We start from the raw sequence: 115,451 nt of genomic DNA on the forward strand, positions 1-115,451 counted from the left end.
CCAGACCTCTGAGTATTTCCAGCACTTTCTGTGTTATCCCAAGTAGGAATCCCTCCTCTCTCTCTCTCTCTCTCTCATTCTAGTTTGCAAGCTTCAAACCCTGCCTGTTGACTGACCACCTGTATACTCCGATTACAATCAAAACCCCTTTGGAGTGTTACGAACAGGTAGCTAATCTTTTTTTTTCTCTAAACAAATTTCTCTGTTTTTCCAACCACCTGTCTGTAAACAGATTAGTGATTGAATTTTTCCCTCCCTTAAACCCTGATAAATAAATGACCGCAACAACAACATTGTTGTTAGAGTTAAGACAAAGAAGTAGGGTTTATTAACACACTCTTAAACTCGGGAAGGGGGATTAACTTCTCAGCGCATGCTTACAGACATACAAGGGGAAAGGTTAAAAACATAAAAAGGCAAGGACATTCACTAAATTGAACAATAAACTAACATGAATTTCAGTTAAACCTCAAGTCCACCTTTAATTTCAAAAATTCCAAACAAACTGGATTGGAATGTCAAACGGGGGAGGAACTGTTGGGAAACCCTCTTCTCTTGCAAATTTCTTCTTCTTTGCACTCTCAAAGATAAATGAAGGTAGCTTAATTTGCTGAAGTCACCTTTTTCTTAGGCAGAGAGGAAAGCTGGCAGAAAACAAGTTTTCTTCTTGCTTCTTGCAGACTGTGTCTTTTTAATTTTCTTGCTTCTTGTAGGAAATGTCTCAGAGAAGAATATAGAGAGAGATGTGCAGCTTCAGGCAGCTATGCTAATCTGACCAAGGCAGTTGTGCTCTCTGAACAAGTTGTACCTTCAACTGCTACAGTTTCAAATCCAGGCAGGCTGGATAGGGTGACTCCTGGACAAGCTGTCCATTTTAACAATTAGAACAAAGAAGTAAAACTTAAACATGCTGTATAAAATGACGGTTGACATTAATACTCAAAAACACAATTTACTGTGGGTTCTCATTGATTTATGACAGGAGGAAATTATCTGCATTGCTGTCTCCAAGAGACTCACTGAACCAGTCATCTATCTCTTGAAACTAAAAGCCTCAGGACCACCGAATTCAGCTAGAAGCCAGCCGAATCACCAAACCCCACAAACTGTATACCCCTTTTTTCTATGGACTCTAACTCAACCAATCTACCCTTCCCCACTCTGTAACCTATTTGTGTGTGAGTGTGAACCTCAAGTGTATGTGTGTGCGAAAGTTGGTGCGTAGTTTATTATTTTACTTAGTTTGGTTTAATTACAATAAAGTTAACCTTTTTCTTTGTTAAACTTAAGAAAACTTGTTTTGTTTGGTTCTTGTTATGATCATAGTAAGTAAGTAATCAAACACCTACTGAATTGGCCAGTATATCCACTTTAAAAAAAAGAATTAAACCTGTTGTGGTCAAACAAGGAGAGGGAAAAGAGAGAAGCCCTTTGACCCATCCTCACCTAACCGTAACAAACCATTAAACCTGCCTGATGTTCTAAGCTTTATAAATAGAGGCATTGAGTACAAAAGTCAGGAGGTTACAGTGAACCTTAACTGGAATATTGTGTCCAATTCTGGGCACCATGCTTTAGAAAGGATGCAAAGGCATTCAAGCGGATGTAGAAAGGATTTACAAGAATAGTTCCAGGGATAGGGACTTCAGTTATGAGGATAGATTGGAGAAGCTGAGGTTGTTCTCCTCGCAGAAGAGAAGGTTGAGAGGAAATTTGATAGAGGTATTCAAAATCATGAGAGCTGGACAGATTAGATAGGGAGAAACTATTTCCATTGGCTTAAGGGTCGAGAACCAGAGGACACCAATTAATGCTGTTTGGCAAGAGAACAAAAGGAGACTTTGAAGAAAATCTATTTTACTCAACAAGTGGTCAGGATCTGGAATGCACTGCCTGAGAGTGTGGTGGAGGCAGATTCAATCATGGCTTTCAAAAAGGTATTGGATAATTATCTGAAGAGAAAATATTTGCAGGGCTGCAGGGAAAAGGCAGGGGAGTGGGACTAGCTGAGATGTTCTTACAGAGAGCCAGCATAGACACAATGGGCTGAATGCCCCCCTTCTGTGCTGTAACCATTCTATGATTCTATGTCAATATATAAGGATTGTTACGATCAGGTGAGGAGGGGTCGAAAGGCTCCCCTCTTGTCCCTCTCCTTGTTTGACAGCAACAGGATTTATTTCTTTTAAAAAGTGGATATGCTTACCAATTCAGTGAGTGTTTAAATATTTATGTGCTATGATCATAAAAGAACCAATTGGACAGGTTTTTGAGTTTAAACAAGGAAGAGGTTAGCTTTATTGTATTTAAAACCAAACTAAGTAAAATAATAAACTACGCTCCAACTTACACACACACAGACAAATAGGTTACAGAGTGGGGAAGAATAGATTGGTTGGATTAGAGTCCATAACAATACAAAAGAGTATACAGTTTGTGGAGTTTGGTAATTCAGTTGTCCTCTGGCTGAACTCGGTGGTCCTGAGGTTTCTGGCTTGCAGATGTGGCCAACTAATTTAGGGTTTTCTTGGAGACAATGATGCAGATGGTTTTCTTCAGAGGGTCTCTGTCTGCAGCAATGCTAGGCTTGGATGGTTACAGCCAGCAGGCAGGGTTCAAACATGCAAGGTGGTCTGGAGAGAGAGAGGGAGAGGGAGAGGGAGAGGGAGAGGGACAGGGAGAGGGAGAGGGAGAGGGAGAGAGAAAGGGAGAGGGAGAGGGAGAGGGAGAGGGAGAGAGGGAGAGAGAGAGAGAGAGAGAGAGAGAGGGAGAGAGAGAGAGAGAGAGAGAGAGAGAGAGACCCCATTTGGGTGCTTACTGGTCAGTCTCGGCTGCTTGACTGCCTGCAGAGAGTGAGAGCAACTAGCTTAAAGCACACAGATGGTGGGTCTGTCACACGACAGCCCAATGTGTATTCTCTCTCTCACAACTTAATTAGTTCATGTCTAAGAATTCCAATCTCTCTCAGGGTCCCATTGTTCTTGTGATTACCTTTTAAGTGGTCCTTCTCCACCAGTGTTAATGTTCCAAAATTGCTTTAAATGTCTTGTTAATGAGGACAGAACAGGTAGTACATTCAAAATTCCCAGGCCATTGTTCTGGATGGGGACTGACCAGACCTTACATCTCCACTTCGATACATTGGAATCAGGGATAGGCACCAACATGTTGTACCATGGACAACTGACAAAATTATTGACTCAGCCACAGACATGGGGCAATTAATCTGTGTATAAAGTGTATAGCCAACCTAATGCCATCAAAACTTAGTCCAAGTTAAAATGCATTTCTATTATTTAGTGAGATATCTGGCATTGTTTTTGCTTGCACAAGTAGCCAATGTCTGTCCGCACTCTTAATGTAGCAATGCGGAGAATCTGGATAGATGTCCATCTGTCAGGAGTGATCTTGATCTCTTTCTCTCCCCTCTCGCTCTCTTTCTCCCCCCTCTCGCTCTCTTTCTCCCTCTCTGTGTCAATCCCTATCCCCTCTCTGTGTCCATCTCTCTCCCCTGTATCCATCTCTCTCCCTTCTCTCTCTCCGTCTTCTCTCTCTCTCTCTCCCCCCTTCTCTCTTTCCTCGCTCACTTCCCTTCCCCCACCCACCCTGCCGACTGTGGCTGAGAGCGGGAATAGCAGTTTCTGAACTTCGGACAGATTCTGGGTTTTCCAGCAGCCTTTTAAAAAAAATCAGATTCCGCGGAAAACACAGAATCTATCTGAAGTAGGGAATCATGGGCTAATTAGCAAGAAGAATGCTAAAAAATACTAACACTGCCATGTAGGCCACTGAAGTAGAAAACTGCTAACACTGCAAATAATGTATAACCTCAAATGTGAAGATATAATTAAATGAAGATGTGACTGGGGGAAGGGACAAGAATAAAGAAGGGGACTGAGTGATCGAACCACAAACTGATGGCCCTGGAATGGCTAGATGTATAGGAACCAAGGAAGGCGTATGTTGGAATAAGCAACTGGCCAAGTGAATAGCTGATGCAGAGAATGTCACCCAAAGATAACGTATAAGTATGTGGATTGAACAAAGGAGTTTTGAGTTGCCTCTTGGCTCTCACTGAGAGACGTACTCCCCTGTATGCATACTTGTATCTCTGATTAAATTTTGTTTGCTTCACCTACAGCCATTTCGTGTGAAGAGTTCTCAAAAGTATTTCACAACACTATCTGAAGTTCAGAAACTGCTGTTCCCACTCCCAGCACCTGCTGGCTGTGAAACTGGGTTGCAATTTTTTTTACAGCCGCTCTGGTCAGAAAGAAGAAGCCAATGGAAAATTTCTCGTCCCTGAAATGACCGACAGGTTGCCGGCCTCTGATTGGAATATAGGGTATTTTGATGCAAATTGCAGTCGCCATTTTAGCTGCTAGCAGTCACCTTTTATCAATTCTTTTTTTCCTGTTTTTATAGTTTAATTCAGGTTTCCACTCTACGGATAAAAAAAATCATCATTCGGCATAGCCCGTGTTCATGACAGGATTGTCAAATCTGAAGTGGTTGTAACTGGCCTGAGAGTGGATCATATCTGTCCTTCAGGTCATCCGCTAATATAAATTAAAAAGTGACTCCTGACAACGCAAAACATGCGCAAAGAGATTGCAGACGTCATTACTGTGCGAACATTTTCCAGCCTGCCAGTATGAATGCGCGCATGTCGTCACCGTGCAATGACGTCCTCACCCCTCAATAGCTGTTTCCATTCACTCGAACAGTACCCCACTCCCTCCCACTATCCCTGCTTCAATTGCCACTTCACTCCGCTCGATCCCCGCCACGCTACTGCCTTCCCTCAGCCACTTGCTCCCCCGGCCGCTTCCCCCCACTCAGTTACTCGCTCCTGCCCCACTGGCCGCTCTCCACCCTCGACCACTCACTGCAGGCCTCGGTGCTTCCCCCCCCCCCTCAGCCGCTCGCTCCAAACGATGCCACTGCTCCCCCCCCTCCCCTCAGCCGATTGTTCCCCACTCCTCACTTCCTGCCCCCCCACCCCCTGCTCTCTGGCAGCTCGTTCCCCACTTTCCCCCGCGCCCCCTGCAGCCGCTAGCTCCAGGCTTTTCCACTTTTGTACTCTCGGCCACTTGCCCCCATGTCGCTCTGTCCCCCCTCGCGGCCTGCCTTGCTTCTTCAAGCAGCGGAGAATGATCGAACGTGGGAGCGAGTGGCCGACAGGACGGAAGCGGGGTGGCCTGGAGCTAGCGGTAGGTGGGCGGGTAAGTGGGTAGCGAGTGGCCGGAGAGCGGGTGGGTGGAGTGGTGGGGGAAGTGGGGGGCGGGGTGGGGAGGGAAGTGAGAAGCGGGGAACAATTGGCTCAGGGGAGTGGGGGAGCAGTGGCGAGGTCTGGAGCAAGCGGCTGTGGTGGGGGGGAGCGGAGAGGCTAGAGCGAATGCTTAAGGGAAGGCAACAGGGAGCCAGCGTCAAGAAGGTGGGCACTGGAGGGACTGGCAAAGAGAAGCGCATTGGCAGGAGGGTGCTGTTGGAGGTGGGATGGAGGCGGCGATGGCAGCCATTGAGGGGATTTTCAGGTTGAATTTGTTTTTTGTGATAAATTTGCAGCGCCATCTTTAATCCTCGCAGCTGCCTTAAACGTTGCAGACAGTGATGTGTCAGTGGCAGAGGCTGCATTTGTGCATGTGTTAGTACTGCACCACCTAGTGGTTGCATTGTCAACTGAGTTGCAACTCAGTCTATAAATTATTATATACCATGAACATCTATGGCAAACCATTGATTTGTCTAACATATAAGGGACAGCTACACAACTCAACCAAGCCTGTTGGGGATTTTGAAAATGCTGGTAGCCAAGAGTGCTGAGGAAGTGGCTAGAAGCAGTCCACCAGCTCTAGCCTCTTGAATGAAGGTCATATGTAGACCACTGAGGGCCAACAATGGGAAAAATATAAGAAATAGCTGCATCGCCTAAAATAAAAGCAAACTACTGAGGATGCTGGAAATCTGAAATAAAAATTGAAGGTGCTGGAAATACTCAGCAGGTCTGACAGCATTTGTGGAGAAAGAAACAGAGTTGATGTTTCTGATGGTATATGACTTCTTCAGAACCCAATTCCAGCACTTTCTGTTTTTATTACAGCTGTATCCCCTCATTGAAGGGTTCCCCCTTCCGCCCCCAAAGGAATCCGTTTTGCTTTGGATTCGTATGAAGAAGATATTCTGTTATGGTTTCAACGTGCACAGAATCCTATTTTCTAAACGGTCACACGGCATGAAAGTCTACAATAAAACTTTAATTATGATGACGGCGATAAGAATAAATTGCAGGGAGCAATATAAACCGATTGACTGTTTTATACCGTTGAAGCACACCTTTGGTGGGCTGTAAAACATAAAACTGGCATCTTTGAGCCTGGCAAAATATTTCAGGTTCCTATTATACTGTTCGTGTATATACTTGTTTTACGTATGGTAGCGAGGCAAATAGAATGCATTTCCAAAAACACATCTGTTTTCCCAACGATGCTGGTTTCACATTTTTATTTCTTTCGACTAGAGTTCTGCCTTTTAACTATTTGGCATGTTCGTGAATTTCCTGATTATTAAATAAACTCGAAGAAAATTATTTTTTTCCTCTTCGGAAATTGTAAAGGATAGTTTAACCACCAAACTTTACATGTGTAAGGCATTAGTTCAGTTCGGGTTGTCTGAACACATATTGAACATTAATGTTTGCCACATTTGCAGGGTATTTTTAAAAGCAGTTACCATATATGTCTAAGGCATGTTCATCTGAAGGTAATCCGACCGCTGGCAGTGCCTCGTAACCCGTGACAAACCTTTACATAACCTTCCAGTGGAAACATCGTGACGTCACTGGATTGACGTCTCCGTTGCCCAGCAACCTGCCAACGCCCCACACAGCGGATCGCGGTCCAGCGAATCAGTCGGCAGAATGTGGCGGGGAGGGGCGGTGCCAGAGAGTCGCCCTCGCGCGTCAGGTGGGCGGAGCTGGCAGCCCGAGAGATCGGTTGACGTCAGCGGGCGGGCGGCCGGCCTTCACAAAGGGTGAAATGGCGAGGAGCGGTAGGCCTCTAAGGAAGGTGCTCTGTGATGTCTTCGAATTTCCTGTTTACTTTGCCCGGGAGAGACAGGCCAAGTACGCCGTAAGGTAGCCTTTCTGACATCTTTAGTTTGGTTTCGGCTTTGTTAAAATGCCGCCCACCCCCTGTTTCCGAGCCGCCGACCTTGGAAAGTTTGGGGATCGCTTTCAGTTTTCGGTCCGAAAGGTCGAATCGCTGATTTTGTTCAGGGCCGCTGTTGCGAGCGGATGTAGTTTCAAGCCGGCTGGGTGGGAAGTAAGTCATAGGCAGCCATGAAACTAACCGCTGCAGGTGAAGATCAGGGCCATAATTTTATTTTTGGGGGATGGTGGCGGGCGGTAGACAGAGCGCGACATTTAAACTGCAAAACTGATCAGATTCGCAAAATCGTTTGGTTACATCCTGGCACATAGGGTCACTTATTGTTTTAAGACCCTATCAGATCTGTTTGAAATTATAAATATTCATCATTCCAGTTTTTTAAATAGTATAATGGGCGTTTCTGCAGCTATAAATTAAATCATTTAAAAAGTGATTTTAAAAAAGGGGATGCGAAAAGTAATTAAACACTTTTTTTCACATCAGCGAGTGACTAAATTGTTACGGGTAAAATAAGTGACAGTTGTGTGCTGGAGGATGTTTTAAAATTTGTCTTGTATCATAAGCTTGCAGTGGGAATAGAAAGCTCACCAACAATATAAAGGGCATATATTAAAACTGCCACTTCGAGTAGTTGCTTTAAAAGTTTTTATGACATAAGCATCTTATGGAAGTGTTTTCACTCTGGACCATTCTTCCTTGTTATCTTAAAATATTTTTCCTAAATGCAAGTTTTTTCCCTCTTTTTTTGAAGTATATTTGTCCCTTTTGTGAATTTATGGTTTAAATAAAAATATATATGACTGAGGCTTGCTGCCAATTGCAAAACCTGGATGTTCAGGCTGAAGAATGGAGGGTGACAACAGAAATAGATCAATTATACTCTCCTGAAATGCTGTCTCCAGGGGGGAAAAAATCGCAACGAGATGCAATTGTATGAATTCAGCAATAAGTACTAAGTTCTGTGGCAATTAAGAACAAGCACTGATGTGAAAAAAAATCAAGAATGCAGGTAGAATTGTTAAACTATTGTCCTCAGTTACACATTATGAAGATTTAAGTCTGGTAAAGATGCAATATTACTTCAGTGAAATTACCAACATTGTTTTACATCAATTTTGCTCAACTTGTATTAAGCAGCATGCTGATGATATTACTGGTAGCCCCATCTTGAAAGAACTGAAATTACAATATAAAATTTCTGTAACTTCTGACATTCAAGGAGACATTTCAGCACACTTGATGGGCATTGAACAGAAAAGGGTTAAAGGGGTAAATGGAAGAAGGCTGAAGAGGGAGTGAAAGTACAGTTGGGGGGGAAAAAGAATATTTGAAGCTATTAAAATCAAGATGTAAAATGATAGTTGTGGGGGTGTGATGTTGAGGTAGGGAGTTAGAGAGCAGGTGTGTAGTATCTTGGAGGTGGAGTTTTACTGTGCATCTGGCTGTGCTATACCCGATCTGGAGTGCTAGGTGAAAAATGTTCCATTTTCCAGCACTCACATCCCTCGCCTTGATGAGCAAACAAAGGGGGGGGGGGGGGGGAAGACGCTGTGTATAAGTCAGCATTAACTTGTATACATTCAGCTTCCTCCATACATATGAACATACAAATTAGGAGTAGGCCACTTGGTCCCTTGAGCCTGCTCTGCCATTCAACAAGATCATGGCTGATCTGATTGTGACATCAACTCTACATTCCCGCATACCTCTGATAACTTTTCACCCCCTTGCTTATCAAGAACCTATCTACCTCTGCCTTTAAAAATAAAAAATTCAGACTCTGCTTCCACTGCCTTTTGAGGAAGAGAGTTCCAAAGACTTGTGATCCTCAGAGAAAAAAATTCTCCTCATCTCTTTCTTCAATATCCATTAGGTCATCAGTATGAACAATTATAATTAAATCTCCTTTGGGTTACATCCATATTACAGACTATTTTGATACCGGGAGACAGGTTGGCAACCAAGGTGCTGTGCTCTTGAGCTGGCTGCTTTGAGTGCCAGATAGCTGCCTGTAGTGAGATTTCCCATTTATAATTTTCTATTCTTGTTGCCTTTGGCCAGATGGTTTATGTGAGATAGAAATTTACTGCATGGGAATTCAATAACAGGAAGCTATATCTTCAGCAAAACAGTTTACAGCATTTTTCTGCTATCTTCACTTGTGGGGGGGGGGGGAAAACTGAATATTTTGTAACCTTTTGCTTCTCTTTGGGAGCAATTAGATTGGGATCATCAACACTACATCTAGTAATTCTTCTGAAACCTTGATTCATTGGTATTTAACTTTAGAATTGGTCAGCATTACGAAACTCAGCATTTCACATTGCAACCTTGAAGTCTGTAATCAACAAGTATGTGAATGTCTTCAATTGATTGTGAATGAATTTATGGATATACAGCATTTTTGACTAAGACAGGCTGCAAAAATGGTGGAGTAGAATTGAAAGTCACAGTAAAACCTGGTCTTAAATAGAATCCTGCCTATGTTAATGATCCCCCACCCTCTAATAATGTGTACGCAAGCACTATTCGTGTGTTTCAAGCGCAACAACTTGCATTTACATAATGTAATAAATTGTCCCAATATGCTTCACCAGACAAAAATTTCACGAGCCAAAAAAGGAGACATTAGGACTTGTGATTAAAAGTTTGGTCAATGAGGTTAATTTTCCAGGAACATTTTAAAGGAGGAGAGAGGGGTAGGGCAGTTTAGGGAGGGAATTCCAGAGTTTAGGCTGAAGGTATGGTCACCAGTGGTGGAATGAAGGAAGTCGGGGATGCACAAGGGGCCAGAGTTGGAGGAATACAGCATTCTAGGAATGTTGTAGGTCTGGAGGCGATAACAAAGATAGAGGGAGAAGGCCGTGGAGGGAATCGAACACAAGAATGTAAATTTTAAATTAAGACATTGGTGGATTTCGAGTCAATGTAGGTCAGCAAGCATAGGGATGATGGGTAAACAGGACTTGGTGCAAGTTAGGATACAGGCAGCAAGTTTTCGATGTGCTTAAATTCACGGAGGGTGAAAGTCAGGGATGCTGGCTGGAAAGGTATTGGTGAACCCTGGAGGTAGCAAAAGCATGAATGAGGGTTTCAGCAGCAGATGAACTGAGGCCGGAGCAGAGAGCATATGGGCTCGGTAGCTCTGCATCACATAAAACACTGAGGTTGCTAGCCTGAGACAGTGGCTAGGGAGGGGCTGGAATCGTTGGCTAGGGAATGAAGCTTGTGGCAGGGTCTGAAGGTCTCCCCATTGTTCAATAGGAGGAAATTTCTGCATCTCTGGGCCCTGGATGTCAGACAAGCAGTCTGATAACAGAGGCAATGGAGGGGTCAAGAGAGTACATGCAGAACTGGATGTGTTTTCAATGAGGTTGTTTCTTATGATGCTGTAGTAGTAAATATTTTCCCCAATGCATCTTCATTTTTGAATGACGTCTGCATTGGAGATAATGCTACTACTGCTGACAAGCTATAGTCCCTCTTAATTAGAGAAGGAAAATATACATTCACTTATATGTAATGTCTTAAAAAATTATCTCCATGCCATTTAAAAAAAAAAAGGCTCATGGGAACTTCAGACTAATTTTAACTTTTTTTTTTACGTTGTACGGTACTATAGTAATTTCCATTGCTTTACTAATAATAGCACCCTTCTGTTTTATTAAAGAATTAGCTCCTTTTGTTTGTCCTGGATTGTATTCATGTATTACAAAGTACCATAGACGTCAGAGAGAGATGGGAATGTTATGCAATGTGACTGGTTGGTGACTCAATAGCGATACAAATGATCGCTTTAACCTTGATGCATGTTTTACTTGGCAAGCAAATGTAAAAGTGAAATAAAAGCAGAAATGCTGGAAATATTCAGCAGGTCAGGCAGCAACTGTGGAGAGAGAAACAAAGTTAAACTAGAAAAAGCTAGAACTGTAATGGTTTTTACGCAAGTACAGAGGCAGCCAAAAAGAGTTGGGGGAGGAAAGAACAAAAGGGAAGGTCTGTGATGGGGTGAAAGGCAGGAGAGATGAAATAACAAAAGGGATGATGGTACAAGGCAAAAGGACATGGTAAGGGGATAATTAAAGAAACACAAGATGGATGTAGAGGTGGTGTAAATGGAACTGGCAGAATAATCACCAGCTGCTGTCTGGAAAAAAAAAAAATGGGACAGAGGTTATGATCTCAAATAGTTCAACTGAGAGCCTGGAAAGCTGTAAAGTGCCAAATCGAAAGCTGAGGTGCTGTTCCTTTGGCTCATGTTGAGCTTCATTGGAAAAGAGTAGGACGCTAAGGACAGAGAGGTTCGTTTGGGAGAACAAAGAACAGTACAGCACAAGAACAGGCTATTTGGCCCTCCAAGCCTGCGCCGATCTTGATACCTGCCGAAATTAAAGCCTTCTGCACTTCTGGGGTCCGTATCCCTCTATTCCCATCCTATTCATGTATTTGTCAAGATGCCTCTTAAACGTCTCATGGTACCTGCTTCCACCACCTCCCCCGGCAACATGTTCCAGGCATTCACCACCCTCTGTGTAAAGAACTTGCCTCGCACATCCCCTCTAAACTTTGCCCCTCGCACCTTAAACCTATGTCCCCTAGTAACTGACTCTTCCACCCTGGGAAAAAGCTTCTGACTACCCACTCTGTCCATGCTGCTTATAACTTTGTAAACCTCTATCATGTCGCCCCTCCACCTCCGTCGTTCCAGTGAAAATAATCCGAGTTTGTCCAACCTCTCCTCATAGCTAATGCCCTCCAGACCAGGCAACATCCTGGTAAACCTCTTCTGTACCCTCTCCAAAGCCTCCACGTCCTTCTAGTAGTGTGGCGACCAGAATTGCACGCAATATTCTAAGTGTGGCCTAACTAAAGTTCTGTACAGCTGCAGCATGACTTGCCTATTTTTATACTCTATGCCCCGATCGATGAAGGCAAGCATGCCGTATGCCTTCTTGACTACCTTATCCACCTGCGTTGCCACTTTCAGGGACCTGTACGCCCAGATCTCTCTGCCTGTCAATACTCCTAAGGGTTCTGCCATTTACTGTATACTTCCCACCTGCATCAGACCTTCCAAAATGCATTACCTCACATTTGTCCGAATTAAGCTCCATCTGCCATTTCTCCGCCCAAGTCTCTAACCGATCTATATCCTGCTGTACCCTCTGACAATCCTCATCACTATCCGCAACTCCACCAACCTTTGTGTCGTCCGCAAACTTACTAATCAGACCAGCTACATTTTCCTCCAAATCATTTATCTATACTACAAACAGCAAAGGTCCCAGCACTGATCCCTGCGGAACACCACTAGTCAGAGCCCTCCATTCTGAAAAGCACCCTTCCACTGCTACCCTCTGTCTTCTGTGACTGAGCCAGTTCTGTATCCATCTTGCCAGCTCCCCTCTGATCCCGTGTGACTTCACCTTTTGTACCAGTCTGCCATGAGGGACCTTGTCAAAGGCTTTACTGAAGTCCATATAGATAACATCCACTGCTCTTCCTTCATCAATCATCTTCGTCACTTCCTCAAAAAACTCAATCAAGTTAGTGAGACACGACCTCCCCTTCACAAAACCGTACCAAATGGGAGTAAATCCTGTCCCGAAGAATCCTCTCTAATAATTTCCCTACCACTGACGTAAGGCTCACCGGCCTATAATTTCCTGGATTATCCTTTCTACCCTTCTTAAACAAAGGAACAACATTGGCTATTCTCCAGTCCACTGGGACCTCACCTGTAGCCAATGAGGATGCAAAGATTTCTGTCAAGTCCCCAGCAATTTCTTCCCTTGCCTCCCTCAGTATTCTGGGGTAGATCCCATCAGGCCCTGGGGACCTATCTACCTTAATGCTTTGCAAGACACCCAACACCACCTCCTTTTTGAGAATGAGATGACTGAGACTATCTACACTCCCTTCCCTAGGCTCATCATCCACCAAGTCCTTCTCCTTGGTGAATACTGATGCAAAGTACTCATTTAGTACTTCGCCCATTTCCTCTGGCTCCACACATAGATTCCCTTCTCTGTCCTTGAGTGGGCCAACCCTTTCCCTTGTTACCCTCTTGCTCTTTATATACGTATTAAAAGCCTTGGGATTTTCCTTACTCCTGTTTGCCAATGACTTCTCATAACCCCTCCTGACTCCTTGCTTAAGTTCCTTCCTACTGTCTTTATATTCCTCAAGGGATTCGTCTGTTCCTAGCCTTCTAGCCCTTTTGAATGCTTCCTTTTTCTTTTTGACGAGGCTCGCAATATCCCGCGTTATCCAAGGTTCCCGAAACTTGCCAAACTTATCCTCCTTCCTCACAGGAACACGCTGGTCCTGGATTCTAATCAACTGAAAGACTCCCACATGTCAGATGTTGATTTACGCTCAAACAGTCGCCCCCAATCTAAATTCTTTAGTTCCTGCCTAATATTGTTATAATTAGCCTTCCCCCAATTTAGCACCTTCACCCGAGGACTACTCTTATCCTTATCCACAAGTACCTTAAAACTTATGGAATTATGGTCACTGTTCCCGAAATGCTCCCCTACTGAAACTTCGACCACCTGGCCGGGCGCATTCCCCAATACCAGGTCCAGTACGGCCCCATCCCTAGTTGGACTATCTACATATTGTTTCAAGAAGCCCTCCTGGATGCTCCTTACAAATTCTGCCCCATCCAAGCCCCTAGCACTGTGAGTCCCAGTCAATATCTTTTCTTTTCTTTTTTCTTTTGGGCCTCCTTATCTCGAGAGACAATGGATACGCGCCTGGAGGTGGTCAGTGGTTTGTGAAGCAGTGCCTGGAGTGGCTATAAAGGCCAATTCTGGAGTGACAGGCTCTTCCACAGGTGCTGCAGAGAAATTTGTTTGTTGGGGCTGTTGCACAGTTGGCTCTCCCCTTGCGCCTCTGTCTTTTTTCCTGCCAACTACTAAGTCTCTTCGACTCGCCACAATTTAGCCCTGTCTTTATGGCTGCCCGCCATAAAGGGGAAGTTAAAATCACCCACCACTACAACCCTGTTACTTTTACATCTTTCCAAAATCTGTCTACATATTTTGATTTTGATTTAGAGATACAGCACTGAAACAGGCCCTTCGGCCCCCCCAAGTCTGTGCCGACCATTAACCACCCATTTATACTAATCCTACACTAATCCCATATTCCTACCACATCCTCACCTGTCCCTATATTCCCCTACCACCTACCTATACTAGGGGCAATTTATAATGGCCAATTTACCTATCAACCTGCAAGTCTTTTGGCTGTGGGAGGAAACCGGAGCACCCGGAGGAAACCCACGCAGACACGGGGAGAACTTGCAAACTCCACACAGGCAGTACCCAGAATTGAACCCGGGTCGCTGGAGCTGTGAGGCTGCGGTGCTAACCACTGCTCCTCTACCTCCCGCTGGCTGTTGGGAGGCCTGTAGTAAATCCCCAACATCGTGACTGCACCCTTCCTATTCCTGAACTCCACCCGTATTGCCTCGCTGCATGACCCCTCCGAGGTGTCCTCCCGCAGTACAGCTGTGATATTCTCCTTAACCAGGAATGCAACTCACCCACCCCTTTTACATCCCCCTCTATCCTGCCTGAAGCCTGTCCTTCCCTCAACCAAGTCTCTCTAATAGCAACATCATAGTTCCAAGTACTAATCCAAGCTCTAAGTTCATCTGCCTTAGCTGTTATACTTCTTGCATTGAAACAAATGCACTTCAGACCACCAGTCCCGCTGTGCTCCGCAACATCTCCCTGCCTGCTCTTACTCTTAGTCTTACTGAACTTATTTGCCAGTTCCCCTTCATTTATTTCACTTGCTGTCCTACTGCTCTGGTTCCCACCCCCCCGCCACACTAGTTTAAACCCTTCCGAGTGATGCTAGCAAACCTCGCAGCCAGGATATTTGTGCCCCTCCAGTTTAGATGCAACCCGTCCTTCTTGTACAGGTCCCATCTGTCCCTGAAGAGATCCCAATGGTTCAGATATCTGAAACCCTCCCTTCTACACCAGCTGTTCAGCCACGTGTTTAGCTGCACTATCTTTCTATTTAGCCTCACTGGCATGTGGCACAGGGAGTAATCCCGAGATTACAACCCTAGAGGTCCTGTTTTTTAAACTTTCTGTCCAAGTGAGGTACCTGAGTGGGGTGGAGAATTAAAAAGACAGTGACCGGAAGCTCGGGATCACGCTTGCAGAGTGCACGCAGAGGTGTTCCGCAAAGTTGTCTCCCAATCTGCATTTAGTCTCTCCAATGTCGATGAGACTGCATGATGAGAGCAGCGAATACAGTATACTCAATTGAAAGTACAAGTAACTTGCTGCTTCACCTAGAAAGAGTGTTTGGTGCCCAGCACGTTGGGAAGGGAGGAGGTTAAAAAGGCAGGTGTTGCATCTCTGCATGAGAACATGCTGTAGGAAAGGAGGACATGTTGGTGATTGAGGAGTGGACCAGGGTGTCGCAAAAGGAACTGTCCATTTGGAATGCTGAAAGGGGAGGGGAAGATGTGTTTGGCGGTGGCAAAAATGGTGGAGGATAATCCTTTTGAATGTGGTGACTGGTGGGGTGGAAGGTGAGGGCAAGGGTAATCCTGTCATCATTGTAGGAGGGAGGGGAAGGGCTGAGAGCAGTGGTTTGGGAAATGGAATGGACTGAGTTGAGGCTGTGCCAAACAGGGTGGAGGGGAATCCAGGTTGAGGAAAAAGGGAAGACATATTAGAAGTACTGGTATGGAAGGCAGCATCTTCAGAACAGGTGAGTCAACAAAACTGATATCGGAAGAAAGTCCTTACAGAAAGCATGATGAGAGGAAGTGTAGTCAAGGTAGCTGTGTGAGTCGGTGGGCTGTCAGTGAACATTTGTCGATAGCTTATCCTCAGAGATGGCGAGAGAAGCTGAGGAAGGGAAGAATTTGAGATGAACCATGTGATGACGAGGGAAGGGTGGAAATAGGAAGCAAAGTTGATAAAAGTTTCCGTTTTGAGGCAAGAGCAGAAAACAGCCCCAGTACGCAGATGGGTGACTGCTTTGTTGAATACTTCCATTCAGTCTGCAAATGTGGCCCTTAACTTCTGGTTGCCTGTCATGTTTATTCTCTGGCCCACTCTTACTCTGACCTCTCTGTCCTTGACCTCCTTCACTCTTCCAATGAAGCTCAATGTAAACTCAAGGAACAGCATCTCATCTTTTGATTAGGCACATTACAGCCTTCCGGACTCAACACTGAGTTCAACAATTTCAGGTTGTAACCACGGCCCCCATTTCCCCCCCCCCCAGCTGTTGATTCTGCTAATTCCAATTACACCTTCTCTTGACCCATCTTTTGTTTCTTTAATTGTCCTATTACCATCTCTTTTTGCCTTTGCACCATCATCCTTTTTGTCATTTAATTTCTCATCTTCCACCGTTGCACATACCTATCCTTTTGTTCTTTCCACTCCCCACTGCCGTGTCTTGGCGCTTGCTTAAAACCTGTTATATCGCTAACATTTTCTCGTTCTGACCAGAGATCATTGACCTGAAAAGTTAACACTTTTTCCACAGACGCTGTCTGACTGACCTGCCGAGTATTTCCAGCATTTTCTATTTTGTTCTTTCAGATTTCCAGCACTGGCAGTATTTTGCTTTTGTATAAATGTAAAATTGACATTGCTTCAGTTTAACACTTTCCTTTTCTATCATCCCGTTCTGTATGATTTAGTTGCAATTCTCATTGCAATTGTGGCTTCTGACAAATTTGTAGATTAGTTTTGTCCAGATATCTTCTCCTTTTATTAAACATTTAATATACTTAGGGTATTAAATAGTTTTTTTGTCTTTTTTCGCTAAGTTTCTGCTTGGGAAAATATATTCCCATATTTTGGTAATAGCAACTAACTTTTTTTTTCATTCATTCGTGGGATGTGGGCATTGCTGGCTAGGACAGCATTTATTGCCCATTCCACAGTCCACGTGGGGTAGGGCCACCCACAGTGCTGTTAGGAAGGAAGTTCCAGGATTTTGATCCTGTGACAGTGAATGAACAGCGATTTATAGTTCCAAATCAGGATGGTGTGTGACTTGGAGGGGAATATGCAGGTGGTGATCTTCCCATGCAACTGCTACCCTTGTCCTTCTAGGTGGTAGAGGTCCTGGGTTTGGAAGGTGCTGTCTAAGGAGTTTTGATGCATTGCTGCAGTGCACCTTGTAGATGGTACACACTTCTGCCAATGTACATCGGTGGTGAAGGGAATGAATGTTTGTGGATGGGGTGCCAATCAAGCAGGCTGCTTTGTCCTGGATGGTGTCGAGCTTCTTGAGTGTTGTTGGAGCTGCACCCATCCAGACAAGTGGAGAGTATTCCATCACAGTCCTGAGTAGTGCCTTGTAGATGATGGATAGGCTTCGGGGAGTCAGGGGATGAGTTACTTGCCGCAGGATTCCTAACCTCTGACCTGCTCTTTGTAGCCATGGTATTTATATGGCTATTCCAGTTCAATTTCTGGTCAATGGTTACCCTTAGGATCTTGATAATGGGGGATTCAGCGATTTGTAATGCCATTGAATGTCAAGAGGAGATGGTTAGATTCTCTCTTGTTTGTTTGAGGTAGTCATTGCCTGGTGCTTTTGTGGTGCGAATGTTACTTCCTACTTATCAGCCTAAGCCTGGATATTGTCTGGGTCTTGCTGCATTTCTACACAGACTGATTCAGTTTCCGAGGAGTCATGAATGGTGCTGAACATTGTGCAATCATCAGTGAATATCCTCACTTCTGACCTTACGATTGAAGGAAGGTCATTGATGAAGCAGCTGAAGATGGTTGGGCCTAGGACCCTACCCTGAGGAACTCCTGCATTGATGGCCTGGAGCTGAGATGATTGACCTCCAACAACCACAACCATCTATCTACCTTTGTGTTAGGTATGACTCCAACCAGTGGAGAATTTCCCCCGATTCCCATTAACTCCAGTTTTGTTAGGGTTCCTTGATGCCATACTCAGTCAAATGCTGCCTTGATGTCAAGGGCAGTCACTTTCACCTCACTTCTTGAGTTCAGCTCTTTTGTCCATGTTTGAACCAAGGCTGTAATGAGGTCAAGTGCTGAATGGCCCTGGCAGAACCCAAGCTGAGCGTCACTGAGCAGGTTATTGCTGCGTAAGTGCCACTTGACAGCGATGACCCCTTCCATCACTTTGCTGATTGAGAGTAGACTGATGGGGTGGTAATTGGCTGGGTTGGATTTGTCCTGCTTTTTGTATACAGGACATACCTGGGCAATTTTCCACATTACCAGGTAAATGCCATGTTTGAAGAGGAAACCCCTCCTAGGGCTGGGGAGGGGTTGGAGGGTGAGACCACAACAGATGATTAAGCACATGTTTTGCAATTTCAAGATCTACCTGGAAATTTTAAAAGAATAGTTGTATTTGAAATTTCTTCTTCTCCCTTTGCAATGAATGATGTAAAGTTCAAAGGGTACTTGTACCATATCAATGTATGAGCCTAGTCATTGTGATTTGGCAAGCTATTTTCAAGTGGAAGCCATCAGAGGATCCTAATCCTGTTGAAATTGGATAATGTGTTTTCACAGGCATAAGTCAGGAATGGGAATGCTTGTTTTTTTTTTTCCTTCCTGCATAACTCCAAGAACTAAGGCCAACTTTAGCAGCCCAATTGTTGTCTTCCTAAGATTTGCTAGCAGACTGGGGATTGAACTTTGGACCTTCCAAAGTGATAATGGCTTAATGCTACACTATTTGCTATGATGGTTTGACATTTTATTCACCCCTTAGTAATACTATTACTTTCCTCTGTCTATCCTTCAATAGATTTTGTACATGTCAATTCAACTCTTAGTGAAGAGATCCATTTTTAGCTGGCTGGATGAACTATTGATTATTGAAAGCAAAATACTGCAGATGCTGGAAATCTGAAACAAATACAAGAAATGCTGGAATCACTCAGCAGGTCTGGCAGCATCTGTGGAAAGAGAAGCAGAGTTAACGTTTTGGGTCGACCCGAAACGTTAACTCTGCTTCTCTTTCCACAGATGCTGCCAGACCTGCTGAGTGATTCCAGCATTTCTTGTATTGATTATTGAAGACAACTGGCAACCTTTTCATGCCTCAGTACTGTCAGCATGCTACTGTCAGCTGAATCATGTCAGATGCTTTGGGATTGGAAAAGGGGTTGAACAAGAGTCCACAATTTACCCGTCTAAGAAGCCTCCTTATGAAATGGCCATACAGAATCAAGTTGAGTTTCTGTTCATATTAAGGGAAATGGTAAAGGATAGAATTTTGAGATTTTGTTCAATTTCTAGCTGTACTGAGCCTTAATGGACCTAAAATGAAATGGGATAAAATGGTTAAGTATGGAGGGAGGAATTTGAACCAAGTCAAACTAACATTTTGTTTTGTCCCATTTACGGTGTAACAAACTGTATGCCAAAGCTCGCTCTTTTGTACAAAAGAATACAGCCTTATTGTCATGTTTAATAACCATAATATATATTTCCAGGTATCTGTCATCTTGTGGCATTTTAATGAACAGAACTCCAGTACTCAAGACACAAAGACATTGCTTTACACAACAAAGAAGTTTTTTCAACCTTGCTGGGCCGCTAATAAATAAGAAGAAAGAGTATTCTGAGAGACGCGTAATGGGGTTCGTATTTTAAATGTTCTTAATGAAGACTTTGCGTTTGTTTTTACAAAGAGAGGGACAATACAGACATTGCAATCGTGGAGGTGGAGTGTGAAATGTTAGATCAAATTAACTTAGTGAGAGAGGATGTATTAAGGGGTTTAATATTATTGAAAGTGACAAATTGCCAGGCCTGGATGCAATTTACCCTAGGCTGTTAAGGGAAGCAAAAGAAGAAATAGCAGAGTGTCTGACTGTCATTTTCCAATCCCCTCTGGCTACAGGTATGGCGCCAGAGGTCTGGAGGACAGCTGATGTCCCATTGTTTAAAAAGTGAGATAGGGATAGACTGAGCAATTATAGGCCAGTCAGCCTAACCTCAGTGGTGGAAAGATTATTGGAAAAAATTCTGAGGGACAGGATAAATTTCCATTTAGAAAGTCATGCATTCATCAAAGATAACACGGATTTATTAAGGGAAGGTCGTGTCTGACTGGCATTAAATTCTTTTGAGGAGGGTCAGAGAGGGTAGTGCATTTGATGTAGTTTATATGGATTTTAGCAAGGCTTTTTACAAGGTCCCAAATGGCTATGGTCATGAAAATAAAAGAGCATGTGATCCAAGGCAAAATGGCAAGTTGCATATATATTGGCTCAGAGGCAGGAAGCAAAGGGTGTTTTGTTGACTGGAAGGCTGTGTCTAGTGGGGTTCTACAGGTTTCAGTACTAGGTCCCTTGCTTTTTGTGGTATATATATCAATGATCTGGACTTTAATATAGGGGGGAGGATTATAAGTTTTAAGATGATACAAAAATTGACACTGTGGTTGGTAATCAAGAAGATAGCTATAGACTGCAGGAAGATATCATGGACCAGTCAAGTGGGCAGAACAGTGGCATAGAAACAGAGAAAATAGGAGCAGGAGTAGGCCATTTGGCCCTTAGAGCCTGCTCTGCCATTCATTATGATCATGGCTGATCATCCAACTCAGTAGCCTGTTCCCGCTTTCGCCCCATACCCTTTGATCCCTTTAGACCCAAGAGCTATATCTAACTCCTTTTTGAAAACATTCAATGTTTTGGCCTGGACTGCTTTCTGTGGTAGCGAATTCCACATGTTCGCCACTCTCTGGGTGAGGAAATTTCTCCTCATCTCAGACCTGAAAGGTTTACCCTGTATCCCTAGACTATGATCCCTGGTTCTGGACTCCCCCACCATCGGGAACCTCCTTCCTGCATCTACCCTGTCAAGTCCTGTTAGAATTTTATAGGTTTCTATGAGATCCCCCCCCCCTCAGTCTTCTGAACTCCAGTGAATATAATCCTAATCGACTCAATCTCCTCCTACGTCAGTCCTGCCATCCCAGGAATCAGTCTGGTAAACCGTCGCTGCACTCCCTCTATAGCAAGAACATCCTTCCTCAGATAAGGAGACCAAAACTGCGCGCACTATTCCAGGTGTGGCCTCACCAAGGCCCTGTATAATTGCAGCAAGACATCCCTGCTCCTTTACTCAAATCCTCTCTCTATGAATGCCAACATACCATTTGCCTTTTTTACAGCCTGTTGCACCTGCATGCTTACCTTCAGCAACTGGTGTACGAGAACACCCAGGTCTCACTGCATATTCCCCTCTCTTAGTTTATAGCCATTTAGATAATCTGCCTTCCTGTTTTTGCTACCAAAGTGGATAACCTCACATTTATCCACATTATACTGCATTTGCCATGTATCAGCCCACTCAATAAACTTGTCCAAATCACCCTGAAGCCCCTCTGCATCTTCCTCACAACTCAGCCTCCCACCCAGTTTTGTGTCATCTGCAAATTTGGAGATATTACATTTAGTTCCCTCATCTAAATCATTAATGTATATTGTGAATAGCTGGGGTCCTAGCACCGATCATTGTGGTACTCCACTAGTCACTGCCTGCCATTCGGAAAAAGACCCATTTATCCCTACTCTTTGTTTCCTGTCCGCCAACCAATTTTCTATTCATCGCAATACACTACCCCCAATCCCATGCGCTTTAATTTTACATGCTAATCTCTTGTGTGGGACTTTGTCAAAAGCCTTCTGAAAGTCCAAATAAACCACATTCACTGGCTCCCCCTCATCAACTCTACTAGTTACATCCTTGAAGAATTCTAGTAGATTTGTCAAGCATGATTTCCCTTTCGTAAATCCATGCTGACTCTGCCCGATTCTACCACTGTTCTCTAAGTGCTCTGCTATAAGATCTTTGATAATGCATTCTAGAATTTTCCCCACTACTGACGTCAGGCTGACTGGTCTATAATTCCCTGCTTTCTCTCTACCTCCATTTTTAAATAGTGGTGTTACATTAGCTACCCTCCAATCTGTAGGAACTGTTCCAGAGTCTATAGAATCTTGCAAGATGATCACCATTGCATCCACTATTTCTTGGGCCACTTCCTTAAGTACTCTGGGATGTAGATTATCAGACCCTGGGGATTTATTGGCCTTCAATCCCACCAATTTCCCCAACACCATTTCTCTACTAATACTGATTTCTTTCCGTTCCTATCTCTCACTAAGCCCCGTGTTCCCCAACATTTCTGGTGTGATATTTGTGTCCTCCTTTGTGAAGACAGAACCAAAGTATGCATTTAGTTGGTCAGCCATTTCTTTATTCCCCATAATAAATTCCCCTGTTTCTGACTGTAAGGGACCTACATTTGTCTTCACCAATCTTTTTCTCTTCACATACCTATAGAAACTTTTACAGTTAGCTTTTATGTTCCCCACAAGCTTGCTCTCGTACTCTATTTTCCCCTTCTTAATCAATCCCTTGGTCCTCCTTTGCTGAATTCTAAACTGCTCCCAATCCTCGGGTCTGTTGTTTTTCCTGGCAAATTTGTATGCCTCTTCCTTGGATCTAATACTATCTCTAATTTCCCTTGTTAGCCATGGTTTGGCTACCTTTCCCATTTTACTTTTGCGCCAGACAGGGATAAACAATTGTTGCAGCTCATCCAAGCGCTCTTTAAATGTTTGCCATTGCCAATCCACCGTCATCCCTTTAAGTAAAGTTTCCCAATCTGTCATGGCCAACTCGCGCCTCATACCTTCGTAGTTTCCTTTACTAAGATTCAGGACCCTTGTCTCAGAATCAACGATGTCACTCTCCATCTTGATGAAGAATTCTATCATATTATGGTCGCTCGTCCCCAAGGGGTCTTGCACCACGAGATTGTCAATTCTTCCTCTCATTACACAATACCTAGTCTAGGATGGACTGTTCTCTAGTTGATTCCTCAACATATTGCTCCAGAAAACCATTCCGTATACACTCCAAGAATTCCTCCTCTACGGTATTGTGACTAATTTGATTTGTCCAATCAATATGCAGATTAAAGTCACCCATAATTACAGATGTTCCTTTATCGCATGCATCTCTAATTTCCTGTTTAATGCCATTCCCAACATCACCAGTACAGTTTGGGGGTCTATATACAACCCCCACTAACGTTTTTTGCCCCTTAGTGTTTCTCCGCTCTACCCATACAGATTCCCCATCGTCAGAGCTAATATCTTTCCTCACTATTGCGTTAATTTCCTCTTTAACCAGCAATGCTACTCCACTGCCTTTTGCTTTTTGTTTGTCCTTCCTAAATACTGAATATCCCTGGATGTTCATTTCCCATCCCTGGTCACCTTGCAGCCATGTCTCTGTAATCCTGACCTTATCATACCCATTTACATCTATTTGTGTGAATAATTCATCCACTTTATTGCGAATGCTCCGCGCTTTAAGACACAAAGCCTTAAGGCTTGTCTTTTTAACATTACATGTCCTCTTCCCAATATTTTTCACTGTGTCCCTGTTTGATTCTGGCCCTTGATTTCTTTGCCTATCACTTTTCTCATTCCCCTTACTGTCTTTTGTTCTTGTCTTTGAACCCCCCCCCCCCCCTCCTCTGACTCCTTGCGAAGGTTCCCATCCCCCTAATGGAGTTCAATCTGGAGAAGTGGTGGGTGCGTGGAATGCACTGCCAGCGGTGGTGGTAGAAGCAGATACATTAGGGACATTTAAGAGACTCTTGGATAGGTACACGGATGATAGTAGTATGAAGGGTATGTAGGTAGTTTGATCCTAGAGTAGGTTAAAGGTTCGGCGCAACATCGTGGGCTGAAGGGCCTGTACTGTGCTGCACTGTTCTATGTTCTAAGTGTGAGGTACGGCATTTGGGGAAGACTAACAAGGAAAGGGAATATACAATAAATGGTTGTTTACTGAGAAGTGTAGAGGAACAGAGGGACCTTGGAGTGCATGTCCACAGTTCCCTGAAGGTGGCTGGATACGTAGATAAGATGGTCAAGAAGGCATACAGGATAATTGCCTTTATTAGCTGAGGCATAGAATACAAGAGCTGGGAAGTTATGCTGGAACTGTATCAAACACGAGTTAGGCCACAGCTTGAATACTGCTTGCAATTTTGGTCACCACACTATAGGAAAGATGTGATTGCACTAGAGAGAGTATGGAGGAGATTTATGAGGATGTTGCCTGAATTTTAGTTCTAAGGAATGGTTGTATAGGCAAAGGTTGTTTTCTTTGGAATAATGGGGGCAGAGGGGCGACTTAATTCAAATGTAGAAAATTGAGGGGTCTCGATGGAGTGGATAGGAAGGCCCTATTCTCCTTGGTTGAAGGGCCCATAACCGGGGGGCATAGATTTAGGGTAAGAGGTAGGATGTTTAGTGGGGATTTGAAGGAAATTTTTTCATGAGGGTGGTGGGATCTGGAACTCACTGCCTGAAAGGCTGGTACAGGCAGAAATGTTTATAATGTTTTAAAAAGTACTTGGTTATGCATTTGAAGTGCTGTAATCTACAAGACCAAGAGCTGGAAAGGGGTTTAGGCTGGATCGTTGCTTGCTGGCCGGTGTGGACACGATGGGTCAAATGGCTTCCTCCTTTGCTGTAAATTTCTATGATTGTAAATTTCTTTCTCCACTTGTACATTAGTTTTGATGGGAAATTTAATTTTAATTCCTTTTTTAGGTTTTCTATGCTGGAAATGTACAATGTAGTGTCTGGTGTTGCTGACTACAAGCATTTTGTACCATGGTGCAAGAAATCAGAAGTCATATCTAAACGCTCAGGGTATGCTAAAGCTCAACTCGAAATAGGATTTCCACCAATAGTTGAACGGTACACATCGGTTGTGACCCTGGTACGACCACATTTAGTTAAGGTAATGTTTCAATATTAGTGTTTTTTTTGTATATTTAAAATGAAACTTATTCACTTGAGACTTATGGTTCCTTGTTGAGAGAGGTATTGGTCAGCCTCGCAAGACCTCTCCCAAATGGGCATTATTCATGTCAGCCTTGACAGTGCAATAATTTGCCAAGTCTTAATCGTTCGCAACTCTTTTCAATTGCCTACTTCATCAGGAACAAGAACTATGGTTGAGTTCTCCCCCGCCACCACCCCTCTTCCTGACCCGGGGCACTGAGGTCAATTGTAGTATTTCTGTCACCCCAGCTGGCTCAGCACAGATGGCTGATCAAATCCAGAACATTCCTGGTTTTCATCATTCAGCTACCCACTGGATAAACCACAGCCATCAAAGAGGATTATAATTACCAATTCTGTTATGTATAAAACAAAGACAGTGAAGTATGATCCAAGTGTTTTCAGCCAAGAAAATCTTAACATGGGCAGTGATCCGAAGTTCATTTTCTGCATCAAAATTACCTAAATTCCCCCAATTTGTCTTTTTAAAATCGATGATTTTTATTTAATTTCAATAAGTTGAAGTATATAAGGTACAGCTAATGAAACGTAAGCTAATGCAGTGATCAGTCATCTTAGATTTGAGTTACAGATTGAAATGCACTTCCACACTTTTTTTAAAATTTAGACCATCCCCATCTCTGTGTTCTCTGTATACTTCTGGAAGTTCCAACTTTTGCCCAGACATATTTTGATGCACCATTCACTCCAGCACCAGACCAAATGCCATTCTTTGTGTGACAGTAAGTGTTGGCTGACTGTTCAAGAACAGAGTGCATTACAATGTAACCTGATGCTCTCTACACCCTATTCCCAGAAAAATGCACTTTATAACAGAAGTCATTGGATAGTTATCAGGAATAGGAAACCTAAATGATTCTTTCCCCTCTCTAACCCAAGAACACAAGGGCCAATTATACTACTCCAACTCCTAGTCCTGGCTAAGATCAACTAAGTCAGAAATGCAACCTTAGCAGACGCACGGGAACACCACCACCTGCAAGTTCCCCTCCGCGCCTCACACCATTCTGACTTGGAACTATATTGCCCTTCATTCAGTGTCGCTGGGTCAAAAACCTGGAACTCCCTTCCTAACAGCACTGTTGGTGTACCTACACCCCAATGACTGTAGCAGTTTAAGAAGGCAGCTCACCACCACCTTCTCAAGGGCAATTAGGAAAGGGCAATAAATACTGGCGATGCCCACATCCTATGAATGAATTTTTTTTTTTTTAAACCTGAAACCACCTGATCTCTATGGCTCAGCTACTCCCTTTATCAATTGACCCATTGCAGGTGGTTCTTATTTTTTGTTTTGTTTTGGGGAGTTGTTTTTCTTCTGCCCCTGCCCCCTCTAAATTGGTAAATTTTTGATTTAAAAATTTTATGCTGTAGCTGAATTGTTGCATTTAGTGACATGTACCAGAAAGAAGAATCTAGGTTTCCACCCTCATTTATTTTACAATTTCCCCTTCCTTCATTTGCACCATGCAAGTCTTCGACAGCAGTGTTGACTTGGGACCTGCTCCCACATTTCTGTCAACCCCACTTGGAAAACAGCTGCCAGAAGGAGCACAAGAGATGTATGAGGTGATTTTCCTAGTGTTTATTTTCCTCCTTATCTCCGTATGAGGAAGAACCCTGCTCAGATCTGTTCCACTTTGGTGATGTAGTTGCAACTTCCTTTATGGAGAAATCACAACTGTGAACGGTATCCTACCATTCTGGTGTGCAGCATATTGAAGCACTGCACATTTTGCTTTCCTGCACCCCATTCTGACCACCGCCTACTACCCCAATTCCTTTTATGTCCATGTAGTTTAATCATTAGGCAGGAATTGAGGATTGTGTTTTTGCAGGACGTTCTATATCCCACATACATATTTGTAAAATAGCTTTGGCAGAAAGACCAGCAATGTGGGCTGATGTACTTTAGACCTCTAAGTTGGGAAGATCACTGATTTGACCTGCAAATGTGACCAGAATGAGCAGGAAGGAAAATGGAAATGACTGCCAATGCGGGATACAGTAGTGTAGTGGTTGCGCTACTGCACAAGCAACCCAGGAACCTCAAATTCATATCCAACAGTGGCAAATTGTGAAATTAAATTTTGGTATTTTGTAGGCTGGCACTCCTACCTGGTTTACTTGCAACTCCAGTCTGCACTACTTGGTTGATTTATTCCCCTGCACACGCACTGACGCTTGACTCTTAATGTGTAATAAAAACAGTTTCTCATGGCAGCAAAGGAAGGGTAATAAGTGCAGCCTTGTCTACATCTTGAACAATTTTCTTTTTAATTAGTACAATGTGCAGGCTTTTTAAATGAAATGTATCGATTTAAAGTGAAAAATCTACTGAATTATGGTGCTTATGTTTTCACACAGCTGACATTCTTACTGTTACATTCATTGCAGGCCTCTTGTACAGATGGGAGACTATTTAATCATTTGGAGACAAATTGGCGATTCAGCCCTGGAGTTCCTGGATATCCAAGGACCTGCACTGTTGACTTTTCGGTAGGCCACGTGAGACTTGCTTCATATACAGTTTTAATTTTCGATTAACACTAATCTTTCATAAATGAAATAGCTGTCAATTCTTGAACGACTGATTTAGTTCAGCTCATGTACAATACTTTCTAATATGTCCTGTGCTATCCAGATTTAATCAGGGGAATATTTGTTCTTCCTCATTTGTCCTTTTACATTAATTTTTTTGGGCCTATTAAAAGGATGGCTAAATGTATGAATTTGAGAAGAACAAGAAAAGACCATCAGACCTGTCAAGCCAACGTGCAACTTCGCACTCTATTCACTCATCCCTGAACCATCTTATCATTTTAAAGAGGAAGAAACATTGGAAAATTCCTTCTGCCTTTTAAAACAATCAAATTCAGCAGCTTATGACACTTCACAATCAACTAAACCACACCCCCCGCCACCACAACTGGAGATGTACTGTTCTCTTGGGAACATAGCCAGTTCCCTTTTTAAAGAACTAATGTGACTCCATACTCAGTGTATTCCTTGACCGTCTGTTCCAGAGGACAATTATTCTGTGAAAAGAAATACTTTTTGGCATCAAAATCTTTGCCTATGGATTTTATATACATGGCAATTGACCTATCAGCCATACCCATTTCAAATAACCAGACTGTATCAAAACTTCAGTCATATCCCCTGTAAGCATCTTCCTCCAAAGTAAGTAACATTAATAATAGAGCTTACCCTCATAACAAAGCTCTAAGATACAATATCATTCTGATTACCTTTCTCTGCACCCTCTCAGGTTCGCTGAAATCTTTTGGTATTTAAGCATATACCAGACATAGTTTTTCACACAATGGCCTTAGCGATACAACCAAAAACCCTATTTGGTACATCATGCTGTTTTCACATCTTTAACAAGTGATCAGTGCTTACTTTCAGGTTCCTCTTACTTAATCTGTTAATGTTAACAAGTACCCTGTAAGAATAAACATGTCTGGCATGCCAATGCACTTGCCCATGTTAAATGACATCTGCCACACGATGTCCCATTGATCTAATTTGACCTTTATTCTACTGATTTAGTTTGAATTACTGTATTCTCAAATTTAAGGAGATGGGGAGGGACAAGGTCATGACAGGATTTAAACACAAAGATGAGTATTTGAAATCTGAGGCATTGGGGCCAGGCTGCAATGTAGGTCAGTAAGGACTTTGGTAACAGGGGAGTGGGACTGAATGTGAATAGGATAGTTTTAGATGAGCTGAGATTTACAGAGCATGGGAAGCTGGCCAGAAAAGCATTGGAATGGAGTCTGGAGGTGGCACAATCATTGAGGATTTCAGGGGCAGATGGGCTAAAGCGGTTGAGGTTATGGATGTGGAAGTAGGCAGCCTTCTTCTCCTTTCTTTTTTGGCCTCCTTGTCTCTGGAGACAATGGATAAGCGCCTGGAGGTGGTCAGTGGTTTGTGGAGCAGCGCCTGGAGTGGCTATAAAGGCCAATACTAGAGTGACAGACTCTTCCACAGGTGCTGTAGAAAAAATTGGTTGTCGGGGCTGTTACACAGTTGGCTCTCTCCTTGCGCTTCTGTCTTTTTTCCTGCCAACTAAGTCTCTTGGACTCGCCGCACTTTAGCCCCGCCTTTATGGCTGCCCGCCAGCTCTGGCGATCACTGGCACCTGACTCCCACGACTTGTGATCAATGTGACAGGACTTCATGTCGCGTTTTGCAGACGTCTTTAAAGCGGAGACATGGACGGCCGGTAGGTCTGATACCAGTGGCGAGCTCGCTGTACAATGTGTCCTTGGGGATCCTGCCATCTTCCACGTGGCTCATATGGCCACGCCATCTCAAGCGCCGCTGACTCAGTAGTTGTATAAGCTGGGGATGTTGGCCGCCTTGAGGACTACTGTAATAAAAGCAAAATACTGCGGATGCTGGAAATCTGAAACAAAAACAAGAAATGCTGGAGTCACTCAGCAGGTCTGGCAGCATCTGTGGAAAGAGAAGCAGAGTTAACGTTTCGGGTCAGTGACCCTTCATCGGAAGAAGGGTCACTGACCCGAAATGTTAACTCTGCTTCTCTTTCCACAGATGCTGCCAGACCTGCTGAGTGAATCCAGCATTTCTTGTTTTTGTTGTTGAGGACTACTGTGTTGGAGATGCGGTCCTGCCACTTGATGCCAAAAATTCTCCGGAGGCAGCGAAGATGGAATGAATTGAGACGTCGCTCTTGGCTGACATACGTTGTCCAGGCCTATGATTGAGATTATTTGGTCTATGGTTCAATTGTGGTCAGATAGAAGAAAGATGGTGGACAGCCTGGTTCAGCTCAAGAGTAGTTCAAGTGGAAGGTTGCAATTGGTGGTCAGGTGCTAAAGATGATGGTTTAAGCTTTCCCACAGTTTAACTGAAAGAAAATTATACCTCATTCACAAATCTGGATATCTGACAAATTGTGTGACAACACAGAGGCAATGGAGAGATTGAAGGGAGTGATGGGGATGTAGAACTGTGTATTGTCAGCACACATATGGATGTGTGCCGATGTCATTTGGATGGGGGAGTGGAGGTGGCAAAGAGATTTGTTTTGGAGTTTCCAGAGGTAACTGTTGGGAAGAGAGCTTTAGCTCTGGCTCATTTTGAATAAGCAAGTGTCACCAAGTGAAGATCATCCCATTTGAGCTGGACAATAGAGAATAGGCATTGAAGGAGGATGAGAGATAATGCTCTACAGTTACAGTCAAGGAGGATGTTTTAGTTTGGTTCAGTGCTGTAACAGGGACAGAGATTTAAACATGGAGTTGCAAGAAAGGGGTATAGATTTGGGAGGCAACGTTCAAGATCAGTGAAGAGGGAAGAGAGATTTGAGATTGGGTGATAGTTTGAAAGGATATGTGGATCGAAGGATACATTTCGAAAGTGGAAAAATCTGTAGAATGCCCTTGGTGTTGATGGAAATGAAATTGATTTTAAAAAAAAACGTTCTTTTAAAGTCCAGTAACTGGATTTAAGAATCAAGATCAGACACAAGAACCCAGTGGCACTGATTATTGTGTTCTCACATTTCAAAGTCCTAGTGTGGCACAGTTGACAATGCTACCAGTATTCTAAGTAAATAAATGTAGATAAGTAGATATCTTATGTTCTTATGTGGTTTGAACTATATAGAATAAAGGGCCCAGTGGGACTTAACTAGGCAGACGTGGGAACTACAAATGCCCTCCGTTACCAAGGTAGAGAGGGGAAAAAGTCGTCAAGAGTTTGTATCCTAAAACTTAGCCAGTCATCCCTTCCCCTTTTTAACTGGAATATATGCAGATACGATGGCCTTATGATTGAATAGCCTCTCAATACTCATTCCTGGACTTGCACATGAGAAATGGCCAAAATGCTGGATGATTGCCAGTGCCCATAGAAACACATCCTAGTGTGAATAACTGGATTCAGTAGGGGAGGGAAAAGAATTTGAGGGGGAATGTTGTGTCTCCCAATATACTCAAATCTGGATTTTCTGTGATCTAAAGAGAAATCATGTATTCCATGAACTTGTGAACTACCCCCAAAAGAACACAGCAGATGCATCAATTAGTATTTCCAACCTCATCTTAAAAGGAACTGAAAGTAACCATTCTTTTCAAAATGTTCTTTTATGGGATGAGCTGAAGAGGGGCATTACATGTAATCTTTGTAGGTTGTTTCCATCTGTTAGAAGCAGCATCCGCATTCACATCAATGTTTGGTGCCCTGGAGGCATGAGATTTTTCCATATGAGAAATTCCAAAAAAAGCTTCTATAATGCACCCATTCCCATTTTTGTTTCAGGAATCTTCTGTGCTCAAGACTGTTAAGTTTCAATGGCATCAGGTCCCTCTTGCACAACCCAAAAGGCTCTGTAAGCTCCTTTGAATATTAATTGCTTAGGAGCATTGAAATACTTTGAAAATACTAAAGGAAGGCAATATCTAATTCAAGTACTTCCTCAGTTTACAATATCTGAAGCACTTTCACTCACTGGCTATGATTTATTTAGAAGAGTTTAGAGCTGCAAAGTCTGGTGGTATTTCTTTGCATGTGATAGACCAAACCTGTTCGCATACATTCATCATACAGACTACAGTAAATCAAGATAATGCCCTTTCTGATGAAGGGCCACTGACCTGAAACGCTAACTCTGTTCTCTCCACAGATGCTGCCAGACCTGCTGAGTATTTCCAGCATTTCTTGTTTTTATTTCAGATTTCCAGCATCTGCAGTATTTTGCTTTTATAATACCCTTTCTAGCTTGTTAGCCAACATTTTAGCTCTTACAATCTGCATTGAAAATATAGGTCTTCACTACTTACATAGTGAAGGGTCTTTTACAAAAGAAATATTATATACAGTAGACAGTTTTTTCTGTAACTTGCGTTACAATCTGATTAAATTCTCACAATGGGAACTTCTATAAATTCAGAAGATCTCACTGATTTTTAACAGGGATTTCCTCTCAAAAATTAACAGTCAAAGTGATGGAAGAACTACCCCATAAAACACCTTCCAGCTTTTTAAAAAAAAAAGCTTTAGTCCTTTTTATATTTTCCGACTTTATACTTATTACCTTTAATTTATTATTGCAAACACTAGAATGAATTGGTTAGTCATCTTATTACTGTTTGTGAAAGGTTGCAGTACAGATTTACAGCATAACAGGAGTCACTGCAATCCAAAAATTAATTAATTGTGAAGCACTTTGAGATATTTCAGCACGATGAGGAATTTGCAGAATAGAATCATTAGTTAAAGCATAGGAGGAGGCCAGTCAGCCCATCAAGCCTATGCCGGCTCTCCAAGAGCAATTCAGCTAGTCCCTGACTGCCACCCTTTCCCTGTCGCCCTGCAATTTTTTCCCCTTCAGGTTCTTGTTCAGTTCCCTCAGCTTCTTCCCCACCGCCAGAACAGCTTACTTGTATGTAAGGTATACTATTTTGATTGTCATAGTTTTAAAAATTCTTGTACTTCACCCAGGAAACATACACACAACTTTCTATGTTTTAAATTTTCTGCATGAATTTAAGCATGATAAATGTCTAAATATTAATGGTGAGTAATGCTGAACTAGTCACTTTTCATAAATTTCGGTCGGCAGGTTTACTTTGGGTTCAGATTTCTCCAGCTCCTTCTTCCAGCACTATTGTTCTCTTTTGGGATATAATACCACATTCTTTAAGGGTCTAGATTCACCAAACTGTAGGAATCTTAGTTATTTATGGCACGGAAGGAGGCCATTGGGCCCATCGAGTCCATGACTGCTCCCCACAGAGCAATCCAGTCAGTCCCTCTCCCCTGCTCGATCTCCATAGCCCTACAAGTTTATTTCCTTCAAGTGGACATCCAATTTCCTTTTGAAATCATTGTCTTTGCTTCCACCACCCTCGTGGGCAGCAAGTTCCAGGTCATTGCCAGCCACTGCGTTTAAAAAAAAAAAAGTTCTCCCTCATAAAGACCCCTACATCTCTTGCCCAAAACCTTCAATCTGTGTCCCATAGTCTTTGTACCATTAGTTAATGGTGTTACAGCCACGTGGCGAGGGGTGTGGGTGATTCCCACTGTTCAACTCCCACCTGACCGCAGCAAGTGTTTTTTGTTATTCGGGTTTAACAACTTTGTGTTTTATTTGTCAAGTAAATAGACAGCAACAAGTTTTCTTGTAGTTTTAAAACAGAAGATTAATTATTTGAGCAATATACCTTATCCTGAAATTGTCGCAGTTGCATCCAGTCACGCATTCCCTTGCGTGTATGTGTGCGCGCGCACACATGAGACAGAGAGGAAAAGGGGTAAGTGGTTTTAAGTGGGGTAGGTTTCAGGGGTCACTGTGAATCTATTGAATTCTCTTGGAAGTCAAGTCCAGTCCTATCAAATATGGAGCTACTCCTGTTTCTAGTACTGTCTAACATCACATTATGTACCTTATTCCTCTGTTCTACTTCTATATGCTGATGCCCATCCCCCTGCCAATTCAGTTTAAACTAGGAGAGTGAATCTTCTCTCAATTCAGGATGTAAACATATAAGAAGCTAAGTATTCTTTTGAAATGAGGGACCTCAAATGACATGCTTATGCAACTGTTGAAAATCTCTCCGTGCACAAGTAATCAGGAACTCACAAATAGCTGTTAGCTTCTGCAAACAGCACATCACTCACAGTTGCTTGTTCATCAAGGATTGTTTTCGTATTTTATATTGTGGAACTCTAGTACCATCCAGTAGTTAATCTTTCTCAAGAGATTATAGTGCTTAAGTTTTTTTTTTTCCTGCTGCTTTATCCCAGAGGTTGAACTTGGGCTTTGGTTTTTTTTTAACACCTTTCAGATATTCTACCCAATAGAACTACATATTTGCATAAATCCAATTTGACATCTTGTGAAATGGGTTGTGACATGTCTCTCTTTGTCATGAAAGCTCATTCCATATGAGTTGGTCCGTTTTTATTATTACTGGAAAAAGATGAAGAATAACAATAATACAGAATCAACAGCAGCATCAAATACAGGTATGAGCTCTGGCTCACTGGTAGCACTCTTGCTTCTGAGCCAGAAGGTTGTGGGCTCAAGTCCCACTCTAGAGACTTGAGCACAAAATGTAGGCTGACACTGGCAGTACTGAGGGAATGTTGGAGGTGCTGTCTTTTAGTCATTAAACTGAGGTCCTCTCAAGGGAAAATTGCCCTATCTCGAAGAGGAGCTGTGGAATTTTCCAGTGTCCTGGCCAAAATTTATCTCTCAATCAACATCACTTAAATAGATTATCTGATTGTGTAACTCATTGCTGTTTGTGAAACAGCAATTACTTGCATTTATATAAATGTGGAATTAAAAGCTAGTCTAATGGTGACCATTGTCAATTGTTGCAAAAACCCATCTGGTTCAGTAATGTTCTTTTAGGGAAGAAAATCTGCCATCCTTACCTGGTCTGGCCTACATATGACTCCAGACCCACAGCAATGTTTCTGACTCTTAACTGCCCTGTGAAATGGCCAACAATTGCTGACCTTGCCAGTGACGGCCACATCCCATGAATGAATTTTTTTTTAAAAAGTGCCTGTAATGTAGTAAAACGTATCGGGTTGTTGAAACATTAACTCCGTTTTTTCCTTCGGATGCTGACCTGCATATTTTCAGCATTTTTGGTTTTTGCTTCAGATTTCCAGCATCATCAGTAGTTTGCTCTTAAGATATTAGGGTAGGTGACCTAAGAGCATTTTCAAGGTAGAAAGGTTGGGAATTCAAGAGTCCAGAGCCCAGGCAGCTGAAGGCACGACTACCGAAGGTGGAGTGATTAAAATCAGGGATGGAGAAGCAGAGAACTCAGAGGAGCACAAAGATCTTGGAGGATTGTAGTGCTGGAGAAGGTTAGAGGTGAGGAGTGGGGCCAGGCCTTGGAGAGATTTGTAAACGAGGATGGGAATGTTAAAATTGAGACATTGGTGGACTGGGTACCAGTATAGGTCAGCGAGCTCTGGCGTGATGGATGAATGTGATTTGGGGCAAATCAAGATATGGGCAGCAGAGTCATAGAGTTACACAGCACAGAAACAGGCCCTTCGTGTCCGTGCTGGCCATCAAGCACCTATCTATTCTCGTCCCATTTTCCAGCACCTGGCCCGTAGCCTTGTATGGTGTGGTGTTTCAAGTGTTAATCTAAATACTTCGTAAATGTTGTCAGGGTTCCTGCCTCTGCTGCCCCTTTAGGCAGTGTGTTCCAGATTCCAACCACCATCTGGGTGAAAAAGATTTTCCTCAAATACCCTCTAAACCTATGCCCCCTGGTTATTGACATCTCCGCTAAGGGAAAAAGTTATTCCTATCTATGCCCCTCATAATTTTGTATACCTCAATTAGGTCCCCCTTCAGCCTTCTCTGCTCTAAGGAAGACAACCCTAGCCTATCCAGTCTCTCTTCATAGCTGAAATGCTCCAGCCCAGGCAACATCCTGGTTAATCTCCTCTGCACCCTCTCCCGTGCAATCACATCCTTCCTATAGTGTGGTGCCCAGAACTGTAGAGGGTACTCCAGTTGTGGCCTAGCTAGCATTTTATACAGCTCCATCATAACCTCCCTGCTCTTATATTCTATGCCTCAGCTAATAAAGGCAAGTATCCCATATACCTTCCTAACCACCTTATCTACCTGTGCTGCTGCCTTCAGTGATCTATGGACAAGTACACCAAGGTCCCTCTGTACTTCCTAGGGTCCTATCATTCATTGTATATTCCCTTGCCTTGTTGGTCCTCCCAAAATGCATCCCCTCACACTTCTCAGGATTAAATTCCATTTGCCACTGCTCTGCCCATCTATATTGTGCTGTAATCTAAGGCTTTCCTTCTCACTACTTACACACCACTAATTTTCGTATCCTCTACGAACTTACTGATCATACCTCCTATATTCACGTCTAAATCATTAATGTACACTAAAACAGCAACTGCAGTACACCACTGGTCGCAGGTTTCCAAGTGCAAAAAAGCTTTTTAAAGCTCTGCTCCCACTGTGTTCTCTCTCTCTGGTCTCCGGATCTGTTCATCGACTCTGTTCCTTTTTTGATGTGCTTTTTAAAGCTCTGTTTCCGCTGTGTTTTCTCTCTCTCTGGTCTCCGGATCTGTTCATCGACTCTGTTCCTTTTTGACGTGCTTTTTAGAGCTCTGCTTCCACTGTGTTTTCTCTCTCTGGTCTCCGGATCTGTTCATCGACTCTGTTCCTTTTTGACGCGCTTTTTAAAGCTCTACTTCCGCGCGCTCTCTCTCTCTGGTCTCCAACTCTGTTCCTTTTGGCGTGCTTTTTAAAGCTCTGCTCCTGCTGTGTTTTCTCTCTGGTTTTGGATGACCTTGAGTTTAGAGGCTGCAGGGTCAGAGGTTTGCCAGGAGATGACTGAGTCAAGTCGAGGTAAGAAATGCCTGAATGAGGGTTCGAGCAGATGAGCTTGGCTGTTTGCTATGTTACTTTCTGATGTGTAGTCACTATTGTATCATTAGCTGGAAAGTGCTTTGGATTGTCCAAAGGTCATGAATGGGATTACGTAAATGCAAGTCATTCATTCTTTCAAAGTTGAGACTGTTTTGCAATTTATTTAATGATGACAATGTCTGCCTTTTCTGTTCTACATTTGTATTAAGTTAAACATTAGTATTTCATTTTGTACTTGCTCCTGGTATAAAAGGGAACTAAATTTAATCATTTTTTAATCTGCAGATTTCTTTTGAATTCCGTTCTTTGCTTCACTCTCAGCTTGCCACTGTTTTTTTTGATGAAGTTGTTAAGCAGATGGTAGCAGCATTTGAAAGAAGAGCAAAAAAAATGTATGGTCCGGAAACAAACATCCCACGAGAACTTATGCTTCACGAGGTGCATCACACGTAAATAAAGGTTGGAAGGAACCGTTGTAGGTCCCCTTAAATTTGTATAATTTATTTATTAGTGTGGCCCATTTCCACTTCTGCAATTGTGGGAGTGACTTTCTTTACCTACATGTATCACTTGATTTTATAATACAACACTGTAAATTTTTTGGAAAAGCTTTCTGGAAAAGTGTTACTACAGAAAATGCATTATATAGATGCAAGTATACATGTATATAAAGTGCAAATATTTCAGCTGTAACTAAATGTAATTTTTCCACATGTTGTGGTGCATTATTAAGCTGCACTGGCTACAATAACTTGTTTTAACCAGTGTAGATGGAGAAGGCAGCAAAGTTTCTAATTACATAGCTGTATTTTGGGCTGTTCAAGTAACATGAGCAGTGAGATTTTAGTGTCAAACACTAATTCCATATTGTTAAATAAAACATTTTAAAGGCTGACATTCTTTTTTAAAAAAACTATGCCTTAAATTATTTTTAGTCCCATCCCCCAGCTGAGAGTTGGGGGCCATCTGCAATTACAATAGCAACAATTTATGGAAATGGTTAGTCTCAATTACTGCTACTGTAAAGCAACAGCAGAGTAACCTAGTAACCATTTGTTTTTGAGATTAAAAATGATACCCAAATAAGCTTTCAGCCTTTCTCCTCTTTACCAGTTGCACAAAAAAAAGCAGCTTAACATTCTCCACTGTTTGCCAATGAGAGATAAGTGCACCAAGGGTTTTTTGTTGTCCCTGTAACTTAACAGTTGTTTTAGTTCCCCTCTCTGACAGAGAGGAATAAGTAGTCTATTGTGGTACAATGGTATTTTTCTGCACTCAGGCCTCCTGTACCACTAAGATCTCTTATTGAGCAAGTTGTCATGCCTTTATAAATAGTCTACAAGATAGCATAATTCTGTATTGCATAAGTTAAACCTTTGTACTGGTTACACTAATGCATGATGGTGTTGAGTCAGACCAGGAAAACTCATTCAATCATGGATGAAAAGTGTGTACACCTCTAAGAACAACTGTGATGAAGTTGAAGTATTAAGTCCTCCTCAGGCACTGATAAAGTAAAAAATTCCTGCCTATTATATTTAGCTCCAGTTTGTATAACTGGACAGTAAAATTATGCATATTCATAATTTAAAAAGTATCTACTTTTGATGTGCCTTGTGATTTCCCCCCAAACTTCCTATAAATTGTGAACGGTAGAAATATTGTGAACTACCTCCAAGCAGATTAAAGCATACTTCTGTAATAGAATATTTCCATCTTAGTGAAAAAATTAACACAAAGGAAATAACTTAAGTACTTCAAAAATCAGGATTCTCAAATTTTGGGGGGGAGGAAGGGGGGAAGCTATGCATTGTATTGCAAACAGAAAATTTACATTTTGCATTGCTTGAAATGAAAAAGTAGTTTGGCAGTCAAGTTGATTGTCACTTATTTTTATTTAAATACCTACATACCTGTGATTTCAAAGGGCACAAATTAATGTTTCAATCTGTAAGATCTTTGTAAAATGTATATACAGTTTTGGGGTATGTATGTGTAGTTAAATCTTGCCTCTGCTCAATAAACACAATTCCACTGTGACTGTCTCCACTTTTATCAGCTGTCAGAATTGCATGTAATTCTTTACTGAGCAACTTGGAAAATTGGGTTAGTGCAGCACTTTACAGAACTGTTTCCTAAAACACAAACTACCCCACAGAAGTCACAAAACAGGTATGATAACCATCTGCTTTTATTTATGGTAATGTTACATGATATCTTGTACTGCACTGGCTAGTATACAGATCGGAGTCTTGTTTTTCACAGAAAACCTGCCTTGATCATTTAGCCTGTTACTTAAAACTCATTGGTTTTATTGTATGTGGTTCACACATCCAGTACTTCAAGGAATGTACAAATGTTGATTTTTATTCAGAATATAAAATAAATTACAATTCTGAGCACTGACACTGAGGGGCAGTAAACAAGTTACTTATGAGATCCAGCACAGTCCAACTCGGCTCCACTAACTTAATTACAAGTTTTCAATAATAGAGCCTTTTTCCATAAAGCCTGGTTCATACTCATTCATCCTGTAGTCTTCACTATGGAAGCAGCCATTCAACTGAGACCATATTTAACATATCAGTCACCTTAGTTCATTGGAAAAGATCTGCAGCAGGGGAATTAAAACATATCACCACCCATACCTGCACCACCCATGCCACCCATACCCCCCATTCCTTGTGCCTTGTCATCCTTTGGGATTTCTGTAACTACAGCTTCTGCTGTTGCTAGGAGAGAGGCAACTCCAGCTGCATCCAGCAAAGCAGTCCTCACCACCTGCAAGTGGAAAATATAACATTTTCAATTGTTGTACCATAGATCATATTTGAACTTGCAAGCAAACTGAAGACATTGCCCTGGGGAACTTGTGCAGAATCATTTATTTTAAGGGTTTCTTTGGAGGGGGGAAATGGAGGGAGGTGACTTTACTCCCAACAGAATTAAAGTTGATGAGTTCATTGTATTAAGTGACCAGAGCCAATTATGCATAGTCTGTACCTAAAAATAACTAATGCAATAAGCAATCATAACTGGATGGATTAGAAAAAAAAATCTGGCAATCATAGGAAAACATTTACAATGCTATGAACTGGGTGTGTACCTTTGTGGGATCAATAATTCCTTTTTCTACCATCTTCACAAACGCCCCAGCCATTGCATCATAGCCAATCTCCGGTGGACTCTGCAAGATCTTCTCCACAATTAGGCTTCCCTCAACGCCAGCATTTTTGACAATTGTAATAGCAGGTATTTTCAGAGCTTTACTAACAATTTCAATTCCTGTTGAAATTCAGAAGGTCAGCATGTAAAAATGTCCATTACTTTATCATGAACCCTCCACATAAATGTCTGAAAGTCATGGTTTACTACTCCATTCCAGCGTATAAAAGGCTTTGTTTAAACTTGAGCAATGTTCCCTTTAAGTTGCACATAAATGAGGAATATGCCAGACAGGGAACAAACAGGCTGTGCATAATTAATGCTCCCTTTAAGATGCACACATGTGTATCAATCTTAAAGGGACCATGCAGTGCAAAAAGCCAGCTGTGCACAGCAGACAGAAGCTGGAAGGAACATTGCTTGAGTATTACCAAATGTAGGCAAGTGGTTTTACAAGTGTCTATCCAAAAGCAAAATGCTCCCACAGAAGTAAAAGCTCATGAAAATGTGCTTCCTTTTGGTGACAGTTATGTCAACATCTCCACTTACTGACTAGGCCACACACACACAAGTTGAAGCAGAACAGAAAAACTGAAAGGATGTTTCACATTAAGGTAAAGCTACAACCTACAGTTCTCAAGTTCAAGTGTATGATAGAATGTTCCAGACAAGTCGTGCACAGGTATTTTGTTTTTATAAAAAGCAATTTGCAGCTACAAAAAACAAAAGGAAAAATAACTTCTGACTCACTTACCAATTTTTTGGTCTTCATTGACTGGTTGGAGATTATCCAATGCTGGGATGCAGCGTAGTAGAGCACACCCACCACCAAGAACAATACCTTCCTCCACAGCAGCTCGAGTAGCATTAAGTGCATCAGTTACTCTGTCTTTCTTCTCATTCACTTCTACGTCACTAGTGCCACCAATCTATATCCACAATTGAATAGTTAGTTCAATGTAATTGGAAGTATAAAATTAATATTTGCAATGCCACTTCTGTCACATATGTAAATAAGACACAAAACCAACTGCAGACTCTGCAGGTCCACAAATGGCACTGAAAGAAAAGCAGCTTCTTTATTAAGATGTGTCTTTGACACTTTGTTATCAACTGAAAGCAGAATCATGAATTTGCCCACCCCCCTGCCCCTTAAAGGAAGCTGAAATGTAGCCAGGGTTAAGAAAAGGAATACTCCAGCAGAAGTTAGTTAACTGCTAAGTGTCATTTGAATTCAGGGAGTGGAAACAATATTACTGTTGCAGGAACATGCCATTATTAGAAGATTTAAGTAGACAGCGCTTTTTAGGGTTAGCCATTCTCCAGCCACATTTTGTAACCATGTTGGACTGCCCATTCCCAATAACTAATCTTGGGTTAAAGACAGTTGAAATTCCCATTCTTTTTGGTATTAGTTCGACTGTGATGAGCACTAAGCCAACTTAAAGTCAATCCAAATCCAATTTTCATATCAATATACACACACTGTTTGTGCCCACAAATTGCATAAGTCTACAACTTATTTACCTTCAACACTGCCACACCATCTGATAGTTTGGCCAGCCTTTCATTTAGCTTTTCCTTCTCATATTCACTCGTCGTAACTTCTGACATTTCCACAATTTCCTGAACGCGCTTTTCAATCGCAGTCTTGTCACCCTTGCCTTTCAACAGCATAGTGTCATCTTTGGTGACTACAACTTCGCCGACTTTACCAAAGTCATGGGCCTGGATATCATCCACATTCAGCCCAAGTGCTTCATCCCCAAATACCTACAAAAGTTTGCACAGTTAGACATATGAAATTTTTGTTATGATCTATTTGCACAAAAACCTTTGTAATTCAAGGTAAATCTATTACTCAAATCTTACAGCTGACAAGTCTCATTGAAAACCAGTCTTCAAAAATACCAAATTTAAATGACTTTCCTCAATTTGTAGACAGTTCAGTTGGTTGTGATGAGTTGAAGTGAATGTATCAAGCAGATACAAGTACAAACAACAAATATGGAAAAAAAAGGATTTAAAAGTTTAAATTATACTCCCAGTGCCACACGTTAGTGAGTAGAAATAGGAAGATAGGGAGGATCAATGAATGGCTTGAGGCACAGTGCAGGAGGGAGGGCTTCTGATTCTTGGGTCATTGGGATCAGTGCTGGGGCAGGAGGCACCTATTAAAGGGATTGGTTGCACCTCAACAGGACTGGGACCAAGGTCCTCGTGGGGAGTTTCACTTGCGTGGTTGAAGAGAATTTAAACTAAATTGGCAGGGCGGTGGGCACCAACATACAGAAGTAGAAAAGAGGACTAAGCTGCAGAAAGGAGCGAGTGTTATATAGTACTCGAGAAGGAAGTAGCACCATAGTAGATAAAAACAGACTAAGAACAACTATGAGGAATACAAAGACACACATTGTGGTGAAGACTGGTGAACTACAAGCACAAACAGCCATTTCAGAATATGATGTAGTGGCAATAACAGAAACATGACTTAAAAATGGTAAGGACACAAAGTGTTCAGAAAAGATAGGGAAGGAAAAAAAGGGAAATCGGCTGGCAGTACTGAATAGGTAAGACATTGTACTGTTGGAAAAGAGATGTCCTTGAGGGGACAAAGAGAAGCAAAAAAGGGGATGAACACACTGCTGGGGGTATTCTACAGGCCTCCAAATAGTGAGAGATTAGTCAGGAGCAAATCTGCAGGGAAATGACAGATGTAAGAATTAGAGAGTGGTGCTATTGAGGGACTTCAATAACCCAAATATTGTTTGGGATAATGTTAAAGTAAAGGGAAAGGAGGGGACGGAATTTCTGGAACGCGTTCAGAATAACTTCCTTGACCAATATGTTCTTGGTCCAACTAGGAAGGAGGCATTGCTGGATCTGGTGCTGGGGAATGAGGTGGGCCAAGTGTCTGTGGGGGAACACTTCAGTAAGAATGATTATTGTATAAGGTTTAGATAAGCAATGAAGACAAGGAACAACCGAAGGTAAATCTTTTAAATTGGAAGAGGACTTACTTCAAGGGGGATGAGAGGAGATCGAGCCAATATAAAATGGAACTAAAGATTGACAGGAAAAATTAAGGGAGCAACGGGTGATCTTTAAGGTGCAGGCTAGGTACATTCCAACAAAGGCGAAAGACAAGGGGATAAATTTTACACCGTCCCAGCAGGTCGGATGGTGGCGGCGTAAAATTGAGCGGGAGGCCTACCTGCCCCGCTCCCGCCTCTGGTCAACTTTACAACAGTGTGGGGGGGGGGGGGGGGAACGGCCCGCCCACCCGAGGCCAATCAAGGCCCGTAAGTAGTCACTTAAGGGCCCCCACCCACATCCACAGGTATTTTACCCATGGCAAGTGGGCGTGCTGAGGACGTGAAAGGCCACCCAGTGATAGCTGCCAGTCTTTCCACATCCCTGGGGGGGGGGGGGGCCATGGCAGTCGGGCACAGGGTGCCTGATTGAGGGCTGCCACTGCCTCCCAACCCACCCACAGGACCTAAGACGCCTCCCTCACCCCCAACGACCACTCCAACCTCACTAGGGAAGGACCGATCCCCCTGGTGAGGCAAGTCCAACTTGCCTCGTCTCCAGACTCCATGCGTCGGATGGGCTGCAGTCCCATTAGTGGCCACCACTCTCGGTGGCGCTGCTATAACTAAGAGCTGCCAGCCCGCTGATTGGCTGGCAGCTCACTGAGGCGGAACCTCCTCCCTCAAATGGGTGGAAGTCCTGCCTCGGGACAGTTAAAGACCGGGGACCTGTAAAATATGGGACGGATCCCCGGGCCAGGTGGAAGCGAGTTCGCCACCGACTTTTACGTTGGTGCAAATTCCCATCCGCCTAAGGTAAAATCCAGCCAAAGGTAACCAAAGCCAGGGCTCCTTGGACGACGAGGCAATACGGAATTATAATGAAACAAAAGAAAGATGGTGCATGATGCATGTTAGGTGAATTCTTCAAAGAAGAATCAGGCCAAATACAATAAGAGGGGAAGTGAAGAGGAAAATACAACTGGCAAAAAGAATGAGAACAGAATGGCGGTTAATCTAAAAGGGAATCCAAAAATCTACTGGTATGTAAATAGTAAGTGGATAGCAAGAGGTAAGGTGGGGCCAATTGGGGGAAAAAAAGAGGGTGATAAATACTTAAGAGACACAGGGCAAGGCTTTGAATCAGTGCTTACTAAGAAAGAGGAGGCTGACAAAATATCAGTAGAAGCGGAGATGGTGGAGGTAATAGAGGAGGTGAAAATTGATAGGCAGGATGTACTGGAAAGGATGGCTATATTTAGAGTGGATAAATTGCCTTGTGTGGATGGCTAGTATCCCAGGTTGCTGAAAGAAGTGGGAGTAGAGATAGCAATAGGGCTTGATATAATCTTCCAATCTTCCCTAGATACAGGGAAGGTGCCAGAGGACTAGAGTGGCTTATTCAAGAAAGGATGCAAGGACATTTCTAGTAACTATAGGCCAGTCAGATTAATATCTGTGGTGGGTAAGGTTTTAGAAATAATAATCAGTGAAAAAGATACTCGGAGAGGTATGAGTTAATTGGGGAGAGCTAGAACAGATTTATAAAAGGCAGATTGTGCTCGACTAATCTAATTGATTTTTTTTTGATGAAGTAACAGAAGGGTGACAAAACCAAAGCAATGGATGTGGTCTATATGGATTTTAAGAAAGCCTTTGACAATCCACCATTAAAAAAGGCTGGTCAACAAAATTGAGGCTCATGGATAAGAGGGTCAGTAACAGCTTGGATTAAAAAAATTGACTTAAGGACAGAAAACAGCAAGTCGAGATAAATAGTTGTTTTCTAGACTGGAGGATGGTAGACAGTGGTGTTCCAAGTGTCACTGCTAGGACCTCTGCTTTTTCGATATACATAAATGACTTAAATATTGGAAGAGAGAGTAAAATATCAAAATTTACTGATGATACCAAACTTGGAGGTGTAGCAGAGAGTGAGGATGATACCAATCAACTGCAACAGGACATAGATAGGCTAGCAGAATGGGCAGACAAGTGGCAGTTGGAATTCTTTAGTCCCCAATGATACGAGTTAAGAATTTCCGCTGATATTTAAAACAAGTTATGAAGCTACCTTCTGGAACCAACCTCAAGTTCATAGCATCTCTGATGCATTTATTCAACAGCCTGAGATGAGCAGTGAATTCCAAACCACATCAAGTCCAGTCAGAGTACTCAAGGTTGAATATTTAATTGCTGTCTTGGTCTGTATTCAGATTTAGCCACTGTACTTTGGACAATGACACAGCATAAGTAAAATAGTCAACCTACAACTGGAGCTAAGTGAACCAGGGGCTATAATGCAGCCAACAGATGTTAAAATCATTGTATTTATACTTTTAATATTTTCCAGTAAAATTTGTCTATAAAGTTTTACACGTGCATATGATAATCTCCTTCAACTTTAAACTTACCAACCCCCCACCCAAGTTTCATCTCTCAGTATCTATGGTAGTATTTCAGTTTGTACATGCAAATTTAATTCTCACTAAAAATAAGAGGACAATTTAAGTTCTACCATATTAAACTTCAATTGTGAAAAGTAGCCAAAAGCAGCAGCTACTCAAGTAATGTATTGAGCATCAGACGTTGGGGGTCGTGGAAGGGGGGGGGGCCCAGAAAATTCTTTCGGGAGAGGCCCGTCATGACCCCCGCCGCTGAGAAAGCCCCGCTGCATTTTACCGCCAGTGGCGAAGCCTCGGTGTGGCACCCGTCACCAAGCAGCGGAGCCTTCATTTGCCTACTCAGACTTATGCAAAAAAATGTTCATCAACTTACCTGGACCGGGCGCCGAGACGATGGTTTGGGGGGGGGGGGGGGGGGAAAGAGAGAGGAGTGAAATTATCAGACTGGGAGGAAGGAGTGGGAAAAATACATTGGCTGTGGGGATAGTGGGAAGGGGCTGAAGGGCAAATGTGATTAGGTTGGGGGTGGGGGTGAGGGGGGGAATGTTCAGGTTGGGAAAATAAATTTGAGATATAGGCCAATAAAAAATAACATTGGGTGGCGGGGGGGTGGGGGCGGTGCTGGGAAAGGGCTTCCAGCATTAAAAATTCACTTTATTCCTAAGGCTTGAAGCAGATTTCCTTTTAAAATGGCGCCGATGCCTGCGTGGTGGTGCCAGACACCGCTGCTCAGGACGGAGCAGCCACCCCCTTACGTCAACCAGGGCAGCCATTCAACCCCCTCCATTTAAATGAGCCCCGTGCAAAACATCGCGGGGGCGCAGTGGTGGTGAATCCACACCTGAAGGCCGCTGACTTCAAAGCGCGCCGCTGCAATTTGTGGCGTTTTAAATAAAATTCAGCCCCTGGAGTCCAGACATACACAGTTAAATGCAGAAATCCAGAAGCTGTTGGCAGGGATTCTATGCTTCTCCACAGGGTGCTTTGACGTTCCCACAGATTGCAATCTGAACTGATGAGAACGTGCCTTTTCATGCTATTAGTTTTGCTGTAAAAACCACTGAAAAAGTTATACCCTGTTAAATGAAATAACTGGGTTTTTAAACAGCATACCAATTTAGCCATTGAATTCACCCATTCTAATTTATACTTCCATCTCAGGCCCTGTGCTAATGACCAATCATATCGAAGGATTGTGAAATTAAGGAGGTACACAGTTGCTTGCCCCATCACTCAGGTCCCAAATGCCTCGATATCCTTTTTCAAATAAGGAGACCAAAACTGTACACAGTACTCCAGATGTGGTCTCACCAAGGTCCTGTACAGCTGCAGTAAAACTTCCCTACTTTACAATAAACACCAACATTCCATGTGCCTCTTGCTGTACCTGCATACTAACTTTTCGTGATTCATGTACCAGGAAACCCAGATCCCTCTGTACCACTGAGTTCTGCAACCTCTCTCCATTTAAATAGTATACAAATTTTCTGTTCTTCCTGTCAAAGTGGACAAGTTCACATTTTCCACATTATACTCCATCTGCCAAACTTTTGCCCACTCACTTAACCCTTTTGTAGACACTTAACCTCTTCTTGACAACTTACTTTCCTTCCCATCTTAGTGTTATTGGCAAATTTAGTCCCTTCATCCAAGTCATTAATATAAATTGTAAATAGTTGAGGACCCAGCAATGATCCTTGTGGCACTCCACTAGTTACAGCTTACCAACCCATGACAAATGTACGGCTAACTGGCCTATAGATTCCTGCTTTCTGTTTCCTACTTTTTTGAAAAAAAGTGTTATATTTGTTTTTTTCCAATCTGCTGGGACTCTTCCAGAATCTAAGGAATTTTGGAAGATTATAACCATATATCTCTGCAGCCACTTCTTTTAAGACCCTAGGATGCAAGCTATCTGGTCACAACCCTTTGAAGAAATTTCTCCTCATCTCAGCCCTAAATGATCAGCCCCTTATCCTGAAACTGTGCCTGTGTTCTAGATTCCCCAGCCAGGGGAAACAACCTCAGTGTCTGCCCCGTCAAGCCCCTTCAGAATATTATCTGTTGCAATGAGGTCACCTCTCATTCTTCTAAACTCCAGAGTATAGGCCCAATTTACTCAGCCTCTCGTACTAGGGCAACCCTCCCACCCCAGGAAAGAGTCTAGTGAACTTTTGTTGTTCTGCCTCCAATGCAAGTATATCGTTCCTTAGAAAAGGAGACCAAAACTGCGTAGAGTACTCCAAGGTGTGGGCTCACCAAAGCTCCGTATAATTATAGCAAGACTTCTTTATTCTTGGCCTTTATTGCAAGGGGATTGAACTACATCACGCCATTTGCCTTCCTAATTGCTTGATGTACTTACATGCTAACTTTGTGTTCCTTGTATGAGTGCATCCAAATCTTTATGAACAATATTTACAAGTTTCACAGCTTTTAAAAAAAATTCTGCTTTTCTATTCTTGCAACAAAAGAGAATAACCACAAATTTCCCTACATCATACTCTATCTGCCACCTTGTTGTCCACTCACTTAACCTGTCTATACCTCTTTGTAGCCTCTTTGTGTCCTCCTCACAGCCTGCATTCCCACCTAGCTTTGTATCATCAGCAAACTTAGATACATAACTGTCTCTTTGTCTAGGTCAGTAATATCGATTGTAAATAGTTGAGACCCCAGTACTGATACTTGGGCCACTCCACTAGTCACAGTCTGCAAACTTAAATATACACCATTTATCCCTACTCTCTGCTTCCTGTCCATTAACCAATCCTCTATCCATGCTACTATATCACTCCCAACTCCATGAGCCCTTATCTTGTGTAATAACTATCGGAGTGACTCCTGACAACACAGAGCGTGCACAGAGCAATTGCGGATGTTATCAGTGTATGCGAACATTTGCCAGCATGAATAAGTGTATGCGTGCACTGACGTCACCACCCCTCAATAGCCACAATCGCCGCCTCCATTCCCTCTAACAGTACCCTGCTCCTTCCCACCATCCATGATTCAGACGCTGCTTCAATTTCCCATTCCCGGCTACTCGCCGCTCCATCCCACCTCGCCTCTTGCTCCCTGTCTCACCACTACCTTCCCTCAGCCAAATTGATCCCACCCTTGCCACTTGCTTTCCTCCCCCCACTGCTGCTTTCCCTCAGCCACTCACTCCTGTTCTTGCTGCTTCCCCCCTCGGCCAATCTCTGCCCGCCACGCCGCCCAAAGAAGCGACAGAGGTGGGGGGGGGGGGGGGGAGCAGGGTATGAGCCGTAGCTTCAAGGCAGGAAGCGAGCAGTCGAGGGGTGACGGGACGACATGGGAATGAGTGACCGAGGAGGGGCGGGGGGAAGCGGCGAGGGTAGGAGCAAGAGGCTGTGGCGAGGCAGGGAGCAAGCAGTGAGCAGACGGGCGCCGAAGAGAGCCACGAAGAGAAGCACGTTGGCAGGAGAGAGCAGGGTACTGCTGGGATAAAAACAAGAAATGCTGGAACCACTCAGCAGGTCTGGCTGCATCTGTGGAAAGAGAAGGAGAGTTAACGTTTCGGGTCAGTGACCCTTCTTCAGAACTGCTGGGGGTGGGATGGAGGCGGCGATCGGAGCCATTGAGGGGGTTTGGGTTTAATTTGTTTTTTGTGACAAATTGAGCAGTGCAATCTTTATTACTGACAGCTGAACGAATTGTCGCAGACAGTGACGTTTCAGTGGATGAGGCTGCATTTGCACATGTGTCAGTATTGTGCCACCTAGTAGTTGCGTTGTGTGGCACCTTATTGAATGCCTTTTGGATATCCAAGTACACATCTACTGGTTCCCTTCTTTCTACCCTACTAGTTACATAATCAAAAAATTCTGATGAATTTGACAAACAGATTTCCCTTTTCTAAAACCATGTTGACTTGTTCTAATCATACTATGTTTTTCTAAGTGCATTGTTAAGACTTCCTTAATAATAGATTCCAGCACTTTCTTGATGACTGGTGTCAGGCTAACTGGCTTGTAGTTCCCCGTTTTCTCTCTCTCTCCTTTCTTGAATAGCAGTATTACATTTGCTAACTTCCAATCTGCTGGGATCATTCTAGAATATTTAGCTGCAGAGATAGTGAATGTGCTGGCTATCTCTTTCAGAACCGGCCAATGCAATGATACTCCTATTAGGGCGGCACAGTGGTTAGCACCCCAGCCTCACAGCTCCAGGGACCCGGGTTCGATTCTGGGTACTGCCTGTGCGGAGTTTGCAAGTTCTCCCTGTGACCGCGTGGGTTTTCGCCGGGTGCTCCAGTTTCCTACCACAGCCAAAGACTTGCAGGTGATAGGTAAAATTGGCCGTTGTAAATTGCCCCTAGTGTAGGTAGGTGGTAGGGAATATGGGATTACTGTAGGGTTAGTATAAATATGTGGTTGTTGGTCGGCACAGACTCGGTGGGCCGAAGGGCCTGTTTCAGTGCTGTATCTCCAAAAAAAAATAAAAACCCTTGGATGTAGACCATCAGGTCCTGAGGATTTGTCAGATTTTAGTCCCTTGAATTTCTCCAGTATTTTTCTGCTGATATTAATTTCCTCACTCTTATTAGCCTCTAGGTTACCCTCTATTTCTGGTATGTAACTTGTGTCTTCTACTATGAAGACAAACACAAAATATTTGTTTAATGTCTGCCATTTGCTCATTCCCGATGATAATTTCTCCTGTCTCTGCTTCTAAGGAACCAACATTTACTTTAGCTACTCTCTTGCTTTTTTATACACTCGTAAAAGCTCTTACAATCTGTATATTTCTGGCTAGTTTTCTCATATTCTATTTTTTCTATCATCAACTTTTGCCTGTGCTGGCTTCTAAAACACTCCCAATCCTCAGACTTACTACTATTCTTTGCAACATTACAAGCCTTTTCTTTTAATTTAATACTATCCTTAACCTCCTTAGTATGCCACGGATGGATCTTTCTCGCTGACTTTTTGTTTTTCAATGGGAAGTATTTCTGTTGAACATTTCAAATTGTTTCTTTAAATGTTTCCCAGTTTATTTATTGCCAAACCTTTTAGTCTATTTACCCAACCAACCTTAGCCAGCTCTCCCCTCATACCTTGTTTAAGATTCTTGTTTGTGATTGGAGTATGTCATTTTCAAACTTAATATGGAACGTAATTATATTATGATCACTATTGCCAGTGGTTCTTTTACTATGACATTGCTAATTAACCCTGCCTCATTGCACAATACCATATCAAAAATAACTTTATCCCTAGTTGGTTCTGCAACATATTGCTCCAGGAAACTTTCACAAAAGCATTCTACAAATTCATCTTCCAGCAGTCTACAGCTTTCCTCTTCATTATCAACCACATAGCCAATTTTTGTAGTGTCTGCAAACTTCTTAACCATACCCACTACATTCAATTCCAGGTCACTGAAAAGCAAGGGACCTAGTATTGAGCCCACAGGAACCCCACTGGTAACAGCCTTCCAGCCAAAAATAAAACACCCATCGCGTGATGCCAGTGAGGACTGGAAAATGATTGTCAGAGCCTCCCCTATTTCGTCTCTTGCTTCCCTTAATAGCCTAGGATATATTTCATCAGGGCGTGGGGAATAATCCACTTTCAAAGATGTCAAATCCCTTAATACTTCTCTCTCTGTTAATTCCATATTATATTTCACACAACTCTCCCCGATTACAACATCTACTTCATCGCTCTTTTGTGAAAACAGACACGAAGTATTCATTAAGAACCATACCAACTTCCTCTGCCTCCACACACTGGTTACCCTTATGGACCCTAATAAGCCCTACTCTTTAGTTATCCTCTTGCTCTTTATAAATTTATTTTAAAAAAAAAATCTTTGTTTTCCTTGATTTTACTTGCTAATATTTTCTCATGCCCTCTCTTTGCTTTCCTAGTTTTCTTTTTAATTCCACCCCTGCACTTTTTATACTCCTCTAGGCTTTCTGCAGTATTGAGCCCTTGGTATCTGTCATAAGCTTCCCTTTTTTCTTTATTTTCTCCTTTAAGCCCCTTGACATCCAGTGGGGTCTGGATTTGTCAGTCCTACCCTTTTTCTTTAAAGGAACATATTTGCTCTGAACCATTACCATCTCTTCCTTGAATGTCTCCCACTGATCTGGCACTGATTTACCTTCAAGTAGCGGTTTCCTACCCACTTTAGCCAAATCACCTCTCAGCTCAGTAAAATTAGCTTTTCTCCAATTGAGAGCTTTTATTCTTGATCTTTGTCCTTTTCCATAATTAACAAATATGATCACTTGTACCAAAGTGCTCCTTTTCCATAACTACCCTAAATCTAAGTGAATTAGGATACTTTTAGGGACTAATGCTGGGCAGTAGAAGTTAAGGCCAGAACCACCCCCTCTCTTATTGGGCTTGCTACCTACTACTAAAAAAGTTCACCTGAATGCATGTTAAGAATTCTGCTCCCTCTGTCACTAATCTATCCCTCTTAGTTGAAATCCCCGACTATTACCGCCCTATTGTTTTAGCACTTCAGTGATTTGCCTACATATTTGTTCTTCTTTCTCCCTCACACTGTTTTTTTTTGGGGGGGAGGAGGGGGTGTATATGACACTCCCAGTAGTGTGATTTCCCCTTTTTTGTTCAAGCCATATGGCCTCATTTGATGAGCCTTCTACCAAAATCATCCCTCCTCACAGCTACAATTGTTGCTTTAATCAATATTGCAACCCACCCCAATCCTTTTTGATCCCCATCTTGATCTCGCCTGAACTCTCTAACCAGGAATGTTGAGGTCAGGAATTCCTGACTGCCTTACAGCCATGTTGCAGTAATAGCTGTAAAATCATATTCCATGTCAATCTCAGCTCATCTGTCTTATTCCCTAGACTTCTTGCACTGAAGTATGTACCATTTAGCACCGCCGAACTCCCTTGTCTATTATGCCTTTATGGATTGTCAAATTTCTCCATAAAATTCTACATTTAATTTTTAAAAAAGCTTCTGTCTTAATCCCACGTGTACGTCCCAATTTTTATTTTGCTCTCTGTAAAATGTTATCACAAACTGAAGGATAATCAGTGTTTTAACTTCTTGGTTTGCTATATGTGAGAATCCCTCAATATGATTGGCTACTTACCCTCCTCGACGACATTGCTGTTGTGCCTGGAGATCTACTTGATATGGTACCAGATGCAAATTAACGTCTGGAAAAGTGAAATCCACACCACAGAGGTTGCTAGATTTTTTTGGGGCAGCTTCCTTCGAGGTCAACAGCGAGCACCATCACTTCACCAATGACCAAATAAATCTGGGCCACTGCACTCTCTCTATACAAGTCTAATTATGTTTACTTAAGAATTATTCAACTTTACTTACCGTACCACCAGTAGCAATGGCCATGTCCTTTAGTTGGTTCTTCCTGTTGTCACCAAATCCAGGTGCTTTAACAGCCACAACTTGCAAGCCAACCTTCAGCCTGAAGATTTGAGTTGAGGAAATTATATATACACAATTTTTTTAAAAAAACTGATTAGTATTAATTTATTTCAATTAATACAGATGGGGTAAAACAGTAATGTAATGCAAGCTATTTCAGGAACAGAAATACCTAATGCTTTTGAAAACATTTAGCAAACTGTTAATGGTGTTTAGCTTGAAAGCATATGGAGGAGATGGGAGTTCCCCATGACAATAGCACATACCTAAGTCATCTCACACTGTTAATCATTCTAACAAATTTTAGTTTTGACCTTTAACCCAAACATAATGTGAACACATATTTACAGAAGTAAAGTTTAGTTTTAATTTCTAGGTCTCTCTAGTTGAATGAAGGCTGTAAACTAACCTATTCAAAACCAGGGTGCTGAGTGCTTCTCCATCAATATCTTCAGCAACAATAACTAGAGGTTTACGGTGTGCATTGGCAATCTCTAAGGCTGGCACAATGGACTGCACATTTGAGATTTTCTTTTCACTAAGTAGAAGGTACGCATCTTGGAATTCACATTTTTGCCCTGTTAAAAATAAACCACAATTTAAGTAACTTTTAAAATTATAAACACATTATCATTCCAGCAGCTGGAATACTTGAGTACTTAAATTTCAATCCAAAGGGTTGAGAGTTCAAATACCAGCTAGAATGCATCTGATCTACCCCTTGGTGGAGAGTAGCAAAGAGGGAAAAGTACAACCAAGAATAACCTGCCAAACCAATCCAAAAGTTAGCATGAATGGTTGCTCCGAATAAGTACATTAGACTATTTTCTTGACATTATGAATGAACCACATATTCCCAAGACTGAGCTAAGTCAACAGTATCCAGTTTAAAGGCAAAGACAAATGCACCAAGGCAAGGATGAATTCTGGTTACCCATCATGGTGGAACAATTCATCAAGATTCACTTTCTAAGCTGACAAAGAAAGTACACTCTGGCAAGATACCAGAAGACCACCTTTAAAAAAAAAATCCTTCTTGAGATATGGGTGCCACTGGCAAGGACAGCATTTATTATCCATTTCTAAAGATGGTGGTGAGCCTTCTTGAGCTTCTGCAGTCCTCTCACAATGCTGTTAGGTAAGGAGTTCCAGGATTTTGACTCAGCAATGATAAAGGAATGGCGATATACATGTCCAAATTAAGATGTTGAGAGACTTGCAGGTAATGCTATTCAGCACCTGCAGATTCATATTCTGACACCAATTAACATCTTTTGGGGGAAGGAGAAAGCAAAAAGGATGCTAATAATATTACTCAAGCCTTCTTATATATTATTTTCCTAGGAACTTTTTAAACACACCTAAAAAATTTAAGTAGGCACCAGTTGTAAGTTGTATCAGAGGCAGCTTGGAGGAATTACATACCTTTCGCTGTGTTGATGAAGTACGGTGAGATGTAACCTCGATCAAATTTCATTCCTTCAATGAGTTCAAGCTCATCATGGAGTGTTTTGCCATCCTGTTTACACAATATGTAACAAGGAAACCATTCGAATACAATACATTTTTTAAAAAAATCAATAGTATGGCAGCACATAAATTCAACTTTTCTGCCTATTGTACTTACTTACCTTGACAGTGATGACACCCTTGCGCCCAACTTTTTTCATTGCATCAGAGATGAGGTCACCAATTTCCTGATCTCCATTGGCTGAAATAGTTGCTACCTGCAACAAAAAAGGAACAGAAAATCAGTTTTCCTGGGAACACTGTTACAGAATGGTTAAGGAGACTGTTAAGCTGTACTGCAGCCATCAATGGCTACAATTATATACAAGTGTTACTTTGACAGGTTAAAAAGTTGCTATGCTAAAAAGTAATTAGGAGATAGCTACGGTCCACATTTTGTTAAGTTCATTGCCCAGAAATTCCTTACAGCTTCTCCTGCGCTCCTGCCATAAATTCGCACAGGCGTTCAAAGTTATGGCAGTGGAGCAGGAGCTACTCCAAGGAGATTCCAGGCCAATGTTCAGTCTTCAAAGCTTACGATGAGCTCGGATAGAAAAGTACAGAATGCCAAAGATGGAAAGCTCGGAGCAGAGCAGCAGGAACTACCGATAGGCCTTGGGGAAATTAGGGTCACATTTGTGAACAGATTTTCAGAAAATAAGTTACCTAATTTGTATTTTGCTTCTCCAATGTAATGCAATGCAGAAAGGAAAGAAGAATGATCTCACGTGAATGCTGGGTTTTGGGCTCTGGACAATGGGTATGGGTTAAACAAATACATGTCACAACCCATGTAGTTTCACCCATGGGAAGGGCAGCTGGAAGTAGAGTCACGGACCCATTATGGCACAAGAGGAGGTCATTTGGCCCATCAAGTCCATGCTGGCTCTCCATGCAGCTATCCAGTCAGTCCTACTCCCCCACTTGATCCTCATAGCCCTACATGTTTATTTCCTTCAAGTGGCCATCCAATTTCCTCAAAGTCATTAATTTTCTCTGCTTCCACCACCCTTGTGGGCAGCGAGTTCTGGTCATTACCATCCAATGCATAAAAAAGCGTTTCCTCATATTCCCCCTGCATCACTTGTACAAAACCTTCAATCTGTGGCCCCTAGTCCTTGTGTTAATGGGAAGTTTTTCCTTGTCTAACTTATCAAAACTTGTCATAATCCTGTACACCTCTTATTAAATCTCCCCTCAATCTCTTTTGCTCTAAGGAGAACAATCCCAGCTTTTCCAACCTAACCTTGTCACTAAAATCCCCCATCCCTGGAACCATTCTGATAAATCTCCTTTGCACCCTCTCAAGGGCCCTCACATCCTTCTTAAAGTATAGTGACCAGAAATGGACGCAGTACTCTAGTTGGGGCTAACCAGGGCTTTATAAAAGGTTCAGCATAAATTCCCTGCTTTTGTACTCAATGCCTTAAGTTTGTGAAGCCCAAGATCCCATATACTTTCCTAACCACTCTCTCAACATGTCCTGCCACCTTCAAAGGTCGATGCACATGCACCCCCGGGTCCCTCTGTTCCTGTACATGCTTAACTGTGCCATTAAGTACATATTGCCTCTCCCTATTCCTTCTGCCAAAATGCATCACCTCACTTGTCAGTATTAAATTCCATCTGCCTGCCCATTCTGCTAGCCTATCTATGCCCTGTTGCAGGCGATTCATATCATCCTCATTGTTTGCCGCACCTCCAAGTTTGGCGTCAACAGCAAATTTTGAAATTCAACTCTGTATTCCAAGATCCAAGTCGTTTATATATAGCAAAAAAAAAGCAGTGACCCCAGAACTGACCCTTGCGGAATACCACTGTCTACAATCCTCCAGTCTGAAAAACAACCATTTACTACGACTTGCTGTTTTCTGTCCTTAAGCCAGTTTAAAAAAAAAATTGAATTAGACACCGACCCTCAATAATTGTTAATCAGCCTCTTATGTGATACCTTATCAACACTTACTTAAAATCTATATAAACAACATCCATTGCATCCCTTCATCGACCTTCTCTGTTACTTCATCAAAAAATTCAATTAAATTAGTCAAGCATGATCTCCCTTTTACAAATCAATGCTGGCTCTCAGTGACATTGCTATATATGAGCCCCGTGCCGGAGTTTACTTAGTTTTCTTTCCCTTGTCATCAACTTCATCAGAAATTTGTGCCTTGCTTTGAATCCACAAACGTAACAGATAAAACAAAGTCCCAAAAACACAATACAAGCACATTGCCTATCAGTCTGACTGACCAAACCATTCAAGGAAAACTTCAAGGTTATGAATTAACATACCCCATAGACAACAAAGTCTTGGTACAGGACACAAATGCAGCCACAAGGATTTTAGTGTGGTTATTCGCCCCCTACAAAAATGTGTAGGCGACTGTTATGATAAACATTCATGCATGTATTTATTTTGTACCAAAGAATTTGAGTGTCAGCATTAAAGACACATAGTTGAAACCAAATCTGTCTGAAAGCACGTGAGAGGATAGCCCTGCCAAATGTGTCCTAGGGTAGATATGCTCTCTCTTTTGGAATCATTGAATTTCGCCAAATCAGCCAAACATTGTGGATACCAATATCAGTTTTCAGCGCTCACTAAAGCTAATTGGTGAGAAAATGGGATATTGATCCAGGACTGGAGTATGCCACTTGAGCTCATTCTCTAGAGTGTAGGTGTATTTGTACTTAGCAATATATTTAATAGCTATCTGCACACCTAAGTTTAATGTTCAGATAGTAAAGATAGTAAAAACTTATGGAAAAAGCAAAATGGTAGAAATGTAGATTATTGCAGACAGCACTTTTCAATTATGTGTTACTTGAAACACAAATACCTGAGCAATTTCTTCTGGGGTTGTAACTGGTTTGGACATTTTTTTCAGCTCACCAATTACAGTATCAACAGCCAGCATTACACCTACAGAAAGGAAGAAGTTAAAATTAGCAAGCGCATCAAAATTGTTAGTGGTTTTCCAATTTATCCCCAGAAACAAAAAAAAAAAATAGGAACACAGGAGCAGGAGCCCGCCAAGCCTGCTCTGCCATTCAATTAGACCATGGCTAATCATTTATCTCAATTCTACTTTCCCGCGCTATCGCTATATCCCTTGATGTCATTAGTATCCTATCTATCGAATTCTGTCTTGAACATGTTCAAAGATTGAGCTTCCACAGCCCTCTGGGGTAGAGAATTCCAAAGATTCACCGCCCTCTGAGTAAACAAATTCCTCCTCATCTCAGTCTTAAATGGCCTACTCCTTATTCTGAGATTATGGTTCTAGACTCACCAGCCAGAGGAAACATCCTATCTACATCAACCCTGTCATGCCCTGTAAGCATTTTCTAAGTTTCAATGAAATCACCTCTCATTCTTCCAAACTCTAGAGAATACAGACCCAGTTTCCTCAATCTCTGCTCATAAGATAATTCCACCATCCCAGTGATTAGTCTGGTGAACCTTCAGTGCACTCCCTCTATGGCAAGTATATCCTTCCTTAGATAAGGAGACCAAACCTGTACACTATACTCCAGGTGCGGTCTCACCAAGGTTCTATACGATTGCAGAAAGACTTCTTTACTCCTGTACTCAAAACACCTTGCAATGAAGATCAACATACCATTTGCCTTCCTAATTGCTTTTTTTTTAAATTGCTTGCTGCACCTGCATACTAGCTTTTAGTGGGCAAGAACATCCAGGTCCCTTTGGACATCAACACTTCTCAACCTCTCACCATTTAAGAAATACTCTGCTTTTTTCTACCAAAGTGGATCACCTCACACATTCACATTATATTCCATCAGTCATATACTCGTCTATTCACTTACATCACAAATATGTTTAAAAGTCTGTCAGCTGAATTTTTCAAAGAAGTTACAATTTGCAAAAATTCAAATGCAAACTCAATGTTACAAATTTGCACACAGTCTTACCTAGTTCTGGACATTAAATAGGCAACTTTCTCATAGGAGTTCTTTTGGAAAAAAATAAATATAAGCAGCATGCTAACTGGTACAAGATCAGCATGCAAGACGAGGTGGTGGCATAGTGGTATTATCATTGGGCTAGAAACCCAGAGACCCAGGGTATTGCTCTGGCGACATGGGTTCGAATCCCACCACAGCAGAAGGTGGAATTTGAATTCAATTAATAAATCTGGAATTAAAAAAGCTAGTCTAATGATGGCCATGAAACCATTGTCGATTGTTGTAAAAACCCATCTGGTTCACTAATGTCCTTTAGGGAAGGAAATCTGCTGTCCTTACCTGGTCTGGCCTACATGTGACTCCAGACCCACAGCAATGTGGTTAACTCTTACATGCCCTCTGAAATGGTCTAGCAAGCCACTCAGTTGTATCTAACTGTTACGAAGTCAATAAAAAGGAATGAAACCAGATGGACCACCCGGCATCGACCTAGGCACTGGATACAACATGGCAAACCCAGCCCTGTCGACCCTGCAAAGTCCTCCTTACTAACATCTGGGGGCTTGTGCCAAAGTTGGGAGAGCTGTCCCACAGACTAGCCAAGCAACAGCCTGACATAGTCATACTCATGGAATCATACCTTACAGACAATGTCCCAGACACCACCATCACCATGTATATCCTGTCAAACCGGCAGGACAGACCCAGCAGAGGTGGTGGCACAGTGGTATACAGTGGGAAGGGAGTTGCCCTGGGAGTTCTCAACATCGACTCCGGACCCCATGAAGTCTCATGGCATCAGGTCAAACATGGGCAAGGAAACCTCCTGCTGATCACCATTTACCAACCCACCACCCCGCCAGCCGATGAGTCAGTACTCCACCATGTTGAACACCACATGGAGGAGCACTGAGGGCGGTAAGGGGGCAGAATGTACTCTGGGTGGGGGATCTCAATGTCCATCACCAAGAGTAGTTCGGCAGCACCAGTACTGGCCGAGTCCTAAAGGACAAGCTGCTAGACTGGGTCTTCAACAGGTGGTGAGGGAACCAACAAGAGGGAAAAACATACTTGACCTCATCCTCACTAATATGCCTGCCGCAGATGCACCTGTCCATGACAGTATTGGTAGCAGTGACCACCGCACAGTCCTTGTGGAGACAATGTCCCGTCTTCCCATTGAGGATTCTGTCCATTGTTTTGTGTGGCACTATCACCGTGCTAAATGGGATAGATTTTGAACAGATCTAGCAATGCAAAACTGGGCATCCATGAGGCGCTGTGGACCATCAACAGCAGCAGAATTGTAATCAACCACAATCTGTAACCTCATGGCCCGGCATATCCCCCACTCTACCATTATCATCAAGCCAGGAGACCAACCCTGGGTCAATGAAGAGTGCAGGAGGGCATGCCTGGAGCAGAACCAGGCATACCTCAAAATGACGTGTCAACCTGGTGAAGCTACAACACAGGACTACTTACGCGCCAAACTGCGTAAGCAGCATGCAATAGACAGAACTAAGCGATCCCATAACCAACAGATCAGATCTAAGCTCTGCAGTCCTGCCACATTCAGCCATGAATGATGGTGGACACAAACAACTAACTGGAGGTGGCGTCTCCACAAATATCCCCATCCTCAATGATGGGGAAGCCCAGCATATCAATGTGAAATATAAGGCTGAAGCAATTGCAACAATCTTCAGCCAGAAGTGCCAAGTTGATGATCCATCTCGCTCTCCTCCTGAAGTCCCCAGCATCATAAATGCCAGACTTCAGCAAATTTGATTCGCCCTGCGTGATATCAAGAAACGACGGAAGACACTGGATACTGCAAAGGCTATGGGCCCGGACAATATTCCGACAATAGTACTGAAGACCTGTGCTGCAGAACTTGCTGCGCCCCTAGCCAAGCTGTTCCAGTACACAAAAAGCAGGACAAGTCCAACCCAGCCAATTACCGCCCCATCAGCCTACTCTCAATCATCAGTAAAGTGATGGAAGGTGTCATCAACAGTGCCATCAAGCAGCACTTGCTGAGCAATAACCTGCTCAGTGACGCTCAGTTTGGGTTCCGCCAGGGCCACTCAGCTCCTGACCTCATCACAGCCTTGGTTCAAACACAGACAAAACAGCTGAATTCAAGAGGTTAGGTGAGAGTGACTGCCCCTGACATCAAGGCAGCATTTAACCGAGTATGGCATCAAGGATCCCTAGCAAAACTGGAGTCAATGGGAATCAGGGGGAAAACTCTCTGCTGGTTGGAGTCATACCTAGCGCAAAAGAAGATGGTTGTGGTTGTTGGAGGTCAATCATCTGAGCTCCAGGCCATCATTGCAGGAGTTCCTCAGGGTAGTGTCCTAGGCCCAACCATCTTCAGCTGCTTCATCAATGACCTTCCTTCAATCATAAGGTCAGAAGTGGGGATGATTGCACAATGTTCAGCACCATTCACGGTTCCTCAGATACTGAACCAGTCCGTGCAGAAATGGATCAAAACCTGGACAATATCCAGGCTTGGGCTGATAAGTGGCAAGTAACATTCGCGCCACACAAATGCCAGGTAATGATCATCTCCAACAAGAGAGAATCGAACCATCTCCCCTTGACATTCAATGGCATTACCCATCGCTGAATCCCCAACTATCCGCATCCTATGGGCTACCATTGACCAGAAACTGAACTGGAGTAGCCGTATAAATATCATGGCTACAAGATTAGGTCAGAGGCTAGGAATCCTGCGGCAAGTAACTCACCTCCTGACTCCCCAAAGCCTGCCCAACATCTACAAGGTACAAGTCAGGAGTGTGATGGAGTACTCTCCACTTGTCTAGATGGGTGCAGCTCCAACAACACTCAAGAGGTTCGACACCCTCCAGGACAAAGCAGCCCGCTTGATTGGCGCTCCATCCACAAACATTCACTCCCTCCACCACCGACGCACAGTGGCAGCAGTGTGTACCATCCACAAGATGCACTGCAGCAATGCACCAATGCTCCTTAGACAGCACCTTCCAAACCCTCTACCAACTAGAAGGACAAGGGCAAATTCCCCTCCAAGTCACACACCATCCTGACTTGGAACTATATCGCCGTTCCTTCAGTCGCTGGGTCAAAATCCTGGAACTCCCTTCCTAACAGCTCTGTGGGTGTACCTACCCCACATGGACTGCAGCGGTTCAAGAAGGCAGCTTGCCACCACCTTCTCAAGGGCAATAAATGCTGGCCTAGCCAGTGACGCCCACATCCCAGGAATGAATAAAAAAAATTGATCCAATTATACCGATTCCTTGCGATTAGTTCCCTTGCTTATGTAGACTGCTGACCCATTATCTATTTTTCTTAACAAAAATAATTGACACTCAGGATATCAATCTTTTTGGAATTGCAATTTTCCCACTATGACTCTGCATGTATAGTTCTTTATTTGGCTCTACACCTTGTCCTTATATTTTTTCCAAACACGACAACACATCATTTTCTGTTATCAGGTCACTTGATAGCAAACAACTAGTGCTGATCTTTATAATGGAATTTCAGAAAGGCAAGTGCTCTGGAAATGTCTTCTTGCAAAGGTAGTAGACAAGTTCACTTTAGCTTCAGAGTTTTGTTTAATTTCCCAGTAATTTTTAAAAAGCATTTTATTTTGATCAATCTTGGTCAATTTTCACTTATTTCATTCCTTACATCAGATATACTCAATTTGAGATACTTCAATTTTTAAACTCAAAATTCACCATTTTACTGTATTATTTATGGAGCTTAATTTAAAGTACTACATAATATTTTTTTTTAAAAACAGAGCCAGGAATTAAATGTCAGGGTAAGATGATTTTCAGCTGATTTTTAAGCAAAATATAAAATTGATTCCTCCCCCCCCCCGGATCTATCCTTGGCGCCCTCCTATTTCTCATCTACATGCTGCCCCTCGGCAACATCATTCGAAAGTACGTTAATTTTCACATGTACGTGGACGACATTCAGCTCTACCTCAACACTTCTCTCGACTCCTCCACTGTTGCTAAGTTATCATATTGCTTGTCTGATATCCAGTAATGGATGAGCAGAAATTTCCTCCAACTACATATTGGGAAGACTGAAGCCATTGTTTTTGGTCCCCACTCCAAACTCCGTTCCCTAGTTGCCGTGTCCATCCCTCTCCCTGAGAACAGTCTGAGATTAAGCCAGGTCTGTTTGCACCCTTGGTGTCACATTTGATCCTGAGATGAGCTTCTGACCTCATATTCGTGCTATCACTAAGACCGCCTATTTTAACCTCCATAACATGGCTCAACTTCACCCCTATCTCAGCTCATCTGCTGCTTAAACCCTCACTCATGCCTTTGTTACCTCTAGACTTGACTATTCCAATGCACTTCTGGCTGGTTTCCCACCTTCTACCCTCCCTAATCTTGAGGTCATCCAATACTCTGCTGCCCGTGTCTTGACTCGCAACAAGACCCGTCTCCCATCACCCCTGTACTCACTGACCTACATTGGCTCCCAGCAAGAGGCCTGCTACCCAACCTGAACCTGAAGACATGTGTCGGGCCGGATTGGACACGCTCTATCACCACTTCAGGTAAGTGGCTTTAATGTTAATTTACTTTTTGGACTTTAAAGGTGGTTTTGTTAGTTATTTTAAGCTTGTGCAGGTAAGGAACAAAGTGAAAAACAAAAGGTAGGTTAACTGACGGTCGGGTCGGGCGCAGGAAAAAATGGAAGGATTCAGGCCAGGTCGGGCTCGGATGGTTCTGTCCGGCTCGGGTCGGGTCTCATTTGCAGACCCGAGCAGGCCTTTAGCTCCCAGTCAAGCAACAAGCTGATTTTAAAATTCTCATCTTTGTTTTTAAATCCCTCCATGACCTCGCCCCTCCCTATCTTATAATCTGCTCCAGCCCCAAAACCCTCCAAGATATCTGTGCTCCCCTAATTCTGGCATCTTGTGCATCCCTGATTTTAATCGCTCCACCATTGGTGGCCACGCCTTCAGTTGCCTTGGTCCCAAGCTCTGGAATACCCTCCCTACACCTCTCTGACTCTCCACTTTGCTTTTCTCCTTTATGGCACTCCTTAAAACCCTTTTGACCATCGGACCTGATACCTCCTTATGGCTCAGTGTCGTACTTTGTTTTATAATGTTCCTGTAAAGCACCACGGAACATTTTATTACGTTAAAGACGCTACAGAAATTGTTATTATTATTATTATAAGTTACTATAAAAGGGTTCCCTGGCTATTTCAGTAGGAAGTGGTAACAGTACCTTGCAGTAACCCATTCTAATCACTAGATGATGCTACAGAAAAAAATTTCTGCTGCAGCACCACTCAATGGCCAGAATTCCTGCTCCAATCCTCGTTTAGAAATTGCTTATTAGTTAAAAAGCAACTCAAAACGGCACGTTTGTGACTGACACAAGATTTTACAGAAAAATGTAGCGTGTGCCCTGCCCATAATATAGTGGAAGGATAATTTTAAATTGGTGTGGAGAACACTTAAATTTGAATTCAATATATTTGAATGTGAATGCAAACAGCAAGGATTGGATCAGTTCCAACAGCTGTTGCAAAGGGAATCTAAAAACAATCAACCAGCTTTTGAAATGAACTGCAGAAATTTAGATGTGAAATAACTGCTTTTGCAAGAACTTCATATTTTACATTAAAAACTAATACTTTTCCCACATCCCCTCCAGGGTACAGTCAGATGGGCACCAGCACCCATATAAAAATCAAGACTGCTACCGAAGCTGAAAGCAGTCTGAATTTGTGGTAAAATCTGAGCATGGATAAAAAACTGGAAGGGGAAAAAAGTGGCAGGTACTTGTTGATGAGTGATGTCAGGTGGGTGAGGAAAGGGAATACAACCAAGTTCAGTCATCTAGAATTTTGTGCTGCGGGCCCCTTACTGCTTCTAATCTGCATTAATGTGTAATTAAATCGAGTCCACAGACTGATACTCAACAAGGGAGTTGCTGAGATGAACAAAGAAAACAGTGACCAACAAAAGCAGTTTTGATAAATTAACTGAACAAATCAATGGCAGACGGAATTCAAGACTTAAGTCCAAGAAGCTGCATGGTGACAAGATAAATGTCGCAAGCATTCTATGAACGGTGCAAATCAGTTCAGAAAAAACTGAATTAGCACGGTAACAGTTTCAGCACAGAACACCAAATCACTGCAACGCAGCAATTCAAGTGATAAACGTTTAGTTATATTGTAGGATGAAATGCGTAATTAGTCAGGAGATGTCATGCTAAAACTGTACAATTCCCTGTTGAGTGTACCGTGTTCAATTTTTGTTGTCAAGGTATAGAGAAAAAATTTCAAGCATGGAGGCAGCAGAGGAGAGTCACGGACCTGATTTCTGGTGTCAAAGGATCGGGTTACAAGGAAAAAAAAGCCTGAAGAATTTGGGCTTTTAATCTAAAGTGCTACTTATCAACAGCCGCAATAGTCTTCTGGATAGGCAGTGCAAGGAAATACTGTAAGGCTTGTTCGAGAATGAGTTAAATGTTTGGTTGGGGGTGGGTGGAAAAAGAGAAAATGAACAGAATGTAGATATTGTATTCTGGACAGAAGGGCCAAGAGCTATAAAGCCATATCCATCTTGTAAAGTGGCCATTCATGTGTGGATTCAGTAAAACAGCATCACAGCCAAGCATATCCTGTTCAACAGCCACCTATACATAAATCTTCCAGCAGGAGTCATTGTACAGCAGTAAGGAGCAAAACCCTGGTTCACCTCCCCACCCCCAACACTAGGGAGTACATTAGAGAAACATTACAGGCCAGTAGTAGCACCCTCATCACCACCCAGGCTGAGATCCAACAGACTCAGCAGAGCAAGATTTTAGATATTCCTTTTGTGATGATCAGAATGGCCTTTTATAAATTAGTAACTATTCCCCTTATCAGAATATAGGTGAATTAGATATCTTCAATACAAGACTAACACCAGTACTAGTCCAAATTAAGTACCTCTTACTCACAATAGGGAATATGATAGTGAATGTAATACTGGACCACAATAGACTGTGCTCCAATCAACATTAGTGACCTTTTCAGAAAGGGATAACTTGAAATCAGTTGCATAATATACCATTTTATTTTTAGTTCCTACTAGTCTATCTTCCATGATATCCCATACAAGGTTAAATGCATTATTCAGAGTAAAAAAGGCTGGAGATGAGTAGAGCGTACGCATGCAAGACAAGACAGACAGCAAGCAAGGAAACAGCACGAGTGAACGAGAGGTGCCACCCAAAGTTCCCTCTAAATTTTGTTATGTGCAGCCTATTTGTTGCACTGTATGGCAAGTTTCAGATTGCTGCGCAGCCATGCACCCGCTCAGCTTAGAGGCAACATTGGTGCCATCTTGTACCTGATGTGAAAGTTAAAGATCCTGTGACAGTGTTCAAAGAGCAACAATTTCTCCTAGTGCTCTTAACTACCACCACCAAAAACAGATTAACTGGTCCTTCATTTCACTGCAATTTTTAGTACATTGCTGTGCTTATTTTAACAATTTATTTACAGACTCACAAATACTTGTTACACATGTAACATTTTATATTGAAACGTGAATTAGGATATGGTATTCAGGCTGGAAAATGCATATTTTGTTAATTATTAGAAGCATTTGGCAATCAATACAAAAAAAGTGATCAAAAACTAACCTCGTCGTATCTCCACTGGATTAGCTCCTTTACTGATTTTTTCAAATCCTTCTTTAGCAATAGCTCTTGCAAGAACTGTTGCTGTGGTGGTTCCGTCACCTGCCTCTTCATTTGTGTTATTGGCAACATCTTGTACTAGCTTAGCACCAATATTTTGGTACTTGTCTTTTAAATCTATTGCTTTAGCTACTGTCACTCCATCTTTTGTCACTTTAGGACTTCCCCAACTCTGTTCTAGAATAACTGTTCGACCCTAGATAGAAACAGTAAACATATTGGACCACTGTTAGTTATACATGTACTAGAATCCATTTTTCAATATTTTGCTTCCCCAATACCCTGAAAGCACCAACTCTTTCTGTGGAATCGTATGGTTCCAGACTCCTTCAGCCTTCTATGACCATCACCTTGCAAAAATAGTAACTCTTTAATGTGCAAGTCTTGAGTAAAGTCACTTTAAAATGGCGAATTCCTAATGACCAGGTCATAAATTGATTGAAAGCAATACCTAAAATAGGCTTAAATTGACTGCACCAGGATCAACCTATCAGTGAACACACCAGTTTGCAAATAATGTAATGTTTTCAAATAATCATAATGCTGAAACCCTCAAGAGTTTGGGATTCTTTGGCCATTTCTTTGACAGAAAAGAACTTTAAAATGTGGTTTATCGGAAAGCTTGCCCAAAAAAGGTGTTAACTGCTCAAAACTGTACCATGGGTTCTTGTCAGATGACTTTGCCTCATCTAGTGTTAACTCAGTCTGCCTTTGGATGGATTTGAAAATCCAGTTGAGATCACAAGGGAATTTTGTGGTTACACTTTTGGGTCCCTGTCCCACTACTGCACATGTATTGAGACCAATGGAAGTCAACATCCATTGAGACACAGGTGCTCAGAGGGAATAATTGAAACCAAAACACAAATTCATAATATCCCCACTTCCTCAGGGTGAGCAGGCTGCACTTTTTACAGATAGGGCAAGCTCTTGGTGTATGCACATGGCTGTAACTGGGCCAAAGATTAACACTGCTATCCTGGAATATCCTCAAGGGGCATCCTGTTAAGCAGTTCAGAATAAATATCATTTGTGTTATTGCTTAGCCTTGGGACCTTGAAAGGTATGGTTTGAAATTTGTGTTTTGGAACGGATACCATAAGCTCAAAGATGGCCACAGAAAGGATATTGCTGACCCAAAGCTTGGGACCAGGTCTATGCAACTTCCAACAGGGCAGACTCATGCCGATCTACTGTATTGAAGAATGTAACAATGTTGCAGCTTCAAACTGTGGCAAAGAACATTTTTGAAGGTTCTCAAATGTCAGCATAAATGTAATGGAATATTTCTATAATAGCAAACCATTTAGTTCCAACCCGTTAAAGGACATAGCAGAACGCTGACCTACCTTTGGTCCCATAGTAACAGCTACAGCATCGGCTAGAAGATCGACACCTTTCAGCATCAGAGCCCGGGCTTCGGATCCGAATTTCACATCCTTGGCGTAGGCTCGGGTGAGATGAGGTGCAAGTAGACGAGATACAGGTCTCACTTGGCGCAAAACAGTTGGTAAACGGAGCATTATCTGCAACGAGAAAATACTGGCAAACTTTTTTTTTTCCAAATTATACTTCATAAAATGTGTTTAAAAATACATTACATAAAAGTACAAACTTGACATTATATACAGTTCAATACAGATCAGTTTTTTTTTCAATACAACTTTTCAACTATATATTAATGTAGAAGAGGCTGCTATGAAATCAGGAGCGTGGGCCTCCCCACATGTCGCAAGGGGACACGCATCACAAGGTCAACTCAATGTAGTGCAACATTCCGCAAAATAACGGAGAATGCAAAAAAAAAGCTAATAAGAATGTGACTAAAATCATATAAGAAAACATCTACGTTTGCAAATAAGACGTGCCCGCCTAAAACGAGCAACGAACCCTGGTTCCTACATTTCATTCATTGTCGCATTTCATTAACATAGAAAGAGACGCAAGTATTTTGCAAAATGATTTAAAAACGTTTTTAACAGTTATTTGCCAAACCGATTTGCAAACGATCGTACTTACTGATTTATTTATTTAAAAAGAAAACAAAAGAAGTTAATAAAACAGTTACAGCCCTGCCGCGAGATTGGTTCTGTGGCTGCGCATAAACTGCACGATCCCAGGACTGGGACTGCGTCTCTCTCCCTCTGCAGGAACACGTGGGCTTCAGCCCAGGGAACTCGCCGCCGCCCCGCACCCTGTATACTTAACAATCAGCCTTTCTCAGCCACGGCTACTGACAGGATTTCACCGACAAATACCAGTCCACTCACTGCAATCAACCGATGTCAGAACTCCAGCGGTAATGCAGCTGTACAATTCCGCCTGTCGCTAAAACGGGAGCTAGCACCAGCCCATATGCTAGTTCAGGGGTTCGATTTCCAGAAACTTCCAGACGCCGAAACGGAGGCGAGGTCAAAGTGCACATTATCTAACCTTATGATTGTGCAATAATTTTAATTGTGTATTTCCTCCCTTAAATTGCAATTAAAAAGCATATCGATTGCTGTGGATATAAAATGCAGCGAGGCTGCTGCTCGGAGGTGAATTTGTATTTTATAATTAGAATGCGAATGTTAACGAAATGTAACATTTCCTGACGTTCGAGGTCACGTCGCCGGGTTCGAAGGTCCTTCCTCACGTGGGGAGGCTCCATCGTCACTACTATTGCAGGAGGGCTGTAGAGAGTCCTTTTTGTTCGAGTACTTTCTATAAGCGATAGCAGGCATGGTAAGTTTACATATTTCATTTTAGTCTTGAAAAGCTGAACGGGAGGACTTAACCAGTTTATGGGTAGTTTTTGATAAGCAAAATGAGTCTTTTATGATTCTTTGATCATCTATTAGCTGCGGAATTTTAAATCAATGAAAGTGTCTGTAGGATGTAGAATGATTTTGAATTCTATTTTTATTGAGGTACAAGAAAATTATAACTACAATTCTCAAAATATTCCCATATTGAAAGGGAAATAATTTGCCGCGCCACTGCTGGTTATAATTGCAATGAATGGACAATGTGCTCATGATCCACGTTTGTGCTGGTATTAGAAACCAGTTTGTAACAAAAGTATCGTCGATTGAAGAACTTGATACAAATACAAATAATTGTTACTGTGTATCCTGTATTGGTATTTGGATGGAAACGAATATCTAATGTCGCTTACGTGTATTCTCTAACCACCTTGTTAGAGGTTTTGGGGGAGGGGGGCAGTGTGCAAGGTCAAATGAACCTTTCAGATTTGGGAAGAAAATGTCTCCTTTAAGACCAAAGAAAGCATATCTTCGACGTTTATTTCAAATAGCGTTTTTGTGAAAACGTGATCATATATTAACGCCCCTAGACGAATTCTTTTTGAACCTTTTTGATTTGGTAATATGTATGAATATTTCAATCATCAAAAAAAATATATTTGAACATTTCAATAACGCTTTATTATCATTTTAAATGGTAGTAACTTCAGTTTTGTGTTGTTTTACGTATTGCGTTTAGAAACCACCGTCCAACAGTGCCCAATGTTATAACTAAACTAATGACGTGACAACGGTTTATCTAGTTCTTCTTAACCCCAACATTCAAAATGTCCCTTTTCCTCTTAACATTCATTGGTATTGACCATTATTTATGTGCTGTTGTAATAGTAAAACTATATTAAGGAATATGTGATTCATAAACTATTTAATAAGTTAATGAATGTGTTTTTTTATTTCAATAGGCAGGTCAGGCGTTCAAAAAGTTTCTGCCCCTGTTCGATCGTGTCTTGGTAGAAAGGGTCGCAGCAGAAAAGGTAACGAAAGGTGGCATCATGCTTCCAGAAAAATCCCAGGGAAAAGTGCTTCAAGCAACAGTTGTAGCAGTTGGACCTGGCAACCGAGTAAAGGTCAGTTTCCCCATAAAGTGGAGTCCCATTCACCTAAATTCTTGTGATCTTGCATTAACAAAATCTGACAAAATCATACTTCTATAGTGCATTACGCTACTTTTAAAATTAAATATATTTCAAAAGCCAAGCAAGGTTGTCTGGTGGATAGGGAGGGCATGCTGTCTTTTTTTCCTATACTTCCTAATTCAAGGTTCTGGTAAAGATTGAGAAATTTCACCCATTTCCCCCCCCCCCTTCCCCCCCCCAATGTTGGGGAATGGGACACCATTGGGAGTTCTAAGATACATACTGAGAGTTTCTCAATCATTTTACAGTAGTAACACTTTACAGCATAAATATCACTGCAGAGATGAGTTTAATTCTCAATGTGCAATTGACTCTCATACTGAACACTTTTTATAAGGATATCACTTTTTTTTTCCTTTAACTCCCATTTTTTTCTTGAGTTACCTGTAATGTTTTTTCAAAGTCCAAATTTCTGTGAATTGGTGAATTATAAGTTTTAACGGTACAGGACTGGTGTTATAAAATGGAGCACTGATGTTTGTAAATGTTAAATGTTTTAATATTTGGTTCATTTGCATTTTTTTCAGAATGGTGACATCCATCCAGTTAATGTAAAAGTTGGTGAAACAGTTCTACTCCCAGAATATGGAGGAACTAAAGTTGTCTTGGACGATAAGGTTGGCACTATTATCTAGTAGTCTTGAATATGATTAGGTGTTTTTTTTTCTCTCTTGATCTTTATTTTTTTTCTCTTCCTCAGGATTACTACTTGTTTAGAGATGGAGATATTCTTGGAAAATACACCGCATAAACTTTGGATGTTGCTCTCAGTTTTATGAAACTGACAATTCCATGAAGTGCTGGTCTTTTTGTTTCAGTCTGTAAATACCATTTTTTGAGCTTTGGTACAATAAATTCAATGTTAAATCCACTACTTTGTTTCTGTTCTTCCACAACAGTCTGCAGATTTACAATTGATGAAACATGTGATTGCTGTCTTTTTGGTTCACTTGAACCTTCTATTAAATCTATAATTAAAAACTTGTGAATTTGTAAATGCAAGCTCGAGGAACAGCATCTCATTTTCCAATTAGGCACACTACAGCATGCTGGACTGAACATTGAGTTCAATAATTTCAGAGCATGACAGGGCCCCCCATTTCACTTTTATTTTTGGTCTTTCTTACAGTTTTTTTTCTTTTGTTTATTTCATTTCATCGTAGCTTGTTAAGTTTGCTTACCCACTTTTTTCATGTTTGTACTTGCTGCTGTTCAATCTTCAGTCTGTCAACACCCTATTTGTACTAATGCTTTGCACACCATTAACATATTGTTTGCCTTTGCTCCGTGACCTTTTGGTCAGCTATGTGGCCTTGTCCAATCTACACCACCTCCTTTGTTATCTCTTGTCCCAACCCCGACTCACTTGCTTATAACATTTGACATTTCTAATATTTGCTAGTTCTGAAGAAGGGTCACTGACCCAAAACGTTAACTCTGCTTCTCTTTCAACAGATGCTGCCAGACCTGCTGAGTGGTTCCAGCATTTTCTGAATAGTAGTAAAATGACTTTATCCAAATGCCAGTGGCACACTTACCATATTACCAAGATGGTTACTGTGATGACTACAAGTAGTATCAGTTCATTTTTGCATGAAACATATATATTTGAATATCCTTCAATATGTGCCAACTGTGCAACAGCCCCGACAAACAAATTTCTCTGCAGCACCTGTGGAAGAGCCTGTCACTCCAGAATTGGCCTTTATAGCCACTCCAGGCGCTGCTTCACAAACCACTGACCACCTCCAGGCGCGTATCCATTGTCTCTCGAGATAAGGAGGCCCAAGAAAAAAAAAATTCCCTCTTCCATATTGTCTTAGTGAAATGGTGTTTTACCACTTTTAAAAAGAATAATTCAAGCTTTATGAGAACATCAGAACCATACATGTCTCTAATTTTATTTGGGGATTAACAAATAACCATTTACTGAAACATGAGGCCTGCACCATAAGGAATTAATTCACAGCGCCTACTGAAAAATAAATGATGAGGATCTGCTGGAGAATGTGAGTCCTTGATCATAATTTGCTGGGGCTAATCTTGGCAACCTTCCTGCTTGCTCACCCCTTGGAGTCTGCTAGCCAAATAATAATCACAGCCTCTCTATCTTCCTCCAGAATGTTCATTTACAAACTAGGCCGTTGTAATCTATGAACCACGATAGGGTTTCCCTTCTCACTTTCCACCCCACCAACCTTCACATCCAGAGGATCATCCTGCACCATTTCTGCCACCTCCAGCGTGATGCCACCACCAAACACATCTTCCCTTCTCCTCCACTGTTAGGATTCCGAAGGGAGCGTTTCCTCCGTGACACCCTGGTTCACTCTTCCATTACCCCCGACGCTTCGGCATCTTCCCATGCAACCTCAGGAGGTGGAATACCTCCCCTTTTACCTCCTCTCTCCTCACTATCCAAGGCCCCAAACATTCCTTTCAGGTGAAGCAGTAATTTGCTTGTACTACTTTCAATCTAGTATACTGTATTCGCTGCTCACAATGTGGTCTCCTCTGCTCTCTTAATAATTTTTTTAACAAAGTGATTGATGACAACGCTACGTCATCAGGCTGCGCCGGGGTGCGCGCACAGTCTCGGTCCCTCTGCGCATGCGCTGCGGTCTGGCTTGCCAGGACCAGTTTGCGCATGCGCAGATGATGTCATCGCGTAACATCTTCCTCAGGGAACACGCCAGGTTGGCCTCTGCGCATGCGCAAACTGGTCCTGGCAAGCCGGACCGCAGCACATGCACAGATGTCCGGAGCCCATGTGCGTCAATCTTCCGAAAGCTTCGGCGCGAGTTTTTGAAAGTGGAAGGAGGAGAGGTTTCGTCAGGCATTTTATCTCAATTATTTAGTCATTTTGGACATTTGCTTCATTTTTATTAGACAGAGGAGATTGTTCCAAGGTAAGTTGCTCTGAAAATATTTACATTGTCTGGGGCACCGCATGTGCTCCAGTCCCTGTTGTTAAGTTGGTCTGAAAACATTTCGAGGGAAGGGAGGTCGGTGGGGAGGAGGGAAGGGAGGGAGGTCGGTGGGGAGGAGGGAAGGGAGGTCGGGGGGGAGCAGCGGAGCGGAAGGGGAGTGCCTTTTTCTGTGCATGCGCCATAAGCACAAGGACTGGCTGATGAGATGGAGCCAATTAATTTGCCAACAATTGCCCGGAAGCCCCTTCGGATGGAGGTGGCCATGCGCTGGACATCAGTCGCGTGCCACAATCCATGGATCCTGAGCGTTTCACCCCCTGGCCTAATGATCTGATGGACCATACATACGCCTGCCTGTTCAAAGCTCCACTTCCCCCACCTGCAGTACCCTCTCCTTGCTGTTCAGTTACACAGTCACCTGTTCCTGCACCCATCCAAGCAGTGCACATGGACACACAGCCACCTGTTCCTGCACCCATCCGAGCAGTGCACGTGGACACACAGACACATGTTTCCCCATCCGCCCTTGAAACAACCATGCAGAGCCTTGTGAGACTCCGCAATTGCCAGCTGCTGCGTGTCAAGCAGAGAAGGCGTCCAAAGAGGTCGAGCACTTGGGGAACATTCAGCAAGAAGAGACTGAGCACTAAAAGAAACAAGCATGCCGTGTCCAGTGGTAGCACAAATGTGAATGCTCTTGCTGTGAACACAACTGGTGAGGTGGGAGTGCAGCCACACCATTCTCCATCCTCAGTGTTGCTTTAAGGCAAAGGTAGATAAGAGTGAAAGAAATGGAAGATGATGCTGATAGTAGTAGACAGGATTAAATGGGAATGGATGGGAAGACGCACGAGTAGCATAACCACTAGCAGGGAACAGCTGGGCTAAATGGCCTGCTTTATGTTCATAGTCCAAAAGAAATGTGCTTTTTCCAGCACCCTCACATCATTCATGTTTTCTCTGAGAGCAGCATTGAACCATCACGAGATAGGGGCAGTTACATCATTCTGACTCCTACAGCTGATGTGGGTACTAAGTGATTCATTGGCCTATACTGCAGAGCATAAAGCATGCGCAACAGTAATTTCATTGGAGGGAGGGAAGCTCTGACACTGATCTTTCATTATTTCCTTTCATGTAAAATGTGCCCTTGAGAAAACAATCCCTGACACTTAAGGACGGCATTCCAGCAAAGGAGGCAGTGCAGGAGATGACGCAAGGATGTGCTGATTCCTGCATCTGAGGTGGGTAATAAGTGCTTCATTGGCGACGTTATCAATTGGTGCCTTCACTGCAGAACTTAAAAAGGTGTGCGCAACAGTAATTTCAGTGGATGGAGGGAGGCAAGCTCTGACTCTGATTTGCTTTTTTTCTTTTCATGTAAAACATGCCGTTGAGAAAACAATCCTGGAGACTTACGGTCAGCATTCAAGCAACGAAGGCAACTGGATCATGCTGCGGAGCTAGTCACGATGTGGAAAGGAACATTGCATTCATGGATGAATTGGGAATGCACATTGGGATGCGCTTGGGGAACATTCACCAAGAATAGACTGAGCTCAGACTCTTGTGACTTTGCCTTCTTCACATGGACAATACAGTAGTGGAATAGAGAGCCAAGCGTTCATTCAGCACAAGGCTCTCCAGGAACAATCTCTTTCGCTGTGCATAGCAGAGACTCGGCCTGTCTGTCTAACGGGAATGCTGGACACAACACTCATGTATCCATGCACAGCAGTTCCTCGGATGCTTAATGAACTTAATAAAACTTTACAATAATTAAACCCAGAATTGTTGAGGTTTTGTTTTGCATGCTATTTCCCCGACTTTGCAACTGCACTTCAGATATTCAACTATGGTGGAGGGGTAGAGGGGGGTGGGGGGGGGTGGATGAAGAGGGGGAGGGAGCATGCAAAATGCAGGGACCAGACAGTTGCAATGCCTGAAGTACTGTGGAGAAGTAGGGGAGAAAGCAACTGGGTAGGGGATAAAGCAACTGGATTGGGCATCCGCAGCTGGAGGGAACGGCTGAATGGAGAGGGCTGGAAGCGAGAGGCCGTAGAGAACTGCGGGGAGCGAGCGTGCAAAGACCTTGGTGTCGCCGGGTCCAGGGACTGGCCGGTAAGTCTTTTGCTGTTGTGTTTATGGCGCATGCACAGAAAAAGGCACTCCTCTTCCGTTCCGCTGCTCCCCCCCCCCCCCACTCTCTCCCCTTCCTCCCTCTCCCTCCCCTCCTCCCTCTCCCCCTCCACCCGCTGTCCCCCACTTCCCCCAGCTCTCCCCCTCCCCCCTTCTTTACCCCTCCCTCCCTCCTTTCCCCCCTCCCTCTTTTCCCCCTCTCTCCCTCCCTCCTTTCCCCCTCCCTCCTTCCCCCTCTTTTCTCTCCCTCCTTCCCCCCCCCCCCGCGGTCTCCCCGCGCTGCTCTCCCCGACCCGCTCCACTCTCTCACTCCGGCCATTGTATTCTGCCACGTGTTTGTTAGGTTTCATCTCTGTGATTCTTTGAGCAGCGCCATCTTTAGTCCTGGCAGCTGCTACAGTCGCAAGCTGTGACGTTTTCGTGGCACATGCTGTATTTGCGCATGTGCCAAAACAGCGCCACCTACCGATCGCGTTGTCAACAATTGCGGTCTTTTTTTAAACCATGTGCCTGCTTTTCATGTAGTCAGAGCTGCTCATTATTCCACTATTAACAGTCTCTCTGGACTAATGCTTTGTCTTTCACCACAAGCATTAACACACGCTTTGCCTTTGTCCCAGGACAGCTTTGTTATTTAATTTCTCCTGCTCTATCAAATACCTTCCCCTTTGTTCTCTTCCCCATCCCCCTCCCTTTCACTTGCTTAAAACCTAATTCTTCTCTAACTGTTGCCAGCTCTGATAAAAGATCACTGACCTGAAACGTTAACTTTGCTTCTTTCTCCACAGACACTGCCAGACCTGCTGAGTATTTCCAGCACTTTTTGTCCTTGTACTCTATGACCTGATTGTGGATGATTGCATTAACATGGCTTGAAAAAAGCTTGGCCCGCGAATGACCACACCCTGCTGAAACCTTCCACGTGCCCTGACCATGGTGCTGGTGTGGCCTTAATCATCAAATTGCCCCTTTATCTCTTCCCTGTGGTATCTCCTATGAGCACTTCACCTTGTTCTATCCCTGCTTTAAAATCCTCATTCTTTACTTCCCATCCAAGACCCACCCCAATGTCTCACTGAGGTATCCTTGTTCCTTTCATCCCTCAGCCTCTGCACTGACTATAAATTCTCATCCTTGGTGATTTCAACCACTGTCTCAATTCGCTGTGTCCTCTCCCATGAGTTCACTGCCCTCCTGTTCTCCCTTAATGGTTCCCTCCATGTAAGTTCTCCAACCTATATTCATGGGTATTCCTAAATGTCACCTCATGTGCCCTCTCTGTTTCCATCATCTGAAATCATAGAGGAAGCCATCTCTGATCATTTCCTTGTATCCCTCACCACTCTCATCCCCCTTCCATTCTCCCTTCTATGAATTCCCTGGAAGAAACTCCTTCAATTCACTTAAAATGCCACTTTGAACTGTCTAGTCTTTGGCCCTTCATTTGCTCTGATACTTTGGCATCTATCGATCTATGCAATCATTCTCTACTCCCTTTTGATCCTGCTGTTGTAAACACTCAGCCTGGTTGCTTGGCCTCCATCTTTGCTTCCTTAAGTCCAACAGGTGCAGACTTAAATGCGCAACTGGTTTAGCCATTCACTGGCTGGATCTGTTCCCTTCTGCCACAATTGCTCCATACTCCAGGATCATCTTGGAATACAAAGATAACTAGCTGTTCTTCAGTACTAGCCATCATCTTAAAACTTTATCACCTGCATATTCCAGTTCACCTCCAACAATAAGTGCGAGGTGAGCAGCTTCATGCACCCTGGACATATCAGGTTCCTCATCATCCTGCTCCTGCTGATCCTCTTCCTCCTCCTCAGATGCCGAGTTGTCTGTACTTTCCTCCTCCTGCAATTCCAGTCCTCTTTGCAGCGCGATGTGGTGTAAAGCATAGCAGATCATTAACATTCTGGAGACCCTTTCTGGTACATACTGAAGGGCACTCCCAGATCTGTCCAGGCACCTGAATTGCATCTTCAGCAATCCAATCATTTGCTCAATGATCGCCCTTATACTCATGTGGCTCAGGTTGTACCTTTCCTCTTCATCAGTGGTAGGGCTCCTACAACCGTCAAAGTTCTAGCACAGAAAGTTGCCATTCAGCCCATCGTGTCTGTGCCGGCTGAAAAATCTAGCCAATCTAATCCCACCTTCCAGCACTTGGTCCGTCGCCTTGCAGGTTACAGCACTTTAGGTGCATGTCCAGGTACCTTTTAAATGAGTTGAGAGTTTCTGCCTCCACCACCGATCTGGGCAGTGAATTCCAGACACCCACCACCCTCTGGGTGAAAAAGCTTTTCCTTAACTCTTTGTTGCCCGGCTTTAAAACTGAAAGCATAAGTCTGTTACTTGTTTTATTTTTATACGTATATTTTTGTGGGAATCTTGAGTCATGTTTTGGGTGCGAACTAGTGTGTGTTCATTTCAATCGGGACAGGGAATTTAACACAGATTTTGGTACTTTGAATTCATAACCCATTGCAGGAATCAATTTTCTAAGTTTGGAATTGCATCAGTGTGAGAGGTGTTTGTTGAGTGTGTTGATTTCAATTTAAGATTGTTCTCCCAAGAATGAGATATAAAATTGAATTACATTTTAAGTTAAGGCTCTATTTTTATTTGAAAGGTTGGTTTTGCAACTGTGAAAAGCAATGAACAATTTTCTAAGAGATAAGCTTCAGCCTTCAAAGTCTGAGGATGTCTGGCAGAAATCCAATTTGAGGGTGGTGGGTGCCTGGAACGCGTTGCCAGCGGAGGTGGTAGACGCGGGCACGATAGCGTCTTTTAAGATGTATCTAGACAGATACATGAATGGGCAGGAAGCAAAGAGATACAGACCCTTAGAAAATAGGCGACAGGTTTAGATAGAGGATCTGGATCGGCGCAGGCTTGGAGGGCTGAAGGGCCTGTTCCTGTGCTGTAATTTTCTTTGTTCTTTGTTCTTATGTCCTCTCTTTCTACCAATCACCTTAAATCTGTGTCCCCTGGTAATTGACCTCACCGCTCGGGGAAACAGGTCCTTCCTGTCTACTCTACCTAGGCCCCTCATAATTTTGTACACCTCAATCAAGTCACCCCTCAGCCTCCTCTGTTCAAAGGAAAACAACCCTAGCCTATCCAGTCTTTCCTCATAGCTGCAATTTTCCAGCCCGAGCAACATTCTTGTAAATCTCCTCTGTACTCTCTTCAGACCAATGATGTCCTTTCTGTAATGTGCTGACCAGAACTGTACACAATACTCTAGCTGTGGCCTCACCAGCGTTTTATACAGTTCCAGCATTTCATCCCTGCTTTTGTATTCTATACCTCGGCCAATAAAGGAAAGCATTCCATATGCCTTCTTTACCACTTTATCTACCCGTCCTGCCACCTTCAGGGACCTGTGGGCATGCACTCCAAGGTGTCTCACTTCCTCCATCCCTCTCTATTTCCTCCCATTTACTGTGTATTCCCTTGTTTTGTTTTCCCTCCCCAAATGCATTACCTCATACTTCTCCGGATTGAATTCCATTTGTCACTTTTCCGCCCATTATACTATCAACCACATGGCAAATTTTTGAGTCATCTGCTTCGAGGTGCAAGGACCTGTGGGTGATATGACTGGCACAGAATGAAGTCATCATGGCACTTTCCAGGATATCCTGCAGATACGTATGAAAGCCTTCTCGTGGTCATATACAAATTGATGGAGTGGAATCCCTTCCAGTTGACAAAGACTGCTGGTTGACCTGTGAGGGTGCCTTGATTGCCATATGTGTGCAGTGTATGACTCCCTGCACATATGGGAATCCAGCCAGTGCAGCAAAAGTGAGAGCCCTCTGATCCTGACTGCCCTCATGAGTGGCAAATTGGATGTAAGTGTCAGGCCTCGCAAACATGGCGTTAGTCACCTATTATGGACAGCTGATTGTGAAATCCTGCAAATGGCTCCAGTAGGTCCCTGTAGGGAGCCAGAGGCAAAGATACTCCGGACCTGGGGTGACCTTGATGCCCACTGGCAATGCATGCCCACCTGGTCCACTGGGAGGTCTTGTTCCAGGAGGCTGCAGACGTCAACAATGACCGGCCATGAAAACCTGTGCCTCCTGAGGCACTTTCTCGCCATCATGTGGAGAAAGCTGATCCTCTGCCAGTAGACCCTATGCTGGCGGGGGGTGGGGTGGAAGGGGGTGGTATTGTCTCCTTTGAGCTCGAGCTCTGTGTCCATCGCCTACCGTGTTTAATTTAAGGGGTCAATCTGAGACTTTGCATACAGTAGAGACCAAAATCCCTTTTAACTATACATTACAATGCTGAACACAGATTTAGCGTTAGTACTTTGAGAAAGATGGTGAAGAAAATGTGAAGGTTACAGTTTAGTGATTCCTTTAGCACACTGTTGAAATTAAGAATAAGACCAAGCATATTTCCCCAAACTCTGAACTGCAGTGGAGCATGAGGTCAAACAGATTAGACTATTAATTATGTCGCTCAAAGAGTGGTGTGGGAAGAAGGGGGTTTCGATTCATGGAGCACTAGTACCAGTACTGGGAAAAGACGGAGCTGTTCCATTGGAATGGGCCCCACTTAAACTGGATTGCGATAAGTGTCCTGGCTAATCATATAACTAGGGCTGTTGCTAGGGCTTTAAACTAAAATAGGAGTGAGTGGGGTCAGGTGAAGGGAAACCTGGAAATGTAGAGAAAAGTTGAGGCAACAGAGCAGTGTAACAATTTGGGTAAAGACAGGCAGAGTGGAACAGGAAGGGATAAAGAATTTAACGGGAATAGTGCATCAGCGAATATGGTCCATGCAAAGATTAGTGGTAACAAACTAAAACTAAAGCCTCTTTATCTGAATATGTGAAATATTTGAAATAAGATAGATGAACGAGCCACACAAATAGGGATAAATGGTTTAGATCTAATCTCTATTATGGAGACAAGGTTACAAAGTGGCCAAGGTTGGGAAATAAATATTCCAGGGTAGACAACGGGCTGGATTTTATGGGCCACCCTGAGGTGGGGTCGGAGGCAGCCATTCCATTGCTAAGTGATTTTCTTGGGGGCGGGATAGGCCAACAATGGCCTTCCTGCCCAGAGACCAATTGAGGCCTCTTCCACCCCCGCCACCGCTGCTGGGATCTAACCAGTGGCGGGGTGGGGGGGGGTGGCTTGTAAAATGAGGTGCCCTCCCTGCATGCTTGGGGGTGTCCCTCCTCCATGGGCAATTGTGGCCCAGGGAGGGCCCCAGCCAGGAAACAATGCACCCCCAGGTCTCCTCTCCCTCTGGACTTTACGATCACTCCCCACCCCGCCGTTACCCCCCCACCTCGCCAGGGCCTTCCTGATTGGCTCCAGCAAACCGGCTTCACTTACCTGAGGTCCGGGGTTCCAGCGCTGAGCCTGGGTCCAAGCCACTGCCCCCTGGTGGCGCTGCCGATACTGCTGAGCTGCCAGCCCTGTGATTGGCCGGCAACTCTTGGAGGCAGCATCCCCATCTTTAATGCGACAGAGATCCTGGCACAGGAAACGTCATCTCCCGAACAACAGAGGATTGCGTCAGGGGGGCACGAAAAGGCTGAGGTGGAGCTCCACCCACTTTTTGGCCTGGCGCCAGGAGCCCCGCCTCCTCCACAAAATCCAGCCCAACATTTCAAAAAGACAGACATGGGAAAGGAAGGAGCAGCAGCCCTGATAGTAAAGGAATACATGAGGACAGTAGTAAGTAAAAAGCTTAGCTCAGAAGATGAGGAAGTAGAATCAGTATGGATGGAGATCAGGAATAATAAGGGTCAGAAAATGCTGTCGAAGTAGTTTATAGGCCCCTAACAGTAGTTATACCATTGGACAAAGCAATGAACTTATAACAAAGCCAATGTAATAATTGTGGGGGGAATTAAACCTTCATGTAGACTGGACAAATCAGATTGGCAAAGGTCCTCTGGAAGTTGAATTTGTAGAATGCTTTTGTGACAGTTTCCTGGAATAATATGTTGTGGAACCAATGAGAGATAAAGCTATTTTAGATCTAGTATTGTGTAATGAGGCGGAGTTAATTAGTAATCTCATAGTGTAAGACCCTCTGGGAAAAAGTAATCATAATGCAATTGAATTTCATATTACATTTGTGAGCAACATGCTCGAGTCCAAAACAAGAATCTTAAACCTAAACAAAGCCAATTACATAGGTATAAGGGGAGAGCTAGCTAATGTTGATTGTGTAATTAAACTAAAAGGTATGGTGGTAAATAAACAGTTGGAAACATTTAAAGAAACAATTCAAAGTATTCAACATAAATACATTCCATTAAAAAACAAAAACTCAGCAAAAAAGATCACTCCATGGCTTACTAGGGAAGTTAAGGGTAGTAGTAGATTAAAAGAAGAGGCTTATAATGTTGCAAAGAAAAGCAGTAAGCTTGAGGATTGGGAGAATATTAGAAACCAGCAAAGGGCAAACAAAAAGTTGATGAAAAGGGAAATAATAGAATGAGAGTAAATTAGACAGGAATATAAATACAGATAATAAAAGTTTTTACAAGTATATAAAAAGGAGAGTAGCTAAAGTAAACACGTCCCTTAGAGGTTATAAACAGGAGAAATTATCATAGGGAATGATGAAATGGTAGAGACGTTGAACAAATATTTTGTGTCCATCTTCACAGTAGAAGACACAAATTACATACCAGACATAGAGGGTAACCAAGGGACTAATACCAGTGAGGAACTTGGATTAATTAACATTAGCAGAGAAAAGGTATTAGAGAAACTTAAAGGACTAAAAGCCAACAAATCCCCAGGAACTGATAGTCCATGTCCTGGGGTTCTAAAAGAGGTAGCTGCAGAGATAGTGAATGCACAGGTTATGATTTTCCAAAATTCCCTAGATTCTAGATCAGTCCCAGTTGATTGCTGTGAATAAATATAACACTGCTATTCAAGAAAGGAGGAGGAGAGAAAACAGGGAACTATAGGCCAGTTCCCTTGACACCAGTCATCAGGAAAATGTTGTAATCTATTATTAAGGAAGTCTTAACAATGCACTTAGGAAATCATAGTATGATCAATTAAAATCAACACGGTTTTACGAAAGGGAAATAATATTTGACAAATGTATTAGTTTTTTTGAGGATCTAACTGGTCGGGTAGATAAAGGGGAGCCAATGGATGTAGTATACTTGGATTTCCAAAAGGCATGCAATAAGGTACCACACAAAAGGTTAATATGCTAGATAATGGCTCATGGAGTTGGGATATTGGAGGATTGGTTAATGGACAGGAAGCAGAGAGTGGGCATAAACAGGGCATTTTCAAGTTAGTAGGCTGTAACTAGTGGACTGCTATTTACAATCTATATTACTGACTTAGACAAAGAGACTGAGGGTAATGTATCTAAGTTTGCTGATGATCCAAAACTAGGTGGGAATGTAAGATGTGAGGAGATCACAAAGAGGCACAAAGAGATATTGACATATTAGGTAAGAGAGCAACAGGACGTGGGGAAATGTGAGATGATTCACTTTGGTAGTAAGAATAGAAAAGCAGAATATTTTTTAAAAGGTGTGAAACTTCTAAATATTGATGTTCATAGAGACTTGTGTGTACTCGTACAAGGAACACAGAAAGTTGGCATGCAGGTACAGCAAGCGATTAGGAAAGCAAATGGCATGTTGACCTTTATTGCAAGTGGATTGGAGTACAAAAATCAAGAAGTCTTGCCATAATTGTACTTTGGTGAGACCACACCTTGGAGTACCCTGCACAGTTTTGGTCTGCTTATCTAAGGAAGGAGATACTTGCATTGGAGGTGGAACAGCAAAGATTCTTTCCTGGGATGAGAGGGTTGTCCTAGTATGAGAGGCTGAGTAAATTGGGCCTATACTCTGGAGTTTAGAAGAATCGATGGTAATCTCATTGAAATGTACAAGATTCTGAAGGGGTTTGACAGGGTAAGCACTAAGAGGTTGTTTCCCCTGACTGGAGAACCTAGAACACGAGAGCACAGTTTCAGGATAAAGGGCCAATCATATAGAACTGAGACGAAGAGAAATTTCTTCATTCAGAGTGCTGTGAATCTTTGGAATTCTGTACCCCAGAGGGTTGTGGATGCTCCATCGTTGAATATATTCAAGGCTGAAATAGACAGATTTTTGGTCTCTTGGGCATCAAGGAACATGGGGAGCAGGCAGGAAAGTGGAGTTAAGGCAGGAGATCAGCCACGATCGCATTGAATGGTGGAGCAGTCTCAAGGGGCTGCATGGTCTACTCCTGCTCCTATTTCTTAATGTCCTTACATAGGTTAGGTTGCAGATAAGCCATGAACGTATTGAATGGTGGAACAGGCTCAAGGGGTTAAATGGCCTTTTTCAGTCCATATGTTCATATTTTGCAAAATCTGAATAGAAATCTTTCCATTTAGTTCTCTAACTTAGTTTTCTAACTTTCTACCATGGCAGGGACAGATGAAACTTTGTCAGCATGGAAGGGAGGAGGATAGCTTAATCCTGGAAAATTCCTTTATGTCCTTTTATGGGACAATTATACTGCAGTTTCTGTTAACAACAGGTGGCCTTTGCATTGCTTTGATCCAGACCGTGACATGTAGCTATAATTTTGGGGTATGTTGAATTTTGGCAACTAGTATAAGGATGATAGAACAACAGTTGGCTTTCACACCAGCTGCAACATAACTGTAACCAGTGTGTTTAAACCAGTCACTAAACTGGTCTTTTTGTGTCAATAAGGAGCTAAAAGTACAATTAGCCCTTTGTTGATGGAATGAAAAGCTTCAGTCTGCAAGGGTCCAAAATAAAATAAATTTAGGGGTATCTCAATCCAGTTCCATATTCCTAGCATGAAAATAGTCCTATATTTAGCTCACATTGGAAGTTTGAGGCAGGGATTGGAGGATGCCTGCTGTGGGAAATAGAAAATTGTATTTAAGGTGTGACAGTATAATGGTTATAAAAACAGAAAGTGCTGGAATTACTCAGCAGGTCTGGCAGCATCTGTGGAGCGAGAAACGGAGTTAACATCAGGTCACCTGAAACGTTAACTCTGTTTCTCTCTCCACAGATGCTGCCAGACCTGCTGAATATTTTCAGTACTTCCTGTTTCGATTTCAGATTTCCAGCATCCACATTATTTTGCTTTTATTACAGTATAATGGTTTATGGTATTGGAATATCAACCCAGAAATTGCGAGTTCACTGTTAATCCCCTGTAGCAAATTGCAAAAAGGAATTCAACAGATCTGATATTTTGTAGGTTAGCACCAAGAAAATGTCCTGTGAAAGCTGTTGGATGGTTGTAAAAATCCAAATAGACCATTTGCATCATTCAGAGAAGGAATCTACCACCTTGCCTACACGTGAATCTAGTCCATAGTAATGTGCCACTTAAGGGACATTGTGGGGAATAATTGCAGCCTTACCCATATCCTGAGAACAAACTTCAAAAAGAGTATAAAATAAAAACAGAAAATGCTGGAAATACTCAGCAGATCTGGCAGCATCTGTGAAGAGAGAAACTTTCAGGTTGATGACTTTGTATCTAAACTCAGGCGTTCTGATCAAAGGTCATTGATCTGAAACATTGGGCTGGATTTTTAGCCCCTGCCGCTGGTGGGATGGGGGTGGGGGGGGGGGGGGGGGGCAGGGCTACCTGCCTGCAGGTGGCAGGTAGCCAATTGAGATAATTAATGGCCTATTCAAGCCTATTGATGGAAGCTGACTGGGATTTTCCAGTTGGCCTCCAGGTTCCTGGAGGTGGCTGGAGACAGTTTAGCTGCCTGGAGGCGGCCTCCTGGTGGTAGACTGGTGGGCCAGTGCTCGAGGTAGGCTTGGAGGCCCTCCCTGTTTGCCTGGGTGCAACAGCAGCTGCAGGCTGCACTGTGGAGGGGATCTCCACCCACAGTGACGGCCTGGCTGAAAGGCCATTTTTAATTTAAGGTTTGAAAACGTTGGAGAGAGGGCACCTCCATTCTGAAGCGCCCTCTTCCTCACTTACCTGTCACGGCATCCTCTTGCTGCTTTCAAGCTGGAAGACCTCTACTGGCACTCCAGCTTCAAAGCCCACCCACCTTTCTTAATTAGATGGCGAGTCTGCCGTCTGGCCATCAATTAGCTGTTCTGGGGAAAATCACATTGAGTGACTGTTTCCTACAGAGTGCGGGCTATTGACCCCCATTTGAGTCTGACAGCAGGGTTCAGAAGACCAGAGGGAGAATCCTGTCCCTTAACTCCGTTTCTCTCTCCACAGATGCTGTCAGACCTGCACAGCATTTCCAGCATTTTCTGTTTTTAGTCCAGATTTCCAGCATCCGCAGTATCTTGCTTTTATTTTTTTTTAAAAAGTGTGCGTATAAATGCTGCATTTCACTCTGCCAGTTGAAGAATTGGGACTCCTGAGCTGCCAGCCCTCTGATTGGCCAACAGCTTTTGGAGGCAGGTTCCCTGTCCTTAAACTGATGGGGATCCTGGTGCAGCTCGGTTGGTAACTCCCCTATCTGATTGCTCCAATATGGATGTTTATGTGATGGTGCTTGTGGGGTTGGGAGTACCAATGATCATGATGGGACTGCTTTCTGCTCTCCCCTGGTGCCAACATTCTCATCTTGGTGCCAACACAAAGCGAAGGCAAAATGTTAGTTCTGGAGCACTGAGAGTGCAGGTCACTTTTTGACTTGATGGGGAATCAGCTCTATAGGGCTGGATTTTATGCAGCCGGCGGGAGTCTTGACCCCAGGCCAGAAAACTGAGGGGAACTCTGCCTCGACTGTTTGGGGGCCCTCCATGGCACTCCATGGTTAAGTGCCCGCACCAGGATCCTCATTAGTTTAAGGACAGGGAACCTGGCTCCAAGAGCTGTTGGCCAATCAGAGGGCTGGCAGCTCAGTTGTCCCAGCAGCACCACTGCTGGTACTGCAGGAGGCCCAGGACCAGGAACAGCCATGGAGCCTCAGAAAGCAGGTAAGTGAGGTGGGCTTGCCAGGGCCAGTCAGGCAGGCCCTGGGGGTTCGGGGGGGTGGGGGGGGGGGGGGGGGTGGTGGCGAAGAGGTTTGGTTGTTGAGTGTAGGATGGTGGGTGTTGGCATAGGAGTGGCCTTTGCTACTGGATACCTCCATGGGCCACAGATTGCCCAAGCAGGAGGACACCCCCTACTTCACCAACTTGGTGTTACTGGGTGGCCGCCCCACATGGCAGAGATCCTCGCTCTTCCCTGCCCCTGATAAAATTGAATGGCATCAGGAAGGCTTTAGGCACTCCATCCTCCACCTTTCCTCACTATTTTATGGGCTCCTATGCCACTCTGCTCGTCTGTGGAGGGCTTTTTTTCATTCGTTCCTGGGATGTGGCCGTCACTGGCTAGGCCAACATTTATTGCCCATCCCTAATTGCCCTTGAGCTGCCTTCTTGAACTGCTGCAGTCTATGTGGGGTAGGTACATCTACAGTGCTGTTAGGAAGGGAGTTCCAGGATTTTGACCCGGCGTATAGTTCAGCCTATAGTTTCAATAATAAGCACCACTTACAATATAAATGTTTTGAAAAAGCCTTGTATATAAATTCATCCACTGCTTTTTTTTAAAGTGTGGAAAGTTTTTCAGTAATCATGTGTAGAAAATGAGAATTAAAAATAAACAATTTATATCAAAAGTTATCAAATAAGATAAAATATTAAAGGAATTTTTCCACTTACCAGTCTCTGAAAAAGTGAATTTTAAGAAAGCCAGAAAAAATTAAAAATATTGTTACCCGTAGCTACAGCGTCCAAACTGCCATAAGCATGCACCATTGTTATTCCCAATATTCTGAGACTGATAATTCTTTTGTGAAGAGAGAGTAAGGTTTTTATTGGCCAGAGATGAGGAAGGGGTGGGAGGGGAGTGGGGGTTTGTTGGGGTGAAGGAAGGTGAACTTCTGTTCTCATCAAGATGAAGAATGTTAGTACTGGGGAAAGGAACATTTTTGTTACCCAGTGTCATAATAAAGTAGCCCCATGTTGGGATTACTCAATTGTATGTTTGATTTATTTAAATGATATTGGCCTTACAATGCAAGATAGTGACTGAACCGTACCAAGAGTAATGTGTAAAATAGTACAGATAAGTCAAAAAGAGATTTCTTCTCCATGGCCTTGGTGATCAGATAACACTATGCACTTGAATCCTTGAGCTGATTTTATTTGGAATACTATGCAGATCTGCTAAAATTCCAGATCTGAACAATACAAACGAGGAATTTACACAGACAAATGTAGCTGGATCTTTATACAATTTCTAATTTGGTTTTGTATAGCTTTAATTGAATAGTTTAAACATTAGGAAAGATTTTGATTATGGCTAGATTGTCTACTGTTAACCTGTTGGATCCTTCCATGCCACTTCCAGAGTTCAGTACTAGGACCACTCTAATTTTTGATGGACATTAATGACTTAGACTTGGGGGTACAGGGCACAATTTCAAAATTTGCTGATGACACAAAACTTGGAAATGTAGTAAAAAGTGAAAAGACAGTAATAGACTTCAAGAGGACATAGACAAGCTGCCGGAATGGGTGGACACATGGCAGTTTGTCTCTCATCAAGATTGTATGACTCTTAATTTGATCCAGTTCAACGCCAGGAAGATCAAATCTATTGTCCTTGGGCCGCCAAAAACTCTGTTTTCTTGCTAATGACTCTGCATCTAACCCCAGCCACTTTCTCAGGCTAAACCAGACTATTTGCAATCTTGGCATCCTGTTTGCCTCTGAGCTGAGTTTAAAATCCCACAGCACCGAGACCTTCTATTTCCCAACTGGGCAGAATTTTAACTGCCAATGGAGTGTGGGTTCGAGTGCAGGCGGTGGGGGGGGGGGGGGGGGGGGGGTGTTGGAGGGGGGTTAAAACCCTGAAAACTTCTGGCAGATTGGGAAGCCACTTCTGGGTTTAATCAGGGTGCATTTGGAGTGTTATACTCCAGAAAGCCAGTCAGAGTCATAGAGTTATAGCCTTTTATGCTATGGCGTTTCAAGTGCTCATCTAAATACTTCTTAAATGTTGTGAGGGTTCCTGCCTCTACCATCCCTTCAGGCAGTTTTTCAGATTCCAACCACCCTCTGGATGAAATTTTTTTTTCTCAAATCCCCTCTAAACCTCCTGCTCCTTACCTTAAATCTATGCACCCTGGTTATTGACCCCTCAATTGGTGAAGGATAGAACTAGAGCTAATATTTACACACTTTTATAAGGATTTATTTAGCGAGTTACATAATTACAAGCATTCACCTGCTAACCCAACAACCATAGTTTCAGCCTGTGTCTATTTTTACCTCTTTTGAACAACTAATCAAAATGAAGGAGACAAGTGAATGCCCAGTTAATTACCACCACCTGCATACAATTAAACACAATTAATCTACGACTAACATGAAGGTGAGTGGGGAAACCCCTGTGGCAATGTCAGGTAAGTAATTTCAATAATTAAATACTCAATTTATTGTGGATTTAACCCAGGATTCAGGATTTAACAGCCAGTGCAAGGGTTTCCCGCACTGTGTGGAACTTGTCAGGTTCAACAAAGTGAGAACACAGCGGGGAGTCATTGGTCAATGAAACTGACAGGTTTGAAAGCCTTTAAGCAATGAAACTACACAGCTGCTGACTTGCCTGTGTGAAAGGCTTGTGCTCAGCACTTGCTCTGAGAACATGATTATACTGCTTCCCAGATGATTTCCATCTTTTTGGAAGTCATTTCACCTACCTTGAACTTTACTCACATTGATCTGAACTTCCCTGCTGTCAGCCTTCACTGCAGCATGGGAGCAAAGGTGCAACTATAGCACCAGGAGCCACACCAACAGCACCAGGAGCAACACCAACAGCATGAGCAGCAGCAAGAAACAAACCAACGTCAATAGCAGCTGCCTTCTCTGCAGTCACATTCCACACTACAGAACAGAGGGGATGGCCACAGAGTTCCACTTCGAAGGATGTGATACTCCTAGCACAGTGTATAGAGACAGAGGATAAAGGGTGGGAGTCGTCTATAGGCCCCCGAAGAGTTGCCTCACTGTAGGACAGAGTATAAATTGGGAAATAATGGAGGCATGTAAGAAGGGAGCTACAATTGTCATGGGTGATTTTAATTGCATAATGACTGGACAAATCAGATTGGCAGGGCTAACATGGAAGACGAATTTGTAGAGTGCATCAGGGATTGTTACTTAGAGCAATACATTGCAGAGCCTACCCAGGAACAGGCTATTTTAGATCTAGTAATGTGTAGGATTAATAAGAGATTTCATAGTTAAGGATCCTCTAGGGGTTAGCGATCACAACATGGTAGAATTTCAAATTCAGTTTGAGGGTGAGCGTCTCAAACCAGTGTCATCAACTTAAACAAGGGCAGTTACGGAGATATGAGGAAAGAGTTGTGTAAAGCGTGCTGGAAAAATAGATTAAGGGGAAGGTCAGTGGATGAGAAGTGGCAGACATTTAAGCAGATATTTCATAACGTTTAGCAAAAATGTATCCTTGTCAAAAAGAAGGACTCAATGAGAAAGATGAACCATCCGTGGTTAACAAGGGTGGTCAAGGAGAGTATCCAATCAAAAACTAAGGCATACAAAACGGCGAAAACTAGTGGTAGGCCAGAGGATTGGGAATTTTTTAGGAACCAGCAGCAGATGACTAAAAAGCGAATAAAGAGGGAGAAAATTGATTATGAAAGTAAATTGGCAAGAAATATAAAAACAAACAGCAAGAGCTTCTATGGGTATATAAAAAGAGAGTAGCTAAAGTGAGTGTGGGACCTTTGGAAGATGTGAGTGGAAAATTGATAACGGGGAACAGGGAAATGGCACATAATTTAAACCAATATTTTGCATCGGTCTTCAGGTGGAGGACACTATAAACATCCCACAGATATCAGATAAGCAAGGAGCTAATGGGAGGAAAGATCTTATAACAGCCTCTATCACAAGGGGCAAAGTATTTGACAAATTAATGGGACTAAAGGCAGACACCTCGCCAGGACCTGATGGTCTGCATCCAAGAGTTTTCAAGGAAGTGACTGCAGAGATAATGGAGGCATTGGTCGAAATATTCCAGAACTCACTGGATTCCGGGAGGGTCCCAGCAGATTGGAAAACCGATAATGTGACACCCCTGTTCAAGAAGGGAGGGAGACAAAAAGCAGGAAACTATAGGCCAGTCTGTCTAACATCGGTCATTGGGAAAATGTTAGAGTCCATTATTAAGGAAGAAATAGCAGGACATTTAGAAAAGCTTAACGCAATCAAACAGAGTCAACATAGTTTTGTGAAAGGGAAATCATGTTTGACAAATTTGCTAGAGTTCTTTGAGGATATAACAAGCAGAGTTGATAAAGGGGAACCGGTAGATGTGGTGTATTTGGATTTCCAGAAGGCATTCGATAAGGTACCACATAAAAGATTATCACACAAGATAAGAGCTCACGGTATTGGGGGTAATGTATTAGCATGGATTGAGGATTAGTTAACTCACAGAAGACAGAGTCGGGATTAATGGGTCTTTTTCAGGTTGGAAAGACGTAACTAGTGGAGTGCCACAAGGATCAGTCCTAGGGCCTCAATTATTTACTATCTATATTAATGACTTGGAGGAGGGGGCAGAGTGTAATATATCCAAATTTGCTGATGATACTAAAATAGGTTGGAGGGCATGTTGTGATGAGGACATAAGGAATCTGTAAGGTGAGTGGGCAAAAACTTGACAGATGGAGTTTAATGTAGGAAAGTGTGAGGTCATGCACTTCGGTAGGATGAATCAAAAGGCAGACTTAGTTAGTGATACAGCACTGAAACAGGCCCTTCGAGTCTGTGCCAACCATCAACCACCCATTTATACTAATCCTACACTAATTCCATATTCCTACCACATCCCCACCTGTCCCTATATTTCCCTACCTATACTAGGGGCAATTTATAATGGCCAATTTACCTATCAACCCACAAGTCTTTGGCATGTGGGAGGAAACCAGAGCACCCGGAGGAAACCCACGCAGACACAGGGAGAACTTGCAAACTCCACACAGGCAGTACCCAGAGCTGTGAGGCTGCGGTGCTAACCACTGCGCCACTGGAGAGAGACTTCAAAAAAGTGGGATCTGGGTGTTCTTGAGCATGAAACACAAAAGTTAGCATGCAGGTGCAGCAAGTAATTAAGAAGGCAAATGGAATTTTGGCCTTTATTGCTAAGGAGTTGGAGTTTAAAAATAGGGAGGTCTTGTTACAACTGTACAGGGTGTTGGTGGGGCCGCAGCTGGAGTACTGTGTACAGTTTTGGTCCCCATATTTAAGAAAGGATATACTGGCATTGGAGGCAGTTCAAAAGAGATTCACTAGGCTGATTCCTGGGATGAAGGGGTTGATTTATCAATAATGGCTGAACAGGTTAGGCCTTTATTCATTACAGTTTAGAAGAATGAGGGGTGATCTTATTTATGTTATTTAGAGATACAACACTGAAACAGGCCCTTCAGCCCACCGAGTCTGTGCCGACCATCAACCACCCATTTATACTAATCCTACATTAATCCCATATTCCTACCACATTCCCACCTTCCCTCAATTCCCCTACCACCTACCTATACGAAGGGCAATTTATAATGGCCAATTTACCTATCAACCTACAAGTCTTTGGCAGTGGGAGGAAACCGGAGCACCCAGCGAAAACCAACGCTGTAACAGGGAGAACTTGCAAACTTCGCACAGGCAGTACCCAGAATTGAACCCGGGTCGCTGGAGCTGTGAGGCTGCGGTGCTAACCACTGCACCACTGTGCTGCCCCCATCTTATTGAAACGTACAAGATTCTGAGGGGGCTTGACAGGGTAAATGTTGAGAAAATGTTTCCACTAGTGGGGGAATCTCAAACTAGGGGACATAGTTACACAATAAGGGGACACTCATTTGAAACTGAGATACGAAGGAATTTCTTCTCTCAGAGGAAAGTGAATGTCTGGAATTCTCTACCCCAGAGAGTTGTGGAGGCGAGATCACTGAAAGTATTTAAAGAGGAGGTAGATAGATTTTTGAAATATCGGGGACTTGAGGGCTATGAGGAACTGGCATGAAAGAGGAGTTGAGGTCTGGGGCAGTTCAGCCATGATCTTATTGAATGACGGGGCAGGTTTGAGGGGCCGAATGGCCTACTCCTGCTCCTATTTCTTATGTTCTGCAACATGTTGGAGAATCAGTTCCTCAGGAGGCTCAAGCTTTTGCAGGAGGTCGTTGTTGACATCTGCAGCCTCCTGAAATAAGACCTCCTTCCAAGCGAGTCAGGTGGGCACACATTGCCAGTGGTCATCAAGGTCATCACAGGCATCTGCTGGTGACATCTCCATATTTCACAATCTGCTGCCCACAACTGCATTTCCAGGTGACCAATGCCTTGTTTACCAATGTCACAACTATGTTCACTTTGACACTGATGAGGCCAGTCAGACAGCAGTTCTTTTGAATTTGCAGCAGTGGCTGGATTCCCCAGATACAGGGAGCTATTGACTGCACACATGTGGCAATCAATGCATCTTCAGATCAGCTTGGAGACTTCATCAATTGGAAGGGATTTCACTCCCTCAATGTTCAGATCATTTGTGACCACTGGAAGTTTATCATGTATGTCTGCACAAGATACCCTTGTGATTCATTCATGCTGTGGCAGTCACATCTCCTGCAAGTTTTTGCATCTATACACAGAGTGAGTGGGTTGCTCCTTGGAGACCAGGGGTACCCTCTAAGAACCTGGCCTGACTCCTGTCATAAACCCTACCACTAATGCAGAGGAGAGATACAGGGAAAATGCTAGAATCTATTAAGCTGGTTGGAGTCGTACCTAGCGCAAAGGAAGATGGTTGTGGTTGTTGGAGGTCAATCTTCTCAGGTCCAGGACATCACTGCAGGAGTTCCTCAGGGTAGTGTCCTAGGCCCAACCATCTTCAGCTGCTTCATCAATGACCTTCCTTCAATCATAAGGTCAGAAGTGGGTATGTTCGTTGATGATTGCACAATGTTCAGCACCATTCGCGACTCCTCAGATACTGAAGCAGTCTGTGTAGAGATGCAGCAAGACCTGGACAATATCCAGGTTTGGGCTGATATGTGGCAAGTAACATTCGCGCCACACAAGTGCCAAGCAATGACCATCTCCAACAAGAGAGAATCTAACCATCTCCCCTTGACATTCAATGGCATTACGATCACTGAATCCCCCACTATCAACATCCTGGGGGTTACCATTGACCAGAAATTAAACTGGAGTAGCCATATAAATACCATGGCTACAAGAGCAGATCTGAGACTAGGAATCCTGCAGCGAGTAACTCACCTCCTGACTCTCCAAAGCCTGTTCACCATCTACAAGGCACAAGTCAGGAGTGTGATGGAATACTCTCCACTTGCCTGGATGGGTGCAGCTCCAACAACACTAAAGAAGCTCGACACCATCCAGGACAAAGCGGCCTGCTTGACTGGCACCCCATCCACAAACATTCACTCCCTTAACCACAGACGCACAGTGTGTATCATCTACAAGATGCACTGCAGCAATGCACCAAGGCTCCTTCGACAGCACCTTCCAAACCCGCGACCTCTACCACCTAGAAGGACAAGGACAGCAAATGCATGGGGACACCACCACCTGCAAGTTCCCCTCCAAGCCACACACCATCCTGACTTGGAACTATATCGCTGTTCCTTCACTGTCACTGGGACAAAATACTGGAACTCCCTTCCTAACAGCCCTGTGGGTGTAGCTACCCCACATGGACTGCAGCGGTTCAAGAGGGCAGCTCACCACCACCTTCTCAAGGGAAATTAGAGATGGGCGATAAATGCTGGTCTTGTCAGCCCAAATCACATGAAAGAATAAAAAAAAATGGCAGGGCACTTAGAAAATCTTAATGCAATCAGGCAGAGTCAACATGGTTTTGTGAAAGGGAAATGATGTTTGACTAATTATGGCGGCACAGTGGCGCAGTGGTTAGCACCGCAGCCTCACAGCTCCAGGGACCCGGGTTCGATTCCGGGTACTGCCTGTGTGGAGTTTGCAAGTTCTCCCTGTGTCTGCGTGGGTTTTCTCCGGGTGCTCCGGTTTCCTCCCACAAGCCAAAAGACTTGCAGGTTGATAGATAAATTGGCCATTATAAATTGTCACTAGTATAGGTAGGTGGTAGGGAAATATAGGGACAGGTGGGGATGTTTGGTAGGAATATGGGATTAGTGTAGGATTAGTATAAATGGGTGGTTGATGTTCGGCACAGACTCGGTGGGCCGAAGGGCCTGTTTCAGTGCTGTATCTCTAATCTAAAATCTAATCTAATTTATAGGAGTTCTTTGAGGAGGTAACAAGCAACATGGATAAAGGTGTACCTCTAGATGTGGTGTACTTAGATTTCCAAAAAGCATTCAATAAGGTGCCAAATCAAAGGTTACGACACAAAATAAGAGTTCATAGTGTAGGGGTAACAGATTAGCATGGATAGAGGATTGATTAGCTAACAGGAAGCAGAGAGTCAAGATAAATGCATCATTTTTGGGTTGGCAAGCTGTAACTAGTGGAATGCCCCAGGGATCAGTGATGGGGCTTCAACTGTTTACAATCTATATCAATGACTTGGATGAGGGGACCAGATGTATGGTTGCTAAATTTGCTGACGACACAAAGATAGGTATGAAAGTATGATGGGAGGAGGATATAAGGAGTCTGCAAAGGGATTTAGATAGGTTAAGTGAGTGGGCAAAAATTTGGCAGATGGAGTATAATGTGGAAAAATGTGAACTTGTCCACTTTGGCAGGAAGAATAGAAAAGCTGTCTATTATTTAAATGTGGAGGGATTGCAGAATTCTGTAATATAGAGTGATCTGGGTGGCCTTGTACATGAATCACAAAAAGTTAGTATTATGACAAGTGCTTTGTTTTTTTTTAAAGAGGTGTGTGCCTTTAAGACTGAGCGAAGGATTTCTCTGGGAACAGTGAATGCTGAACTGGTTGGGGCAATTGCAAGGCAATCTGTTTTTCCAAGCTACTCAGCAGAGAGAAATGACTGTCACATGACTGGCTGCTGGGGAGTTTTTAGTTTCTCTTTGCAAGAAAAGACCAGTTTTGGATGGAACCTGTTCTGGAGACCAGAGAAAGTGAACATCTCTCTGAGAGAAATCAAAAGACCAGTTTGCTGCTTGAAGGGGCAGGAAGACAGCCCAGAAACTCTTCCATTGAAAAATAATTCCTGTATCAAGAGAAATTCTAATCTCTTCATGAGGTTAAAAGAACTTTGAAGGAATTGCAAATCAAAGGTAAAGGAGCTAAAACCCTGTTACTGTTTATGCCTGAAGAGAGAGAAAAGACCCAGGAAGAGGAGTTATAACACTCAGTGGAGAATCACTGCTTTGGAGAAAGGCTCCTTTGCTGATAGGTAGCCTGCATTGCTGAAGGTCATCTCCAGTCTCTGAAAAATCTCTACCTCAAGTGTGAGTCCTGTTGCATTGTTATATTTTTGGAAGCTCCTGAAAGCTCAAGAAAGTTTCTACTATTGGACTGCTACTTCGAAATCCAAGTAGACCTAATGCTGCACCTTTTGCTGGGAGATTTGTGTGACGCCTGCTGCAGATGAATTGCCTTGAATGCCTACCCACCACAGATTGTTCAATAATTTCACTTGGAAACTTTGAGTGGCATCTGACTATTTGACTCTGGGACACCTCGCCGATCTGGAAATATTCTACCAGAAGTTACAACCCAGTTATTTTATTATCCTAAGAAACAGTTCTATCTTAAACCAGTCTTTTAAAACTGATTAACCATTGGTTTTTGAATGTATGTGTGTGCATAAGGGTTCAGAAGAATAAAAAATTATAAAATCTGTTCATAAATATAGATTTATCTCATTGTCATTTAAAATTGGTTCATTAATAAATAGTTAATCTGTTTTTGTTTAAAGAAACCTAGTTTAGTGTGCTTTGTTCTGGGGAATAAATACCGTGTTAATTTGGCTAAATTCTGGTAGGTGGGAAACTTTATTTGATATGCTATGACCTGTGGAGTAGTGGGACTGAATTAACAGTGCATTACTCCCGCCTTGGTTGTAATAGTATGCAGATGCAGCAAGTGATTAGGAAGGCAAATGGAATGTTGTTATTTAATGCAAGGGGAGTGGAATATAAAAATAAGGAAGTTTTGCAACAGTTGTACAGGATGTTGGTGAGACCACATATGGAATAGAGTCAATGAGAGATACAGCACTGAAACAGGCCCTTCGGCCCACCGAGTCTGTGCCGACCATTAACCACCCATTTATACTAATCCTACATTAATCCCATATTCCTTGCCACATCCCCACAATTCTCCTACCACCTACCTACACTAAGGGCAATTTACAATGGCCAATTTACCTATCAACCTGCAAGTCTTTGGCTGTGGGAGGAAACCGGAGCACCCGGCAGAAACCCACACAGGGAGAACTTGCAAACTCCGCACGGGCAGTACCCAGAACCGAACCCGGGTTGCTGGAGATGCGATGCTAACCGCTGCGCCACAGTGCCGCCCTAACAGTGTACAGTTTTGGTCTCCTGACATAAGACAGGATATAATTGCATTAGACGCAGTTCAGAGAAGTTTCACTTGACTGATACCTGGGATGAAGGGATTGTCTTATGAGGAAAGGTTGGATAGGTTGGGCCTGTATTCATTGTAGTTTAGAAGAATGAGAGGTGATCTTATTGAAACACATAAGATCTTGTGGGGTGGATGCTGTGAGGATGTTTCCCCTTCTGAGGGAGAGTAGAACCAGGAGACACAGTTTTAAAAATAAGGGGTCTCCCATTTAAGAAGGAGATGAGGAGAAATCTTTTCTCTGAGGGTTGTTATGCTGTGGAATTCCCTTCCTCAGAGAACAGTGGAGGCTGGGTCATTGAAAATTTTTAAGGCTGAGTTAGATAGATTCTTGATTGACAAGGGAGTTAAAGGATATGGGGATAGACAGGAAAGCAGAGTTGAGGCCACAATCAGATCAGCCACGCTCTTATTAAATAGCGGAGCAGCCTTGAGGGGCCGAATGGCCTACTCCTGTTCCTAATTCATATGTTCGCATGTATGTAAGAGCCACATGATCACAAGGGTGATCATAGAGCAAGCTATTGAGTTGCGATTTAGGTGCTTCCACAATCTGGGGGGGTGCCCTTCAGTGTATAGGAAGTGGAAGGTGCAGACCGATCAGCATCCTAGGAGAAGCAGGAGGAGCCAGATGTAGCTATGGGTGCCTGCTGCTGTTCACCTGGCTGCCAGAGAAGCCCCCATGGCCTCACACAGGCATGCTTCAGCTAATCTGAGTGCATGAGGCCATATGGCAGTGCAAACATAAACCCTGTATACTCCCTGCCCCCCAAAACAAATCATTCCTACAGTCAAAACCCAACCATATATTTACATCCTTTTCTCATCTTTCAATCTGATCATACCATTCACCTGAAGACTACTGTCCATTTGGAATTTGGGATGCAACAAAATAGAGGCAAAGAGAATGAAGAGTTCAAATAAAGTGTGTCATTCATTGAATAATATCATGAATATTGTTATACACACCCTTGGGCAATTATTATGTCTTTCTCATACACTTCCTATTACTCCTACATGGTGCAACCCCTGTGGCTTCTGTTGTGCTGGAGCCAGGCTGCTCATTCACCCTGTTCTGACAGCTGAGATGCCTGTGATGGATGTCCTCTGAGTTTTGTAGTCCGTGAGGGGCCCACCAAAAACTGCCCCACCTGCATCTTTGCAGGGCTGACTTGGTCATCAGCGCAGGACACATCTTGTGGGGCTCTGTCTGGGTGTTGTGGGGGAAAGGGATGAGAAGTGGGAGTGCCTTGAGAAGAGCCCCCGCTGCCGTGAGCCCTTTCTCCATCTTCCCTTTCATAGCTCACCTGCACTTCCCTGCTGGCCAAGAAGTGAAGAGTACTTGGCTGCATTTCAATGAAGCATTGAGTCACCAAGGTGAGGCTTTACTCCATCCTGTGTAAAGTGGCAGACAGAGTGTGCAGTCCATTGGTCTGGGCCAATGTGCACTCATTTGCTTGCCACGTGTGATTCTGAATGTAACTGGCCACTTTTTCCATGGAGGTGGACATTAGCACAAATGTCTGAGAAATCATGGCACTCATGCTAGAGGTGGATCCTCCAATCTCTCTCCAAGGGTGTGCACTGCCTCTGGAAATGCTGACAGATGCACACACATTTCCCATTGCTGCTCCACAAAATCCCTTTTCATGAATGACCCCCGAGGCTCAGCATGTACATCCAGCTGAGCAGAGCTTGGAGTGTCCTGCCCACTCTGACGGAAACTCTTCATTGCTGTCCCTATCTCCAGCACCTGCTCACATGTGATGTGCTCCTCACCATTTGACAACCTAGCTATCTCTACTCCAGTACCCACTGAGGTGTGTGTATCTGCGCTGGTAGAGGCTGCGACTGAGTCATTGATGGTGCATTCTCAGTGTGCTTGCCTTCTTCTGAGGATGCCTCTGCCTCCTCCTGCTCCAGCTGCATCATCATTCATGAAGGACCTGTGGGAGATGAAAAACATAAATAATTGGTAACACAGGGAAATGGTTCAAACCCAACATAGTGCATATCATGACATTTCAGTTAGTGGTGACATCAATTCAGTATGAGTGAGTATTATGTGCCAAGTGACAGTGTGATATCTAATGCTGTCAATAGTATCATTGGGAGACCCCATCTCTTCATCTTCTATGCCATGCACTCTGCAACCTTATTGCGCTCCAAAGCCTCCTCCTCCACAGTGGTCAATGTGGCAACAACTGCAGGTCCACCCTGGTTCTCTGCCACTCTGCGGAGTTGTGTGCTCTCTTCTGCACTGAGAGAAAGCACAGTTATGAATGTGAGAAGTGGAATGTGTGGAGAGGATGGAATGAGAATATTTGTGGAGTGTGACTGTGAGGGATGGGTGAGATGTCAATAAAATGAGGGTGAGTGTGGAGTGAAGCCTGTTCAGATGGGGATGTGAGAAGCTGCCTTAGTGAGAGGAATGAGTGGAATTGCTGCGCAGGAAAATGCTGGGGAAGTCAGAGTGTGAGGGCTGACACCTCAAAGTGTTATGCCACTCACTTTCCTGCTCTTATTAGGTCAATAAACCTCTTGCAGGTCTGTATCCTGCTGCGAAGGACCACACTCATGCTGCTGACTACCTCAGCGACTATCAGTCACAACCACTTGGTTGCGTGGCTGGCCTCTTCCTCCTGTTCGCAGGAAACAGGACCTCCCTTCTGTCCCTCACCGCCTCCAGCATCACCTGCAGGGAAGAGTCAGTGAACCGGGGAGTAGCCTTCCGATGTCTCCCTGCCATCATTCTTTCTTCTGCCTTTAGCAGTAATATTGGCTGTAACCATTCTGATCCCTGACGGGGTCCCTTTAAATGAAGATCCTTCCTTTGACAGATCGTCATCACGTCCACACTCTTTAATTGGTCTGGAAACTCAGAAGCAGAATGCTAATGTTGTGGCTGAGTTCCCGACCCACTGCCTGCCCCAACCCCGACTGCGAGCAGCTCTATTTCAATAAAATTCTGTCTATTATCTGCTCCACCCCGTATCAGCCTCTCTGCCACTAAAATGCTTCTACATACATTTTTCCATGTTCAGACTTGAGCACGCTAATGCCCTCCTTGCCAGCCTTCGACCCTCCAAATACTCCAACTTGTCCAAAATTCTGCCACATGTATCCTGTACCATACAAAATCCTATTCCACACTAAGTACCATCCTTGCTTATTTACACTGGCTCCCAATCCCTCAGTGCATTAAATTCAAAATCTTTCTTCCTCCAGGGCATTGCTCCACACTGCAATGTCCTCCAGTTTTTGTTCCCTCCCAAATGCCCCATTCCTTCTGTGCATCCTCCCCTCTCTTCATCCCAACACAGCCTTCAGCCTCCTCAATCTTATTCTTTGAAATCCCTCTCGAAACATCTCTAAATCTCTCCATCTTTAACAACCTCCTCCAAACCCCTCTCCTGGACCAATGTTTCGGTTACCTTCCTGGTGTGGCGCCCATTTTTCTTAAGGCGGTTTATGAAGTGCTTTGGTACATTTCTTTGCATAAAGGCTCTCCAGAAATGACAGTTGCTGCTGTTATCAGAAGAGCTATTTCACTTAAGTTTTAACATGAGGAACAATTATCCAGTTGGGTAGTGCTACTACTGATCATCCAAGTTAGGGGGTGTGGGGTGAGGTGGGATGTGGTGCGGGAGGCATACACTTATAAATGGAGAGCTGTTTCTCACACAATGTAAACACATTAACATTCTGCAGCCAGATGCTGTTTCATGAGCCAAAGTCACTCACACTTTTCATTCAATACCTTCATTGTGCATTTGAAAAATTTGATAATGACTTGATGGTTTTCTTTCCTCTAGTCAGGATTAGGAATGCAAAGTCATTCAGCGGCCATTTAAAATGTCTGCTGCATTGAATGTACCTTGAACCATTTTGGAAATTTCATTCTTAACGAGGAGTGCCAGTGTAAGATTGTAGAATTTTGTTTTTCAGTAGCACTCATTATTCATTTTATTGTACAATATGTTGCAGCCCATCAGCACTCCAGTGGGACTGATTCTTGGGCTTGAATATTTGTTAAATATATGTGAACCAAAATATAGTTCAGCAAATTGAATGATTAAGAGACAGCAGAAAAGAAGGATTAACAAGTGAAATTACAAAGTAACTAGCAATAGGCTTGTTGAAGTCACTGAACTGTCCTTAATACCTGGCATGGACTTGATGGGCCAAATAGCCTCCTCCTGTGCCATTACGTCTCTATGAACAGATAGTCTGGAAAAAGTTTTGAACAAGCATCAGACAAGAATCCTCAAGTGATAATGTTAAAAGATGAAACCAAAAGCATATTCAGAACTTGGTTGTAAAATGTTTATTTCCTAAATTCTCACCAAATGCATATATACATTTCAATGAGCATCGGACATCCAATGATACCTTGTTCGAGCAGACACTACCCTTGTGTGAACCTTAACAATGAGTGTCGACAGGCTATTTAACTGCACCAGCATCATTACAAGTTTGATTCTGTCCACTTAGCACAGATGAGGGAGGCCATTTGGCCCATCTGATTTCATCCATCCAGAACAACTCCACACTCCCCCACTGCTGCATCTAGTTGTTTATTAAATTTATGTTTGATTATTCTTTGTGCAAAGAAGTACTTTCAAATATCAGTCTGAAATTTACCTTTTACTACTTTGAACCAGTTGTTCTATTCTTGAAATTAAGTTTAAAGTAATATTCTGGATTTACCTTTTCTATTCCCTTAACTATTTTATACACCTCTATATGATCATCTCGCGATGCCTCCTTTCTAGAGGGAAAAAGCCAAATTTCTTCTTAAACCCTCTTCCTGACAGTCTCTTTCCAGGAAATCTAGCTATCTCCATCTTTGTACCCATGCTCCTTACAATTTCAATCCCTGTAAATAAGAAGTATCCCATTACTTTCTTCATTCCTCAACAACTCACCAACCTCCCTTTTCATTACTATAATCCAAATTCTTTCCTTACCAATATTCACAGTTTAAAAACTCCTCAGTTCTCAACCTACTTAATTACTCCTCCTAAATCATTACAAACCAAATAAACCACAAACCATAACTGGCCTAGATTTTGCTGTAGCAGGGCATTTAACAGCATCTGCCATTATTAAATTGCCCTATATATTAGCATGGAGTGAGGATTGGCTAATAGGGAGAAAACAGAGACTAGGAATAAACGAGCCATTTTTGGGTTGTGAGGCTTTAACTAGCAGGGTGCCACAAGCATCAGTACTTTGGGCCTGAGCTATTACTATCTATAGTAATGTCTTATATGAGGGGAATGAATGTAACGTATCCAAGATTGCTGATGATACAAAGTTAGGTGGGAAAGTAAGCGGTGAAGAGGATGCAAAGAGGCTGCAGAGTGACATAGGTTAGGTGTTTGGGCAAGAATATGGCAGATGGAATAAAATGTGATGAAGTCTAAAGTTATCCAGTTTGATAGGAAAAGTAAAAAAGTAGACTATTTCTTGAACGGTGAGATACTAGGAAATGTTTGCACACAGAGGGACCTGGGTGTCCTTGTACATGAATCATAGAAAGTTAACATGCGGGTACAGTAAGCAATTAGGAAGGCAAAAGGAATGTTAGCTTTTGTTACAAAAGGATTGCAGTATAAGAGTAAAGAAGGCTTACTACAATTATATTGGGCATTGGTGAGGTCACACCTAGAGAACTGTGTGCAGTTTTGGTCTCCTTACCTAAGGAAGGACATACCTGCCCTAGAGGAGTGCAACAAAGATTCACTAGACTGGTTCCTGGAATTAGGGGATTCTCCTATGAGGAGAGATTGAGTAGACAAGGCCTATGTTTCCAGAAGTTTAGAAGAATGAGAGGCGATCGAATAGAAACATAAAGAATTCTTAAGGGGCTTGACAGAGTGGAGGCTGAGAAAATGTTTCCCCTCGTTGGGGAATCAACATGGGGGTCACAGTCTCAGATTAAGGGATTGGCCATTTAGGACTGAAATGAAGAGAAATTTCTTCACTCAAAGGGTTGTGAATCTTTGGAATTCTCTACCCCAGAGAGCTGTGGTCATTGAGGTCAGAGAGGTCAACAGATTTTTGGGTACTATGGGAGTTAAGGAATATGGGATAGCATGGGTAGATATGAGTTGAGGTAGAAGATCAGCCATGATCTTGTTGAAGCAGGCTCGAAGGGCCAAATGGCCTACTCCTGCTACTATTTCTTCTGTTCTTACACAGGAAATTTGTTTAGGTTTTTACATTTTTGCATAGAAAGTTGGTGAAAGTGGGAGCTGTTAACAGCATAGCAAGAGAACTGGGATCATCTTGGACCTGAGTGAAGAGCAGCCGTGCATCTCCTTAAGCAATCAGATTGAAGAATTGAGAAATAAACAGCAGAAGGACTGAGAAGGAAGTGTAAAGTAGAGTGGGTGAATTCAATGTCAAATCAGCTACAGAAAGAGAAATAAAGGCAATTAATTTTATGATCCTGCCACTGGGAGCAGTGGCAGATGTTCAAAATGGCGGCAGTCCCGCTTGTGAGGTCAACGGCTATGCCGCCACAATTATGCAGTGGGGGGCCATTTTGCATAATGGCGAAGGCCGTCCCACCAATCACATGGTGGGGGCGGCAATGGATGCGCCATTCATGGTGTCACCTGATGTTACAGCAGGTGTTGGTGCCATCTTGAAAAGGCTGCCAGCTCTGCATTCACTATCTCTGTGCATTCATCAGAAGCTCATTGAAGCATCACTTCTGTATTCTTACAAAAATTGGTAACTCAGCAAGCAGGCCCCAGGGAATTCCTCTATGTCAGATATCCAAGCAAGGTTGGCCCCACGGTTCAGTGATGCTCCTTGCAGATTCTCCTCCAGGCTGCAAGGGAAAGGCGGGAGGTCCTCTTCACCAGTGATGGCAAGAAGAGGTCCTCCCATCTGACCAAGCAAGCCTGGATGGAGATTGCAAAGGAGGTCAGCAGCCGCGGGGTTACCCGACAAAACTGGGTCCAGTGTAGGAAAAGGTCAATGACCTCCTGCAAAGGTATATGGTACATTCCAAAATTGCTTGGTGTGATCGGGTTGTCACCAAATGGCATGTCACTTGGATTGCAAAGGCAATCCAAAGACAGGGAGGTTATAGCAGACTGATGACAGATCACTAGCTGCAAATGTGAAACATACCTCTCTCATTTATACCTCAGCCCAAGTAAAACCCATGACAGGTTGAGTCAGTATGAGAGACAAAACATCCTCCAGGTGTTGATGTGGGGCCCATGTAGTAGAACTGTGATGTTGATGTTAGGCAATGTTCAATATCTGCATCCTTGCTCTTTCAGGAGAGCAGGGCACATCACAGCAGGGAGGCGACCAGCACTGGCGGCGCAGTGCCCAGCCTGTGTTCTTTAAGTCAGGCCAAAGAGGAGCCGGGAGCTAAAAAGGACATGCCCATCTCAGACATTGAGCTCAGGGTCCCAGCGCAAGAGAGTTACCAATTCGATAAAAATGCAATAATCATGTTTAAGTAACTGTGGCATGCTGCCCTTAATGACAAATGTGTAGCCTAACTCACACACATTGTTTTAATTGTATCTTGCAGGTCACCGCTTACAGGTGACTGCAGACCCAGAGACACTGCTGCCTCTGAGGACGAGCAGCACTCACAGGATGCACCATCCCATGACTCTCCTGCACCTTCCACCAGTGCAGATACTTTCACCTCAGTGGGAATCCGCTTGGCTTTAGAGTCAGGGTCACGAGCTGGTGAGAACACAACACATGCGCCAGAGCACCTGACTGAGCCTGAGACAGTCGAGGTCTCCAACAGTCAGAGGACTGTGGATGGCCAGGTCCATGCTGAGCCTCAGGCTGATGATGAGCCTCTGGTGTCGACAGCACAGGGCATGCAGCAGTTGCAGAGAGATGTAAGGCAACATCCTGCGGAGATGCCAGAGGCCATGTGTAGCCTTGAGTGGGTGGTGGGGGAGTCCATCCATGCCATGACAGTTGCCATGTCCCAGGCATGTGAACACATGGCTTCATCCATCAAGAGGTTGGCGACCCTCTTGGAGAGCCACATTCCGCAGATGCGCCATGATCTGAAAATCCTTGCCTTGGCCATGAGTTCAGATCAGCATTGGCAGGGTAAGAGAAGGACCAGGAGCCTGGAGAGTATTTCCTCTCCTAGTCGTTCTCTAGTGACAGGAAGGTTCAAATGAGCCTTGAGTGGGGGGAGGAGAGGTTGTGGACACTGGTTCCTCAGACCCCCCCGCCAGTGACTAGCTCCAGCAGCCACGACATCTGAGGACAGTCCTGCACCAGTACTGGAAGCTTTATTATTTAAATGGAGAGAGATTGCAGAACTCTGAGATGCAAAGGGGTCTGGGTGTCCTAGTACACAAGACACAAAAAGTTAGTAAGCAGGTACAGTAAGTGATGAAGAAGGCAAATGCATTGTGGACGTTTATTGCAAGGGGAATGGAATATAAAAGTTTTGCTATAGTTGTACAGGGTGTTGATGAAACCACATCTAGAGTATTGTGTACAGTTACTTAAGCAAGGATATAATTGGAAGCAGTGCAGAGAAGGTTCACTCGACTGATTCTTGGGATGAGAGGGTTACCTTATGAGGAAAGGTTGGACAGGTTGGGTTTGTATTCATTGAAGTTTAGAAGGATGAGAGGTGATCTTATTGAAACATATAAGATCCTGAGGGGACTTGACAGGGTGGATGTTGAAAGGATGTTTCCCCTTGTGGGAGAGACTAAAACTAGGGGGCACAGTTTAAAAGTAAGGGGTCACCCATTTAAAACATAGATGAGGAGAATTTTTTTCTTTCAGAGGGTCGTGAGTCTGTGTAACTCTCATCCCAGAGAGCGGTAGAGGCAGGGTCATTGAATGTTTTTAAGGCAGAGGTAACCAGATTCTTGAGAAACAAGGGAGTCAAAGGCTATCGGGGGTAGGCAGGAAAATGGAGTTCAGTCCACAAACAGATCAGCCATGATCTTATAGAATGGTGGAGCAGACTCGAGGAGCCGAATAGTCTACTCTTGCTCCTAGTTCGTATGTAACTTTCTGGAGTTCTAATTTTTGTACTTTATCATTTCTATTTAAATATGTAAATACTACTTAAAAATGTCAGAATATTTATTTGGACTCAATACATACAATCTTTTGCAGGTTTGAATACGTAAATAGAACACACTGTGTAAAAATAACATAACACAGAAAAACAACGAGCTACATTGAAAAATTCCACAGTAGGGCAACTAATACATCCTTAAAAACAACACTGCAAGGAACTACAGCATATAATACAACTTAACATAATGCTTGGAATACATGGTCCTAGTAACTACAGTCACAAGTGTTACAATTTTGTTTCCAACTGCAAAGTCAATCTTCTATTGAACGCTTCTGTCAATCAATTGTTTGAGGTTGTCATTTTGCAGAGATGATATCAGAATAATTACCGAGTCTTAGTTTTTTTTTAGTTTAGTTTTAGAGATACAGCACTGAAACAGGCCCTTCGGCCCACCGAGTCTGTGCCGACCATCAACCACCCATTTATACTAATCCTACACTAATCCCATATTCCTACCACATCCCCACCTATCTATACTAGGGGCAATTTATAATGGCCAATTTACCTACCAACCTGCAAGTCTTTTGGCTTGTGGGAGGAAACCGGAGCACCCGGAGAAAACCCACGCAGACACAGGGAGAACTTGCAAACTCCACACAGGCAGTACCCAGAATTGAACCCGGGTCGCTGGAGCTGTGAGGCTGCGGTGCTAACCACTGCACCACTGTGCCGCCCTTCTATGTACTGTGGCGTATTATCGTAATTCCATTAAAGCCACTATATATATATATATCTACACATATATATATATATATATAGAGAGAGAGACAGAAAAAATAATGGCAGGCTATGATTTAATTGCAGGGCTTTGATCATATTATCTGAACTCCAAAATTAAACTCCATCTTTATCACTTGCTCCCAAATACCCGTAATTTATATTATATGACTTGACATTAGTACATTGTTTCCTTCTGTAACACCAAACAAACAATACAAACTCAAAGAAGTTTCAGCTTCACCTACTCTCTTCTGTTAGTCTTCCATACTAACAAAATGATAAGCACCAAAATTCATAAGACCCATTTAACCTCGTTTCTAAAGAGTAACATAGAAACAGTTAAAAACTTTCAAGAATTCAACAGTGCTAATTAAAATAATTTTCTGCGTACATTGTTATGACCAAGGTGGGAGAAATGCACTGTTACTTCAGTCCCATTTCTCCACGGGTCACAGCATGTCAATAAATTTTCCCCACCTACTGAAAAATAGCCAATTAGACTCGATTTGTCCCCCAGAATAAAGAACACCAACCAGGTTTCTTTAAACAACAACAACATTAACTATCAGAAAAAAATAATAAGTCTTAACCACTAATGAGATAAATCTATATATATGAAAAGTTCCTTATTTCCCTAACCCTCATGCACACACACGTACATTCAAAAATGGTTAACTGGAGGGAAAAAAGGTTTTATTTTACAGCTGTTCCTTAGGAATAGAAGGAATAATAAAATAAATCAGTTTGTCACGTTCTGGTAGGAAATTCTTCAGCAGGGAGAGGTGTTCCAGAGTCGAATAGTCAGATGCCACTTGAAATCTCTGCAGGTGAGGTTGATGAACAGTCCGTGATGGATAGGTGTTCAAGGCAATTTGACTACAGCAGGCATCACGTAGCTCTTTCAGCAGGGGTGTAGCAACAGGTCTGCTTAGGACTCACAGCAGCAGTAAAGCAGTAGAAGCTTTCTTCAGGTTCCAGGATTTCCCAAAACACAGGAGGAAACGGGAACCACACTGGACGCAGGAATTCTTCAGAGACAGGAGGCAATAGGAATCTGTCACCTTTCAAACACAGGGTTTCTTTTCAAGAGATACAAATTTCCTTTATAGAGAGAGGTCATTTTCTGGGTCTTCCACTTTGATCTCCAGACAAGTCAGAAACCAAATTTCAAAATGCCTGCTCTTTGTCCAACTCACTGGTTTTTATAAGGGTCCAAAGTGAAAGTAAACCTTCTTGAGCCGATCACATGACCAGACACAGTGTCTCTCCTGTCATTCAAAGTGTTGCTCTGAGGAGGTTAAAAACCCCTGGCTGGCTTCCTTAAAACTGTTTGCTTTTTCTATTCTTGTATACAAAATCAACATCCAAAGATTTCAGCTATTTGCAGGTGTGCATGTCCACTGAAAATTCTTTCTTCGGTTTTTTAAAACACACAGAATTCTAAGATTTTAGTACAAAAATAAAACCTCTTGTAACAACACATATAAGTATATACTTAATATTACTAAAAATCTTTTTTGTAATGATTGTAAGGAGTGTTTCAAACATTACAAAAATTTTTATAAAAAGTACTTGTGTCCATTTTTGTGTATTCTCTTTCATCTGCCTGGCCTGATGTGGAGTTGACACACAGCTACTGCCAGTGCAGCCTGTAGCCAACCAGCAGGAGGTGCCAGGGATTTGTTAGGTGTGATTATATCCTCAATTTCCCTTCAGACTATCTAAGACAGGGGTTCTCAACTGAGGGTCTGTGGCCCCCTAGGGGCCCATAAGAAGGTTTCAAGGGGTCTGCTAAAACAAGTCACCTTGTTAGAAGGACAAAGATCACTGCCAATTAAAAAAGATATGCAAACTGAACAAGCAAGTTCAAAGCATGAGCTTCTTTCAACTAAAATAATCTCTGTAGACCCTGCTTTCCAGCTGCATTGATTGGCCAGTTTCTGGTCCTTTGAGCAGCTGCTGGGGAAGTGAGTTGGCCCGAGCGTCTGTCACTCAGAATGACAGAGCCAGGTTACATTGAGGAGCTGCTGGGGAAGTGGATTTACCGGAGCATCTGTCACTTAGGGCTGAATTTTACCGTGGGCTTTGAGACAAAGTGGGCCTGAGCCTGCACTTGTCAGCAGCGGGACTGACTCAGTGATTTTACTGCAGATGCCTGCTAATTGGCTGTCTGTGGACCCATGGTCCAATTAAGGGCAGCAGGCAGGGGGTGGGGGAGGGTGGTGGTGCTCTCGATGCTGATGGCCCAACCAGAAGGCCAGCAACTCTGAAGCCTCAACAGCACTACAGGGAGAGGTGGTCATTGCTGGAATGGGTTAGTTAATAATCTTGTTGTAAAAGAACCTTTAGGGATGAGTGACCATAATATGATAGAATTTTACATTATGTTTGAAAGTGAGGTAGTTCAATCTGAAGCCAGGGTGTTAAACTTGAACAAAGGAAATTATGAAGGTATGAGGGGCAAATTGGTTGAGATGGATTGGGAAAATACATTAAAAGGTATGACAGTATATAGGCAATGGATAGTCTTTCAAGATTACATAATGTACAGCAACAATGCATTTCTTCAAGGCACAGAAACCCCAAAAGTAAACACAGTCAACTGTGACTAACAAAGGAAGTTAAGGATTGTATAAGATTAAATGAAAAGGCCTATAAAAGTAGTAAACCTGAGGACTGGGAGGATTTTAGAATACAGTAAAGGAGGACCAAGAAACTGATAAAGAAAGGGAGAATACAATATGAATGTAAACTAGCAAAAAACATAAGAACAGATTGTAAAAGCTTGTATAGGTACATAAAATGCAAACGTTTGGCTAAGACAAATGTGGGTCCATTACAGGCAGAGTCAGGAGAATTTATAATGGGGAACAGAGAAATGGCAGAGAAGTTAAATAATTACTTTGTGTCTGTCTTCACTGAGGAAGATACAAGAAATCTCCCAGAATTAGAGATCCAAGGGATTAGGGAGAATGAGGAATTGAAGAAAATTAGTATTAATAAGAAGGTTGAATTGGATAAATTAATGGGGCTGAAGGTTGAGATCTCCGGGACCTGGTATTCTACATCCCAGATTGTTGAAAGAGGTAGCTAGGGAGATAGTGGATGCATTGGTGATCATCTTTCAAAATTCTATAGATTCTGGAACGGTTCCTGCAGATTGGAAGGTAGCAAATGTCACCCCACTATTTAAGAAGGGAGGGAGAGAGAAAACAGGGAACTACAGACCTGTAGTAAGGAAAATGCTAGAATTTATTCGAAAGGATGTGATAATAATGATCTGATTGGGCATAGTCAACATGGATTTATTAACGGGATATCATGTTGGACAAAGCTGTTGGAGTCTTTTGAGGATGCTACTAACAGAATTGCTAAAGGGGAGTCGGTGGATACTTGGATTTTCAGAAGGATTTTGGATAAAGGAGGTTGGTTAGCAAAATTAAAGCACATGGGATAGGAGGTAATATACTGGCATGGATTAAGGATTGATTAACAGGCAGAAAACAGAGAGTAGGAATAAACAGGTCATTCTTGTGTTGGCAGGCTCTGACTAGTGGGGTACTGCAAGGATCAGTACTTGGGCCCCAGCTGTTCACAATATATATCAATGATTTGGATGTGGCGACAAAATGTAATATTTCCAAGTTTGCGGATGACACAAAACTAGGTGGGAATGTGTGTTGTGAAGATGCGAAGCGGCTTCAAGGGGATTTGGACAAACTTAGTGGGCTGAATTTTATGAGCCCTCCGGCGTCGGGGGACATGATGGTGGGGTGGGGGGGGGGGCCTGGAAAATTCTTCTGGGAGAGGCCTCGCCGCACTTTACCGGCGGTGGCGCGGACTTGGTGTGGCTCCGCCGCCGCTCAGTGGCGAGGCCTTCACTTAAATATCAAAATCAATGAAAAAACATGCAAATCAACTTTCATCAGAGTTCTGATGAAGCATCACTGACCTGAAACGTTAACTCTGCTTCTCTCTCCACAGATGCGACCAGACCCTGCTGAGTATTTTCAGCATTTCTTGTTTTTATTTCAGATTTCCAGCATCTGCAGTATTTTGCTTTTATTTTGTGCAAATCAACTTATCTTGTCCCTGTAGCTATCCAACGCCAATATTACGGCTGCCAGCTGCAAATGGCGTGCCTTCGGAACTCCATTCGGAGTTCCAAGGCGTGACACTGGTGGGGAGTCATAGAGTTATACAGCACAGAAACAGGCCCTTCGGCCCATCGTGTCTGCGCCGGCCATCAAGCACCTATCTATTCTAATCCCAGTTTCCAGCACTTGGCCCGTAGCCTTGTATGCTATGGCGTTTCAAGCGCACATCTAAATACTACTTAAATGTTGTGAGGGTTCCTACTTCTACCGCCTCTTCAGGTAGTGTGTTCCAGATTCCAACCACCCTCCGGGTGAAATTCTTTTCCCTCAAATCCCCTCTAAACCTCCTGCCCCTTACCTTAAATCTATGCCCCCTGGTTATTGATCCCGCTGCTAAGGGAAAAAATTTCTTCCTATCTATCCGATCAATGCCCCTCAAAATTTCAGGGTTGGGGGTGGGGGGGAATGGGGAAAACTGCTCCGATTGGTTGTGGGGATGGTGGGAATGGTTTTTGGGTCAAAGAGAATAAAGTTCAGGGGGGGGGAAAGGTCGTGAGTAAAATGGGAAAGGTAAAATTGGAACCATGGCTTCCAAGGGAAATTAGAGATAGCATTAGATCCAAGGAAGAGGCATATAAATTTGCCAATAAAGACAACAGACCTGAGGATTGGGAGCAGTTTAGAATTCAGCAAAGGAGGACCAAGGGATTGATTAAGAAGGGGAAAATAGAGTATGAGAGCAAGCTTGTGGGGAACATAAAAACTGACTGCAAAAGTTTCTATGGGTATGTGAAGAGAAAAAGATTGGTGAAGACAAATGTAGGTCCCTTACAGTCAGAAACAGGGGAATTTATTATGGGGAATAAAGAAATGGCTGACCAACTAAATGCATACTTTGGTTCTGTCTTCAAATATCATACCAGAAATGTTGGGGAACACAGGGCTTAGTGAGAGATAGGAACTGAAGGAAATCAGTATTAGTAGAGAAATGGTGTTGGGGAAATTGATGGGATTGAAGGCCCATAATTCCACAAGGCTTGATGGTATGCATCCCAGAGTACTTAAGGAAGTGGCCCTACAAATAGTGGATGCATTGGTGGTCATCGTCCAAGATTCTAAAGACTCTGGAACAGTTCCTACAGATTGGAGGGTAGCTAATGAAACCCCACTATTTAAAAAGGGAGGTAGAGAGACAGCAGGGAATTATAGACCAGTCAGCCTGACGTCGGTAGTGGGGAAAATTCTAGAGTCCATTATCAAAGATTTTATAGCAGAGCACTGAGAGAACAGTGGTAGAATCGGGCAGAGTCAGCATGGTTTTACAAAAGGGAAATCATGCTTGACAAATCTACTGGAATTCTTTGAGGATGTAACTAGTACAGTTGATGAGGGGGAGCCAGTGGATGTGGTTTATTTGGACTTTCAGAAGGCTTTTGACAAAAGTCTCACATAAGAGATTAGCGTGTAAAATTAAAGTGCATGGGATTGGAGGTAGTGTATTGCGAAGGATAGAAAATTGGTTAGCGGACAGGAAACAAAGGATAGGGATAAATGAGTCTTTTTCCGAATGGCAGGCAGTGACTAGTGGGGTACTGCAGGGATCGGTGCTCGGACCCCAGCTATTCACAATATACATTAATGATTTAGATTAGGGAACTAAATGTAATATCTCCAAATTTGCAGATAACACAAAACTGGATGGGAGGGTGAGTTGTGAGAAGGATGCAGAGAGGCTTCAGGGTGATTTGGACAAGTTGAGTGAGTGGGCTAATGCATGGCAGATGCAGTATGTGGATAAATGTGAGGTTATCCACTTTGGTAGCAAAAACAGGAAGGCAGATTATTATCTGAACGGATATAAACTGAGAGAGGGGAATATGCAGCGAGACCTGGGTGTTCTTGTACACCAGTCGCTGAAGGTAAGCATGCAGATGCAACAGCCGGTAAAAAAGGCAAATGGTATGTTGGCCTTCATAGCGAGAGGATTCGAGTACAGGAGCAGGGACGTCTTGCTGCAATTATACAGGGCCTTGGTGAGGCCAGACCTGGAATATTGTGTGCAGTTTTGGTCTCCTTATCTGAGGAAGGATGTTCTTGCTATAGAGAGAGTGCAGCGACGGTTTACCAGACTGATTCCTGGGATGGCGGGACTGACATATGAGGAGAGATTGAGTCGGTTAGGATTATATTCGCTGGAGTTTACAAGAGTGAGGGGGGATCTCATAGAAACCTATAAAATCCTAACAGGACTTGACCGGGTAGATGCAGAAAGGATGTTCCCGATGGTGGGCGAGTCCAGAACCAGGGGTCATAGTCTAAGGATACGAGGTAAACCTTTCAGGACTGAGATAAGGAGAAATTTCTTCACCCAGAGAGTGGTGAGCCTGTAGAATTCGCTCCCACAGAAAGCAGTTGAGGCCAAAACATTGTATGTTTTCAAGAAGGAGTTAGATATAGCTCTTGGGTTTAAAGGGATCAAAGGGTATGGGGCGAAAGCGGGAACAGGCTACTGAGTTGGATGATCAGCCATGATCATAATGAATGGCAGAGCAGGCTCAAAGGGCCGAATGGCCTACTCCTACTCCTATTTTCTATGTTTCTATGTGAGTGAAAACTAACATTTTTGGTGGGGATAGGACAAAAAAATTAATGGATTATTCATGGGGGGCGCGGGGGAAGAGGTGATTAGAAGTGTTCATAAAATTTTATTTCAATTTTGTTACAACCAAGTTTCTTTAAACATCTAAATGGCACTGAAAGGCTTGAAGTCCTTTAAAAATGGTGCCGGTGCCTGCATGGTGGCGCCAAACACCGTTGCTGGGGACGGAATGGCTGCCACCTCTATGTCATTGGGTGCGGCCTTTCCGCCCCCTCCATTTAAATGAGACCCCGTGCGAAATATTACGAGGGCTCAGCGACGATGCATCCGCGCCTGAAGGCTGCCGACTTAAAGCACGCCGTCGCCATTTGCGGTGTGCTAATAAAATTCAGCCCAGTGAGTGGGCAAGATCATGGCAGATGGAATATAATGTGGAAAAATATGAGGTTATCCGGTTGGTAGGAAAATAGATGTGCAAAGTATTTCTTTAATGGTAAGAGATTAGAAAGTGTAGATGTACAAAGGGATCTGGGTGTCCTCATTAATAAGTCACTGAAAGCTAACATGCAGGTGCAGCAAGCAATTAGGAAGGCTAATGAAGTAGTGAAGTCATGCTTCAATTGTATAGAACATTGGTTAGACTGCACCTGCAGTACTGTGTGTAGTTTTGGTCCCCTTACCTTAGGAAGGATATTATTACCATAGAGGGAGTGCAATGAAGGTTCACCAGGTTTGTTTCTGGGATGGCGGGACTGTCCTATGAAGAGAGATTGGGGAAACTGGGCCTGTATTCTCCAGAGTTTTGAAGAATGAGAGGTGATCTCATTGAAACCTACAAAATACTTAAAGACTTAGACAGGATAGATGCAGGTAAGATGTTTCCCCTGGTTGGGGAGTCTTGAACCAGGGGACATAATTTCAAAATAAGGGGGAAGCCACTTAGGCCCGAGATGAGGAGAAATTTTTTTAGTCAGAGGGTTGTGACTGTTTGGAATTCTCTTGCCCAGAGGGCTGTGGAAGCTCAGCCATTGAGTATGTTTAAAGCAGAGACTGACAGATTTCTAAATACCAATGACATAAAGGGATATGGGGATAAGTGTGGGAAAAAGGCATTGAAGTGGATGATCAGCCGTGACCTTATTGAATGGCAGAGCAGGCTCGATGTCCTACTCCTGCTCCTATGTTCCTAAGGCAGGAGGAAACCTTGGGCCACTGGCAGGTAAGTGAATTAAAAATTTAAAAATTCAAGGGACTGAAGGTTGTAGAGGGAAACCCTCCAGGAGGATCGTTGGGGTGCCTTGCCTGCCCTTGGCCCTCTCTTTAGGCCTTAAAGCCTCTGGCTCTGATGGCTCCCCCAGGTTGCTGCAGGGAGACCACCTCCATTAAGCTGGTGGTGGAAATCGTCCCGCTGTTGGCAGAATTTTGCCAACTCTGTGAAATGGCCCTTAATAGGGCCTTTAAGTATGCAAATAGGCTGCCCACCTCCTTGGATTGGGGAGCTGCTTCGCATCTGGTCTCACTGCTGGGACAATGCCCTGACAGCGGGACTGCAGCGGAAAGCCGTCCCAACGTGGTTCCCCACAATTTTACCAGTGCCCCCACTGCCTCCCAGCCCGCCACTTGGGGGATGGGAAATGTCTGCCCTTAAAGTCACCTGATTCTCAATGAGAAAAAGCATGCTTTCAAGATGGGAAGATTTAAAAACGGAGGAAATCTTCAAGAAATTGAAGCAAATTTAAATTCTACTGAGGAACAAGTTTCAAAGTTGCAGAAACAGATGGAACAAAGGTGAAAGGTGAAAGATTACATTGCGGTCAATTCAGAGAAACTTCACATAGTCACGTAATAACCCCATGATACCTGCTGGATAATTCATAGCTAATTTAGACCGATTGTTTTGTCTATTCCGGGGCGGTTCTGCTATTGTCACCAAATTAACCTTCTCCCACGCTGTCTGCAGAATCCCGGGAATGCCCAAAGCCTCAGCACCAACAGTTTGCATTTAGATAGCACCTTTAATATCGGAAAATGTCCAAGGCGCTTCACATGTTATCAAACAAAATTTGACATTGAGCCACAAAAGGAGATATTAGTACAGGTAACCAAAAGATTAATCAAAGAGATAAGTTTTAAGGAGCATCTTAAGGGAGCATAGAGGGGTAGAGAGTCAGAGAGATTTCGAGAGCTTCGGGACTAATCAGCTAAAGGTACGAAAGACATTGGTGGAGCACTGAGAATCCAGAATGTGCAAGAGTGCAGAATTGGAGGAGTGCAGAGATCGCTGGAGGAGGCTGTAGATATGGCGGTGGGAGGGAGGAGGCCACATATCGATTTGGCAACAAGTTTCACATTAAGTAAAAAAAAAATATATATATATAATCTTTATACAGAAAAAAATACTTGTTTTGTGTTACAGGGAGCCCGTGGAATTTTTTTATAACACTGGAGGGGGACTCAGAAGCAAATAAAATTGAGAACCCCTGATCTAAGAGCCTCTTCAAACAATTTTTAAAAGTTCATTAAAGCAAATTAATTTACTGGTGGATATGCAACACAAGGATGGCTCCCCAATCTGTATCATATAATTAGATCAGATGTGATACCATATGATG

At 43.1% G+C, this 115,451-nt stretch overlaps 3 protein-coding genes across 5 annotated transcripts; 2 read left to right on the plus strand and 1 right to left on the minus strand.

The window, feature by feature from the left end:
• The first annotated feature begins 6,973 nt into the window (after nucleotides 1-6,973).
• coq10b (coenzyme Q10B) lies at nucleotides 6,974-38,527 on the plus strand. Of its 2 annotated transcripts, none has more exons than XM_068035697.1 (5): nucleotides 6,974-7,135; nucleotides 19,660-19,806; nucleotides 24,814-25,006; nucleotides 27,469-27,570; nucleotides 36,773-38,527. In XM_068035697.1, the coding sequence occupies exons 1-5, from the start codon at nucleotides 7,038-7,040 to the stop codon at nucleotides 36,938-36,940; spliced, it is 708 nt and encodes a 235-aa protein (XP_067891798.1). In that variant the 5' UTR covers nucleotides 6,974-7,037; the 3' UTR covers nucleotides 36,941-38,527. The 2 variants fall into 2 exon arrangements, with proteins under 2 accessions (XP_067891798.1, XP_067891799.1); XM_068035698.1 differs by having other exon boundaries at nucleotides 6,974-7,130.
• A 135-nt stretch (nucleotides 38,528-38,662) lies between these two features.
• On the minus strand, nucleotides 38,663-68,046 carry hspd1 (heat shock 60 protein 1). Of its 2 annotated transcripts, none has more exons than XM_068035696.1 (12): nucleotides 67,947-68,046; nucleotides 67,026-67,202; nucleotides 65,620-65,872; nucleotides 56,845-56,927; nucleotides 54,124-54,219; nucleotides 53,918-54,011; nucleotides 52,902-53,070; nucleotides 52,433-52,532; nucleotides 41,180-41,425; nucleotides 40,407-40,581; nucleotides 39,594-39,772; nucleotides 38,663-39,268 (listed from the first exon to the last, which is right to left on the minus strand). In XM_068035696.1, the coding sequence occupies exons 2-12, from the start codon at nucleotides 67,197-67,199 to the stop codon at nucleotides 39,113-39,115; spliced, it is 1,725 nt and encodes a 574-aa protein (XP_067891797.1). In that variant the 5' UTR covers nucleotides 67,200-67,202; nucleotides 67,947-68,046; the 3' UTR covers nucleotides 38,663-39,112. The 2 variants fall into 2 exon arrangements, with proteins under 2 accessions (XP_067891797.1, XP_067891796.1); XM_068035695.1 differs by lacking the exon at nucleotides 67,947-68,046 and adding an exon at nucleotides 67,696-67,826.
• Nucleotides 68,047-68,296: 250 nt separating this feature from the next.
• hspe1 (heat shock 10 protein 1) lies at nucleotides 68,297-70,490 on the plus strand. Its single transcript, XM_068035699.1, has 4 exons — nucleotides 68,297-68,403; nucleotides 69,386-69,550; nucleotides 70,147-70,236; nucleotides 70,320-70,490. The coding sequence occupies exons 1-4, from the start codon at nucleotides 68,401-68,403 to the stop codon at nucleotides 70,368-70,370; spliced, it is 309 nt and encodes a 102-aa protein (XP_067891800.1). The 5' UTR covers nucleotides 68,297-68,400; the 3' UTR covers nucleotides 70,371-70,490.
• The last annotated feature ends 44,961 nt before the right edge of the window (nucleotides 70,491-115,451 follow it).

Source organism: Heterodontus francisci, chromosome 7 (assembly GCF_036365525.1).
Source record: "Heterodontus francisci isolate sHetFra1 chromosome 7, sHetFra1.hap1, whole genome shotgun sequence".
Taxonomy (NCBI): domain Eukaryota; kingdom Metazoa; phylum Chordata; class Chondrichthyes; order Heterodontiformes; family Heterodontidae; genus Heterodontus; species Heterodontus francisci.

What these genes read in the sequence shown, in the direction of transcription:
- coq10b (XM_068035697.1), top strand. Translation starts at nt 7,038, where the DNA reads ATGGCGAGGAGCGGTAGGCCTCTAAGGAAGGTGCTCTGTGATGTCTTC. An exon ending in TACGACCACATTTAGTTAAG is followed by an intron (nt 25,007 to 27,468) that starts GTAATGTTTCAA and finishes CATTCATTGCAG; the next exon opens with GCCTCTTGTACAGATGGGAG. An exon ending in CCTGCACTGTTGACTTTTCG is followed by an intron (nt 27,571 to 36,772) that starts GTAGGCCACGTG and finishes TTTAATCTGCAG; the next exon opens with ATTTCTTTTGAATTCCGTTC.
- hspd1 (XM_068035696.1), bottom strand. Translation starts at nt 67,199, where the DNA reads ATGCTCCGTTTACCAACTGTTTTGCGCCAAGTGAGACCTGTATCTCGT. An exon ending in CTGTTACTATGGGACCAAAG is followed by an intron (nt 65,873 to 67,025) that starts GTAGGTCAGCGT and finishes GTTTCTATCTAG; the next exon opens with GGTCGAACAGTTATTCTAGA. An exon ending in AGCACCCTGGTTTTGAATAG is followed by an intron (nt 52,533 to 52,901) that starts GTTAGTTTACAG and finishes TCAAATCTTCAG; the next exon opens with GCTGAAGGTTGGCTTGCAAG.
- hspe1 (XM_068035699.1), top strand. An exon ending in GACCTGGCAACCGAGTAAAG is followed by an intron (nt 69,551 to 70,146) that starts GTCAGTTTCCCC and finishes CATTTTTTTCAG; the next exon opens with AATGGTGACATCCATCCAGT. An exon ending in AAGTTGTCTTGGACGATAAG is followed by an intron (nt 70,237 to 70,319) that starts GTTGGCACTATT and finishes TCTCTTCCTCAG; the next exon opens with GATTACTACTTGTTTAGAGA.